A 144,179-nucleotide genomic window follows, 5' to 3' on the forward strand; every position below is an offset into this window, starting at 1 on the left:
GAAGCAGTCTGTCAATTTTTTCATCTTTTCTGCTAGGGAGAATGCGGAGAGAATGGCCATCTTAGTATTAAGAATCTCAATCCATAAACATAAAATACTTCTCCATTTACATGTTACCAAAATGTTTTCTGTAAAGTTTAGCAGCCAAGTTTTATATTCTTTTCTTCTACTTGGTTTGCTCTTCTTTTATAAAGTTTATTACTAAGCATTTAATTTTATTGAATGAAATTATGAATGAAATTATGTTCTTAATTTTATTTTCAGATCTTTGGTAGCTGTTGTTCAGTCACTAAGTCGTGTCCAATTTTTTGCAACCCCATGGACTGCATCACACCAGGCTCCTCTGTCCTCCACTATCTCCTGGAGTTTGCTCACATTTATGGTCACTGAGTCAGTGATGCTACCTAACCACCTCATCCTCTGTTATCCCCTTCTACTCTTGCCTTCAATCTTTTGCAATATCAGGGTCTTTTCCAATGAGTCAGCTCTTTGCTTCAGGTCGTCAAAGTACTAGAGCTTTAGCTTTAGCATCAGTCCTTCCGATGAGTATTCAGGAAAATAAAATTGATTTTTATATATTGATCTTCTACCCAATCTTGCTGAACATGTTTATTAGCTCTAATGGAATCTCTGGGTTTTCAGAATACAGGATCATGTCACCTGTATAAATAAAATTTTACTTCTTTTCAAACTGGATGCCTTTTATTTCTTGCTAGAACCCCCAAACACAATGTTGAATAGAAGCAATAAAGAGTGGCTATCTTTGCCTTGTTCTTGATGACAGGGAAGGAACATTTTACTCTTTCATCATTAAGTACAATCTTAGCTATAGGTTTTACAACAAATGCCCTTTATTAAGTTGAGAAGGTTTCCTTCTGTTTCTGATTTGTTGAGATATTTTATCCTAAACAGTATTGATTTTGCCAAATATTTTTTCTGTACCTATTGAGATGGCTCTGTGGTGTTTTCCTCAGCTTTATGGTTGCTTTTTGGGGAGAGGATTTATTTATCGCCTTATTCTGATGGGCTACAAGTAGGAGATCCCAATGAGATTATAATTTTGAGTATCATATTATTTATTCTAATGTAATTCATGATTGTTTTCCTCATTTAGTTTTAAATCTGATTGATCTATTTACATGTTTATTTTATTTTTATTTATTTTACTATTTAAAATATGTTTTTAATATATTTCATTGTAATTAAAATATATTAGACTTTTAATTTCATAATCCTTTAATCCAAACTCCTGGGTGTTCTGTTCTATAGCTTATTATTTTTTTGAATCTCACTCATAATGGTTTGTGTGTTTTATAATTTTGTAATGCTTATATTTATTAAGCATACATTACATGGGAGTCATGGTTTGAAGACATCTTTCTCCAGAGAGGATTTATAATTAATTCCGCCAGACACCTAAAGGCTACCAACTCTAGACCATGTTCTGTGAATTTTTTTAGTTTGAGACTCTTGGTTCCAAGAAGTATAAATCCAAACCTGAAGCCATGTGAGGGTCCAACAGTGGTTACAAATTCTTCGTAAACAGTATTTTTCCACCAGAACTCAGGCCAGTTAGGATGACTCTTGTTTTCCTTTCCTGGTGGGCAGATTTTTCTAGTCTCCCTTTGCTAAGGGTGTAACACTCACAGGGATACAGTTATGCTGTTAGTTTTCATTCCAAATTCCCCTCTTCCTGCGTCTAAGCCTTAGTTATTAATAACTGCTGTGCTTAGAAGATTATGCCTCAGATCCAGGAAGATGGAGACTGGAAAATCCCTTGGGAATAACTACTAACTCAGAGCTGTTTAGTGCAAATGTTTTTAGCTCCTTGTACCTGCCTTTCCTTGTTTCTTCAGTGCACATCTGTGTGTATGCAGTGGTGCCTATCTAGTTTCCAAGACAGCCTTCAAGGATCTTTACTTTCTGCTGTTCATATCCTTGGTAGTTCCCTCCCACAGTGAATCATGGTTGACCCATGTGCCCATTAGGATAATGTGGAAATAACCATGTGTGCCTTCTAAAAAAAAGCCATAAAAACAATGCAGCTTCCATCTTGGCTTCTCTCGTGGATTGCTTGCTCCTGGGCAAACTGGCGTCTCGTTGTAGGAACATTCAAGCACACTGTGGAGAGGCCCCCATGGGGATGAACTGAGGCCTCCCACCAACAACCAGCATCTGCTTTCCAACTATGTGAGGGAACCACTTTGGGAGTGGTTCCCAGCTCAGCTGCTCCTAAAATCTTGATTTAAAAAACTTGTGAGAGATAATGAATGTTTACTGTTGCTGTAAGCCATTAAGTAATTTGTTACACAGTTATAGAAATCAAATATTATACCATATCCAGCTTTTGAAGATGTCTTATAAAGATGTTCATATTTTTTAGTCCATCATATTCCCAGATACAGAGTATTGGTCATGAAAAAAGAAAAATGCTCTCTTTTCAAGGCTTTTTCACTTGCTCATCCCTTCGCCACTCATCTGATCTAAAATCTCACCCCTGCACACTTTCTATGCTCCTTCCTTGCTTTTACCCCTCTCCTTAGCATTTATCACTGTTAAACATAGTACTAATTTATTTTTTTTAAATAGCTACTACATATTCCAAGTAGCTAAAATGATATGCCAATAAAATGGAAAACATAGAAGAAATAAATTCCAAGAAACATACAATTTCCTGAGACTAAATCAGAAAGTAATAAAAAATATGAACAGACTGATTATCAGTAATGAGATTTAAACAGTAAAAAACAAAAGCAAACAAGTTGAAAAACTCCCCCAAAACAAAACTTCAGGACCAGAGAGATTCACAAGTGAACTATACCAAACATTTTAGAGAGTTAACATCTCTTCTCAAACTATTCAAAAAAATTGAAAAGGAAATTTTTATGGTGACAGTAACCAGACTTATTGTGGTGATCATTTTATAATGTATATAAATACTAAATCACTATGTTGTACACCTGAAACTAACATAGATCAATTATACTTCAGTTTCAAAAACTGTCTATATTCCAACTAGAACATGTATTCTATTAAGAGCTAGGATGTTGTTCTGACTAGTTCACTGCTGTGTCTTGTGACTCAAGGACTGTTCCTGGCAAACAGTCAATGTCTAATAAATGTTTCTTCTCAACCCAGGAAGCAAACCCAAGTCTCCCACATTGCAGGCAAATTCTTTACCATCTGAGCCATTTACTTTCATCAAAAAGTGAAAAACTCCTCCTAGTTGGCTTGCTGAAGTCCCCAGTAGAGTTGCTCAAGTGGAGGTGCAGGGATTGAACCTGGGGCCTCATGCGTGCTAAGCACACACTCAACCCCGGAGTTACACCCCCCTCCTTCTGACAATAAATATTTCTAGAATTAGTAAAGGAGTAGATGAAATTTTAGCCTGAACTTCAGCCATATCATCTTGATAAAAGCTTACTCTACTAATTCCCAGTAGAATGAAGTCCCAGTTCCCCAGATTTGTAGGTGTAATGTGCCAAGTTTCTATCCATCCTATTTGTTTCTATTCATTTCAACATCTACATCACTCATCTAGCTTCTAATCATTACAATTTTTTTTGGTTAGTGAAATTTCCTGAGTTTCCTATTTTCCTAGGAATAGTTTGTTTTGGCCCAAGTTTGATATCTTTTATCTATGTAAAACTTAACAAGACCTTCATATTGGAACTAACACTTTTCAGGTCTCTGAAACCAGAAAAGGGGTAGAAATTTCACAAGTTCACCCATTTATTTGGGCTCGGCATTTCCTCCATCATTTCACCTAATTATTAAACTTAGGCATTGTAAACTCTGTTTCTTATAATGCTAAATTTGAAAAACCAAGTTCCTACACAGTCACTTTAGAAAACTCCAAAAGGAAAACTGAATACAATAGTTTTAAAATTGTTTGTTTCTCCCTGCATACTTAATTAAAATGCTTTTTAAATGTAAGTTCCACAAAAGGATTATGTTTACTTGGTTATTCTTTATCAGAAAAAAAAGTGTTTGTGACATCAAGTATTCAAGTAGAGAAGAATGCCCATTTTCAAAAAGCAAGAATGTGACCTAATTAATTGACTTGTTTATTCCTTGCTTTCATCTTACAGATTTTTGTTATGCATGTCCGTTTTTTGTATTAAAAAGAACTCAAACAACAGTTGATTTTCAATTTAAGCAAGATTGCCTTAATGTTGGGAAATATTTACCTGACTAGAGTATGGAGAAGAGGGTTATTTCTGTGCCTGGGACATACGGATGTTTTAAATGTGTCATGAGACTGTTATTTGGTTGATTAAAGTCAGATCTTCATATGGCAAATGAATCAAGCCAATTACTCTAGAAATTCTTGTTGGTGTTAGACTAATTCAGCTGTCAGTGTGGTGGAAAGATGCAACAGAGAATCAAAAATCACTTGGAATCAACAGTATGCTTACCAAAATACAATATATTTTTAGTTCTGAAGGTTTTTTATGATAATATAGAAATTTTAAAAAGAATATGTGGATCAATTGCCCAGAGTGTACTCTAATGATGAAGATACTATTATTGTTATTGTCACCTCCAGTGGAACAGTTAATAAGATTCAAAATTACACGTAAAACACCCCAAATTCTCCTTTCTTTGAGATAGTCATATGTTGTTGTATTGAAACCAACTCACCCCTTCTGAAACGAGTTTAAACTGTTACGAGTTCACAGAGAGGGTTTTCAAGTGCACACAGGGGCAAACAGAAACACACATGTGAACATACATGGAGCGGGGTGGGTGAAAGGGAGAGTAGAGGAGCACACCTCTCATTCATCTGTCTACCAGCAGCCCTGAGATCAAGCTGGCATACTGGTATCTTTTCAGCACATAGAGCACTTTTCACCAAATCGGTATAAAAGTTAAGTGTAGGTAATTTTCTTGGAAGAAAGCTCTTCAGGCTTTCCTGTGCCTGTGCCTGCAGATGCCATCCCAGTTGGTTCTCAGGCTATTGTCATGGGGAAATATGAACTGAATTCATCTTACATGAGCTAATGCAAGACATACAGAAGCTAGAGTAACTGGCAACAGAGTGATACCACTCTAATGGCGGAAACTGAAAAGGAACTAAAGAGCCTCTTGATGAGGGTTAAGGAGGACGGTGAAGAAGCCGGCTTAAAACTCAATATTAAAAATCTAAGATCATGGGATTTGGTCCCATCACTTCACGACAAACAGAAGGGGAAAAGATGGAAGCAGTCACAGATTTCCTCTTCTTGGGCTCTAAAATCACTGCGGAAAGTGACTTCAGCCATGAAATTAGAAGACAATTATTTCCTGGCAGGAAAGATATCACTTTGCTGACAAAGGTCCATCTAGTCAAGGCTATGGTCTTTCCAGTAGTCATGTACAGATGTGAGAGTCGGACCATGAAGAAGGCAGAGCGCTGAAGAATTGATGTTTTCAAACTGTGGTGCTGGAGAAGACTCTTGAGAGTCCCTTGGAAAGCAAGGAGATCAAACCAGTAATATCAGTATTGATTATCTTTGGAAGGCCTGATGCTGAAACAGAAGCTCCAGTACTCTGGCCACCTGATGCAAACAGCTGACTCATTAGAAGACCCTGATGCTGGGAAAGATTGAAAGCAGAAGAAGAGGATGGTTGGTTGGCATCACTGATTCAATGGAAGTGAACTTGGGCAGATTCCAGGACAGGGAAGCCTGTCATGCTACAATCCACGGGGTCACAAAGAGTTGAACACAACTTGGTGACTGAACAGCAAAGAAAGGTCAACCGCCACTGAAAAGACAAGAGACTCAGGTCTCAATAGAAGTGGATCTTTAGAGAATCCCTTGTTCATTTAATATATATGTACCTACAAGGCTGTATATTGTAACCCTGTTTATTTAACTTCTATGCAGAGTACATCATGAGAAACACTGGACTAGAAGAAACACAAGCTGGAATCAAGATTGCCAGGAGAAATATCAATAACCTCAGATATGCAGATGACACCACCCTTATGGCAGAAAGTGAAGAGGAACTAAAAAGCCTCTTGATGAAAGTGAAAGAGGAGAGTGAAAAAGTTGGCTTAAAGCTCAACATTCAGAAAACGAAGATCATGGCATCCGGTCCCATCACTTCATGGAAAATAGACGGGGAAACGGTGGAAACAGTGTCAGACTTTATTTTCTTGGGCTCCAAAGTCACTGCAGATGGTGACTACAGCCATGAAATTAAAAGATGCTTACTCCTTGGAAGAAAAGTTATGACCAACCTAGATAGTATATTCGAAAGCAGAGACATTACTTTGCCGACCAAGGTCCGTCTAGTCAAGGCTATGGTTTTTCCAGTGGTCATGTATGGATGTGAGAGTTGGACTGTGAAGAAGGCTGAGCTCTGAAGAATTGATGCTTTTGAACTGTTGTGTTGGAGAAGACTCTTGAGAGTCCCTTGGACTGCAAGGAGATCCAACCAGTCCATTCTGAAGGAGATCAGCCCTGGGATTTCTTTGGAAGGAATGATGCTGAAGCTGAAACTCCAGTACTTTGGCCACCTCATGCGAAAAGTTGACTCATTGGAAAAGACTCTGATGCTGGGAGGGATTGGGGGCAGGAGGAGAAGGGGACGACAGAGGATGAGATAGCTGGATGGCATTACTGACTTGATGGACCTGAGTTTGAGTGAAATCTGGGAGTTGGTGATGGACAGGGAGGCCTGGCGTGCTGCGATTCATGGGGTTGCAAAGAGTCAGACACGACTGAGCGACTGAACTGAACTGAACTGATGTATAGCATATAATTAGAGATAGCAAGGTTCTTTAAGGAATGGAATATTGCAACTGAAAAGGGAAAAGGCTGAAGACAAGGTCAGAGACAAAATAAGACTGCAAGCCTTTTCATGGAGATATCTGAGTGTTTAGGTCTCTGGGCTCCTGCCTCCAAGTCTGAGAGAAGCTCAAGGTGTTTTTTCTTAGGCTATCTTTTGAAATGCAAGAGAAAGGAATTAATTTCCTGATCCAAAGGGTATAGTCTCTTACTCCTACTCATACTTGTGCCCCATAAATCTTACTCCTAGCTCTGTCTGTTCTTCTAAACTGGGAGTCCTGGAACATGAGTGCCGGAAATGCTTCTTCATTAAGTATACTCACTGGACTGGTATCTATCTCCAAACTGAAAATGAGAAATATGTATCAATTGACTACACATTGGTCACTCAATAAAGGTTTCGGGGGTAAAGAGTAAAGGATAAAAATACAAACGTAAAACCCAATCCATAACTGAACAACTTCATTTTGTTTTTTAATTCCACAGTCAAGTGGTAAAACATCTATATCCATAATGTATTTTGTTATGTACAAGATTTAATATCATATTCTGTATTAGAGAGCCAATAGATTAACTGGCTAAAAATATTTTTATATGTTTCTTTTTTTGTATGTTCTGGACACAAATTCACAATAATTAGTTTCTTTATTCATAATGTGTTTCCCAATTATGAACCTACCAACTCTTTCACCCTTTGTTAGTTTTTATTTTTACTTATTTTTAAATAAAACAATTATTTATTTATTTATTCTTGGTTGTGCTGGGTCTTTGTTGCTTCATGGACTTTCCTCTAGCTACAGCAAACGGGGGGTACTCTCCAGATGCAATGCACAGGCTTCTCATTGTGGTGGCTTCTCCTGTGGAACATGGGCTCTGCAGCATGCAGGCTTTATTAGTTGCAGTGCATGGGCTCAATAGTTGTGGTCTCAGGCACTAGAGCACAGGCTTCATAGTTGTGGCACCCAGGTTTAGTTGCTCCAAGGTATGTGGGATCTTCTCAGACCAGGGATTAAATCTGTCTCCTGCACTGACAGGCGGATTCTTTACCACCCCCCCACCAGGGAAGCCAGGGAAGCCCTAGTTTTTAGACCAGTTTTAACTGGGGATATGTTTTGAACTCAAGTATAATGTAAAATAATGATAATTGGCGACTGCTCTGGACACATGGATTAGAGGGGTTTACAGTTATTAAACTTTAGGAAAAATAGAACTGAAGGGAAGTAATATGAACATAAAGTTTATATGAGTGTTTGTGAATCTCTTTAAATTTATTAAAAACAACCTACAGTGAATTTTTTCAAATGTAAACAGTGTTGATTTTCAAACGTCAAAAGTTGCTCATTCAACCATGCGCTTTCTTCGAATAGAGACAAATGGTGTAGTAATCAACACCATGTAATATTATTTTAAACAAAATCTAAGGCTGCAAACAGAAAATGTCTTATTATTTCTATTTCTTTAAACAACTCTTAACTCTGCCATTTATTGGTTTAAAGTATGCTTGTCAATATTTAGATTTATTATTTCTTGGACTAGTTAATTGACTTTTTTCTGTGAAATCTCTTATGTATCATCAACTGAGTCAAATTAAGTATTAAACAACATGGCCTGCAAAATTTAAAAAAGACATATAAGTTTGAGTATTACTTTTCCTAGGGATAAACAAACAAGCATTTCATTTAATGTTTGAAATTCTGCTTTAGAGGAATAGCATGTTATTTGAAACTAAAATATGTATTCATTCTGTGTTAGGCTTACTCCAGTCATCCTATGTAAGTTTGATTTTTAAACATAAATATGTATAAGAGCAATAATATCAACAAATATCCTCAAAATTATAAACTTAAAACAAGTTTTTCAATCTATCAGTGCTCAAAGATTTAAATGAATCTCTGTAAACATGGCCAAATGTACCCACAGACATATACCTCAACAGAAGCCAAAAAGCATACCTCAAAGGGATTTAAAATGAAGGCCAGGGGTGGAATAGTGGAGAGAGGTTCAAGAGGGAGGGGATATATATAATTATGACTGATCCACGTTGATGTACGGCAGAGACCACCGCACTGTAAAGCAGTATCTGGAAACGTACACACTACCATATGTAAGACAGTCAGCAAGAACTTGCTGTATGACTCGGGTAGCTCAGATCAGTGCTCTGTGACCACCTAGAGGGGTGGGATGGGGTGAGACTTGGGAGGAGGTTCCAGAGGGAGGGGACATATGTGTACCTATGGCTGATTCATGCTGATGTATTGTAGAAACCAACACAATATTATAAAGCAATTATCCTTCAATTAAAAATAAATTTTAAAAGCATATAAAAAAAAAATGAAGGCAGGCCATCATGACACATAGGCTGTTGAACTGACTTCATCAGGTAGTATTTTGGACTGAAAGGTGAATCATTGTACTCACTAAAGTTTTCCATTGAAACAAGTACCTGTTGAATTCCTGAGAAATCCTTTACGGAAGCTAAGAAGAGAAAGCAATCCCTTTCCAGGCTGAACACACTGGGGAAAGCACGGTCCATGGAAGAAACTCCAGTTTTGAAGTTTTGAAGCCAAGAAAAGAAAACAAAACAAAAGCTGGAGCTATCGGCAGGCATGAAGAGGAGGCAACAAAGCAACATGAAATTGAGTTTAGCCTAGAATCCAGAGCTAGAGGAATCAACAACCACTATATTAGTATCTTTCTCAGGAATTGATTGAAGGTAATGCTAGATTTCCCCACACTATCTAGGATGGGGACTCAAACTATTTAGAAAACTTTCTGGAAGGATGTAAACCAAACGATTAAACGCTTTTTATTGGAAAGAGGGATAACTGGAAAACCTTAAGTCTTTTACCTTCTATATTTTAACATCATTAAAAAAAAACATGAATTATCTTTATAAACATGAAAATCAGTAAAGATATTTTCACAATCATTATTTTTATGTAGTGGTTTAAAGTTATACCACAGTGAAATTCAGCTGATAGTGTTATTCAGAAGGTATAAACTTTGTTGTTCTTACTCCCTCTGCTGGCTGGTCAACAGGACCAATGAAGGAACCTTCCTCCCGGCCACCTACTCCAGGAGACTCTGACGGGGAGCAGAACAGTAGCACCTCTTCTTTAGAAACTCTCAGTTGCAGAGGCAGGACCATATGGCTGGTAGTTTCTCGGTCTGGAGGGAGTCAGGTGACTCTCAGAAAAGATGGTTCTTCTTGGAGAATTCTTAGTGTGAAAGCACTCAGAATCTGTCACCCTTTAAAAAGGGGCTTCCTTGGTGGCTCAGTGGTAAAGAATTTTCCTGCTAATCAGGAGGTGTGGGTTCAATCTCTGGGCCAGGAAGATACCTTGGACAGGGAAATAGCAACCCACTCTAGTATTCTTGCCTATTAAATCCAATGGACAGAGGAGCCTGGTGGACTATAGTCCATGGGGTTTGCAAGAAGAGTTGGATACAACTTAGCAACTAAAAAACAACAATAATTTCCTTAAGACCTACCAATGGTATCTTATGTGTGGTTATTTTTAACCTTAAATTTGATAAATGGATTAAGAGCCTCAGTTTACCAAATAACAGTCTTTCCTTCTTGTGTCTGTCTGGAATTTTCCAGGAAGCAGAAAAAATGCGTTGCTTGCAGTCAGAGCAAACTCATCAGTCACTTTATACCTGCAGGTATTCAGCCTTCAGGAAAGCCATCCACCCCTACCACCCATATCCACAGTCATGCTAGGAGACACACAGGTGCTAATGATTCCAGTGTGAGCTCCTGGGGGCACACTTTCTCCTCCAGATGCAAGAGCTCTTCCTTTCTGCCTCTTGGGCCGTGGACTTTCAATGGTGCTGACTGCCTCAGCTAAGGGATGTCCCCGGCTGTGCAGATGAGGACCTGGCCTCTGCTATCCCGAGACACCATTCATGCTCCCATTTCTTCTGTCTTCTCTCTGAGGTCCTCACTCCCTGCAGCATGTCTTTTGATTCCCATGCTGACTGCTTTCTCTCCTTGTGTCCAGCTCTTTCAAAAACAGCTTTTCACAGTCGAAAAATAGCCCCAGTGGCAATTCATTCTGTTCTTTTTTTGTCCCTACTGCAGCCTGTAGAATCTGTTAATATGATGATTTTTTTTTTTAAGTTTAAATCGTAAAATAAACCACTCAAGTACTGAGTCTAACTGACAGTTTACTACTGGGTATTCCTCCCCAAAGGCTTCTCTTGTGCCTTCCTGCTATCTGTCCTCACTTCCACACTCATCATCCCTCTCACCCTACGCTGTCTGTCCACTGGCATATCTCCACTCGGCTAAACTCAAACTCTGAACTAATTTCAAGGTCTTTGGTAGGGATGTTATGCTAAAGAAAGCATGTGGCTAATTGCCTTCTAGCATGCTGTGACAGAGACGCTTTGAGTATCTGTTTGGAAATGTACAAACACACCCTCTAGAGAAATGTCAGCTGTGGTCAGAGGTAGATTTATAGATTTACCAAGTTGTTAATGAATCTTAATGTTTAGGCCTCCCATTGGACTGGTTCTAAGGTCTCTTGTGTCTTCTGGTTAACTGGAGGAGGAGTGGCCCTAGCTAGCCATGAGCAGGAAGCAGGGAGCAGTGCCCAGCTTGGTAGTCACCCTCTGCAACCTGATGGGGGTACTGGGACTCCAAATATAACCTCAGGCCTCCAGATCACATCTGTGAGAAGGGTTAAGGAGATGTCTCCCTGCTTATGGGCAACTATGACCAGCATTCAGGAATATCTTCTGTTGATCACCTCGGGTGCCACCCACTCAGAAGAGGGAGCAGAAAAGACCTAATCAAAGTGGACCATCCGCTGTGGCAGGAGGTTATCAGGATCCATACCCAGTGATATCAACAGGCTGGAGTTTTCTTATCATTTTCCTGACCACTGCTTGAGAAAGAAATTCTGATGAGGCATTACCAATAATGAATGAAGAAATTGCAAGAAAGCTTTCTGATCACTCAATCTCCGTTAATCATGAGAGATGAAAGACTGAATTTCCATTTTTTCTAGAGAATACATTGCAAAAAACTTTCATATGAAGAGATACAGTGTATGCAGCCCAAAAATGTAGGAAGAAAATTGTTACAGAACTGTTAGACATATTATCATCTTTTAAAAAAATTTTGTGGTATTGGGATATTCATCTGTTTTAAAAATAGTATTTCTGTGATTCATTTTCTCATTCTAAATGCTTTCATAGCTTATTTTTGTATTCGCAAGTTGTTCAATTATGAATACATAAGAACAATTTGTGTTCTTGTTCTTAAAGAAGGCCCACCCACCTGGCACTAGTGTGTCCAACACAAACCGTTGTCTGGTTCCCATTTGGGCTGTGACTTAGCATGGACTAACCATGCAGGGACAGATGCAAAAAAAAGTGTTTTTAATTTTGATGCAGTTTAATTAAATCAATTAACCACAGATGTAATAATTTATATTAGGACTCTCAAGTTTCTTCCACTGATCTATATGTTCCTTCTTGTGCCAATATCTCATTGTCTTGATTACTATTCATTTATAGTAAGCTTTGAGGGCAATATTTATTATTGCTTTAAGATCCTGATATGACAAATGTTTTCCAGTGAATGATTCACCACCCCCCCCCCCCCCCCCCACAAAGAAAAAAAATCACATTTCTTTTTTTCTCTTTCCTAGAGCTTGGGGGGGTTTTTAGATGAAAAAAAAAAAAAAAAGAATACAAATGTCATATTGAAATTATTAAATGGGAGATTTGGTCTCTTCATTTTCTCTTAATACAATGTTCTTTTTTAAAAAAGGTTAAAACATACTACTTTACAAATCATAAATAGCTTTGGGGAATTAGGAAAAAGTAGACTTTTGAGCATTCTTTAGTTAAAAATTACTGGCTAACCCTACCGTAGTTCTCTGAGATACGTTACCACCAAGTCCTAGAAAAGCAAATCAGCAAAAAGCCTGACCCATTCATCTCACTGACCCTTACACACCTAAGTGTCTCCTCCAACCATGTTTAATTTAAACCAAACTTTGCACAGCACCAAAATAAGACCTGCTTTATCTTAAAAAAAAAGAAAAAGCAGGATTTTTGTTTTGTCATGTGTGATATATTGGGGATTAAAGTTTGTTTCTTACTAGAACTATTTAGGAAAAAAGTTAAGTCTAGAGTACCCCCAAGGGCTACCCTGATGGCTGAGTGCCTGCAATGCAGGAGACCCAGGTTCAATTCCCGGGTGGGGAAGATCCCCTGGAGAAGTAAATGGCACTCTAGTATTCTTGCCTGGGAAATCCCATGGACGGGGAGCCAGGCAGCAGTCCATGGAGTTGCAACATAGTCGGATACAACTTAGCAACTAAAACAACAGAGTACCCCAAATCAAAGCATATTGTTTGCCGTGAGTGATCAAATCCCTCCCTGAAATAACTCTTCCCCTTTGTCTATATCTTTTAAATTACAGAAAAATTATGACATTTATAATGCAATTGATGCTGAATTATTACCCAACAGGCTAAGTAAGTGTTTAAGATGCCAAAAAAGCAGATGAACCAGAAATTACTAGCAAAGTTTAAATGTGATGAACTTAGGCAGCATTTCAAGGTAAGGAAATCTAGAAAAAGCCATTTTAATTTCAGTATTTAGGTGAGCTTTATGATTTTTTGAAAAATTAAATTAAAAAAAAATTACATCTGGGGTTGCCATCACAGTCTTTTTAGTATCTAGAGCTTCTAAAATTCTCATTCCAGGCCTGGATTAAAAAAAAACAAACAAACAAAACTCCAAACACAGAGGGTTAAGGCATCAAAGATGAAAGCTAGTACACTCACAACTATTTATATTGCAAAAGCTTTGCCTTTCTGCAAGAACATGCAGTTTCCCAAACACTAACCTCTCTTTACAAGGTTATGCTTATTAGCTGGGATTTGAAACTCAATAGCAACACTGTTCATCCTTGGTTCAATTCAGATTGTAATTTCTTTTTAAACTACCTGACCCTTATAATCATATGGTGAGTAGGTCCGATCATTCATCTTCCTGAAGCCAAAGTACTTGGTCTGAACACAGAGTCACTTGTGTTTCTGAAGTCTCTCAGCATCATGACTGGGGTAAAAACTGTTGATTGAGGCAAGTTTGAAAGAAACCTTTCATACAACATTTTCATTGTCTTCTTTTTTTTTTTTTTTTTTTCTTTCCTTCTGGAACTAAAATTCCTGATTGGAAAAGTGAAAGTCTTCCTAGATACAAGGATGAAGGTTTAAGAGATGTTTCTAATGAACTGTGGAAGCTATGAACCATTTCATTGTCCCCAGTGCCAGAATTTGCTAATGAAGATTTTGCTTTTTCTTAGAGCCCAGTATTTATTAAGCATTCAGCAAATTCTTACTGAATAAATAAATGAATGAGTCTACCCAACTTCATGTCTTTGTCTTGAAGCTAGGTCATCCCTCATAGTATTAAAATGTTGTGTTGCTGTCCAACTTCATGCCTGGTGCACCAGAGCCCACAAGTTGCCCAGACATGATTACAGTTTGCAGGAGAGTAATCCTGGAGCTGCTTGTTTGGATTGTGTTTCTGCTCATCCTTGAACCAACTGCCAAGGCAAAAGGAATGGGACAGGCTGACCAATTTATCGAAAGGAGTGCCCACCACCTCTGAAGTCAGGTTGGAGTCAATTCCACCCAAAGCATGTGGCTGCTACCCAACAGAGGAAAAGGAATATTCCAAAGGAAAGTCTGAGACCATTCAGAATGGGCAAGAGTTGCATGGATTCTGGGTAGGCAACTAAGGCATACCAACAATGTAATTTCTACTTTCAGTATGATTCAATGAAAAACTGATAAATATAACCTATGTGTTAGAAATCATTCTTTCTCTCTTAAGAGTTAAGGAAAACCTGCTTTAGATTGGTTGGGAAAAATTTTTTTAGTTCCATCGGACACTATGGTCTTTTGCCTAGGGAAGGGATGCTAAGATAGGGACGCCACACACTGAATAGAGGACTTAGATTTTTTTAACTAGACATTGTTTAGGTGACTGGTCTTGGGGATTTCTTAAACAGTTAACATTTACAAAGAGGTTTTAAACAAAAATTGGTTTCTGAGAAAAATTTCCCTAATTAGAGGTCATAGAAACATTCTTTAATGTTTTCCTTCTTAGTACATCACTCCTTCCTCCATCTCAGACCTTTCTTCATTTTCCCCTACTCTAAATTCATCCTTATTCTTTAAATGAATATTTATTGGCCATAAATTCTCCTTTTTGAAAAGAAACAAAACTGTCTTTATTTTACCCTTGTTCTTGAAAGATAATTTCATTGGGCATTCATTTTAGATTGACAGTTATTTTCACTTTGTACCTGGAAGATGTTATTTTACTGTCTTTTGGCTTCAATTTTTGGCACTGAAAAGTTGGCTGTCAATTTATCATTCCTTTGTACATGACGTTTATTTATTCTGGCCGCTTTTAAGATCGCTTTGTCTTTGTTGTTCTTAAGTTTCCTTGTAAGGAAACTACATTGGTTTCCTTTTACTTAGCCTGTTTGATATACACTTTTTTTCTTGTATTTGTGGAGTCATGTTTTTGACTAATTCTGGCAATTTCTCAGCAATCATCTCTTCCATGTTTTTCTATTCTCTACCTTTCAGACTCTGATTAGACACATACTAGATCTTCTCATTTAATCCTCCAGGTCTCATCACCTGTCATTCATATTTTCTATCTCCTTGTCTGTCCTTTCTACAGTTATGCCTTACTTTTCAGTTAGCTACTCATGAAAGCTTTTCATGATTAGGTCTTCAGCTATGCAAGTTACCCTTACTCTTGGGCTAAATCTCTAGTTTCTGAAGATGTAAATTTGGTTCCTTTTATCCTGGTCTGATTTCAGTATTTCAGATGTACCATTCAACATTGACATGGAACTTCCAGAAGGCACTAGAAACTGAAACTAGTGTCAGTAAATCTTTGTTGAGGCTAAATACTGTATTTCTAAGTTTCCACCAATTCTAAGAGATATTGGAGTCAGTAACTACTGTCTAACGGTACTTACAGTAAACACTTAAAAATTTGTACTTTGGGTTTGCCAAAGTGGGAATTAATGCCCTTTCAAGTTTATTTAAAGACTCAGTTGAGTTCTAGCAGATTCCCTCTAAAACAAGTAAGGGTGTTGTGCATGTAACGACTGCACAGGAAATCTGGTTTTGCCTTCTACCACTTACATTTTAAGCAGGAATGCCATCACTACACAAAACCTACAGGAATCCCACTCTGAGTAATTAAGTGACCAACCTCTTAAAAACCTGCCAGAAGCAACAGGGTCTAAAAAAATCTATTTAATGTGTCAGTTATTTAGCTCTATTTCTGCATTTAAAATTAGATTTGGAGAAAAATAAAATTTCATAATTGTGTTGTTCAGTTGCCAAGTCTTGTCCAACATTCATGATTTTACTGTTAACCAAAGGATTGCCAAGACAAAGGATTAAAACTGACAAATTGAAACTGTGTTTAATTTAGAAGAAGAAAATGGGTTAAACATGAGCCACTGAGGCTGTTCTTTATTCCCATCCCCCTCCCACCCTCCCCCCAGCCAAAAATGTCAAGGGATATGGCAGGGTTAAATTAAAAATATTTTAAGGGACATTTTACAAGGAACATGCATAATGCATTGGCTTTGAATGTATTCTGAAGAAATATAGATTCCAAAATCCTTTTCATTTTCCTTCCTTTTCAATATTGGGAGCAATAATTTTGCAGAACTCCTATAAATGTCAGTCCTGATTATCAGGATACACTAGCTTTAAATTCAGATGCTGCCATCAAAAGATGGAAGTTTCTTTCACTAGAGACAATACATACAGATCAATCTTCAAACTAGTAGTTACTCTACAGACACTTTTCTAGTAGTCTATTAACTAAGAAAAATGAATGAAATTACCCCGTGGACTGTAGCCTACCAGGCTCCTCCGTCCATGAGATTCTCCGGGCAAGAATACTGGAGTGGGTTGCCATTTCCTTCTCCAGGGGATCTTCCCGACCCAGGGATCGAACCCGGGTCTCCTGCATTGGAGTCAGATGCTTTAACCTCTGAGCCACCAGGGAAGCCCGTTAACTAAGAAAAATGAATGAAATTCAGATACTTGGTAATGAAGGAACACGAAACACAGGAAGCCAGTCCTCAAGAATGAGCGGTCCCCGAGTAAAGGTGGTCCAAAGAATGACAAATCCATTCTCATTCCCTTACCTCTTCCCTCTCCCACCCACCATTTTTTCCCCTAACATCAAGTGCTAAATAAATGTAAGCTCCTTAAAGGCAGGGGCCACATTCTTTTGGTTTACTCGAATAGCCTCTGTGCTCAGGCATGTAGCAGCCTGACACAAAATAAATGCCAAATTAAGTACTCAAATATTTATTGAGCAACAAGACAGCAAGGGAGGGAAGAAACTGCTCAGTCCTCTGGCTCCCAGACCTCTTTAGTAACACCATAAGATGTGAGCAGCTTGTTATTTCTCAGTGAGAAATTATACTTAACAAGATTGGCACCCACAATCAGTGAAGATAAAACCATTTTCTCCACTTTTAGGAATCTGTGTTTTTAAAAATACTATCACATGAGAAATAAAGAAATTGCCTGCATATAAACCTGCAGGTTCATCTTTCTTCATTTCAGCTGGATTTAACAAAGTCAATGGGCTCAGTGAAGCAGCATGTCTTTCAGTATGACAAGACATGTAGAAAACCTGTTTTCCCTTCATGCTAAATTAAGCTATTTCAACCTCTATACCTTGGTTCAGTTAGAATCATCACATGATGATGTAAGCCCAAAGGGCTTCAGTGTGGTGAATTAGAAATATCAGAAGGGAGGATAGGGAAGGTGTGTCTGCGGCTCCACCCTGGGCGGGTCTCAGGAGCTCATCCCTGAGACTCTGGTCACCCCAGCCTGCACGACTGACGCCAGCTGAGTCTCAAGGAGCTGTCAGTGGCTGTCTCGGCTGTTGATAGCACCAGAGCGGATGACCTGTGAGAAATCTCGAAGATGCTGTGACGCCCATGTCCAGAGCCTGCACACACTTCTGCCTGGATGGTGTCTGACGGAGGGTGTCTGAGGGCGGGCGAACTTGCCCTTCTCTGCCTCCTCAGTTGCCTGGAAATGCCTCTCATTGGACCATTCTTAGAACCAGAAAACAAAGGGGGTTCTGGTTCTAGAAAACTGTACCTTCTGGCTTCTCTGCACTGCAAAGGCCACTACACAGAGGAGACGGTGATACTGCGGTGACACACAACCCAGTGAAGTGGTGAAACGCGGACAGATGGAAAGAGTCAACTATGTTAAGGGGAAAGCCTTGGACTTGTCTTCTCTTCTGTTAGAGTTGGTGGGAAAAAAAATAAGCAGTTCTGTTTCTCTATTGGTAAACAAGTCCATTTTCCTAACCAGAACAAAGTGCAGAACAAGAAGCCTTCAAAATAAAAAAGTCTTTTTTCATTGTAAATCTGTCTAAATCAGTACTCAAAACAAATTTTTTTGTGTATTTTACTGTTTTAAATTTTAATTTTTTTAATTGAAGCATGTAATTGCTTTACAGAATTGTGCTGGTTTCCACCAACATCCAACATGAATCAGCCATAGGTATACACAGAATCCCCTCCCTCTTGAATTTACTATTTTTTAACAAAAGCAGTGATGACACTGAAGAAGACCCCATTTCAGCCTCTTCAAGGTGCAGTGCTCTCAGTGGACAACACAAACACAACTGCTGGGCACCCAGTGTGCTCAGGGGGCCTGACTCCAGAGGCTGTCTCTATGGTTTGCTGTCTGAGTAAGCTCCATCTGTGTCCACATCTGTATTTTTTAGGGCTGATCCCATGCCTACTAAAAACAAGGTGCATTGTGTTGGAATGGCACCAGATAGTCCTCTACCACTAATCACTGTGCAAAACCAAAACATTTCCCTAATACTTAATGACTGATACAGTGGTCAAACCCTTCCTGTGACACTGTCATTCAATTTAAGCAAAGAGGCTGGTTAATTACAGTCGGCGTCATGCAAGAATGTCTTCAAAGCACACTAAAAGGAATGATATGTCATTTGATAAGGAAACTTCTTCAGCTTGAGACTCGGTTCGACTCAAACAGATTCAGATATGTTGACAGTCATGAAAGTAAGCATTGCCTTTCCAAGAGATTCTAAAATTCACCTAAAGGAAAACTTTGTAAAGAATTTTAAATATTTGAATACTGTACCATTTTTCATTTTATTTTTTTTCTCTTTGTATTCCAAATATTTTGAGTAAAATTTTCTCTTAAGTTAATAAATTTCTTAAAAAAGAGTACAAATCACTTGGGCTCCTGCTTTCAATGATCTGTGTCCCAGTCTAAATAATTTATAAAATATTATATTTTAAATTAAGGTGCTTAAACTCATGTCTCCCGAAGTAAGTGCTTTTGCTGTTATTGGGAACTCAGCAAGAAATAAACAGAGGTAGATGCATTTGCCTGTTGCATTTGCCTGTATGAGAATAAACACTTTATCCAGTATAATCACGGCAGAAAATTGAGCTGATTTGTAGCAGCCATAAACAGTCCTAAGAGACTGGCTATTACACTCCTCTGTGCACTTACAGAGAAGGATCACATTCCAGCAGGCCTGATGGGCTTGCACTGCCTTCAGAATAGGCAGAATTTGTAAGAATTCTCTTGCCTCCATCACCCAACCTGTTCAATACAGCAATCTCATGTAGGTGAACACAGTCTTGACATTCCTAATCATTCACCCACAAAACAGTTTTCTACAGGCTCTTCTTGTGTTTTGGTAATAAGCAAAACAGCTTCTACCTATTAGCAGCAAAAGAGGGCCAAAATAAAAACTCTGAGTTGGTACTCCAGCAAGATGCAAAATGGTAGCCATGTGGTTATACTTCTTCTGTTGAGATTTCAGGTAGTACAGTGGCAAAAGTGTGAGGTAAGTATCAAGTCCTGCAGAAGCGGAATTCTCTTGAAATAAAACTCTTCAGGCACTTTTAAAATCATCTTTATTTTGCTTGCAAAGATACAATTTACTTAGTTACTTAATATTTTATTTGTTCCCATCTGAAGTCTCATAGCTTGCCATGTAAAACATTGCCTTCACTATCAAACTGCTATGTAAGAACATTATAAAATACAAACTATAAAGATGATTTTCTTTATAGTATACAGATTAGTGCATTAAAACAACATTGATTTAAAAAGGCAAGTGAGTTAATTGGCAAACATCCAATTCATTTGCTAATGTAGGATGGTACAAAATTATATGCAAAGGAAACCCAGAATTTTAAGTGTTAGGTGCCCAAAAACAATAACTGTGGGAAAGTTACTTCCCCAAAGTAATCTTCACCCAAGAACACAAATGTAATCATTATTCTATAGGACAAAAGGGAAGGTAATTAATTTTCCATCATAACAGCTGTGGAGATACACAGCAGAATAAGTTTGGGGTCTTTAGAATTCTAACACAATAGGTACCGATTTGTCATACTCTTCCTCCAGATCACATTAAACATTTATACTGACAACACAGTTCCTTGTAAAGGAACGTCAGGCTCAACAGAACCTATATAAAAACAACCTATCCTTAGCATTTTACTAGGCAGTCTACAACAAATGCTTACTATCTACACATCAGGAGTGAAAGATATACTAGGAAGTTATTCACTGACTTCACTGAGAATCAACAAGGGTCTTAAGAGAAAAACAAAGATAAAAGTTAAATAGACAACTTATGCTGCTGTGAACCAGGAAAACAACAAAATACCAAACACAGACATATATGTTACTTTTTAAAGTTATTGACAATGTTTCCTCTGCTGGCACAAATCAAAAGTAAATTGAAGATCTGTAATCAAAGTGACACAAACATGGGTACATGTTACATTGTGATGGGAAGGTGCACACAGAAAACACACACACACACACCTTTAAATTTACTAATTTCCAAAAGCTAAGTCAACAGGATAAATAAATTATAGATGAAAGGCAAATACAATGTGGGCAGAATAATTATTAGATTGAAAAGCATGCCAGCAGTGATACATAGGAAAACTTTCAGCATTAGAAAATATAAGATTTAATCCAAAGAAAACTTTCCTCCAAATAAAAATAACAGAGTACGGGAACCATTCTTTAGGCAACTGCTTTAAAAGAATATAATAAAGAAAAACCCACCATGATTAAAGGAATCTTCCTACATAATTTACATAATGTAGTGCAGTAGTGTGCTCCTTTATCATCTTAGCCTTTCACTCCCCATATGATGAGACCGATAATTACAACTCCAATAACAAGGATAAAAATGATGATGCAGAGGGTTTTTCTGGATTTGCGCTGCAGATGCAAAAAACAAAAAACATGTTTACAGATGTAGCGCAGCATCTCGATGGCAAGTGAAAATCATTTGGTTCATTTCTAGAGTAAAATCAATGGTATTTTCTCTCCCTCAAATTTGGGGCTATATTTTTTTGCTTTTCAATACATATAGTACTATGCTTTCAAAATATATTCTTGAATTAACGGTATTAATTCAGGGGGTAATTATTCAACTTTTGTTGGTGCTTTTTCTAGATGTGTGGTTGGGAAAGATACAGAGGAATAAAAATTAAGAGACAGAGTTTACCTATATGTAAAAACAAAAAACAGCTTAAAGACATCAATTTTTAAACTTTTATCAAAAAACTACTCTTCAAAATGAGTTCTCTGATCATATCAGCAAATATTTGATAATGTTTCCTAAAGTTTACTTAAGTTTCCCAAGTCGTTCTCATCCCTAAATATGAATGGAAACTGCATTCAGAATTTCAACATGCAAATAAATTTTTAAAAAGAGCTAAAAACAATTAAAAAACACTCATTTAAATTACAAAGGTTGAGCTTTGCTCCATTCCTCATTCCTGGCCCAGCTGTAGATGTCTGTATTTCTCTAATGGCTTGTCCATCTCATGACAACATCCAGGAATCTTTTTTCTTACAAAGTAGAAAAGTCTATAAATTTGCCTTGGGTCAACCAGAAGTAACGTAAAATTTACCAAAAAGATATGTTTCTGACTCAGTTTTTCTTAAAAACTATTAATACTGATTAGTATTCCATGTGGCCATCTAATTTTTCAACAAAATACTAATTAAACACAGTTCGTTTCAATTTCATCAGGCCCATGTATTTTCCCCAGACTCTACCTGGTTACCGCAGACTCATGTGTAATGTGCCTTCAACAACGACAACTGTTCCACTAGAGAATTTTATTTTCCCTGGGGCACCATCTCCAGGGGAGGCAAGGCTCTGGGGTGCTACGGTGATGAGAGCATTTTCCACCTTGTTTTATGTTCTTAATCCATCCAAAATATTTAGGAGCACCAGACTGTATCTTACAGAGGCATCATTTAATATCAAGGCTGCCAAGCAGGACTAGTGGGAAACTGCTCTCTTCCCAGCCCCTGTGCTGCATGACTCTTTTCTCATCCCTCCAGGTCCTGTGAGAGCCCCTTGGACAGTAAGGAGATCAAACCAGTGAATCCTAAGGGCAATCAACCCTGAATATTCACTGGGACTGATGCTGAAGCTCCAATACTTTGGCCACCTGATGCAAAGAACCAACTTACTGCAAAAGACCCTGATGGTGGCAAAGATTGAAGGCAGGAGAAAGGGGTGACAGAGGATGAGATGGTTGGATGGCATCATTGATTCAAGCAAACTCTGGGAGATGGTGAAAGACAGGGAAGCTTGGCATGTGCAGTCCATGGGGTCTCAAAGAGTCAGACACAACTGAGTGACTGAACAACAATAACAACCAGGTCCTGTGGGATTACGGAGGGGGCCAGTTCTACCTCTGAAGGTTTAGCTTGGGAAGATGTGTTCCTTTTTCCCCAGAGCAGCTGTAGGTTTTCCTTCCACAAGGAAGAGGAAAAGTAAAATCTGGGGATATATCTACATCTCCCTAAAATTCAAAAGCAAAATGAAATGACATGGACCCTAGTCACTGATGAATCTTGCTGAACTCTGTATCTGAGCAGATTTAACAGCTGGCAGTCACAGATTACTCTAGGGGTGTGTGTGTGTGTGTTCAACTATTCACGAATGATACCTTCAGTCTGCGATGGGGTGACATTAACTCTGCTGAGCTGCATGTACAGTGGAAGTGAGAAATAGATTTAAGGGACTAGATCTGATAGATAGAGTGCCTGATGAACTATGGACGGAGGTTTGTGACATTGTACAGGAGACAGGGATCAAGACCATCTCCATGGAAAAGAAATGCAAAAAAGCAAAATTGCTGGGGAGGTCAGGGGAGGCCTTACAAATAGCTGTGAAAAGAAGAGAAGAGAAAAGCAAAGGAGAAAAGGAAAGATATAAGCATCTGAATGCAGAGTTCCAAAGAATAGCAAGAAGAGATAAGAAAGCCTTCCTCAGCGATCAATGCAAAGAAATAGAGGAAAACAACAGAGGGGAAAGACCAGAGATCTCTTCAAGAAAATTAGAGATACCAAGAGAACATTTCAAGCAAAGATGGGCTCAATAAAGGACAGAAATGGTATGGACCTAACAGAAGCAGAAGATATTAAGAAGAGGTGGCAAGAATACACAGAAGAACTGTACAAAAAAGATCTTCACGACCAAGATAATCACGATGGTGTGATCACTCACCTAGAGCCAGACATCCTGGAATGTGAAGTCAAGTGGGCCTTAGAAAGTATCACTATGAACAAAGCTGGTGGAGGTGATGGAATTCCAGTTGAGCTATTTCAAATACTAAAAGATGATGCTGTGAAAATGCTACACTCAATATGCCAGTAAATTTGGAAAACTCAGCAGTGGCCACAGGACTGGGAAAGGTCAGTTTTCATTGCAATCACAAAGAAAGGCAATGCCAAAGAATGCTCAAACTACCACACAACTGCACTCATCTCACATACTAGTAAAGTAATACTCAAAATTCTCCAAGCCAGGCTTCAGCAATATGTGAACCATGAACTTCCAGATGTTCAAGCTGGATTTAGAAAAGGCAGAGGAACCAGAGATCAAATTGCCAACATCTGCTGGATCATCGAAAAAGCAAGAGAGTTCCAGAAAAACATCTATTTCTGCTTTATTGACTATGCCAAAGCCTTTGACTGTGTGGATCACAATAAACTGCGGAAAATTCTGAAAGAGATTGGAATACCACACTATCTGACCTGTTTCTTGAGAAACCTATATGCAGGTCAGGATCCAACAGTTAGAACTGGACATGGAACAACAGACTGGTTCCAAATAGGAAAAGGAGTACAACAAGGCTGTATATTGTCACCCTGCTTATTTAACTTCTATGCAGAGTACATCATGAGAAACACTGGGCTGGAAGAAGCACAAACTGGAATCAAGACTGCCAGGAGAAATATCAATCACCTCAGATATGCAGATGACAACACCCTTATGGCAGAAAGTGAAGAGGAACTAAAAAGCCTCTTGATGAAAGTGAAAGAGGAGAGTGAAAAAGTTGGCTTAAAGCTCAACATTCAGAAAATGAAGATCATAGCATCTGGTCCCATCACTTCATGGGAAATAGATGGGGAAACAGTGGAAACAGTGTCAGACTTTACTTTTGGGGGCTCCAAAATCACTGCAGATGGTGATTACAGCCATGAAATTAAAAGACGCTTACTCCTTGGAAGGAAAGTTATAACCAACCTAGACAGTATATTCAAAAGCAGAGACATTACTTTGGCAACAAAGGTCCATCTAGTCAAGGCTATGGTTTTTCCAGTGGTCATGTGTGGATGTGAGAGTTGGACTGTGAAGAAGGCTGAGTGCTGAAGAATTGATGCTTTTGAACTGTGGTGTTGGAGAAGACTCTTGAGAGTCCCTTGGACTGCAAGGAGATCCAACCAGTCCATTCTAAAGGAGATCAGTCCTGGGTGTTCTTTGGAAGGAATGATGCTGAAGCTGTAACTCCAATACTTTGGCCACCTCATGCAAAGAGCTGACTCACTGGAAAAGACTCTGATGCTGGGAGGGATTGGGGGCAGGAGGAGAAGGGGACGACACAGGATGAGATGGCTGGATGGCACCATCGACTCGATGGACGTGAGTCTGAGTGAACTCTGGGAGCTGGTGATGGACAGGGAGGCCTGGTGTGTTGCAATTCATTGGGTCGCAAGGAATCAGACACAACTGGGTGACGGAACTGAACTGAACTGAGCTGCATGTCTGAATCTCATACACAAAGACAGTAAACATGAGTTATTCTGCTGGTGAGCAGAACTGGCTGTATAACTCAGCATCCTCTATCCAACTTCATTGTTCCTGACATGCTACTGAATGTGTACTGATTTTTCCAGTGAAAAAACTGCACTAAAACTAAAGGGAACTTCTAAGATCAGTGAGAAAAGTGAAAAGTGATTAAAAAGGGCTAGGATGGTGACAATATCTTAGAAATTTTATAGGAAGGTGACAATTTCTGAGAAAATAATTATGAACAACTACATCAACAAATAATGAAGCTTTAAAAGGGAAATAAAATGCTAGGGTGGTATTTAGGGGTTCCCAAAGAAGAACTGATGCTTTTGAACTGTGGTGTTGGAGAAGACTCTTGAGAGTCCCTTGGACTGCAAGGAGATCCAACCAGTCCATTCTGAAGGAGATCAACCCTGGGATTTCTTTGGAAGGAATGATGCTAAAGCTGAAACTCCAGTACTTTGGCTACCTCATGCGAAGAGTTGACTCATTGGAAAAGACTCTGATGCTGGGAGGGATTGGGAACAGGAGGAGAAGGGGACGACAGAGGATGAGATGGCTGGATGGCATCACGGACTCGATGGACTTGAGTCTGAGTGAACTCCGGGAGATGGTGATGGACAGGGAGGCCTGGCGTGCTGGGATTCATGGGGTCGCAAAGAGTCGGACATGACTGAGTGACTGAACTGAACTGAACTGAACTGAAAGAGAACTTAGCAGCAGTAGCAGCAAAGAGAACTTATCTCTGTTAATCAAAGATTTACATACTAAAGGATATAGTTCATGGTACTAATATTTGCAGTCTTCTGTATGTATTTATATTTGACTCATATGTATGGATTTCCTATACTAACCTGATTCACTTTAGGGATCACTTCATTCCTGGTGAAGGGTCTGCTGAATGCTGACCAAATACCCACCGGTCAAGGACATTCCAAGCTAATAAAATTTCCACAGAACCTGAGACATCTTTCTGGCACAAGGATCTTAGCCTCTTTAGTCCAAAGTATCACAGACCAAAAAGAAAGGCAGAAAGGAACTGCAAGAAAGGGAGGGAAATCGCTGTCAAACAGGTTTCTGGTTTAAAATGTGAAAATGACTTTGGAGACCAGAAGCTGCCAGAAAAGAGTGGAGTTGTCTACTGCTCCTCTCAAGAGTCTAAATGCTAAACTGCCTGTTCCTGTGGGCACAACACTTGTCAATCCTGAGAACAAACAGGCTAAACCCAGTTTTAATGGACTGGCATATTTCTAGCCTGTCTTCCATGGGATTTTAAATTTTAATATCTCCATCCACATGATTACACTCACACTCTCACACACACACGTACCCACACACACTTAAGAGCCTAAGTTATAGGACAGTTTAGCACAGGTGATATTTATTACCTGATAGTCTGCCGCCCTTGACAGCTGCTGGTTTGCTTGCTGGACGTGCACCTCGGCATTTTCCACATTGGCTTCTATGCTATCTTTAAAATAAAACACACACAAAACTGTTAAAACAGGTGCTGATGTGCTAGTAATAGAGCTGCACTAATCACCTAATTTTATTCATGGTTAAAATTAAATACATTGATTATTCAAAGGTTTATATGCATACAGCTGAATTTTCTTTTAGCAATTATATTTCTCAAGTGCCTCAAACAATACAGAAACAACGTGAAGAAAATGAATTTGACTATCTTCATTACAGCGTACTCCAGTTCTACCTGGTAAACCCCAAAAACGCTGTCACTGAGTCTGCATTCTGTGATGGCCAACTCAGTACCCAAGCAAAGCATTTTGAACTTTGGTTCAGGGGAAACAGGGAGACCTGAAGACCGTCATCTGCTCCGTGGCCAGCATCAACCTCCTTCTGTGCTGGAAACCTAGGCTCCCTGAGAGTCCCCATAGCCTTCTCAAGTGGTGACAGGTTTCCTTCCTCGCCTCCTCTGAACTGGGGGTAGAATGTCCTACATCTGTAGGATGGATGAGTGCTGTTTCCTCCTCCTCCCTGCCGACTTTCAGAGCTCACGCCTACCTCTTTCACTCCACAGTGCAGCAGGCATCCCGAGATGTTTTTTCTTCTTTTTTCTTGAATGTTTTAGTTCCTGCTCCACTGATGTTCTCTTCAATGCTTCTACTATTATCCATATTGGTGATCTCAATGTCCAACTGCTGACCCTCAAATACCCAGGCCTCTCAATTCTTTGCACACACATTTTTTCACTAACTTTGCCTGTGATGCTTTCTGAGCGACCTATTTCCATGGTCACGTTCCAAACCTGTCATTACCCGCAACTGCAGCTTCTCTGTGATCTCCGTTCCAGGCCTCACTCTCTGACCACCACCTGCTACCTTGAGAGTTCTCTCCTTCTGAGACCCAACTTTAGTGATCCTACCCCTTTCTCATGGCCTTCATGGCATACTTCATATCCTTACTTCCCTCCTCCTTACCTTTGACTCCATGGACAGTCATTTGCCACTGCTTTCTTGCACTCATCGTCAGCCCTCTTTCCCCTCTACTGCAGTCACACTTAGCTGACAGGATAGCCCCCAACCTATCCTGTGCAGTTGTATATGGGTACAAAAAAGTCATCGGGGCTGACTTATTTCACTTTAAATCCTTGACTGCAGAGCACTCTTGCCCCATCTCCCCAGCTCCTGGAAGATAAGTCACACTTTCTCCTCTAACTTCCCATGCCTCCTCACTCACTGTCATTCTCCACCAGGGGCCTTATTTCCAGATCACTGAGACAACAGGAACAAGCAGAAGACACTTCCACAATCTCCTCTGACCCTACCCACTACCACATGCAACCATCTCTGTGCCCAGACTTCTCTCCCATGGTTGTGGGGGACCCATCTGTGCTCAGTGAGAGCTAACCCCTCCATGCGTGCATTTTATCCCAATTCCTGCTGCCTAGCTCAACAACCTCAGGCCAGCAACTGCTTCCTTCTCACTATCAACACTTCTTTCTCATCAATCCTATTGCTGCCATCTTAAACACAAACCAACCCTCAAATCTCTCATTGATGCCACATCCTCTGGCAGTTAGGACCTCACTGATAGAAAAAGCTATCTCCATTTGCTATCTCTGGTCACTCTCCTCCCAGCCTCTCTGGAACCTACTTTATCATGCTTTTACCTGCACTATCTCACTAGCACAGCTCTCATCTGAGGTCATCTATGCCCTAGATGGTGTTGAATTCAGCAGTCAACTCTTAATCCTCAGCTTACCTAGCCCAACAGCAGCATCAGAGAGAGCAGATGGGTCATCACCCTGAAATGCTTCCTCCACACCATCCTAAAACTGTACACTCATGTGGTTTTCTTCTGCATCACTGGTTATTTTTTGTTGATTCCTCCTTGGTTTCTCTGGCCTCTAAATCAGAGATTGACAAACTTTTTCTTTGTGTCAGATAATAAATACTTTAAGCTTTGCAGTTCATTCTTATGGTTTCTGTCATAAATACTCAACTATGCCTCTGTTGTACAAAACCTGCTATAGATACATAAATGAATGGATGCAGTTTGCTGACTGTGTTCTAAATATTTATAAGTCCTTAGAGCCTCCTCTTGCTCAGTCATGTCACACTCTTTGTGACCCCACGGACTGTAGCCTGCCAGGCTCCTTTGTCCATGGAATTCTCTAGGCAAGAACACTGGAGTGGGTTTTCATTCCCTTCTCCAGGGGATCTTTCCAACCCAGGGATCAAACCCAGGTCTCCTACATTGCAGGCAGACTCTTTACTGAACCACCAGGGAAGCCCCTCTCTTCTCTATCTAAACTTATTTCCCAGGTGATCTTACCTAATCTCATGGCTTTAAATATCATCTGTGTGCAGATGATACCCAGATTTAAGACTCCAGTCCAGACACTTCCCCTTTACCTCACGTTCACAACCTCTATTCTCACCTCCCCTTTACCTCATGTTCTCAATCTCTGTTCTTAACCTAACAGTCCAACTGAGTCTCTTAAAAGCTAAGTCAGATGATTACACCCTTCTGCTCACATCTTCCTGTGGCTTCTCCTCTATTAATACAAAAGCTGTTCTTATGATGGCTCAGCGGCCTATGTGATCTGGTCCCTGGTGACTTCGGACACTGTCTCCATCCTGCTTGTGCTCACTCCATTCACCTAAAATGTCAGGCATGCTTCTCCCCAAAGGCCAAGGTACCTGCCATTCCCTCTGCCTGGAACCTCTTCTCCCGTTGGCTTCCTTACTTCCGTGAAGTCCCCACTAAAATGTCACCTGCCTTTACTGACTCCACACTGAAAAGCAGTACCTTCCCCAGAACCTGCAGTCCTGCCCCAATCTGGCCTTATTTTCCCCAGAAACACTTAGCACCACTCACTTTTCTTTCTGTTGTAATTGTCTCTCTCCTCCAATTAGATTATAATATCTTTTATTTGTTGTTTAATTTCAGCTGAATCCTCAATGCCTAGATTTATGCCTTAAAGTAGTTGGCACTCAGTAAATATTTATTGGATGAATGAATGGTTTCTTAAGTTTTACCCTGTGATTTACTGGGACTACAGAAGAGGGTTAAGAATAGAAAAATAATAATTAAACTATAGGTCCAAGTATTTAAACTTGTACTTAAATTTAAACACCAAATTCAGAAAACATATTAAATATACCTTTAGTATACTCACAAATATCTTCATACTTAAAAATGATAAAGAAGATCAGAATCTTGATCAACACTGCTAATTATATCCTATACGAATTATGATTACATTTCAAATTTAAAGGAAGTCTTACAGAGTTTTTAAAAAAGAATTAAAAAATCCTCAGTAACTAAGTAATACTACTAAATTAATATGCTGAAAAAGTTATGAGAATGAATGTTTAGGCAAATGGCTTCTTATTCCCTCTACTTGAGAAGAGAGGACAGTGTGTACATTATGAAAAGACATTTTCTCCAAAGTCTTGGTGTGATGAGAATTAAACTGGGATAAGACAGAAACCAGAGGTCCTGGGAATGAGCTAGGATGATGTTACATGGAACCTTCCATGATCTCAGTAGCAGCAGACCCTGATTAAATTTGGGACTTCTTAAATACATGAAATTGGTCATTTCAAGCAGTAGGAGCCAAAAATGAGATCTGTTTTAGATAATGCCAAGGGTGGTGCTTTGTCTGTTGCAGACACGGTAGTTTTGACTCCAGGAGGACCCAACGAGAGAAAAGGAGGTCAGTTACTCCGAGAAGTTACCACAGGGAAACTGCATGTGGCCTGCTTCCACCTCATGACATTTCACACGTAGGGCTTACCTATTACATCTCCTTGCTCATGAATCATCATTCCCAAATCTTTAAATATTTCATTAATATCCATAATATCAGCCTAAGAGGAGAAAAAGTACATATTATTGTAATCTTCAGAAATTCAGTCCCCAGTCCACAAAGGGGGAAAATTTTTTAAAAAACCCAAACCACTACTCACACCTAGGTGAGCATGCCTCTGGACTTAATAACATGCATTCTGGGCACGTGAGAAAACTATTTGACTACAGGCAATCCCAAGTAAGTAGACTCTGAATAACAGTAACCATTTCTCTAAAACAAGTTTGTAATGTTAAAAATAATATCATTGGAATGGAAATGCATGATCTATGTAATGGAGAAGGGTGGTGCATTATTGAATTTACACCATTCAATCTGATTAGTCTTGTTATCACAAGCAGTATTTCCTCAAAACACTGAAAATATTCCAGTAAAAATTTATATGCCAATTTGACACTTAAGACTGTGCTGGGTCTTTGTTGTGGCAAGTGGGCTTAATTTCCTCACAGTATGTGAGATCTTAGTTCTCTGACGAGACACTGAACCCACGTTCCCTGCAGTGGAAAGTGGATTCTTAACCACTGGACTACCAGGGAAGTCCCTTAATCTGACACTTTAAAAGAATAAAACATGAGGTGTAAATTCAAATTCTCAAATTAATAAACTTGGATATGCAATGTAATAGTGACGGGTAAAAAAGTTATAAATTTAATTTTCTTTAATATGTAACTATTATTTTGCCTGATTAAAGAGTAATATGTAAATACTTTATTCAGGAAGAGTGGGGCGATTTACACATTCACCCTAGAACTTAGTTTTCTCATCTGTAAAATGGGGAGTGATAGTGACACAGTTAAGTTACTTTTATGAAAACTAAATGAGACAACACAAACAATTTATCATATAGTGCTTGGTGGATGGAATCCATCAGTAAATGGTAGCTATTGTTAGCTATTATCAGGCCACTTTCCAGGGAACAGGTAGGTTCCCTATGAACTAAGGCTATAAACCTTTTAGCCCTTTTCAATATCCTACATGTACCAAAGGGAAATAAAATACGTTTAAAGCCCTTGGAAGAAATCTTATTCATGCAGGTGTGATGTGTATTATGTGCCACGGAAGCCATCCAGACTCTCTGAATAGAACTTCATCACTAGATTGATATTCTTCTCAATGCTCAGGTGCCTTGAGATGACTTAACAGAATTTTTTAAAAAAAGAAAGAAAATTTGGAGTGGAGGGAAGTATATTTTCTCATCCTAGCACAATTTCTAAAGAGATTACTCTTTTTAAAAGCAATGATTCTAACTTATATGAGAAATGCCACCGAATTGATATTTATTTAGTTTTCTTTCTTGACCCTTCTCCCAGTATCACCTAAGCATCTTGAGAACAAGCTCACTAAGTGAGACAGTTCAGTTCTACAATTTAAAGCTTACTTCGAGCTGTCTGATAGAAGACTCTCTCTCCTGAATAAGGCGCAGGTCGTCCTCTGTAATTTCTTCATCCTGCAACTGAGCTTGAGGCTGAGTTTGGCTATTAAAAAGAAAGCAATATGTAAAAAAAGAAAAACCAGTATGGAAACAAGGGGGCTTCCTTCTTATTACAGAAATACTTATTAAATAGAACATTTTTGCTTCAAAGTCACAGAATTGCTCACTTAAATTCTAAAAGTATAACAGAAATGTTAACCAAATTTTATTCATTTTCATTTCAATGATTTTTTTTTTAGAGTTATTATTTAATTATCGGAAGCTATTACATCTGGCAAGTGAGTATTTCTTCTTGGTTGACTTAAACCTCACACATGGGAATAATCTATATCAAAAATAATCTTAATCAAAAATTAAGTCAATAATATTTATCTGGATAAATAATAAAGAGTACTATTACTATACTGGACTATTTTTATATATTTTATAATAATTATTTAAAATTTTTTTCAAATGTATTGTTTTCTATTTATAAATAACTTAGGAATCATGATATATTGAAAACTAATTTTGCCCAAGACCAAAACAAATATGAAAAATTATCTTTTACTCTGTATACTGTTTTATACTTCTTACCTTTCCCAGGATACAAGATTCCTTTCTTTTGAGCTCTCCTCAGGAAAACCACCCTGAATAATTTAGTAACAGAATGGATTGAGATGGCACAAAGGAAAAGCACACAGCACTCATATTTTCCTCTATAATAATTTAAACTGATTTATGTACACACTGGAGTATAGGTATAAGAAAAGAGAAAAGTTCTTGTTCTACTATTTTAAGTCAATTACTTCAAGCAATAATAAAACTATAACCTAAGCTGACATGGAAGCAATTCATTAAATATTCTCAAGAGCCAAATAATGAATATTATTTGATTAAAAAAGAATGTAGCTTTGGAACCTCTACATTAAGGAACAGGGACACACTTATGATAGTTTCCAGGGAGATTTAAAATTAGATTAAATCAAAATTCCACTCTAACTTATCCTTCTATTTATCTTCTCCAGGTCTAAGTTCATTTACAATTATTCACACAATATATTCACTCTGTTCATTTCAATTCATCTTCATATAACCCAGGAGTAAAGAGTCTTCTACTCCAGCAGGAATACAAAGTTACAGCCTCAGGTGCAAATCAGGATTTGATTCCTAATCTTCTCTGACAGAACGTTTCCATATTTTTACATAATCTGTAATCTTTTGTTGCATGACATGGACAGAATAACCACAAGTGACAAGTGAAGTCACTCAGTCGTGTCCAACTCTATGCGACCCCATGGACTGTAGTCTACCAGGCTCCTCTGTCCATGGGATTTTCCAGGCAAGAGTACTAGAGTGGGTTGCCACTTCCTTCTCCAGGAGATCTTCCCGACCCAGGGACTGAACCTGGGTCTCCCGCATTGTAGGCAGACGCTTTACCATCTGAGCCACCAATAATACACAATTATCATCCTTTTAAAAACTGAGCAGAAAACTCCTGAAAATAAATGTTCAACACCGATTTGCAAGATATTCACAGGACTTTAAGGCTCAAAAAACATGCCTTGTAGTTTTTCACAGGATCTCTGGGGAATTCTGTTCATTTTTACACTGCTGCTTTAAATACTTACAGATACTCTGGAGCTGGCTCTTACTCGAGCAACAAATTCTTTCTCTCTCTCGGCAGCCTGCCTCTGCACCTTCTGAAAGTTTGTCAGCGATGCTGTGAATTCAGCCACTAAGCGATCCTTCTGTATTTTCCTTTGACGCTAGAGGAGAGGCGAGGAAAAGAAACCTGCTAGAATCAAGCTGTGAAGTTCTATAGAATTTGCAAAAGGTGTTTTGCTAGTAGCTGGCTCTTTATTTAATTTTGAAAATTTTACCCACTATATTACAGACCCTTACTGATTAACACTCAATAACATTTTGCTCAATTTGATAATGTGTTCAAACACTGTGCATATTTATCTTGAGGCAAAGGCCCATAATGTTGGATTTTTCGCCTCAAATTTTCATCCTAAAAACTAGGCCACCCTTTTAAAGTAATTCCTCTTCTTTATTTTAATGGAAATAAAACCTTTGATTCACCTTAGTAATAACTTCCACTAAGTAAGCAGGGTAATAAAAACGTGTGCCCCTAGGAAACCTCACATCTTGAATGAGCATGCATGTTGCATGAAGTCAGTCCTGGAAGGCCAGGAAACAATTAGCCAGGAAGCATTTTCTGAGCACTTACTTAATTATGGGTCAGGACAACTGCATGGAAATAATTTTTGCTTTACTGAACCACAGGATACTACCTGGGCAATTAAATACAGTTTTGTGTTCTCTGAACTAATCTCAAATAGATTCTCCCCTCCTGATTTCCTTTCTAGTACAACAGTTCAAAGATCCTACAATGCATTTGATTCCTTTCACATTTGGTACATCAACAGTGTGTCTTAAAGCTTCATACCTGGTCACTGGGGGTGGTGGGCAGAGATCCAAACTCTTTAATGTACTTATCTGTTTCTTTGGCAAGCTGGTTCGTATACTGCTGCTTCTGCTGGCTAAAGTAAAAAAAAACATGTATTACAGTTAAAGAACTAAGGTATTTCCTGAAGCTATAACTCTGCCACTCAATTCAACCCTGATGAACAGTTTTAGAAAAATCACTTTTTAAGAGACTGGCTCAAATTTTCTCTATGAAAACAAAGTTATCAGGTCCTATAAATATTGAGTAAATACTATGTGGAAGGTGCTTTACTCACATATGGAGATAACCAAGCTTTGAGAAATAAATATCAGCAGCTATTTAGAAAAGAAGATGACTAAAGCCAATGCGAGATTGTAAAATGTCTGATGTTTGAGATCTGGGGGATGTGGGAGCCTTAAAACTCTGTCCAGTTCTCAGGTTACAGCCAGCCTCTCTTATTTCTCTACCTGAGTATTTATATCCTATAGATACTTTATTTAAAAAAAAAAAAGAAAAAAGATCAGAAGTCACAATGAATAATAGTACAAATTTACTAATATTTATGTTAACCATAGGAAAAAAATGATAGCACTTCTTTGTAAAAAAACCTGAACACAGTGAAAGAGGTAAATTATATAGTTATCTGTTTCTATCTTGCTAACTAGCTTATAAAGTGAAAAGTAAGATCTATAACTAAGGAAGTTGACATTTAAAAAAAGCTTGTATTCATGTGATGTTTTACAGGTCACAACATCAGTACCTCGCATATATATTATCTCTGATTTTATTTATTTTTTTGCCTTTTTTCTTTTTTTTGCTTTTAAAAAAATTAATTTATTTTTTATTGAAGAATAATCGCTTTACAGAATTTTGCTGTTTTCTGTCAAACCTCAACATGAATCAGCCATAGGTATACATATATCACCTCCCTTTTGAAACTCCCTCCCATCTCCCTCCCCATCCCACCCCTCTAGGTTGATACAGAGCCCCTGTTTGAGTTTCCTGTGTATTGCTCACACTTTGGGTGCTTTAAGATAATGAGAAACTATATGATAATATTGGAGAAGGCAATGGCACCCCACTCCAGTACCCTTGCCTGGAAAATCCCATGTACGGAGGAGCCTGGCGGGCTGCAGTCCATGGGGTCGCTAAGAGTCGGACACGACTGAGCGACTTCACTTTCACTTTCATGCATTGGAGCAGGAAATGGCAACCCACTCCAGTGTTCTTGCCTGGAGAATCCCAGGGACGGCAGAGCCTGGTGGGCTGCCATCTGTGGGGGTCGCACAGAGTTGGACACGACTGAAGCGACTTAGCAGCAGCAGCATATGATTATATCTTTCAGTATATAGATATCTATATTTGACTGACAAGGAATTATACCACACTTATATATGTTTACCAAATGCCCTATCTTTATATACCTTTTATAAATCTTTATGAAAGTCATACAATTAAAACTATAAAAAGAAGACTTTAATGATGTCTACATATTCAGAATCTCCACTCTTAACCTTAGCAAAATATTGTTAACTATTAAGAATTATGGCTTCTGTTCTACTTTATTTTAATAAATGATGGTTTGTTATTTAGATTTGGGACATGTTTATCCCCCTGATACCTATCCACTGGAGAAAAATGCAATATAAATTATAAGACAACTATAAATTCCTCAAACTGTACTTCAGAAAAAATATGAATTATTATTACCTATCTTTCAATTTCTTCTTTTTGGAACTTTTCCTTCTGTAGCTAATGTCTGGCATTTCATTTATTACATATATACTACTTGAAATTTGTAGCTGGCAATAGTGCTAAATTAACATATAAAATGATTCAGGTTTAGAATAATGTTGGGCAAACCATCAAAGCCCAACAGAAATGTTTTCCTTATAAGTAAAATGGAAATAGTTCTTTTGATCTATCTAGCTCACTGCGGAGATGAGAAAAGGTGTAAAAACACACTGTAAAAATCTGTAACACCACAAAGTATTGTTGCTGTTGTTCTATAACATATTAATTTACTCAAATAGGTAAGTACATTACTCAGTTATATCTTTTATTTTTTTAAACAGAGGCTAATGCTTTCTGAAATTCAAGGATGTAACGATAAACTTTTGGGGGGCATAGTTCATACTGGATGTGCAATGAAATCTAAGAGAAATAAATAAAAATCATCACAAGGATTGTTAACTATGAGAAGTGACTCACACAGGGGGAAGCTTAGAGTACTGTTTTTCTAAAGCCATCAAAAACAACCTATTAAAAAGTACTAGGTAACCAAGAAGTTCTGCTTTGATAGAGAAAGCCAGATCTTTAAAATAAAGAAAAAGAGCTGCCCACTTTAGACAGGGAAAAACTTACACAAAATCTGAGTACAAATGAGGCACCAGAAAAACCTTATTAATTTTTCATTGTTTTCTCCAATAAATATAACACTGCTGCTGCTGCTGCTGCTAAGTCGTTTCAGTCGTGTCTGACTCTGTGCAACCCCATAGATGGCAGCCCACCAGGCTCCCCAATCCCTGAGATTCTCCAGGCAAGAATACTGGAGTGGGTTGCCATTTCCTTCTCCAATGCATGAAAGTGAAAAGTGAAAGTGAAGTCACTCAGTCATGTCCGACTCTTAGTGACCCCATGGACTGCAGCCTACCAGGCTCCTCCGTCCATGGGATTTTCCAGGCGAACGAACATAACAATAGGTGGTCTTCCCTCTTTATTTATTTTCTTTTTGATGTTTAACTAAATACTTACAGCTGTTGCCTCAATTCAGGTGAATCTTGAGGTGTTCCAAGTTGATTCAGAGTCCTCTGTATTTCCGCAGCTATTATGACAGAAAGTAAATGTACACTAATTATTACAAATGTTAGGCCATTAGAAATTAAGTTAGAAATTAACACAAGCAATAGGACAGTTAGAAAAAGACAGGAAAAACAAAGACATAAATATAGAAAATATTAGTTGAGAAAAAAAATCAATGGCTTATTCAAATCTAATTAGTGACAATGTATTGTGTGGGTACCTTAACATGTAAAACTGTAACTATGATCCAAAATATTATTTTCTTCCCTATTCCATCAGCACATTTGGTACAATGGCACACGGACTGTCATGTAAATTCTACTGGCACAAAAACTGTGAGGAAAATATGATTCACTGGGATATAAAGTGAATGAATTACAGTTAATAAATGAAGGAGGAATAACAAAATTAGAATAACCATTTTTCAACTGTCTATGTAATAAGCAATTCAAGCAAGAATCAAAGGATGCTAAAACTATGGGAATACTCACATGACCTCAAATTATCATCACATACATGTCATTAACTTGGGCTAACTTTATAGAATATTAATCTGTTGCTTAAAACAAATGACCAAATTTAGGATCACCAACTGTACAAACTAGCATTATGAGCCTCCTGACATGATGCAACAAGAAAGTCACAAAATGACCTATGTATTTTTCTTGCCAAAATATTTAACTGGAATCTATGAGCAACTGAACACATACCACACACAATCATGAGAAAGAAATCAGACCAATCTAGATTATGTGATAATCTACACAACAACTAATCTGTACTTCTTAAATATCAATGTCACAAAAGAAAAAAATATGTAAAAGCAGGAAAGCTTTCTAAATCAAAACCACAAAATACTAAGACACCCAGTATACAATTTTCGACTGGCTTCTGATTGAGGAAAAAAGAAAAAACCTACAAAAACTATTTTTAAAAAGTTGTAGAGACGACTAGAGAAACTTGAATTGAATCTGGAGAGAAAGACGAAACAAAAGTTGAAAAATGTCAACAACTGGTGAACCCAGGTAAAGTGTATATAAAAAGATCACTGTACTATACTTCTACTCTTCCGTAGGTTTTAAATATTTCATGCTAAGTTCACCATTCAGAAGTCTACCACTGTAATAATAGTAATTAAAAAAAAGGCTCTTTACAAAGGGGAAGGTTCTAGTTTTACGCATTTATGTACACAAATAAAATGGCAAGCAGAGATAAGTTGAAAATCCATCTCAAAGTAAAGAACTTTCACATTTCCAAGAACTAGGGAAAAATGATCCAAGCCACCCATTCTTTTTCATTTAAAAGAAGTCGTTTATTTATATAGCTTAAATGCTTTTAAAAAGTCATTGTTTATTTATGGGATCAAGGGAATGATTGTATTCCAAAACACAGGATTACTTTTGTTCACTCAGGATGATGTAATGAATATTGCTTTCAAGTCAAAGATGGAAAATATAAATACTGGAGAGGAAACATATAGCAACTGTTAACCATTCAGCTAGTTACAAAGGAATTTCTTTTTGCCTTTTTTTTTTTTTTTGGTAATAGATCTTTTCTTTTGTGAGATGAGAAACTTTGTTTGCTGTTTTAAACTTATGGCTGCTTTGTACAATAAATTATATATTTCCTTCTCAACCTCAGCAGATTCTCTTAGGCTACCTTATAGGGGTTTAAAGCTTTCACTTTTGAAAAAAGTATGCTGGTAAGACAAACTAATGCAGGCATTTATCGTTATTTCGAGAGGATTCTTATCTTCTAAAAAGGCCATGGTACTTTGGCCACCTCATGCGAAGAGTTGACTCACTGGAAAAGACCCTGATGCTGGGAGGGATTGGGGGCAGGAGGAGAAGGGGACGAAAGAGGATGAGATGGCTGGATGGCATCACCGATTAGATGGATGTGAGTTTGAATAAACTCCGGGAGTTGGTGATGGACAGGGAGGCCTGGCGTGCTGCGATTCATGGCGTCGCAAAGAGTCGGACATGACTGAGCGACTGAACTGAACTGAAGTGAAAAAAGACTGCTCAATAAATGACATGAGGAAACTGACCAATCATTTGGGGGTTAAAACAGAGAACTCAATGTTACCTCATGAAGCAAAATAAAACTGTAAAAAATTAATAATTTAAACATTAAAAACTGAAACTATTAAATTGCTACATAAAACTATAAAAATGTACTTATTACACAATCTTATTTATGATTTTGGCACAGGTACATTTTCCTGTGGTCATGTATGGATGTGAGAGTTGGACTGTGAAGAAGGCTGAGCGCCAAAGAATGGATGCTTTTGAACTGTGGTGTTGGAGAAGACTCTTGAGAGTCCCTTGGACTGCAAGCAGATACAACCAGTCCATTCTGAAGGAGATCAACCCTGGGATTTCTTTGGAAGGAATGATGCTAAAGCTGAACCTCCAGTACTTTGGCCACCTCATGTGAAGAGTTGACTCATTGGAAAAGACTCTGATGCTGGGAGGGATTGGGGGCAGGAGGAAGAGGGGATGACAGAGGATGAGATGGCTGGATGGCATCACCGACTCGATGGACGTGAGTCTGAGTGAACTCTGGGAGATGGTGATGGACAGGGAGGCCTGGCGTGCTGCGATTCATGGTGTCGCAAAGAGTCGGACACGACTGAGCAACTGAACTGAACTGAACTGAAAAGGTACAAAATATTAACCAAGTATAACACAAAACTAAGAACTATGAAGGAAAATATTATCAAACTGGCAATAAATACACAAAAAGTTTAAACGCTATATGAAAAATATGTATCTTTATTACAAATCCATACCAGTAACATATGTGTGTGTACATGGGAGAAAATGCCTGCAGCATATGATGAGTAAAGGAGTTAATATTCTTAATATAGAAAAAAAAACTCCTGTAAGTTGGAAATATAAAAATAGTCCAATGAAAAAAAGGTAAAAGGTATCATCTTAAAATAATGACAAGCAAATAAACATATGAGAAGTTCAACTTCACTGACAATCAACTTTTCATATATCAGATTGGAAAATGTCAAGCAAAATAAGCAGATGACAATATAATTATAAGCAAAAGTCTTCATAAAGGTAAAGATATAGGGAAGAGTAATATTCATCATGTAGAAAGAATCAGAAATAACCAAGGAAAGGTCAGACAAGCCAGGACAAAAGTAGGCCAGGAACAGTACCTTTAATAATATTCACTGAAAACATGAATAGCAAGAAAAAAAAGAAAAAAAGACTAAAAAAGTGTCAATCCTAGAAAGGATAAATAATTTTAATGCATGGATGCTATATAAAATTGTTTGGCCATTAAAAAGAAATTAAGTAGACATGCTTCTGATAGACCCAGTGGGAGGGAGCCTAAGTCCACCAAATGGTTATTTCCCTGGTTTTTGTAAACAGATACACTCAGCAACCCCAGTCTTCATCCTTTCTCCCTGAGAAAGGACTCATATGCAAAGGAGGACATAACTGGGAGCCCCAGGGCTCTACACTTCAACAAAACTGAAGACGACCAGCCACACCTCTTCTTGTTCACTGCCCAGAAATGTCAGGAAGACCTGATGAGAGCTGAGAGCTGTGAAGCCTCTCCTACGCCCATTTGACTGGCCTGTGCAGAGGATGAGGAAAGCAAACATTACTAGTAACGATGGCTAGCAGAGGCTTCTTTAAATGGTGACTCCTCAAAATGTGATCTCTTTGCTAGAACACATCATCAAAACTGTTGGCACCTTGTACAAACCTTCTGATATGGTAAACACTTTTTGCTCTATCCTAAAAAATAGAAAACAAGAGGAGTATGCTTTCAGCTGGATGGGGTGGGCGGCAAGCCTTCAATGTCTTATCTTAGGGTTATATACCCTCTTTATCACTGTACAAGTCAGATGTCAAGATTATTGAGCCTTTCCTCCTACAGGACACTACCCAAGTCCAATACATTGCTTTCATGTGCTTTTAAAATCTGCAAAGTGAGAAGCCACATGTTCTCTTAGGTGCCTTGGAAGGATGGAAGTATGCCAGCAGACAGAAGATAAATTAATGCAGAAACCTGTTTCCTTAGTGAAGAATCTTGGCCCATTGATCCGTATGGATCATTGATATACTCCTGCAGAGTAAATGACAAATTGCTTTTCTTTGCAGTCTCAAATACAAATGGGGTTTGGCTTAGTGAGACTTTTTATGTGGCTCCAATCCATTTTACTGAATGCCCTAAAAGGCTGCTGGCTTTGGCTTCAACTCCCCAACAGAAAAGGCTATCCTGCTAGTTCAAGTGGTGGCATAAGCAGTTCTACAACTTGGCTTCAAGGACCTGCTTGATCCAATGGTAACTCCAGAACCTGTGGAATTTCAGGGTTCTGCATAAAACTAGTGGCAAGGTCCACTAGGAAAAAAACAACAGAAGTCCCTTAGATTCATTGAGCAAAATGATGCTCTTTGTCAAGCCAATATTACCCTTTTGAGGAATAGTTCTAGTCCTACTACTGATTCTTGGATAAAAAGTAAACAGTGATATACTGGGTGACCCAGTAACTTGAGTTGCCTGCTACATATTAGGTGTTATGTTATCTTGTTGACAGGTTCTTCCTAGGTGGCTCAGACAGTAAAGAATCTGCCTGCAATGCTGGAGACCTGGTTTCGACTCCTGGGTAGGGAAGATCCCCTGGAGGAAGACATGGCTACCCACTCCCGTATTCTCGCCTAGAGAATTCCAAGGACAGAGGAGCCTGGTGGGTTACAGTCTGTGGGGTTGCAAAGAGTCAGGCACGACTGAGTGACAAACCCTTTCACTGTCTTGTTGATGTATCTCTTTCTAGATTTTGTATGTTAGTGAACCTGCCTCTCACTCCAACTTCTGCAGTACTTGTTCAATGGAATAAACAACCAGGAATGGTTTAAGAATTAAAAACTACATACAGGCTTGCCAACACAGACTTCCCCTTCCTCAGATTAACATGATTACTGACAATGCCATGTACCAGTTTGCAGTCAACAGCAATCAAAAGTAAATATAAAATATGGCACCATTCTTGGGGGTTATGAGCCAGTCACCCAGCGGCAAGGTGATTAGAGCCCTTCCATCTTGGTGGAGGTGGAATTTTATATTGACTGAAATAGCAGCACTATGGATTTTGTACTGCTGCTTCTGATGCCCTCCCCCCATGATCCCACCGGCTTCTGAATCCATGTATCAATCACAATCATTCTACCCACCAGTGCTCCTGATCAAGATACTCAATGTAACAGAGAGGAAAAAAAAAAAAAATATATATATATATATATATAACAGAGCTTCCAAAGACCAAGAATTCCTTGGTCTGCCAGTACTCCTTTATCTGGAAGCTGCTGGATTTCTAGAATGTCTAATGGCCTTTTGAAGACCCAGTTATGGTGTCACCTGAGAGACAGTATCTTGGGAAGCTGAAATGCGATCCCATTGGACGTTTATGCTCGCGAAGACCCATCACTCTCTGGTACTGCCTCACCCATATCCACAAAGAAAACTCAGATTTAGGACCTAAAGTGCAAAAGTGAAGAGAAATAGTTCACATTTACATCTAACTACTCATTTGCAATGGCACCCCACTCCAGTACTCTTGCCTGGAAAATCCCATGGACAGAGGAGCCTGGTCAGCTACAGTCCATGGAGTTGCAAAGAGTCGGACATGACTGAGCAACTTCACTTTCACCCATTTACAAACTTTTCTTCCATCCCTTGAAATGATTTAGAGACAATATTCAAGTAAGGAGTGTAACCGTGGCTCCACCTGAGTAGAAGCTGAGACTACATGGGGCCACTTGGGGCCAGGATAGCACAATGTCCACTGAGGTCATTATCAAGGGGAAGTAAAAGTGTGCCCAGGGCAAAGTCAGAGGGAGAAGTGTAAACAAACCTTGGGAAATGAGCTGGAGGGAACTAGCTAATACTGTCGTCTTCAATCAGAAAAGTTAGTATGATCTAACACGTGAGCAGGAGCAACAAGGATCCGGGTTTGAAAGTCTAGGTTACTCCACAGTTGAGGTACAAAAAGAAGGTAAAAGGAACATGGAACAGCTATCCAGGAGAAAAGGATTAGTAGAAACTGTAGCCTTGTTTCCAGCCATTAAGCAGCAGACTACAGCACGTGTCAATATTCTATCCCTTGCTCTGTAATGTGGATACTTAGATATTTTAACTATTTGTTTCCTTCCCTATCTCTATTCTCCACTGTTTTATAGGGGCATGTTGTTAGCAGTTACACTTAAACTCTGGTCCACAGATTAAGGAAATACTGTGACCCCCCATCGTGCTGAATCAGAGGAGGCATGGACTGGAAACCGCCAGACAGACCCGGCACTGGAAGCAGGAAATACATGTCTTGGTTCTGCCTGTCAGTGGAGATGCGAGAGGAGTGCGGCTTGTATGAGCAATAGCAGCACCATGCTAAACGGGGCTTTTTAATTTTTTCAAGCTTAAATATGAAAAAAAGGAGAAATATATTCATTATAGAAAACAAAAGAGATGAATTATAATGGGTGTTGGGGGCCAGCGTGAGGAACTCCGCCCATGGCAAAGGTCATGAGGAAGGAGGCTTGGCATACGCAAAGGCGTGATCAAGCCTCAGGAAACCTCCTGTTCCCGAGCATCTACCCCAAAACCAGAGTCTGTTTTATGCTCTCGCCTACACCTCTGACTTTACGGGGGGCTCTCCCCCATAACCGTTTTTCTTGGAGAAGGAGTAAACATGCAGCTCCAAGGCAATAAAAATTCCTGGGCGTGACAAGACTCCTCTGAAGGTTATCTAGCCCGCCTGTAGAGGTTCTTCCGGCCACATGTGATTGTTTACAGCCTCCCAATCTGAGAAGCAAGAGATGTTTTAGACTTACTAAAGGCAAATTCTTTTGGGGAGTTGGAAATTATTAGTATAGTGAGTTGGTTAGGAATTATATTGGTGAAGGGTTTTTCATTTGTTGAGCTGATGTTTGCTGCTAAATCTCCATATTCCCTACCCTTATAATGAATATAACTAACATATAGGAGAAATAAGTATTAACCTTTAAGCATATAGGAGAGATAGGTATTAACCTTTAAGATTAATCCTGTTAACCTTGGGTTAAATAAATTCCTCTCTTGATTGTAACTCACTACACCCTCACCCTATAGGAATGCAACTTTATCTGGAGGGTGGTGCCTGGTTTAAGAAAAAACACCCTTGGAGGAAATAAGGTTTTTGGTTATCAGAAAGAAAGGATCATAGAATGTCAGCAGGTCTTACTCATGGCCAGAAGATGATATAATATCCCTAAGACCCCCACGTGACTCTGTATTCATCCCTATGTGTAACAAAAGGTATATAAGCAAACCCCAAAATAAAGAAATCGGATCAGTTTCCGGAAAGACTGATTCCACCATGTCGCTTCTTTCTTGCTCCCGTTTCTCTGGCTGAATTCCCATCTGGATTCAGCCTCCTTTTCTCCACTACACTATCTCTTACTACACTATCCATTTCTAATCTCTCTATATCTGTAATTAAATATGTATTTTTCCAAAGACGCCAATGCCGTCCCCACCTTCGAATTCCCTGGATCCACCGGGGCTGGACCCCGGTAAATGGCTATTTTTGGCCATCTGATACCCCAAATTCTTACATTGGATCTTTTTGGTTTATAACAGCAGCACTGGGAAGTATCATTACAGAACCAGTCCTTAGGGGGAACAAACTGGACAGTTTGGTCACAAAACCATTCTGAGTCCTTGAGCTTTGCTGGCCTTCATTATAAGTAATGCAGGTGATTAATAATGACAGAGACCCAGCAACAATCACAAGAAAAGAAAGACCAGACTCATAAAACTAGCTTAGCTACTTATAATCAAAATCTAGACTGACTGAATGCTATTGAGGTTCCATGAATACCAAAGTTGCTTATAAGTCAAATGCTTTAGCTGACAACTTTCTTTTCACTCTAAAACAATAATTTGAATAACACAGTACCTCATAAAATGAAGCTTCTTAGAAAGGCAACCACTCAGCTTTGCCTAATAGAGTGCATTTAATTAACTGAGTACTTGATGTTTTTCATGAATGCAAATGTAAAACAAGGCCTCCTAAACTCAAGCAGTATGCAATCTAGAAAAGGAGGGGGAAAAGTATCAATACATAGTATAAATGCTCTCATAATGTTTCAAACAAAACAAAACGTTTCAAACAAGGACCTATGTATAGGCGTTCTATTGAAGGACAATCCAAAGAGCCTTAACGGAGGAGGCATTTGTATTATTTTTGAAGTGCAAGATACCAGACACTTTACTTTGGAGATTCAAACCTTGATATCATACTTAAGACATAACTTGATGCTCAGATTATCAACTGGTTCCCCCAACCACAAGGGGAAATAAACTCCTAAAGGAAAGAACGAGGTATTCACTGTTCATTATCAGATCTCTTGCATCTACCATATTGTTGACACTCAATGAATATTTTTAAACTGAGCCACAAAACAGCATCAGAAAGACTGAATCTTATACAAGACGACTTAGTTAACTCGCTCAGTCGTGTCCAACTCTTTGCGACCCTGTGGACTGTAGGCCACCAGGCTCCTCCATCCTTGGGATTCTCCAGGCAAGAATACTGGAGTGCATTGCCATTTCCTTCTCCGCGGGATCTTCCCAATCCAGGGATCGAACCCAGGTCTCCCACATTGCAGGCAGACGCTTTAACCTCTGAGCCACCAGGGAAGCCCCATATGTATTTCTAAAACACAAGGCATATATAAGAAGAAAGTTAAGAGAGGTAGGTATGTTCCTTTATTATTTATTCATTCAACATGGCCTGGGTACCTACTATCTACCAGGATTTCTGGACATCAACAATCATTCCTGTTTCTTTAATCTGTATGGCTCTAAACTTGAGGAGCAGGCTTCCTAGGTGCTACAGTAGTGAAGAATCTACCTGTCAATGCAGGAGACGCATGAAATGCAGGTTTGATCCCTGGGTGGGGAAGATTCCCTGGAGGAGAAAATGGCAACAGGCTCCACTATTCTTGTCTGGAAAATTCCATGGACAGAGGAGCCTGGCAAGCTGCAGTCTACAGGGTTGCAAAGAGTCAGACACAACTGAGTGACTAAGCACACAAACCTAAGGAACAAGTGAAGGTATCATCTGATCAGGTGATGAAGAGCCTATGGAAACACACATCTGAAATTACTGAATCAAATTCAGGAGAAATATTATATGGTATTAGTTCAATTTGATTATACACATGAAGTTGAATACCAGACAGAATAACTGATTTGTTCCAGAAACTATGGCTATTTTTAAGTAGAAGAGCTGGGATTAGAATGTAGACTTCTTAGTTTCTAAAACAGTATTTTCCAGAGCGCTAAAAGGGCTAAGAGTAAAAGAGTTTTAAAAAGATTATTTCATAATCCAGGTATGATAGCTGCCAAAGCAAAGAAAGGAAAAATAAGTGTGCAAAACTGAAGGAGTTGAGCTGAGACGCTCTGGTGTTTCAAGTGGTGTTCAAAGCACATTTCAAGGCCTACCATGGACCACAAGGAGCCTTCTGCCCTACTGCAGCTGATGAGGAAATAAACACCTGTCCTTTCTTCAGGCCGTATGAGCAAGATTCCATAGACATCATAGTCCATAAGACCAGCATCACCCTCTTACATCAGTGTCAGCCATATATGGCCTGTGGGGGCTTTCAGCCTCGTTTTATACAGCCCTCCAGCTAAGAATGGTTATTACATTTTGAAAAGGTTAACAAAAAATAAAACAACTATGATGAATACACAAGAGACCATATGTGTGTTGCAAAGCCTAAAATGTTTACTATTTGGCCATTTATAGTAAAAATAGGCTGATCCTTGTTCTAAATTAGTAAAAACTACTAAAACTTTGTAATCATAACTGAGTTCAGTATGGTACTTGAGTGTACGTACACACTATGTTACTAAGTCTATTTCACACTTGAGCAGTGCTGCAAGTCTTCCACTGAGCACGCATGTATAAGAAGTTGAACTTCTGCAATTTTCAGAAAGAATATGCCACTCTTATGGCAGAAAGCGAAGAGGAACTAAAGAGCCTCTTGATGAAGGTGAAAGAGGAGAGTGAAAAAGCTAGTTTAAAACTCAACATTCAAAAAACTAAGATCATGGCATCTGGTCCCATCACTTCATGCAAACAGATGTGGAAACAGTGACAGACTTTATCTTCTTGGGCTCCAAAATCACTACAGATGGTGACTGCAGCCATGAAATTAAAAGACGCTTGGTCCTTGGAAGAAAAGCTATGACAAACCTGGACAGCATATTAAAGAGCAGAGACATTACTTTGCCAGCAAAGGTCCATATAGTCAAAACTATGGTTTTTCCAGTAATCATGATGTGAGAGTTGGACCATAAAGAAGATTAAATGCTGAAGAACTGATGTTTTTGAACTGCAGTGTTGGAGAAGACTCTTGAGAGTCCCTTGGACAGCAAGGAGATCCAACAAGTCAATCCTAAAGGAAATCAGTCCTGAATATTCATTGGAAGGACTGATGCTGAAGCTGAAACTCCAATACTTTGGCCACCTGATGCGAAGAACTGACTCACTGGAAAAGACCCTGATGCTGGGAAAGATTGAAGGCAGGAGAAAAAGGGGACAGCAGAGGATGAGATGGTTGGATGGCATCATGACTCAATGGACATGAGTTTGAGCAAGTTCCAGGAGATGGTGAAGGACAGGGAAACCTGGCGAGCTGCAGTCCATGGGGTCGCCAAAAGTTGGACATGACTGAGAGACTGAACAACCACAAAATGATACTGGTACATTAAAGGTGCTGGTTTGTGTCAGTTATTATTTTTAACTGCTGCTCTTCTCACACTAATTTAGAAACAATTATGGTTACTTTTTCATTTTATTGGATGAACATTTTTGCAGAGTAACTGATGTATCGTTACCAATCTATTTTATTACTCTCCAGTTTCTGACTATCTCCTAGTTTTAGGATGGTGGCTTATATGATCTTTTACCTTACTCATGTTGACGTGTTCAAAAATGTTTACAAAATAACTGGTTTAGAGACAGACAGACAAAAAAGAGGTTTCTAGGTAGGTAACAAACAGGATAGTGATCTAAAATAACTGATAATCATTCCTAGCTTCTCTCAAGTCGTGTCTAGTAGATTTCGTCTCATTACCTTGCCTGGGGTATTGTGAATTTTTGAAGTAGTCATATTCATTTTTACTGGCAAATGTCTAATTCGAAAGAAAAAAAAAACCCTTGTGAAACATGAAAATTAAGGCATTAATTCTTTCCATAACCATGAACAGTTACTTGAAGAAAAACTCACCTAATACACTGAGATAGGATTAAATCAAGATGCACTACGACAAGAATACAACGAACAAATTATTTTTGCATTATTCACAATCTACAACTCTTTGCACTATTACTACTAGAGAGGTAACATTAAAGTATATTACATTTTTCATAAGGAGAACACCATTTCCTACACATCCAGGAAAAGTGCATTATTATTTATTCAAAACTCAAACCATGCCCTTTCTGTCTCTTCATTCTTTTCTGTACCAAGCACCCACTGTGTTCCGTAAGAGTCTGCTGCCATCTAGCGGATGACCTAAGGAAAAAACTGCTTCATAGCAAAGGGTTTTTTTTGTTTGTTTTTTTCCGTCAGTACCACTATAGAGAGGCTGTGCACTGTTACTACCTGTCAGAATTCCCAGGGGACCAGGGAGGACACTGTCTGACCAATGAGAGTGGCCAGGCTTTGGGGACACCCTGAGTTAGCCCTAAAAGGCACATAGACCACCTTCAAAGAAATGTCTGCAAATAACGGAGAACAGAATACAACCACCTGCTCTTTCGGCACAAAATAGCTCTGTTGCTCAATCCAAAATAACTCAGCTGAAACTGTCAATCGTGCAAAAAAAAAATAACGGTTATTAAAACACGTGGGCAAGTGGTTTAGAGATTCTGACTCAAGTCTCACCCACATCATACAGAGGAAGTCGAGTTTAACACTAACCAGCAAGCAGTCTGGGAGCCAGACAGCTTGATTTGGAAGCCTGACCTCACTCCTTCCTGGCTGCTGACCTTGGGCAACTCATCTCCTCTCTCCAAGCTATAACTGCCTCACAGTCAAGTGGAGGGAAAGTCACCTCTTCCTCAGTCATCAGGAACTTCAACTCGGGGCAAAGTACGTCAGGGCTTTGTACTGGAAACAGAAAGAGCTTACTAAATGAGAGACAATAGTAAGAAGAGACTTAATGTTTTTCTTCTGGAAGTCATAGATGAGCACAGTGGCCAGCCATTGGAAGTTGACAATGATCAATTAGGAGCAATCATTGAAGGTGATGTTCTTACAACAAAATGAGGAATAAGAATATTCTTATTAAGATATATTAACTAATGTGAAACATGCTGTAGGAGGGTATTGAAATATAATAAACTCTGATTACGTTATGAGAATTGTGGAGATAAATGATAAATATAAATCAAGACAAGATAGCAATAACCCCCAATTAGGAAGGAAGTCAGCTATTATTACCTGACAGTGACCGTGTCTAGCAGTTACATACAAGTGAGAAACTGAACTATTAACAGGAAAAAACCCTAGCAAATATTAAACAAACTCTAAGTAAAAGCAAACTTTGTTTTAGCCTCCAGGCTTCCCTCATCTATCAAACCATCTATTTTAAAGGGTGCTTTTAAGCATCAATATTATAGAAGATGGTATATATAAAAACATTACAAAATGGCATAGATTTCTATTCGGTTGGTACAAAAGTAATTGTGGTTTTGCACTGTTGAACTTTGCTGTTTGATATTGGAATACATTCTTAAATAAATGTGGTTATGTTATATTATCATTTTAAAGGACATTTCTTGCTTTGTGCTTTTTTGCTAATGCATTACTTGCTGTTTACTTTATATTTATTTTTCAGTTCAGTTCAGTCACGTCTGACTTTTTAAAACCCCATGGACTGCAGCACGCCAGGCCTCCCTGTCCATCACAAACTCCCAGAGTTTACTCAAATTCATGTCCATTGAGTCGGTGATGTCATTCAATCATCTCAAAGACTAGGAGTAAATTCAGTCAATTTTTTTTATTCAAGTTCAAAATGGGTCGTAAAGCAGTGGAGACAACTTGCAGCATCAACAGTCTGGCCCATGAACTGCTAATGAACGTACAGTGCAATAGTGGTTAGGGAAGTTTTGCAAAGGAGACAAAAGCCTTGAATATGAGCACAGTGGCCAGCCATCGGAAGTTGACAGTGCCCAATTAAGAGCAATCATCAAAGGTGATGCTCTTACAACTACATGAGAAATTGCAGAAGAACTCAGCATCTACATTCCAGTCATTCGGCATTCAAGGCAAACTGAAAGGTGAAAAAGCTCTATAAGTGCGTTCCTCATAAGCTGACTGCAAATCAAAGAAATCATCATTTTGAAGTGTCGTCTTCTCTTATTCTACTCAACAACATGAACCATTTCTCAACCTGATTGTGAGGTGTGGCAAAAGAATGGATTTTACACAACAGCCAGGGATGACCAGCTAAGTCGCTGGACTGAGAAGAAGCTCCAAAAAACCTCCCAAAGCCAAACTTGCACCAAAACAAAGTCATGGTCATTGGTGCTCTGCTGCCAGGCTGATCCACTATAGCTTTCTGAATCCCGGTGAAACCATTACCTCGGAGAAGTGTTCTCAGCAGATCGATGAGATGCACTGAAAGATGCAACGCCTTCAGCCAGTACTGGTCCACAGAAAGGGCCCAATTCTTCTCCACAACAATGTCCGACCACACATTGCACAACCAACATCTCAAAAGCTGAACGAATTGGGCTACGAGATTTTGCCTCATCCGCCACATTCACCTGACCTCTCTTGTCTACTGACTACCAATTCTTCAGGCGTCTCAACAACTTTTTGCAGGGAAAACGCTTTTACAACCAGCAGGATGCAGAAAACGCTTTCCAACAGTTTGCTGATACTTGAAGCACAAATGTTTATGCTACAGGAATATACAAACTTATTTCTCAAATAAGCAAGAATGGGTTGATTGTAACGGTTCCTATTCTGATTAATTCAGATGTGTTTGAGCCTAGTTATAACTGCAAGGAGATCCAACCAATCAATCCTAAAGGAAATCAGTCCTGAATATTCACTGGAAGGACTGAAGCTGAGGCTGAAACTCCAATATTTTGGCCACCTGATGCAAAGAACTGACTCACTGGAAAAGACCCTGATGCTGGGAAAGATTGAGGGCAGGAGGAGAAGGGGACGACAGAGGATGAGATGGTTGGATGGCATCACCGACTCGATGGACATGAGTTTGAGTAAGCTTCAGGAGTTGGTGATGGCCAGGAAAGCCTGGTGTGCTGTAGTCTATGGGGTCGCAAAGAGTTGGACATGACTAAGTGAGTGAATTGAACAGATAAAGATTAAAATTCACTGTCTGAAACTGCATTGCTTTTGTACCAACCTAATAAAAGAACACAAGATGCTATTACTGGTAATTTTACAATAATCAGAGTTAGAATCATTAGGTTGGCTAATCATTACTCAGTACAAGGTGCATAAGATAATGTACCATGAAAAAATACCTGCATCAGCTGGTTGAAAATAAGTCTGAACACAAAAAGGTTTGAAGAAAAAAAAAAAAAAAATCAAGTGACCTAGGTTTATTTTCTTATATCAGGAAAAACCAAGAAAAGTATACTGTAATTCTAAAAAGCACATGGTAACTAGAAAAACTCGTTAGAAAATCGGAAAGAAAACTACTGAAATAATTATGGGCTTTTTTTCCCAATGTGTTGTCTTGGGAGCTTATCTTCTTTAAGAGAGAAAGAACTGACGTGCATGGTGGGGAAGGAAATGAAGGACTTTCTAAAGAATGAGTCTTGAGCTGAGAAGCTGAAGGTGAAGCCGGTGTGGCCAGGGCCAATCCTTCCGGTTACTGTGCTCTCCCTCCTGGTACTCCAACACCCGCAGGCAAGTCCTGCTGCCATGAAGCAGTCTCTCATCTAGAACCCATTTAATTTTAAATTCCTCATTGGTTTTCTTCCCAGATATTTCAAGAAAGGCACACAGTGCAACAAAGTTGCAATTTCGGGCATTTTAAAGCTTCTGTAGACTAACAAAAAGTTAAATCTGAAGTCATGGTTCTTAAAAATGAACAAAGTACAAAAGCGAGTCATTTGCCAACTGTATCTAAACAGTACTTTGGAATTCGAAGGTGGCCAGAACATTGCAAGCTCCGACTGAGCAAAGGCATTCAGACCTAACATCTTGTCACATGGGCCTGCCCAGCTGACCTAGTTGGAGGGAGTCTAGAATCAGGAGTTAACAGAGGCCCAGAGTAGGATGCGGGCCCTTGAGAGGGTGGTCTGTGTACACAGCTAACAACAGGGGGGCTTGCCAGCGGGGAAGCCTTACTCCTTCTGGTTTTCCAGCCTTCCTGACCCCTCCTCAGCCCACCTCACTTTTTGGACGAGCTTCCTTCCTGTCATCTGCTGATGGCCTCCCCCTGCTCCAAAAGCAGCAGCAGTATTAGCCACGTGAGGAATCCCCCTCCGGCTTAAATGACAGTGCTTCCTCAACTGTTAACCTCTGATCAGTTTTAGTCGCAACACCCTGCTGCTCACATGTTATTGCCTCTTCTTCCCTCCCCAAGCCATAAAGAACAGAGTGGGGGTGGGGGGAGAAATCCTACCCAAGTTATATTTTCAGAAAAACCAAGACAACAAAAAAATCCTCAAAAATATGTACATGTGGCCAAAAGGAACAGAAAAGAGCAGACCCTGGGTGAGAAGCCACGTGTGTGGACAGGGAGTGAGGGGGCGCTGCAGATGAGAACAGGGGAGGCAGAGCTCCAAAATGTCACCTGCAAGTATCCACCAGCAGAAAGGCGACTGCACCCCGAGGAGGGGTCCAGGAGCAGTGCTGAGAAGGAACGGGGGCGGCGCTCTGCTGGGGGAGGTGGAAACGGGAGGCTGGGACCATTCTCGGGCCCCCAGGCTAGCCATCTCTTAAAGTGTCACCTTTCTCTCAAAGAAAAGGGACACCTTAGAAAGAAGTAGCTGAACACTGGGAGTCAATGGAGTGATGGGCGGACACCACGGCTGGAGGGGAAAGCCCTCCTACACCAGGCTAGGTTCTGAGAGGCAGAGGGGGAAAGAAACAGTGCCTCAGGGCAGCACCAAGAGGAAGGGGCCCTAGAGTAGAGTCTGGCTCCTCCCTCTCCCTTCACAGCCAGGAAAAGCACACTCACTCCACTGAATAACAACAGAAAGAACAGATATAGCAACCATGCAGAAGACTATAAAAAACTGTGGAAAAGAACAGCAAAACTCCCTATGAGGAAAATGTAGCAGGAAAAAAAATGTAACCACAGAAGTGGATAAGGTGAAAATTATAACCCAAAATAGCACTGACTTTTTTTTTTTTTTAAACTCAGTGAAGCAATTGCAGTTTTAAAGGAAGATCACAAAAGAGCTCCCAGGCAAGAGGGCCAGATAACAAGCACCAACGAAGCAGAAACTAGAGCAACTTGGGGAAGAAAAAGAATTTAGAATTCTTTTCTGCAATGAAGAAAAAATGACAGGTCAGGTTAGATGCACAGAAAGCAAGAGCCCCAGGAATAGTGAGTGTCACTCTGGGTTGCTCAGGTCACACTCCCGACTTTCTGATGGTTTTAGCTACAGGTTCACCGTCACTCTCGACTCCTCTCTCTCAGCTCCTGGTGATCTCAATACCCATGCTCAATACCCTGCCACCATCCTGGTCTCGCAGAGTCAGACCTGACTGAGGGACTGAACAACAATCCTGGCCCTCAGTTCTTTGTATGAAAATGAAAGTTGCTCGGTTGTGTCTGACTCTTTGCAATCCCATGGACTGTATAGTCCATGAAATTCTCTAGGCCAGAATACTGGAGTGGGTAGCCTTTCCCTTCTCCAGGGAATCTTCCCAACCCAGGCATTGAACCCAGGTCTCCCGCATTGCAGGCAGATTCTTTACCAGCTGAGTCACAGGGAAGCCCCAGTTCTTTGTATGTTTCTTTCCAAATGAACTTATCCTCCATCCTCTCAAAATCACACACTCTAAGATCTAACTGAATGCCTTCTTATTACCAACACCTGTTAACTGTTCCATAACCTTAGTTTCATAGACACTACTTAAAAATTACCACCTCCTGTATGCCTAGCACTCTCTGACTGGTATCCTGATCCCAACAAGCCTCTGACAACTCCCAGGACCTAGAGCCCTTCGGTCCTGCCTCTTTGTCACTTTCCCTCACACAACCTCCTCCTCCCCCTCGGTTCCCTGGTCTCCTGACCCAACTTGCACTCCACAGCCAGCCTAAACATCATCATCTTCTACTCCCCTGCTTGTGTCCTTGAGTCCCTCCCTCCACTCATCTTAACCATTCGACAAATCCAAAACTCTAGTTGAGCCCAACACTGTGCGTCCTCTAGTATATGACTGTGCCATACAGCACTTACCAAACCTCTGTTCATGAAGACTTTATCCTAAGATTATAAGTTTAACACTGGGGGAACTTACCATTCATGCTGTTTTTACAAAGGAATCCTTCTAAGTTCTATATAGAGAAAATACCTAGTGTAATGATACCTAGATGAGAACATTCGCTTATCTGTGTATTCAAGTTTCATTTATTTACATGTTCAAAAGTCTAGTTCTACCCAGAGTAAAAGCCTGAGTTAGGGATTTTGGTAGATAAGAGCTGAAAATCAACTAATGTCACACTGTCAGTCTTGGCTTATCATTATGGTCATTATCAGTAATCACTTCAAACAGAAGAAATCTTTTAACAAAGGACTATTTAATAAAGGTATTCTATATTATCCATGAATTACTCTTCCTAATGTGCTATTCAGTAAATGAAAACATCTTTCAGAATCTTGAGTTTTTCATAAAAATCAAAGAAGCTAATATAAATATCTCTTCTCTCATTCTGTATCAATACCTGCCTAAACCACACGAACCCACATTACTTGTGAAATACAATACATTACAACAAAGTGTAGAATCTCGGGATTTAAAAGCCAACTTCAGCATTATCTGGGTTTCCTGTCACTTTAAATCCCAGTGCAACATGCCAAGGAATGCAGGGCTGTGTTCAGTTTGTGAGGGCTTCCATAACAAAATACCATAGACTGGCGGCTTAAACAACAGAATTTTATTTTCTCGCAGTTCTGGATGGAGCCTAAGGAGGCTGGAGGCTGGAAGCCTAAGGTCAAGGTGCCAGTGGGGCGGGCTTTGCCTGATGCTTCTTCTTGGCTTGCACATGGCCTTCTTCAGGCTACATCCTCATGGGGCCTTTTCTCTGTGCCTGGGCATCCCTGGTGTTTCTTCCTTTCTCATATGGACACCAGTCACACTGGGTTAGGACACCACCCTTATGATCTATTTTAACCTTAATTACCTTTCCAAAGGCCCTATCTTCAAATTCAGTCACACTGTGGATTAGGGCTTCAGCAAATGAATAGGGGAACGCAATTCAGTCCATAACAAGGAACCTGACAGAGCTTACGAGAGGGGAAGGTAAAAAAATACATATATTAATGAATAAATTAAGATACTTGTCAAGTATCTTTGATGTACGCTCAAACACCTGAATGAAAGAGTAACCTGTACCCGTCCACAGCAACCTCAGAAAACTTGCTGGAAGTACCACTCATAATCATTGCAATTCCTTCTACTCAACTCTTAATTACTCTCTTTAATATCATACAAAAAGAAAGGAGATCCTCTTTCCACTTGACACTTCAGTTCAGTCACTCAGTCTTGTCCAACTCACTGCGACCCCATGGATGGCAGCATGCCAAGCTTTCCTGTTCATCACCAACTCCCAGAGCTTGCTCAAACTCAGGTCCATCGAGTTCGGTGATGCCATCCAACCATCTCAACCTCTGTCATCCCCTTCTCCTTCCACCTTCAATCGTTTCCAGCATCTAATGAGTCAGTTCTTCGCATCAGGTGGCCAAAATATTGGAGCTTTAGCATCAGTCCTTCCAATGAATATTCAGGATTGATTTCCTTTAGGATTGACTGGTTGGATCTCCTTGCTGTCCAAGGGACTCTCAAGAGTCTTCTCCAACACCACAGTTCAAAAGCATCAATTCTTCGGTGCTCAGCTTTCTTTATAGTCCAACTCTCATATCCACACATGACTACTGGAAAAACCACAGCTTTGACTAGATGGACCTTTGTTGGCAAAGTAACGTCTCTACTTTTTAATATACTGTATAGGTTGGTCATAGCTTTTCTTCCAAGGAGCAAGCGTCTTTTAATTCATGGCTGCAGTCACCATCTGCAATGATTTTGGAGCCCAAAAAGATAAAGTCTGTCACTGTTTCCATTGCTTACCCATCTATTTCCCATGAAGTGATGGGACCAGATGCCATGATCTTAGTTTTCTAAATGTTGAGTTTCAAGCCAACTTTTTCACTCTCGTCTTTCACTTTCATAAAGAGGCTTTTTAGTTCTTCTTCACTTTCTGCCATAAGGGTGGTGTCATCTGCATATCTGATGTGATTGATATTTCTCCTGGCAATCTTGATTCCAGCTTGTGCTTCATCCAGACTGCCATTTCACATGATGTACTCTGCATAGAAGTTAAATAAGCATGGTGATAATATACAGCCTTGACATACTCCTTTCCTGATTTGGAACCAGTCTGTTGTTCCATGTCCAGTTCTAACCGTTGCTTCCTGACCTGCATATCGATTTCTCAGGTGGCAGTTCAGGTGGTCTGGTATTCCCATCTCTTGAAGTATTTTCTATAGTTTGTTGTGATCCACACAGTCAAAGGCTTTGGTGTAATAAAGCAGAAGTAGAGTTTTTTCTAGAACCCTTGTGTTTTCCATGATTTCCAATGGATGTTGGCAATTTGAGCTCTGGTTCCTCTTGACATCCCTTCAACTATTTGAAGCAGCAATCCAATCCCCCTCTAGATGAAATGTTCCTAGTATTTCCAAATGCTGCATGGATCCATGCATCATAGAGTGATTTCTGTACCCTCTCATTCCCCTCTCCCTTTCCATTATTCACATTCAACACTGGTTCCCCAGCCCCCACCCTGCCCCAGAATCAGGCTCATAGAAAGGTACTGTGCATTTCCTTTAAGATTTCTAAGATACCTTTTTCCCCTCCATGTCATCCTTGCACAGGAGCCATGATAATCTTCTCTGTATCATTCCATTTTTAGCATTAATATATGTGCTGCCAATGTGAGCACCAAGATTTCTTTATAAAACTTGTTTTGTTCTCATTCAGTTGATTTTACATTGTAGCACTGTAGTCAGGATTGCTGACTACATCTTATCAAACTGTGTTCCTTCCCTCCAGGGTCACATCTTGAAATCATAACATTCTCTTCTTTGAAGTTTTCTATTCTTGCCTTTCTGTTCTATCCTTTGTCATCCAATGGATTCTTAATAGCCTCTGTATGCAAAGCTCTCGAGGGATATAATTCTGCATTAAAGTATGATCCCCTGCCATAGAAGAGATTAGAGACTCTCGTAGTAAAGGAAAAAATGTTGGCACCTAGAAAAAAATCATAAAGATGAAATATAGAAGAATTCACAAACCAGCATCTCATTACCAAATGAGTGAGAAGAGATTCCTGCCATAAGGTCAAAGGTGAGAAAAGAAATAAACATTTATAATGGCTAGTACATGCCAGGCATACTGAAAGGGTAACCTACTTAAGATTATTCATTTGTTCTTATAGGACAGACAGAGCTATGAACAGGGCAGGTGAAGTCCTTTCCCTTTAGGAGCTGGCATTCTAGTAGGGAATGCAGAAAATAAGTGGACAATTATAGTAGTTTAATATACCAATCAAATAGAAGAGAGTTGGACCATAAAGATGGCTGAGCGCTGAAGAATCGATGCTTTCAAACTGTGGTGCTGGAGAAGACTCTTGAGAGTCCCTTGGACTGCAAGGAGATCCAACAAGTCAATCCTAAAGGAAATCAGTCCTGAATATTCATTGGAAGGAGTGATGCTGAAGCTGAAACTCCAATACTTTGGCCACCTGATGCGAAGAGCTGACTCATTGGAAAAGATCCTGATGCTGGGAAAGATTGAAGGCAGGAGGAGAAGGGGATGACAGAGGATGAGATGGTTGGATGGCATCACTGACTCAATGGACATGAGTCTGAGTAAGCTCCAGGAGTTGGTGATGGACAGGGAGGCCTGGTAGGCTGCTGTCCACAGGGTCGCAGAGAGTCAGACATGACTGAGTGACTGAACAATAGACATTGATGAAAGGCATCACAGAAACAAAACTGTTTAATGAGAAAGAATGAGTGGAGGAAGCACATGATAGGTCAGGGAAGATATGTCTAATGACACAACCTTTGGGCTGAGACCTGAATGGCAAGGAGGAGCCCACTGTGCGAAGATTTGAGAAAATGTTTGAGGCAGAGGAAAAGCAAGTACAATTACTCTGAGTTAAGAAGGAGCTCAACTGTTCAGTCAGGGGTAAGGCAGCTACTGTGGTTGAAATCTACAAAGGGGGAGAGTGGCAGGAGCTGGAGAGTGAGGGCAGGATCAGACTTGGAGGGTATGGTGGTGCACGGCGGGCTGACATGGTCTGACATCCTTCACTTCGGCTACAGTATGGAGAAGAGACTGCACATGGGCAGGAATGGGAGCCGGGGGTACAATTCAGAGACTGCTATCACCCAGAGAAGAAAGAGTAGGAGCTGGGACCTGCCTGGTGACAGCAGAGGCAGAGGGGAAAGGACAAATTTGGCAAGTAGGACCAACAGTATGTGCATTAGGTTGCAAACGGGGAGCAAAGACTACACAGAACTAGGGACTGAGGTTGGGACCAAGGGTAAGAATGTTCACATTCAGGACAGATGGTTTACCTACGGGGGCAGTGAGGGACAGAGCTCCCTGGAGCTGTATCTTTATTTTAGCTCATAAAATAAATTTTAGTTCCTAAAACAAACAGAAAGTGTTCACTCACATTCAGTTGTAAACCACACTCGCGTTCGGTCACGTAGGCAAAATCATCAGAGAGAAGAAAGGGTGGCTGCTATTTGTTCAGATTCCCTTGGATTAAGACATGAATTTTTTACCCCTCCCTTTGCTCCATGTCAACACCGTAGGCGAAGAAAATCACAACAGTGAATTCAAAGCTACTGAAGCTTTTCTCCTCAAGAGGAAAAAAATTCAACCAGGTATTTTCAGACATGTGACATCAGAAGTAGATATAACATACTGCATTTTAAGGAAAGGAGGGAGGGGGGAGAGAGAGAGAACATGTTTTCTACTCATTTCCTTCTATAAACTGCCTTCCCTTCCACCAACACCCACCAACCAATCGCCCTAGGAAAAGGAAGGAAACACCTCCACTTCCTAGGTAAATACAGCGTTACAGTCAATTTATTAACTTCTCAGGACTGGTGATCCTTTTTAAAGAAAAGTCTGCTCTGGCAACCAAAAAGGAGAAGTTGATGATACCAGCTTCCCTTTTTTGCAGTCATGTGTTAAGGTGCAAAAAGAGTGTCCTTCACCAGACTGTAGTTAAAAGAACTGCATTCATTTGCAAAAGAAACAAAAGGGCTCACACCACTCTAGAGATTTTTATGTTTCATCTCAAAGTCCTAAGGACCTTCTGAGAATAAGAGCCAGGCACTGATCCTTCTCAATAAACAAGGAAAGAAATCACAACAGAGAAACCAATAATATTTACTTCAAATCTAAACAAATCTGTGTTGGATCAACAGCTTTAATCTATAGGAGATATATAATTTTAAAAAGTAAAACAATGAAGATTCAACACGAATCTTTTTTCAGTCATCTTCCCTTAACCTTTATAATATGGGCTTCAGTTCACACATTTTATGCCCTCCTACAAAGTCCTGACTTCTCAAATCTTCTGGAACACATATGGCATATCACGCATACTTTCTTCTGCTAAGAAAACTTCTACACGTACACATTCATATTTTATAAAGTTACCAATGGGTCTTTTTTTGCTCATTTTCCAAAGGCAAGCTTTATCCACTCTCCAACTTCCTCTTTTAAATGTTTCTTTAAACCAATACTCAAATGCCAGAATTCTTATTAGCACTGGTAAGACTTACTGTAATATATACGTATGGTAAACTTTTACCTCAGTGAATGTGTTTCGTGGTCAGCTGTGGTTATTTCTATCTATCAATTTCCTTCAACTCATAACTTAGTTAATTCTGACATGATTCACCCCAGAATCCCTTGTAACTGCAATTCTCCCACCTCTTAATATTTAAAAATAATACATAGCTCTCAGTGGAATTCTACTTGTTAACTTATGGATGACTGTTTCCATTATGGGAATTTAAAAGCATGCATGAAGGGTCCAGATATGGCAACTGGTTTCTTAATACCAAAGAGAATAATCTCACATATGTCAGAAGAGCTCTCAGGACTTTTATTTTTTTACTTGGTTTAACCAATTTCACTTGGTTAAAATCATAGCCTGTTAAAGTCAGAACAGACCATAATCCAGCCCACAGAAAAAATATATAAGAAAATCATGCCCTGGAAGACTAGACAGCTTACTCAGGTCACACTGCTCTCTGGATCTGATTTCAGAAAATGTGCATGCATGCACACAGAGCTTGCCTAATTAGAACTTTTCTATTGTCTCACTGATTTTCCCCACTCAGCGCAATTCTGAAAAGTCTGGTTCTAATCAGGGAACTGCAATATGAATCACAATGGGACACAACCATGGCTAAAATGGGTAAAATTTAAAAGACTGCAGATGTCAAATATTGGCAACAATTTAGAGCAACATCAACTGATACAGTGGCTGTTGGGGCCACTACTTGGGTAACTGGTTTGCTGTATCTACTACAGTTGAACATACACATTATCCTACAACACTGCAACCCAATTTCCAGACACACACATGAAACAAAACAATGTACAAGAGTGCTCAGCACTGTTCATAAAAGGAAAAAACAAAACCAAACAAAGCAAAAACACAGAAACACTCCAAACGTCCAGCAACAGTAGAAAGAAAAACTAGATATGTCTGAATACACTAATGAAAACAAAGGACTGACAGCTATCTGCAACAACACAGATGCAACAATACTTAGAAAGTGCACAAACCTAGTGGGAGAAAGACGTTTAACATAAATTACTTCATTCCATTAGATAAAGTTAAGAACTCGGAAGGTTAATCGGTGACATTAGAAGTCAGGACGCTGGTGATCTCTGGACAGTATGGATGGGCTCTAAGCATGAGAAGGTCTACAAGAGGCTGGCAATGTTCTACTTCCTGACGTGTGGTATTGTAACATAATTCACTGAGCTACACTAATAATTTCTATACAGTTCAGTTCAGTTGCTCAGTCGTGTCCAACTCTTTGTGACCCCATGAATCGCAGTACACCAGGCCTCCCTGTCCATCACCAACTCCTGGAGTTCACCCAAACTCATGTGCATCGACTCAATGATGCCATCCAGCCATCTCATCCTCTGTCATCCCTTTCTCCTCCTGCCCCAGTCCCTCCCAGCATCAGAGTCTTTTCCAATGAGTCAACTCTTCGCATAAGGTGGCCAAAGTACTGGAGTTTTAGCCTCAGCATCAGTCCTTCCAATGAACACCTAGGACTGGTCTCCTTTAGATGGACTGGTTGGATCTCCTTGCAGTCCAGGGGACTCTCAAGAGTGTTCTCCAACACCACAGCTCAAAAGCACCAATTCTTCGGCGCTCAGCTTTCTTCACAGTCCAGCTCTCACATCCATACATGACCACTGGAAAAACCACAGCCTTGACTAGATGGACCTTTGTTTGCAAAGTAATATCTCTGCTTTTCAATATGCTATCTAGGTTAGTCATAACTTTCCTTCCAAGGAGTAAGTGTCTTTTAATTTCATGGCTGCAATCACCATCTGCAGTGATTTTGGAGCCCCAAAAAATAAAGTCAGACACTGTTTCCACTGTTTCCCCATCTATTTGCCATGAAGTGATGGGACCAGATGCCATGATCTTCACTTTCTGAATGTTGAGCTTTAAGCCAACTTTTTCACTCTCCTCTTTCACTTTCATCAGGAGGCTTTTTAATTCCTCTTCACTTTCTGCCATAGGGTGGTATCACCTGCATATCTGAGGTTACTGATATTTCTCCTGGCAATCTTAATTCCAGCTTGTGCTTCATCCAGCCCAGCGTTTCTCATGATGTACTCATGATGTATGATGTACTCTGCATATAAGTTAAATAATTTCTATACAACTCTCTATATATACATGTATGTGTGTGTGTATATATATATATATAATACTTCTATTTTTTAAAATTAAAAAAAAGTCTTTAATTATGTGATGGGATGTTAATATATTTACTGTTTCTTTCAAAAACATGCATTCTTTCTGTGTGTTCCATGTGTCCTGAGTCCTTCTCTGAATTGTGTGTGTTTGCACCAGGATGAAGGGGCCCTGTGAAACATCCTCTTCTGGTTCACCTCATATAGTAGGCTCAAGCCTTTTCAAGCCACAGAGACTTGCTTATCCTTGTCCTGGATGTCACACGTAGGATGTCTCAAACAAAATATAGATGTTAAAGGGTAAACGAGTATATATCTCCTTTCCTCATACTGTTAATGAAAATGGTACTGTTTAAAACAATAACTTGAGAACTAAATCTAAAGTTTGAGAACTAAATCTAAGCATGTCTTTGACGCACTATGATCTTCTGTTCTTTGGATAACACTCAGTTTTATTTGTATGTCAACTTCAGTCTACTGGGAATGGTTGCCTAGAACACTGCACTAAGAAAGATTTAAATCTGTGTTAAGGCCAGCGATAGAGAATACTGTCAAAATGGAGCACAAACACCTTGCTGACTCACAGAACACTTTCTGTCAACAGAACACTTTCTCCCTTAGGAGAAAAACAGCTTCTTAATCATTTTAAATGCTCCACAGAGAACTCTCTAATAAAGTTCTAGTTTATTGTATCTATTTACTGTATATATTTATATATTATAAAGTGATATTATTTTGTATATATTATAAAGTGATATTATTTTAACATAATTTTATTTCTAACATATTTACATTTATATATTTAGAATATTTAAATATTTTATGCTTAATATAAATTATATTATTGTAATGTGGTTTAAATAAATCATGAGTAAAGCAAATCAACAAGACTAGAGATTGTTTGTAACAAAAAGTAGCTTAATAGGGAGGGAAAAAAAACCCACTTAAGTTTAAAAACATTTTGTTTCCTCTATCCTACATTTTGCAAAACAGAACTGCCAGAATAATGTTTTGAAAACTCACAAAATTCCAACTTTACGAAATGCTATTTTGGGGTTCCTCCAAGAATTAAGACTTTTGACTGCTATTTTTGGTATAAATTAAACCATACAACTCAATATTTTTTTTGGTATAAATTAAACCATACAATTTAGTATTTTACACGTTTTCATTGATCTTAATCAAAATTAATATGAAAATAAATTTTCCCACTGCAATACTCAGGGAGACTTTAGCTTCAGTTGAATAGATGTACATATTCTAAATATGAAGATGTTTCCTTACTTATAGCATCTTCTCTTTTGATTTCTTCTGTAAAATTAGATAATTTGTACTGACACAAATTCAAAAGATGCAAATGTAGTGTGAAGAGAAGCACCTAAATGGGCTGCAAAGTATCATCTTATTCAATCACATTCAATATTATTAGCATAACCAGATGGGGAAAAAAGTGAACTGAAATTTCACACTTCTCCCTTTCACTTCCATGTGACTTCTGCAGAGCCCTTATCAGTAACATACACTTGACGGTAGGTTAGATTTTTAGCAGTAACTTACTCTACCGAAATCTAAACTTCCCATCATTTAAACATTTAATCTTAGAATTTAAAAAAGACAACCCTCCTCTGCTTTCCTAGTACACCCATTCTCTCAAGTGTCAAAACTTCAAGTAGTTTACCTTCTCTTCTTTCCATACACTTCTAACAGCTTTCTCTCCCACTATCTATCTGATGCCTGTGCCTCCTATTTTGTTCAGAACTCAGAAACTTTCCATCATTACCCATCAAATTTCGAGTCCACACCACACTTTGCAACAAATCTGTACAGTGGATAAAAAGGCAAACCACTTATCAGCGGTCCATTCCCCATAGCCTCTCACCTTCAAAGACAATTCTTTCACAAGTATACTCTCACCAGAATTTCCCTTGTGTAGTGAGAAAAAAATGCACCTTTTCTTTGATCATCTTTGTATTTCTATGGTAGAATCTACTAGTTGTCTCCTAAATAATTGATTTCTCCCTTTTCTTTCAAGTAGAGCAATCCCCATTTTTAGTGAGCACACTGAAATCCAGCTAAAAGATGCTTTCAGCCTTCCTGGCAGTAGCCATATGACTCTAAATTCTGGTCTGTAATATACACAGAGGTGAGAGGGTGTTGGGAAGTCCCTTTAAGTGGAACAGGTCAGTCATTCGGCCTCCTTTTTCTCCATCTACACAAGGACCATGGATAGGATACCACCTTTCTTTCTTCCCTTTTTTTTTGAATTTTCCAAATCTGTGAACCGTCTTTTTAGTTAAAACATATATATATATATTTTTACCTTTTGACCCCCTTGTCTCATTTCTCCCACCCCTCACCCCTGACAACCACCAATCTCACCAATCTGTTCTCCATATGCAGAAGTTTAGGGGTTTTTCAGTTTTTTTTTTTCATTTCACATGCAAGAAAGATCATATAGTAATTGCCCCCTTCTCTGACTTAATACAGTGCACTTGAGGTCTATCCATGCGGTCACAAATGGCAAGATTTCAGGTTTTTTTAATGACTGAATAATGTTCCACTGTGTATATCTATCTATTCACCACATCTTTATCCATTCAGCCATCAATGGACACAGGTTGCTTCCATATCTTGGCTATTGTAAATAAAGCTGTAATGAACATGGGAGTGAGATACACTTTCAAGCTAGCATTTCTGTTTTGTTTGGATAAAAATCCAAATGTAGAACTGCTGGATCATATGGGAATCCCTGGTGGATCAAACGGTAAAGAATCTGCCTGCAATATGGGAGGCTGGGGTTTGATCTCTGGGTTGGGAAGATCTCGTGGAGGAGGAAATGGCAACCAACTCCAATATTATTGCCTGGAGAATCCCATGGACAGAAGAGCCTGGCAGGCTACAGTCCATGGGGTTGCAAAGAATTGGATACGACTGAATGACTAACACAACAGCACAGTGGTAATTTTACTTTTCATTTTTTGAGGAACCTCCAATACAGTTTTCCGTAGTGGTTGCACCAATTTACACACCCACAGACAGTGAATAAGGGTTCCCTTTTCTTCACATCCTCACCAACACCTGTTATTTCTTGTCTTTTTGGTTTCCTTTGCTATGTGGTTTAGTTTGATATAGTCCCACTTATGTTTGCTTTTGTAGGTTTCACTTTTGTTGCCAAATTTAAAAAATCATTGCTGAGACCTATATGAAGGAGCTCACCACCTATGTTTTCTTCTAGGAGTTGTATAGTTCAGGCCTTATGTTCAAGTCTATACCATTCTGAGTTAATTTTTGTGTATTAGTGTAAGACAGCGGTCCTGTTTCATTCTTTTCCATGTGTCTGTCCAGTTTTCCCAACACAATTTACTGAAGAGACTCCTTTTTCTACTGTATATTTTTGGCTTTATTGTAAATTAATCGATAATATATACATGGGTTTATTTCTGGACCCTCCATTTTTTTGCATTGACCTATGTGTCTGTTTTTAATGCCAATACTATACTGTTTTAATTGCTATAGCTCTGTAATAGTTTGAAATTAGAGAGTGTGATTACTCCAGCTTTTTTTTTTTTCCCCAAGATTGTTTTGGTTATTCAGGATGTTTTGCAATTCCATATAAATGTTAAGATTGTTTATTCTATGAAAAATACCATTGTAATTTTGATAGGGATTACACTGAATTTGTAGATTACAGTGGGTAATATGGACATAATATTAATTGTTCTTATCCATAAGCATGGAATAGCTCTCCATTTACATGTGTCTCCTTCAATTTCTTTTCTTAATGTCTGGTATTTTTCAATATATATCCCTGGTTAAATTCATTCCTCTCTGATACAATTGTAAATGGGATTTTCTTAATTTCTCTTTCTCATAGTTTGTTTTTAGTGTATAGAAACACAACGGATTTTGAGTATTGATTTTGTAACCTGCAACATCACTAATTTGTTTATATTAGTTCTATATTTTATTAGTTATACTAGTTTTTTGATGGAGTCTTCAGGGTTTTCTATATGTCATCCGCAAATAGTGAGTTTTACTTCTTCCTTTCCAATTTGGATGCCTTCTATTTATTTTTCTTGCTTAATGCTCTGTCCAGGACTTCCAATACTTTTGAATGAAAGTGGCAATAACGGGTATCCTTATGCTTATTCCTGATCTTGGAGGAAAAGCTTTTAGCTTTTCACCATTGAGTATGACGTTAGCTGCAGGCTTGTTACTATGGATGTTACTATGTTGAAGTAAGTTCCCTCCATACACATCTTTGTTGAGAGTTTTTATCATAAATGGATGTTAAATTCTGTCAATCGTTTTTTCTCTGTTTACTGAAATGACCATATAATTTTTATCCTTCATTTTGTTAATGCATTGTATGCATCACACGGTCTGATTTGCGGAGGCTGAACCAGCTTTTCATCCCTGGAATATATCCAGGGATTTACTCTTTCAAAGTCACCAGTTTGCCAGATTCAATTCTCTGTTTTCATCTTATTCAGTGTCTTGGCAACATTAGACACATGATGCCTCACCCATCCTTAAAACACTCTTTTTAATCTCTGGAACCCCAGCAGAGACTGATTTTCTTCTTACCTTAATGGTCGTTCCTTCCCTGTCTATGCTGTTTTCTCCCTGTTTTCCCAACGTCTACATTTTTTTTTTAAGCTCTAGCCCTCTGAATTCTACTCCCTTCTATGTGATTATTTTAGATTTATAGTTTTAAATATCATTTGTATCCTGATGCCACTCTGGTCTCCAAACTCATGTATCTAAACTAGACGTTTGACATCTCCACTTAGATGCTTAAAAGACGCCTCAAAATTTACTTGGCCAAAACAAAACTCTCCCACATCTCTGAACTGTCGTTCTTCCCGTCTTAGTACATACTCACCACCATCCACTTGGCTGCTCAATGCAAAAACCATGGCATCACCCAGATGTCCTCTCTCCCTCTCGCCCCCGCCCCACCCCAAGCATTACATGTGCCTCCATGGTACATCCAGCACTTCTCCCCAGCTCCCCAGCTACCACTCTGGGGCAAGGCAACATCTCTCTCTTCAAAATCCTGCCAGAGCCAGGGTGTCCTCCTTCTATTTCCTCAAAGTCTATTTTCTAAGCAGCAGCCAAAGTAATCTTTTCAAAGTGCAGATCTGATTGTGTCTCTTCGCTGCCTCTTGGACTGAAATCTAAGCTCCACAAGGCCTCACATGGCCTCCAAGGCTCTAGGTGACCTGACTGGCCTCCTCTCCCAGTTCTGCCTCTTGCCACTCTTGCCTCGAGTGCTATGCATTAGCCACACTGGATTTTTCTTTTTTCCTGTTTTCTGAACACCTCAAGCTCTGGACTGCTTTTTAAAACTACCAGCTGTGGCTTCCAACTAATTGCTCTTCCCCAGTATCTTCTCACTATCAGCCCCTCCTCTTCTGCATTCAGAGGATTCTCTAACCTAAGGCAGCTTCTCCCTAATCACCTGCTCTCACATCATTCTCATTATTTTTTTTTTCTTCATGGGAATTAAGTTGCTCATTAATTAAAAAAAAAAAAAATTTCATTTCTCCTCATACTGGAAACTACAGAACAGGACCTTTTGGGTCTCGTTTACAAGCAAGCAGTTGATGCTCAATAAATTATTTGCTGAATGAATAAATACTTAAAATCAAAACTTTAAAGTCACTCAGTCTGAACCATTATTCAGGCATCTAAAACTCTGAGTAACAGACCTGAGAAATATCTTACCACCATATGCTGCTCAGAATTGCACTGCTTCTGAAGTAGACAATTCTATCTCTAAACAGCTATGACTGTTCAAATGCCCTACCGTGGCTCTGTTCATCTGTGGAGGACGCTATGATCAAGCAGAGTATATTCCTTGTGTTTCAGACAAGACAGTGCGTCAAATATCTGAAGGTGGTGACTGTACCTTCCCAGGGTTGAACAGTCCCAGTCTCTTTAACGGCTCTTCACAAGGCTATTGGGCTTCCCTGGTGGCTCAGACGGTAAAAGCGTCTGCCTACAATGCGGGAGACCCGGGTTCGAAACCTGGGTCGGGAAGATCCCCTGGAGAAGGAATGGCAATCCACTCCAGTACTCTTGCCTGGAAAATCCCATGGACGGAGGAGCCTGGTGGGCTGCAGTCCATGGGGTCACAAAGAGTCGGACACGACTGAGTGACTTCACTTTCACCAGGCTATTAAAAACAAGAGTTTTGGGTCTTCTCTTCACCCTCCCACATCCTCCAAGACTGCCCCAAACCACAATGTAGTCACATATTTAGCTATCAACCCGGCCATGAGTATGCAACTCTGGTCCAATTTACCTCATCTCATCTGGCTGGCCTTGTGAGCCGATCTCTTTCTGAGGGAGCGTGACCTACCTGAAGGTAACTCTACCCTCCTTCCAGTTCGAGCTCACACACCATTTCCAACCCATGCATCCTTCATATCACTAGGTGCACACTGCTTCTGTAATCTCTGGGCACTACAGTCGTTCCCATCTTCTTCCCAGAATTCCTGACGCCACTTAGCTTTCCCAACGTAAGATACCAATCCTATCCTATGGAAAAAGACCTCCTGGCCTCCTTTCTTGGATACAAGTCCTGATTTTCCACATAGGCAAATTAAAATGATAAACTTTCTTTATCTTTCCACAGGTAGCCTGAGGCAGACTAGCGTTATTTCTCATCAGCAGTGAGGGAGCCACAGAAAGGAGAGGCCCTTTTAGTTAACTACGAGAACAGATCTGAAGCCAGACGAGCAAGGTGGAGCCAACACTGGTGCCTCAGGACAAACTGGAACAACCATCAGTGCACCAATCCTATGGACTCTGCAGGGGATAAGGTGGGACCTCCACGCTATCCCCTTCCTTGCTCCTCCAAGAACAGCCAAAGAAAACTAGAGTCAGCCCAAATCGGAATATGAGTTACCTTACACTGCTGAGCATAACAGCACTTTTTTAGGATCACCTGTAATCTAATTTACTCCCTTTGACTCCAAAACACACTGATATCTCACTTCAATCTTTCAGGTAGAGTAATAACTGTTGGGAAGTTAATGATTACAGAAACACAGTTGGTCATCTGAAAACATTTCAGATGTTCCAGTGTGTCAGCACTCTGGCAGAGTAGCCTTAATGAAGTAGGCTGAAAAATAAAACTATGCAGATTAACATATCCTAAAAGAGTTTAGGTAAGTCCGGACGACCAAAATACTGATTGCAAAATGACTAGAATAATCCAGGTATGGGATTAGCTGTGATTCAGAAACAAAAAGTCAAATAAAACTATAGCTCAGATCTGTGATTTTTTAAAAAAAAATTCTTATTATATATACTCTGAGGAGTAATAATTCCTAGCAATATACCACATTAAACTAGTTTTCTAGTATTCCGACTTTGACAAGTACAGCAAAGGATAATTTGTGGGGAGTCGAGATGGTTATCTTCTACATCTGCCTCAGGAGACAACAATACCCCTACTTTAGTTCATCCTTGTCTTTAATAATGTACTACACATTTACCCTGACAAAATTAACCTAAATCATATCCAGTCAGATTTTATTTTTAATAAACAAAAGTTCCTAAAACTTAAAAGTGCTTCCAAGTTCCAAAGCTATCAGATTTCATCAGATCTCATCTAGAATCACATAGTTTTAAAGCAAACCTTGGTATCTACGTTTGTAAATTTTTCATTAATGAACATTTATTAACTGCCTAACACACTACAGAAAAATGCAGTTAAGTGTTATCTCTTCTAACATAATTATTTCTTACGTTCATTCTAAAGAGGTCTAGCCTTTTAAAATCTCTTCTTGGAGGAACACTGGTTGTCCATTTCTGAATCTCCACCAAGTTCCCATGAAGAATTGAAAACAAACAGTGAAGTCAATTTAAAACTCAACTCACAACATTGTGTGATCTTCTGGATGTTGGAAGAGATACGCTGGGCCAACTGGGCGGGGTCACCACCAATGCCTGGAGTGTAAGACATGGTTGATTTGCTTGTTCACTAATTTCATCAGCTGTTGGTGAGCAATGCCGTTTTCTCAGCAGTTACCTAAATAACATAAAAGTCACATAATTATACCTATTTTAAAGTTACTCCTTATATTTTACAAATTTGATGAACCTAACAGGGTTGAAATTTACCAAAGGAACCTGTCAAAGAGTAAAACTCACATGCTGATATTTTAAAAAATGGTCTTTATAGGGTAGAACTGAATTAAACATGTTAAAGAAAATAAGGTTCAAATTATCCATTCCCTTTGGAAACATCTTTGATCTCGCAAAGGATGACTTCAATTCAGTTCAGTTCATTTGCTCATTCGTGTCCGACTCTTTGCGACCCCATGAATCACAGCACGCCAGGCCTCCCTGCCCATCACCAACTCCTGGAGTTCACTCAGACTCACATCCATCGAGTCAGTGATGCCATCCAGCCATCTCATCCTCTGTCGTCCCCTTCTCCACCCCCAATCCCTCCCAGCATCAGAGTCTTTTCCAATGAGTCAACTCTTCACATGAGGTGGCCAAAGTACTGGAGTTTCACCTTCAGCATCATTCCTTCCAAAGAAATTCCAGGGCTGATCTCTTTCAGAATGGACTGGTTGGATCTCCTTGCAGTCCAAGGGACTCTCAAGAGTCTTCTCCAACACCACAGTTCAAAAGCATCAATTCTTCGGTGCTCAGCCTTCTTCACAGTCCAACTCTCACATCCATACATGACCACCAGAAAAACCATAAGTGCCTTTTCTGTGTATCCTTTTAACCATTTGTATATTTTTCTCCTTAACTAAACTGTGAGCAACTATAGGCCAGGGTCCACATACTATTTATCTTTCTTTCTCCAACATTTAAAATAATTCCTGGCAGAGAAAAGGAATTTAATTATGAATTATATGGCACACAGATTTCAGGCTTTCCCCAGAAATTTCATTTTCTCTCATTTAACATAGGAACAGCTCACTAGTGGGTCTCTAATTTTAATGGGAAAAAAGGTTCAATTTGAAAGAGCAGAGCCAACAAGTTAAGAAAAAAGGAAACACCCTGTTAAAAGGCCCATCACACGCACACTCCCCTGACAGAGGAAGGAGGATTCTGCTGTGGAAGCCAGTATCTTAGAACAGGAAGCTAAGTGGGGCAGCTGCCACAGAAAGAGAGTAAAACAAAGATCTGTTCTTCTTCAGTTCATACCACACATCAGTCATAGTTAGGGAAAAAGAATAAAAAGGGGGTGTCCCTGTGTACAGAACTGTGCACAGCAAAGAATTTCAACTAATCCTCTACTATCTTTTCACCGAGTGTGCTCGGAACACTGTAAAGGCGTGGGCAGTCAGCACGCTAACTGAATCTGCCACACACCTGACATCCCATTAGGCCCTGGGGAGCTGCGAACAAGCAAACAAAACAATCAAGAGAAACCATCTGCTCGAATCAGTTCAGTTCAGTCGCTCAGTCGTGTCCGACTCTTTGGACCCCAAGGATGGCAGCAGGCCAGGACTCCCTGTCCATCACCAACTCCTGGAGTTTATTCAAACTCATGTCTGCTGAGATGGTGATGCCATCCAACCATCTCATCCTCTGTCGTCCCCTTCTCTTCCCACCTTCAATCTTTCCCAGCATCAGGGTCTTTTCAAATGAGTCAGTTCTTTGCATCAGGTGGGCAAAATATTGGAGTTTCTGATTTCCTTTAGGATGGACTGGTTGGATCTCCTTGCAGTCCAAGGGACTCTCAAGAGTCTTCTCCAACACCACAGTTCAAAAGCATCAATTCTTCGGTGCTCAGCTTTTTTTAAAGTCCAACTCTCATATGCATACATGACTACTGGAAAAACCATAGCCTTGACTAGATGGACCTTTGTTGGCAAAGTAATGTCTCTGCTTTTGAATATGCTATCTAGGTTGGTCATAACTTTTCTTCCAAGGAGTAAGCGTCTTTTAATTTCATGGCTGCAATCACCATCTGCAGTGATTTTGGAGCCCCCCAAAATTAAGGTCTGACACTGTTTCCACTGTTTCTCCATCTATTTCCCATGAAGTGATGGGACTGGATGCCATGATCTTCATTTTCTGAATGTGAGCTTTAAGCCAACTTTTTCACTCTCCACTTTCACTTTCATCAAGAAGCTTTTTAGTTCCTCTTCACTTTCTGCCATAAGGGTGGTGCCATCTGCATATCTGAGGTTATTGAGATTTCTCCCAGCAATCTTGATTCCAGCTTGGGCTTCATCCAGCCCAGCATTTCTCATGATGTACTCTGCATAGAAGTTAAATAAGCAGGAGGACAATATATAGCCGTGACGTACTCCTTTTCCTAATGGAACCAGTCTGTTGTTCCATGCCCAGTTCTAGCTGTTGCTTCCTGACCTGCATATAGGTTTCTCAAGAGGCAGGTCAGGTGGTCTGGTATTCCCATCTCTTTCACAATTTTCCACAGTTTGTTGTGATCACACAGTCAAAGGCTTTGGCATAGTCAATAAAGCAGAAGTAGATGTTTTTCTGGGATTCTCTTGCTTTTTCGATGATCCAGCGGATGTTGGCAATTTGATCTCTGGTTCCTCTGCCTTTTCTAAAACCAGCTTGAACATCTGGAAGTTCACGGTTCACGTACTGTTGAAGCCTGGCTTGGAGAATTTTGAGCATTACTTTACTAGTGTGTGAGTGAAGTGAAAGTCACTCAGTCATGTCAGACTCTTTGTGACGCCATAGACTATACAGTCCATGGAATTCTCCAGGCCAGAATACTGGAGTGAGTAGCCTATCCCTTCTCCAGGACAAGAATGTGAGACGAGTGCAATTGTGTGGTAGTTTGAGCATTCTTTGGCATTGCCTTTCTTTGGGATTGGAATGAAGATGGTAAGAATACACAGAAGAACTATACAAAAAAGATCTTCACGACCCAGATAATCACGATGGTGTGATCACTCACCTAGAGCCAGACATCCTGGAATGTGAAGTCAAGTGGGCCTCACAAGGCATCACTACAAACAAAGCTAGTGGAGGTGATGGAATTCCAGTTGAGCTATTTCAAATTCTAAAAGATGATGCTGTGAAAGTGCTGCACTCAATATGTCAGCAAATTTGGAAAACTCAGCAGTGGCCACAGGACTGGAAAAGGTCAGTTTTCATTCCAATCCTAAAGAAAGGCAGTGCCAAAGAATGCTCAAATCAAATCTTCCATTTATGAGAATGACAAAGTTAATAATATAAAACAATAAAAGCAATACAAGCCTGCCCTCTTCTGTGACATTAGTTTTAGGGGGCAGCAAGGATGGGTAGCTTTAGAACCAGAATCCTGGAACTGAATCCCCTCTCTGCTGGTGGGTGGGTTGGATCAGTAGAAAGTCATGTGCCAGGCAAAAGTGATAGGGATGGGGAAAAGGAAACATGACTATCACTCTTCTCTAAAAAGAATTTATGAAACTCAGGTGTAAGACTTGGATACCTGAGTATGACTATATGAAAAACAACAAAGGCAAAGACATGAAGCTGAGGCAGACAGACCCAGACCACGTGGACCGTATGAAGGCAGTGTGTCAGTTACCAAAGGAAGGGGAAATCTATGGTCAACCCTGGATCCGATGCCTCATGGTCAGATAAGCAGGAGATGACACAGAGAAGGAAAAGGTGCAATGGCCTAACATTTACTGCACATTTGTGAAATGAAAAGCATCTCACATAGACTGTCTAATTTAATTTTCAAGTTCTCCCCTTTAAAGTAGGTAGTGGCAAATAAACCTGGCTTTCTGCTGCTGCTAAGTCGCTTCAGTCGTGTCCGACTCTGTGCGACCCCATAGATGGCAGCCCACCAGGCTCCCCCATCCCTGGGATTCTCCAGGCAAGAACACTGGAGCGGGTTGCCATTTCCTTCTCCAATGCATGAAAGTGAAAAGTGAAAGTGAAGTCGCTCAGTCATGTCCGACTCTTCGCGATCCCGTGGACTGCAGCCTATCAGGCTCCTCCATCCATGGGATTTTCCAGGCAAGAGTACTGGAATGGGGTGCCACAATGAGCAAATTGTGGCATATGAAGATTAAGTAACTGGACAAGTACCCCAAATGACCCACTAGGCAGAGGTGGAATTCAATTCCAGGGTCCTGGTTCTAACAGTCCCTGCTGCCCCATAAAACTGATGTCACAGAAGAAGGTGGGCTCTGGATGCTAGGTTTGGTTTGAATATGTTGCAAGAACCCACTGGAGATTTCTGGTAATCAGGGGGAAGAGACCACAAGGAAATATGTGTCTTTCATCTAATGGTTGGTGCTGGTAACAAGTACAACAGTGGAATGGCTGAAGCAGAAAAAACAGTACTGGGGCCATGCCTGTGCTCTGCTGTATTGAGGCCACCCTGGAATCCCTGGGAAGTTTTAGATGCTCTCCATTCTCTCTCCGTGATTGACAGGTCCAGTTAATCTATTCTGAGCCCTTTGGACTTCACTAAGTAATTGTCAGAGACCTAAAACCAATTTCATAAAAGGGTAAATCAAACTTCTACTCAAACAGTAGAACCACTGCAGCAGGGCAGCAGGAATAAGATTACTCCCAGGTAGCCTTGGATTTGGGCTTGCAGCCACCTGAAGAGCTGAGGACCCAAACTACACTGGACCTGGGATTCAACGAGATCAATACTATCCCAAGCTGCCTACAAAACACCAACTAGATCTCTAAATTTTGCATCTTTTTTCCCCCAGTAAGAGCTTGGGGGTTGAAAAGGGCTTCCCTGATGACTCAGTGGGTAAAGATTCTGCCTGCCAATGCAAGAGACACAGGAGACGCAGGTTTAATCCCTGGGTCAGGAAGATCACCTTGAGAAGGAAATGGTAACCCACTCCAGTATTGTTGCTTGAATAATCCCATGAACAGAGGAGCCTGGTGGGCTGCAGTCCAAAGAGTTGGAAATTGAGCACAACAGCTTTACTCAGATACAAGGCACACAGCATACACTCACCCATTTAAAGTGCACTATCCAATGGTGTTTTAAATACTCATAATGAAAAGTTGTGCAACCACGACGTCACTGCCAGAACGTTTCCTTACCCTCCAAATAAAGCTGATACCCATTAGCAGTGACTCCCCATTTCTCAACAAGCTCCTAAGCTGCAGGCCACCACTCATCTATTTTATGTCTTTACAGGCTTGCCAGTTCTGTACATTTCATATTAAAGGAACCATACAATGTGTTCTTTTTGTGACTGATTTCTTTTTCTCAGCAGGTTTTCAAGGCCCATTCATGTTGCAGCATGTATCAATTCTTCCTCCATGTTCACTGCTGCTGCTGCTGCTAAGTTGCTTCAGTTGTATCGGATTCTGTGCCACCCCATAGACAGCAGCCCACCAGGCTCCCCTGTCCCTGGGAATCTCCAGGCAAGAACACTGGAGTGGGTTGCCATTGCCTTTCCCTTCCTGTTCACTGCCAAATAATATTTTACTGTACAGAAAGGGGCAACATCCTCCTGGCTCACTGATCTCTTTCTTTCTCCTTTCCCTCTTATCAACTAGGCTCACTGCCTACACAAACACACTAGATGAGGACATGTTCCTCTTTCTTCTTGACGTACTCTCTTGGGGGTGCTCTTCTGTCCACACACACACAAATGAGTCTCACATCCCTATCTCCAAGTCACACTCTTCACTCTCTGCAGTGTCTCTATGTCTTTGAAGCTGCAGGAACTCACCAACTGCCTTTTCAGCTACCAGTGGAACTGGCAAAAATGGGAAGTCTCTACTTTGAGGAAGACACTTAACATTTGGGCCTGCAGCCAGGATCCAAATGAGATAATGCACATCCAGGGACCAAGAGCTTTCCTACTCTACACAAAAGAAAGGAAAGCTCCGCTCTTGCATCTGCAGGAGCAACATCAACAGATCATAACCACTTTCCCTGCCTGAGGACCACCCGACCACAGGAGTAGCTGAGGCCCGCTTTCTCCCCCAGAGTGGGGAGTATGATCACTGAGTCCCATGGACTGCCACTTCGTATTGTAGCATTAACCTTAACCCTCAGGACTCAACAAGCCTAGGATAAGCCTTCCCACTGTTTTCTTTTATGGTCTCCTTTTCTGCTCTTCAGAGAATCAACCAAATAGCTACAAACTACCGGTGTTCCTCATCCCTTTACTCAAGAGCCTACATTTGAGGAAGTTCCTGCTGGTGAGACAACTAAGCGTCATTCATCCAAAAGGGCTGCCACTGTTGGATTGGTTGGTATTTCCTTAGAGGAAGGGTGCAGTGGTGAGTCTCTTGGCTCAGTGCTGAGCTAAGAATGAAAAGAAACTGTGATCGATGGAAGGGAAAGAAAAACTCAACAAGATTATTGCTAACATTATTTCCTAAGCATTGTGTTTAGGACTTCCATGTTTATTTTCTCAGTTGATTCTTCCACCAAGCCTACGGAGATAGGTACAACAATAATTATGATTTTTTTACATGAAGAAATTGAGGCATAATGAGAATAAGCAACACACTTAATGTAAGAAAAGAACTAAAATTTGAAACTAAATCTTAAAGCCTACTATATTTTTAAAACACAAAACCATGTTGTTGCTATATTTTAAAACACAAAACCATGTTGTTGCTGCCCTGTACAACAAAATTAAGGACAGGTGAGCCCACTAAATTCAGAAACACCAAATTTACCACCTTTCTGCAGACTCTGTGTGAAATCTGGCTAAACTCAAGGAAGATGGGGAAATAGGCCTGGAGGGACTTCATGATGAATCAAGGTAACACGGCTGCATAGCTTCCTCATCTTCTCTTATTCTGCTCATAGTGATATCTAAAAGACAACAGTGACTGGCTCTCCTGATGATGAGCTATGAGAAATAAAGGATCCAAACAACCAACTATACTGTAAAATACATAGAAACAGATACACAGCTAACTATAAACTGATTTAAAAGTGTATGATCTTTGCACACAGGTTACATCCACCAAATTATTCTGATGTCTGCTTTGCATGTCACTCTCCATCCAGCATATAGCCCAGAGCTAAAATGCACCAAAGCACTCACGCTGTATATTTCTGAAAGGCCATTCAGAATTCCTAGTTTTATGACTCAGACTAACTATACCTCATTATCTAAACTTGCACTATCAAGTGTTCACACCTGTGTGGCCACTGGCTTGGACAGCTCACAGATGGAACATTTCCATTTCAGCAAAGTTCTATTGAACAGTGTTCACCAAACATCTCAAAAAATAGCATTCTATAAGGCTATATAAACATTACAAAGGGAAAGATGGGAAGAGAGGATCAAAGTGCGATACTTGTCTGAGAATCTTAAGACTATTTCCAAACAGCACAAAGAAAAGAACAAAGGGGATTTTAAAAAGGAATCTTGAGCATCAAACATTATTCCTAGTTACTAATGGACACAGTGCAGAATCCTTAAAATTCCAATTAACATAAAGGTCATGTTCTATAAATTCAATGTGGATAAAGCAATAGAAATAGTTTATAGTCAGTTTCACTTTCTTAACGGTGAGCATCAGCAGTACTTCCCTCCAACCTGTGCTCCAAAAATAAGCTCCCAGAAGGGCAGGTTTATTTTGTTTGTTTTTGGTGGTGGTTTTTTTTTTTTTTTTTTGGTCTATTGCGTAGACTGCTCTACTTTCAGTATCTGTATATATAATAAGTGCTTAATAAATATTTGCAAAACAAATGTACCTATATCCTAAGAACACACACCCAGGCTGAGGGTTAATATAACCACTCCTAAGACAGTGAACTCGAGGGCTTTCTTTCAGATCCAGGATGTCCCAGACTTATCGCTGACTTGGGCCACTGCTCCATGCTATCTCCTCTCCCTGGAGAGCTCGTCCCATGACCCCCGCCCCCTCCCTCGGTGACTTGCTCTTTTTCTCCCCGAAAGTCACATCACATGGCTGGAGAAGTATTCTACGGTCACTTTGATCTGAAGTGCGGAGTCACCATTCTGCCACTCTGCTGGTTTAACCTACTGCATCACAGTGCTAATCATCATTTAAAATGATCTAGTCAGTTCATCATTTATTATCTATTCCTACCTCCGGAATATAGAGATGAGAGACAAGTCTGCCAGTCTTGTGGAATTCACAAGTGCTGGGGCCACAGAAGATGATCCACAGATGTCAGGGTGATCACTCTACCACAAGCATGAGCACTGTCAACATAAGTTGCATTAACTGCACTTGTGAGCTCACCTCCTCCATCTGGTAAATTATCATACTATCTCGGTTTGGTCCACAATACCAAGAACTATTTTTTACCCTTTCATGCACTAAGCTTTCAAATTAAATGGAATTATAGCAAACTTTACTCAGACTCACTGCAGGTGTTCTATACCATTTATTTTTTAACCAGCAGCCCCTGGCTAAAGTTTGAGATCATAATCAAAATTCAGACTGATTTTGAGATCAGGAACAGTAGAAGTAAGATATCTGAAGAAAAATGTAGATGTTACTGAGTTAACATGGTATCATGTTAACTTCTTCAGAAAATCTGAACTAGAGCATAATTCTTAACCAGTCAAAAGTCTGGGACAAACTTCTCAAAGCGGCCTGCCAAGCAGAGGCCTGTCCACATCACAGCACACAGTTTAACACTGCTATAAGTCTCTGCCCTGGCGGCGGGGGGGAGGGGGCGGGGAACGGTGATCAGGACAACTCTAGAAGAAACGTTCACCTCCAATATCACTGAACAGCACAGCATTCATAACCATTTTCTTTTCTTCCAGATGCTGTGAAAAATTTCAGTTCAGTTCAGTCACTCAGTCGTGTCCAACTCTTTGCAACCTCATGAATCGCAGCACGCCAGGCCTCCCTGTCCATCACCAACTCCCGGAGTTCACTCAGATTCACGTCCATCGAGTCAGTGATGCCATCCAGCCATCTCATCCTCTGTAGTTCCCTTCTCCTCCTGCCCCCAATCCCTCCCAACATCAGAGTCTTTTCCAATGAGTCAACTCTTCGCATGAGGTGGCCAAAGTACTGGAGTTTCAGCTTTAGCATCATTCCTTCCAAAGAAATCCCAGGGCTGATTATATACAATTACGGTCAGAATATGTTGATCTGAATTAAACAAAAATTAACGTATGTCTACAAGAGCCAAGCAAATGTAAGAAACTTGAGAGGAAAAAAATATACAGCATTTGACTGGAAGGGCATTTTTTTCTTTTTGTCTGAATTTAAGGAAAATAACAACCTAAAAAACAAGAGAGGCGGGGTCGGGAGGTATCCTGGAATATTTTATGTACCTGCAAAGGGCTTTCTGCAAGCCAATTAAGGGCAGGTCCTCAGATGGTAAAGAATCTGCCTACAATGCAGGAGACGTGGGTTAGATCCCTGGGTCGGGAAGATCTCCTGAAGGGAATGGCAACCTACTACAGTATTCCTGCCTGGAAAATTCCACGGACAGAGGAGCCTGGAGGGCTAGAGTCCATGGGGTCGCACAAGAGTCGGACACGAAAGAGCGACTAACACTTTCCTGCACTGAAAAGATCAAAGAACCAACTACGATGAGCCTTCGAATAAACAGACGGCTCCTTTACTACAGAAATGTATGTCTTCAGTTCTGTATTCGAGAAGTGAAGTAGCTCAGTCGTGTCCGACTCTTTGCGACCCCATGGACTGTAGCCCACCAGGCTCCTCCGTCCATGGGATTCTCCAGGCAAGAATACTGGAGTGGGTTGCTATTTCCTTCTCCATCTGTATTCGAGAGAACTTTAAAGCGCGTTTTCTAAATCCGTGCGTTAAAAAGAGGAAGAGGTCAACTGGTGTCCAGCCCGAGGCAGAAGCTGGATTCCAGAGCTGGGCCGGAACGGCTCGGGCACCAGCCCCGCCCGGGAGCGCGCAGCCCGCCGGTGCGCCTGAGCGAGCGCGGCCGGGGCGGCCGGGGGCGGAGGCGAGGCTAGAGCGCAGCCGGCGCTGGGCGGGCCGGGCTGGCAGGGCCGGCGGGACCCGCCTGATCGGGCTGCGCACCCGCGCCAGCCGGCTGGGCGTGGGGAGCAGCGCGATCTCGGAGCAGGGTTAGCGCCGGCCCTCCGACTCCCGGGAGCCTGCCGCAAAGCGCAGGGGCGGCGGCCACCTGACAACGCGCACAAAAAACGAGGTGGCGCGGCAGCAACGGGTACACGCGCTTTCGGGGCGCCCCGCCAGAGACACCCCCTCCAGAGGCTCCTCTTACCCCGACCTCCTCGGCTTCCTTCTTCTTTGGCCGCGGGGACCCAAGGGCCCCTGAGCCCCCAGCTACGATTCTCAGCTGATGGGTGGTGGCGCTGGAACGCTCATTGCGCATGCCCGCAATACCACCGAGGGAAGGAGGCGGGGCTTTCTCCCCTCTCATTGGCCAGTGGAATTGAGTGACAGCTGCCTTCCCCGCCCCCTCCGGGTCTAAGCTAAGAAATAGGGGTTCCTGCAAAATTACATAGTACATAGGAGGTGTTCTTTGAGGTCTGAAGTGCGGATGGCGAACGCCCTAGTTTGCGTGTAAAAAACAAGAAGAAGGAATGGAGAGCTGCTGTTTTCTTTATCGGGTCATTTCGGCCTCCCTAGACTTCAGGCCGTATCATCAACGCATGCCTTATCTTGTTTCCCAACACTTAACTCTACAGTAGACCGTATTCGCAGGTCCATTAAAAAAATGCAAACGTATAAATATGCAGTTCTTGCAGTTCTAACAGGAACAATGAAGGAATAAACGAAGAGTAATTTCCTTGTGCTCTCTTAGAGAAGTTTTCATAGCATCCTTGAAAGGCAGGAAGTAGTTTTCCCAGGATTTGAAATGAGCAGAGAATGTTCTTATGATAAATATTCAAATATAAAGTAATCGTTAGATAAAAAGCATCAATTGCTTCAGGTGAAAGAAATACCAGATTAATTAATGAGGTCTTTATTGGAGCTTCTCAGGTGGTGCCATAGTAGTAAAAAATCTGCCTGCCAATGTAGGAGACCCAAGAGACACAGGTTCGATCCCTGGGTTGGGAAGATCCCCTGGCATGGAAAGTGGCAACCCACTCCAGTATTCTTGCCTGGAACATTCCATGAACAGAGGAGCATGGTGGGCTACAGTCCATGGGGCTACAAAGAGTTGGACCCAACTGAGCACAAAGCACATATTTGTCTTTATTAAGGCAACAGTATTTTCTGAAAGGATCATCAGGACATCAAAATCCAGATGAACTAAGCTGGAAAAGAAATCTAAAGCCAGAATACTTTGAATTGGTACCACCCAAGCAAATTTTTGGAGAAGGAAATGACAACCTACTCCCGTATTCTTGTCTTGAGAATTCCAAGGACAGAGGAGCCTGGCAGGCTACAGTCCATGGAATGCAGGGAGCTGGACATGACTGAGGGACTAATACTTTCACTTTAGGAGCAAATTTTAGGTTGTTTGTAATTATGCATACAAATGTACTTAAGTGAGAGGTCACCCAAAGATAAGAAATATGAGACTCTCCATTTATTTTTCATTTTTCTCCTTTAAACAGAGAAATGAGAACAAGAAATTTTTTTTTTTTAATTTTGTGGTTATGCTGCATCTTTGTTGCAACACTCAGGCTTTCTCTCGTTGCCCCGTGGCATGTGGGATCCTAGTTCCCTGACCAGGGATCAAGCCCACATCCCCTGCAATGAAAGGCAGATTCTCAACCACTGGCCCACCAGGAAAGTCCCCAAGAAATGTTTTCTATTTCTCATTTTTCCTGAAGAATACTGTGGTATAAGTGTGACAATAGACAGCAACTTATACTTTCTCTCTGTTAAGAGGGGACAATAGAAAAAGATGGGCAGGATTGTCAGACAAAACGCACACACCTGCATCTGAAGGGGCAGCTTGATTCAGCTAGAGCCGATTGTAGACTTTTGGGACCAGACCACCTAACCTGCCTCTTGAGAAACCTATATGCAGGTCAGGAAGCAACAGTTAGAACTGGACATGGAACAACAGGCTGGTTCCAAATAGGAAAAGGAGTACATCAAGGCTGTATATTGTCACCCTGCTTATTTAACTTCTATGCAGAGTACATCATGAGAAACACTGGGCTGGAAGAAACACAAGCTGGAATCAAAATTGCTGGGAGAAATATCAATAACCTCAGATATGCAGATGACACCACCCTTATGGCAGAAAGTGAAGAGGAGCTAAAAAGCCTCTTGATGAAAGTGAAAGAGGAGAGCAAAAAAGTTGGCTTAAAGCTCAACATTCAGAAAATGAAGATCGTGGCATCTGGTCCTATCACTTCATGGGAAATAGATGGAGAAACAGTGGAAACCGTGTCAGACTTTATTTTTTTGGGCTCCAAAACCACTGCAGATGGTGACTGCAGCCATGAAATTAAAAGACGCTTACTCCTTGGAAGAAAAGTTATGACCAACCTAGATAGCATATTCAAAAGCAGAGACATTACTTTGCCTACTAAGGTCCGTCTAGTCAAGGCTATGGTTTTTCCTGTGGTCATGTATGGATGTGAGATTTGGACTGTGAAGAAGGCTGAGCGCCGAAGAATTGATGCTTTTGAGCTGTGGTGTTGGAAAAGACTCTTGAGAGTCCCTTGGACTGCAAGGAGATCCAACCAGTCCATTCTTAAGGAGATCAGCCCTGGGATTTCTTTGGAAGGAATGATGCTGAAGCTGAAACTCCAATACTTTGGCCACCTCAGGTGAAGAGTTGACTCATTGAAGAAGACTCTGATGCTGGGAGGGATTGGGGGCAGGAGGAGAAAGGGACGACAGAGGATGAGATGGCTGGATGGCATCACGGATGAACAGGGAGGCCTGGCGTGCTGTGATTCATGGGGTCACAAAGAGTCGGACACGACTGAACGACTGAACTGAACTGAACTGAACTGAACTGATAATCAAATTATCAACTTTGTTGAGATACAGTGGAAACTCTGATTTTTATGTGAAATTTTTTTCCAGTATTCTTAACCTTTTTATAAAACATTCTGTAATCAAATAAAATATGTATTTCAGCCTTTGTAATAGATGATAATTTCAGCCATCGAGTATTAAAGCTGAAGAAAGCCTAACAGAAAAGCTAGCTCTATTTCCCCATTTGACAGATAAAAAAAATCTGAAACCCAAAGAAGCATCATCAAAATCACACAAATAATTATGAGAAGCAGAGGTCCAGGTGACCTAATTCAACATTTTGATTTCTTCCTTTATTTCATTCAGCAAATATTCACTGATGCTCTGCCCTGTGCTAGGTGCTGTGTGAGGCAATGCAAATCTCAAAATGAGATTACAGTATTTTCCCTCAATGAATGAAATCTCTCCCAGAACACTCCGAGAAATGCTGTGATAAAGATTTCTACACAGTGCCGAGGGAGCCCAGAGATCAGGATCACTTACAGGGACAGGGACCATTTCAAAAAAGGAAGAGTTACTAGAATCTTGAAAAATGTGTAAAAGTTTACTGGGGAGACAAGATGGGAAAACATTCCACTCGAAAGGAAGAACATATAAAACATAAAATCATAGGCAAGTGTAAACTCTCAGGGATCTCTTATGACTTTCATTAGATAAAGCAAAGTGGGTGGAATGGAGGGGCATGAGATTAGAAAGTCAAATGGAATTTACATACTGAAAACCTGCATATCATGTTAAATGAATACCTAATACGAGTTACAGGACGAAAGCAAAGGTGTGATGTGCTCATAATTCCATTGTATGAAGAAGACTTTGGAGAATGGGGGAAAATAAAGAGAAATAAGAGTGAGAGGAGCTTCCCAGATGGCGCAGTGGTAAAGAATCCACTAACCTAATAGAGTCTTGCCAAGAGAACGCACTGGTCATATCAAACACCCTCTTCCAAAAACACAAGAGAGGACTCTACACATTGACGTCACCAGATGGTCAACACCGAAATCAGATTGATTATGTTCTTTACAGCCAAAGATGGAGAAGCTCTACAAAGTCAGCAAAAAAAGACTGGGAGCTCACTGTGGCTTAGGTCATGAATTTATTATTGCCAAATACAGACTTATATTGAAGTTCAGTTCAGTAGCTTAGTCGTGTCGGACTCTTTGTGACCCCATGAATCACAGCACTCCAGGCCTCCTCGTCCATCAGCAACACACAGAGTTCACTCAAACTCATGTCCATTGAGTCAGTGATGCCATCCAGCCATCTCATCCTCTGTTGTCCCCTTCTCCTGCCCCCAATCCCTCCCAGCAACAGGATCTTTTCCAATGAGCCAGTGATTCACATGAGGTGGCCAAAGTATTGGAGTTTCAGCTTTAGCATCATTCCTTCCAAAGAACACCCAGGACTTATCTCCTTTAGGATGGACTGGTTGGATCTGCTTGCAGTCCAGGGGGCTCTCAAGAGTCTTCTCCAACACCACAGTTCAAAAGCATCAATTCTTCAGTGCTCAGCTTACTTCACAGTCCAACTCTCACATCTATACATGACCACTAGAAAAACCATAGCCTTGATGAGACGGACCTTTGTTGGCAAAGTCTCTGCTTTTTAATATGCTATCTAGGTTGGTCATAACTTTCCTTTCAAGGACTAAGCGTCTTTTAATTTCATGGCTGCAATCACCATCTTCAGTGATTTTGGAGCCCCCAAAAATAAAGTCTGACAGTTTCCACTGTTTCCCCATCTATTTCCCAGGAAGTGATGGGACCAGATGCCATGATCGTTTTCTGAACGTTGAGCTTTAAGCCAACCTTTTCACTCTCCTCTTTCACTTTCATCAAGAGGCTTTTTAGTTCCTCTTCACTTTCAGCCATAAGGGTGGTATCATCTGCATATCTGAGATTATTGAGATTTCTCCCAGCAATCTTGATTCCAGCTTGTGCTTCATCCAGCCCAGCATTTCTCATGAAGTACTCTGCATAGAAGTTAAATAAGCAGGGTGACAATATACAGCCTTGATGTACTCCTTTTCCTATTTGGAACCAGTCTGTTGTTCCATGTCCAGTTCTAACTGTTGCTTCCTGACCTGCATATAGGTTTCTCAAGAGGCAGGTCAGGTGGTCTGGTATTCCCATCTCTTTCAGAATTTTCCACAGTTTATTGTGATCCACACAGTCAAAGGCTTTGGCATAGTCAATAACGCAGAAATAGATGTTTTTCTGGAACTCTCTTGCTTTTTCGATGATCCAGCAGATGTTGGCAATTTGATCTCTGGTTCCTCTGCCTTTTCTAAAACCAGCCTGAACATCTGGAAGTACACAGTTCACGTATTGCTGAAGCCTGGCTTGGAGAATTTTGAGCATTACTTTACTAGCATGTGCTACTGCTACTGCTAAGTCGCTTCAGTCGTGTCTGACTCTGTGCGACCCCATAGACAGCAGCCCACCAGGCTCCCTTGTCCCTGGGATTCTCCAGGCAAGAACACTGGAGTGGGTTGCCATTTCCTTCTCCAATGCATGAAAGTGAAAAGTAAAAGTAAAGTCGCTCAGTTGTGTCTGACTCTTAGCGACCCCATGGACGGCAGCCTACCAGGGTCCTCTGTCCATGGGATTTTCCAGGCAAGAGTACTGGAGTGGGGTGCCATTGCATGTGAGATGAGTGCAATTGTGCACTAGTTTGAGCATTCTTGGCATTGCCTTTCTTTGGGATTGGAATGAAAACTGACCTTTTCCAGTCCTGTGGCCACTGTTGAGTTTTACAAATTTACTGACATATTGAGTGCAGCACTTTCACAGCATCATCTTTCAGGATTTGAAATAGCTCAACTGGAATTCCATCATCTCCACTAGCTTTTTCGTAGTGATACTTTCTAAGGCCCACTTGACGTCACATTCCAGGATGTCTGGCTCTAGGTGAGTGATCACACCATCATGAAGCTCTTTTTTGTACAGTTCTCCTGTGTATTCTTGCCACCTCTTCTTAATATCTTCTGCTTCTGTTAGGTCCATACCATTTCTGTCCTCTATGGAGCTCATCTTTGCATGAAATGTTCCCTTGGTATCTCTAATTTTCTTGAAGAGATCTCTAGTCTTTCCCATTCTGTTCTTTTCCTCTATTTCTTTGCATTGATCGCTGAGGAAGGCTTTCTTATCTCTCCTTGCTATTCTTTGGACTCTGCTTTCAGATGCTTATATCTTTCCTTTTCTCCTTTGCTTTTCGCTTCTCTTCTTTTCACAGCTATTTGTAAGGCCTCCTCAGACAGCCATTGTGCTTTTTAGCATTTCTTTTCCATGGTGATAGTCTTGATCCCTGTCTCCTGTACAATGTCACGAACCTCTGTCCATAGTTCATCAGGCCCTCTATCTATCAGATCTAGTCCCTTAAATCTATTTCTCACTTCCACTGTATAATCATAAGGGATTTGATTTAGGTCATACCTGAATGGTCTAATGGTTTTCCCTACTTTCTTCAATTTAAGTCTGAATTTGGCAATAAGGAGCTCATGATCTGAGCCACAGTCAGCTCCCGGTCTTGTTTTTCCTGACTGTATAAAGCTTCTCCATCTTTGGCTGCAAAGAATATAATCAATCTGATTTTGGTGTTGACCATCTGGTGATGTCCATGTGTAGAGTCTTCTCTTGTGTTGTTGGAAGAGGGTGTTTGATATGACCAGTGCATTCTCTTGGAAAAACTCTATTAGCCTTTGCCCTGCTTCATTCCGTACTCCAAGGCCAAATTTGCCTGTTACTACAGGTATGTCTCGACTTCCTACTTTTGCATTCCAGTCCCCTATAATGAAAAGGACATCTTTTTGGGGTGTTAGTTCTAAAAGATCTTGTAGGTCTTCATAGAACTGTTCAACTTCAGCTTCTTCAGTGTTACTGGTTGGGGCATAGGCTTGGATTACCGTGATATTGAATGGCTTGCCTTGGAAAAGAACAGAGATCATTCTGTCATTTTTGAGATTGCATCCAAGTACTGCATTTTGGACTCATTTGTTTACCATGATGGCTACTCCATTTCTTCTACATTTACTCCATTTCTGCCCGCAGTAGTAGATATAATGGTCATCTGAGTTAAATTCACCCATTCCAGTCCATTTTAGTTCCCTGATTCCTAGAATGTTGACATTCACTCTCGCCATCTCCTGTTTGACCACTTCCAGTTTGCCTTGATTCATGGACCTAACATTCCAGGTTCCTATGCAATATTGCTCTTTACAGCATCGGACCTTGCTTCTATCACCAGTCGCATCCACAGCTGGGTATTGTTTTTGCTTTGGCTCCATCCCTTCATTCTTTCTGGAGTTATTTCTCCACTGATCTCCAGTAACATACTGGGCGCCTACCGACCTGGTGAGTTCCTCTTTCAGTATCCTATCATTTTGCCTTTTCATACTGTTCATGGGGTTCTCAAGGCAAGAATACTGAAATGGTTTGCCATTCCCTTCTCCAGTGAACCACATTCTGTCAGACCTCTCCAACATGACCCGCCCGTCCTGGGTGGCCACACACAGCATGGCTTAGTTTCATTGAGTAAGACAAGGCTGTGGTCTGTGTGATCAGATTGGCTAGTTTTCTGTGAGTATGGTTTCAGTGTGTCTGCCCTCTGATGCCCTCTTGCAACACCTACTGTCTTACTTGGATTTCTCTTACCTTGGACGTGGGGTATCTCTTCACAGCTGCTCCAGCAAAGTGCAGCCACTCCTCCTTACCTTGGACGAGGGGTATCTCCTTATGGCCACCCCTCCTGACCTTGAACATGGAGGGAAAATCATTCGGAGAAGGCAATGCCATCCCACTCCAGTACTCTTGCCTGGAAAATCCCATGGATGGAGGAGCCTGGTGGCCTGCTCTCCATGGGGACATGACTTATCACGCACACATGGAAGAATGAGAGAGAGAGAGGTTTGACTACTTAGGAGGTTGCTGCGATAGTAGTATCCCCCCATTTAAGGATCTCTCCAGTATCAGAGACATTGAAGGACTGTAGTAAGGCAAATACACTGGAGAAGAGGAGGTGAGGACTGCTTTGAGAAATATTTAAGAAGACTTGAAAACCAGTTACATATGGAGAATGAAAGAGATCTCCTTTTTTTAAGACATGTAACTGTTAAGCAGAACACGATGTAGCTGAGATCTACGACTGCTGATACAGCAATTGTAGTTTGAGCAGGGAGGTGGGGAAGCAAGGGGGCAACGTGATGATATGTTTAGCTTAGGACATTCTGCATTGGAGATTCTGGGGATCTGAGATGTGTGGTGTCTTTTAGGTACTTGAGAATCTGAACTGGTGTTCCAAACGGGATCTCTGGTTGGAGCTCTGGGAAGAGATGAAGTCACTAACTATAAAGATGAGGTGTTGTGAATTTTCTGTGTCTAAGGAAGGGCAGGAAAAAAAACCCTTGAAAAGGAGTGATCAGAGAGGTAAGAAGTAAACCAGGAAAAAGTGTAGTAAAGAATGAAGAAAAACACTTCTAAAAAGGAGGGAATGACAGCACATGTCATAGGAAGTGCAAATAAATTAAGAACCAAAATTTGTGCATTGGACTTGGGAATTTAGGAAGAGGCATTTCAATAATTCAAGAATCTATCATTGCAGAGAATTTATATCTGTGTGACATCTGCTATACCTTCCACATCCTATCATGTTTGATAGAATCCTGGGCTATGGGAGGGGCAAGCACAAAGTACTGCAGAAGAAGTGGATGTTTGGTGGTCTCTTCAGGTCCCATGTTAGTTACTGACTGAATCGGAACCAAAGCTCAACTGTCTGATTCCTGGGCTCCTTCCAACTTCCCATATTTTAAAACATATTATAAATGGATTTCTTCCAGCTCTTTTGAGAACTAAGAATAAGATTTCACACCTTTGTATATATTTTGCATTCAAGTGAAAAAATAGATATAGTTTAGGTAGCCTTGCAAAATTTAGAGATACAGAAGATAAATGAAAGACTTCCTGATATTTATGGTATCCCATCTGAGCACGACTTAGCGACTAAACAACAACAACAACAAATCTGAACATCAGCCTGCTTCTTAGTGGATTCTTTACCTCCTGAGCCACCTGCGAAGGCCCTAGTAAAATTCAGCCAGGTACCTCGAATCCAGTAGCGCTCAAAAATTCTGTTCATTTTACAGGTTATCATTTCACTTCTCGCAAAACAAATCCTTTATATTTGGAGAAATTACCAGATGATGCTGTGAAAGTGCTGTACTCAATATGCCAGCAAATTTGGAAAACTCAGCAGTGGCCACAGGACTGGAAAAGGTCAGTTTTCATTCCAATCCCAAAGAAAGGCAATGCCAAAGAATGCTCAAACTACCACACAATTGCACTCATCTCACACACTAGTAAAGTAATGCTCAAAATTCTCCAAGCCAGGCTTAAGCAATATGTGAACCATGAACTTCCAGATGTTCAAGCTGGTTTTAGAAAGGCAGAGGAACCAGAGATGAAATTGCCAACATCCGCTGGATCATCAAAAAAGCAAAAGAGTTCCAGAAAAACATCTATTTCTGCTTTATTGACTATGCCAAAGCCTTTGACTGTGTGGATCACAATAAACTGTGGAAAATTCTGAAAGAAATGGGAATACCAGATCACCTGACCTGCCTCTTGAGAAACCTATATGCAGGTCAGGAAGCAACAGTTAGAACTGGACATGGAACAACAGGCTGGTTCCAAATAGGAAAAGGAGTACGTCAAGGCTGTATATTGTCACCCTGCTTATTTAACTTCTATGCAGAGTACATCATGAGAAACGTTGGGCTGGATGAAGCACAAGCTGGAATCAAGATTGCTGGGAGAAATATCAATCACCTCAGATATACAGATGACAACACCCTTATGGCAGAAAGTGAAGAGGAACTGAAGAGCCTCTTGATGAAAGTGAAAGAGGAGAGTGAAAAGGTTGGCTTAAAGCTCAACATTCAGAAAACTAAGATCATGGCATCTGGTCCCATCACTTCCTGGGAAATAGATGGGGAAACAGTGGAAACAGTGTCAGACTATTTTTTTGGGCTCCAAAATCACTGCAGATGGTGACTGCAGCCATGAAATTAAAAGACGCTTAGTCCTTGAAAGGAAAGTTATGACCAACCTAGATAGCATATTGAAAAGCAGAGACATTACTTTGCCAACAAAGATCCATCTAGTCAAGGCTATGGTTTTTCCAGTGGTCATGTGTCGATGTGAGAGTTGGAGTGTGAAGAAAGCCGAGTGCCAAAGAATTGATGCTTTTCAACTGTGGTGTTGGAGAAGACTCTTGAGAGTCCCTTGGATTGCAGAGAGATCCAACCAGTCCATCCTAAAGGAGATCAGTCCTGGGTGTTCATTGGAAGGACTGATGCTGAAGCTGAAACTCCAATATTTTGGCCGCCTCATGTGAAGAGTTGACTCATTGGAAAAGACCCTGATGCTGGGAGGGATTAGGGGCAGGAGGATAAGGGGATGACAGAGAATGAGATGGCTGGGTGGCATCACCAACTTGATAGACAGGAGTTTGAATTCTGGGAGTTGGTGATGGACAGAGGGGCCTGGCATGCTGTGATTCATGGGGTCACAAAGAGTCGGACACGACTGAGCAACTGAACTGAACTGAACTTGTGTTTGAAGGCTTGTAACTTGGATTTTTCAGGGCTAGCAATTTTGGGGATTTGGGTCTTCTTGGAAAGATTTTGAAGGGCAATCAGAAATAAGTTTTTGCATGGGAATTGCTATCTGCATACTAGTGTCCTTATTAATATAAATACTACCTAAATAACCTTTGCCATGTAGGCTAGGGAACTCTTCACTGCTGTATCTCCAGTGTTTAGAATAGTAATTCTAGTGAACAGAAGGAGATAATTGCCCATTCATGTGACAGCCCCTGAGCTAAAAATTTTTTTAAAGGACCACCATGTGATCTTGTGGGACAGCTAGAGAAATAAAAGACACAAAAAGAAAAATACAGCAAGGCAAGGAATTTATTGATAAATGAGAGCAAGAGTACTTGTGAAAGTTTGGTTTTGATTATTAGTGGGAAAACCACAGCTGTTTTAAGAAATCGGTCCTAGACTAAGAGGCAGCTGAAATTAATATCTAATAAACAAGGTTGCTTCATTGTGCCTTGCTTTTAGGCACCCCTCACCTTCCTTTGCCGGAGAAGGCAATGGTACCCCATTCCAGTACTTTTGCCTGGAAATCCCATAGACAGAGGGGCCTGGAGGGCTGCAGTCCACGGGGTCGCTGAGGGTCGGATATGACTGAGCGACTTCACTTTCACTTTTCACTTTCATGCATTGGAGAAGGAAATGGCAACCCACTCCAGTGTTCTTGCCTGGAGAATCCCAGGGACGGGGGAGCCCGATGGGCTGCCGTCTATGGGGTTGCATAGAGTTGGACACGACTGAAGTGACTTAGCAGCTTAGCAGCACCTTCCTTTGCAGTCTCTTTGTTTTCTAAGACCACCCTGTGCCTACTTAAATGCCAAGGACAGAGCAGATTTTGCTCTCACTTTTAAACATAGAGCTAATAGGCATCCCAGAGAAATCTTACGTGGACAGTTCCAGCATGACAGCATGACAAATGGTATGTTCATTTCTAATTTTACCTCCTAACTATTGTCAGTAGGTGGCCTTTTATCTCTGTCTCTCATGGTCTGTGTCCCAATCCACCGGCATCTGTCCCTCTACTCCACTCAATGTCATTATTCTCCAAGGCAGCACTGAATATTTGAAGCACAAATCTGAAAACATTACTTCAGGCTTCATGTCATCACCATGATTGCCACATGCCCTCAAATGTACTTCTTAGAAATAAAAGTGCCTGGAATGGGCAGGGGTGAGGGATTGTGTAAGGTTGGGAGAAGGAATCATAGAAGGGGTCTGCCTTCTTGCATTTAACAGCATGCCTTTAAGATACATGCACACTATTGTATGAATCAATAGTTTGGTCTTTTCTATGGCTAAGTAGCATTCCATTGTCATTATATAACACTATCTGTCACCTATAGGTTGTTTCCAATTTGGGGCAATTACAAATAAAACTCATATATGTGTGCAGGTTTAGATAAAAGTACTCGTTCTCAATTCACTTAGGTAAATATCTAGAAGTGGGATTGTTGGGTTGCTTATGTTTAATTTTATAAGAAACTGTTGAATTGTTTTCTAAAGTGGTCATATAATTTTGCATTCACATCAGCAATGAATGAGAATTTCTTTTGCTCTAATTCCTTGTCAACCTTTGATATTGTTAGATTTTCTTTTTCAATTGTGTCTATTCTAATAGATGTATAGGCTTCCCTGGTTGCTCAGCAGTGAAGAATCTGCCCTCAATATAGGAAATACAGGTTTGATCTCTAGGTCAAGAATATCCCCTGGAGAAGGAAATGGCAACCCACTCCAATATTCTTGCCTGGGAAATCCCATGGACAGAGGAGTCTGGCAAGCTACAGCCCATGGGATCACAAGAGTTAGACACGACTTTGCGACTAAACCACCAAACCAATAGGTGTGTGGTGGCAGATGTCACTGTGGGTTTAATTTCATTTTCTTAATGATATTGAACATTTTTATATGCTTATTTAAAATCCATATGTCTTCTTTACTGAAGTATCTGTTCAAATTGTTTGTCCATTTTTTTTGTTTGTTAGATTGTCTCCCTATTGTAGGGTTTTGAGAGTACTTTATATTTTCTGGGGCTGTAACAAACGTGTCATTTGCAAATATTCCTCCTATTTTTTTAGCTTGTCTTTTTTATTTTCTTTCCAGTGTTTTCACAGAGCAAAAAATGTTATTTTCTATAAAATCCAATTTGCCACATTTTTCTTTTTATAAATCATGCTATTGTTGTTGAATCTTTTCATTACCAAATCCAGAATTACACAGATTTTCTTCTAAATTGTTTTCTTAAAGTTTTATAGTTTTACTTTTTACATTTAGATCTACAATGCATATTAATTTTTATTTTTGTATGAGGTGTATATCAAAGTTTTGGTTTCTTTTTTTTTAAATATGGATGTCTAATTGTTTCAGGATCAGTTGTGGAAAAGACTTTTTTTCTCCATTGAGTTGCCTTTGCACTGTCAGCTAGAAATTGGCATGTGCTATGGGTACTTGCCTCTACCTCTGCAAAGACTAAATCATGTCCTGCTGTAGCTGCTGACCTTCAACATCCTCTGAAAGGAGTTCAGGGTAATGGAGAAATGAGGCACTCTGTGCTTCTGGAAAAACTGGTGGGACAGGTTTTCAGATAGATGTTCTCAGGAGGTGATTTTATGAGCCCAATTCTTGTAGCTCCTCATATCTAGAAAAGTGTTAAAATCCTTCATGGTAATGACTGTTTCTCATGACTAGCAGAAAGTTTCATAAGACTAGCAATAGCCTTCTGGAAAAATATGGGCCTGATTGCATGTACTCTCCTTTCAACAAAATCACATACATACTGTCCTCCCCCACTGCCTCTTTGGAGCAGTTTCTCAGAGTTATCTGAGGTGCTGTCTCTCGGTCAGCAGGCCTCATTTTGCCCCATATATGTAAAGTAAAAATTAAAAAGTAAAAATTAAAAATAAATAAATAAATTTATTAAAAAAAAAAAAACTCAATTTGCAACTCTCATGTTGTGAATCTTAAGTAGACAGCACTCTAGTCAAAAGTCAATTAAAGAGGAAAGTGAAAGTAAAGAATTAGTTGCTCAATCGTGTTCAACTCTTTGCAATTCCATGGACTGTAGCCTGCCAGGCTCCTCTGTCCGTGGGATTCTCCAGGCAAGAATACTGGAGTCAGTTGCCATCTCCTACTCCAGGAGATATTCCTGATCCAGGGATCGAACCCCGGTTTTCTGCATTGCAAGCAGTTTCTTTACCATATGAGTCACCAGGGAAGCTTTCTCAGTTAAAGAAAATTAACATCTTAACAAAACCGAAACTCTCAATTCATGAACACAGTATATCTCTACATTTATATAGCTTTTCTTTTATTTATTTTTAATAAGTGTTTTATCATTTTCAGTATACAAATCCTGAACATATTTTGTAAGTCATATGTAATGTATTCATTTGTTTGGATGCTGTTATAAATGTGTTTTTTATTTCAAATTCCTCTTAATCTTAACCAACATGTATGGATCATTAACATTTAAAGTATGTTTGAGTTAAATCTATGATGTTTCAATTAAAGTCTACCATCCTGTTAACTGCTCATTTGTTCCTTTTATTCTTTTTCTGTTCACCTTTTTCTTTCTTCCCTGGGTTTAATTAGGAATTTTTAATAATTTTATTTCCTTTATTGACATATGTTTCTTTCCATTTTTAAAATTAATTTGAGTCTTGGTAAATGTCACATTGTACTTGAAAATATGTGGGTTATTTTCAGATATCTTTTTATGTTGATTTCTAACATAATTCCACAGTGATAAGAGAACAGACTCTGTATTATTTCAATACCTTTAGACCATGAAATTTTTGCACCTTATTTTATGTTCCTGGATATGTTCTAGTGTCTTCTAGATTACAGTCTATGGAGAATTAAATAGAATTTATATCCTATTTTTGTGTGAAAATTGTATAAATCTTATTTATATTGAATTGGTTCATATTGTTTTCAGGTCTACTAATATCCTTCTACTTTTCTGTCTATTCATTCTATTAATTTTTGAGAGTTTGATATTGAAACTCCAACTAAAAATATTAATTTATCTACTTAAAAAATTATAATATATCGTGAAACTATATGTAACTTTCTTCTGTATTTTCCAAATCTCCTGTAAATGTGTTGTCATACTTTCATAATTTAAAAAAAAAAAGAAAGAGAAAAAAATTAATTTGAGCCTACCTTCAAGTAATATTTCTAAGGACATTATAGTAGTGTTTTCCTAAATCCTCCCTCTCTTTCCTTGTATAGTTATTGTCATGCATTTCACTTTTACATATGCTATAAAAACATAATGTATTTTACGGATTTAATATGGTCATCCATATTTTAGAGCAATTTAAAATGAGAAAAACATTTATTTTACCTTCATATATTCCATTCCTGAATCTCTTTTTCTTTGAGTAGATCTAAGTTTATGGTTTATGTTATATTCCATATACCTTAATGACTGCTTTTATCTTGGGGTGAAAAAGGCAAGGAAAGCAGAATGGGATGATTTGTATTTATGACACGTGTCAGTTCAGTTCAGTTCAGTCGCTCAGTTGTGTCCGACTCTTTGCGACTCCATGAATCGCAGCACGCCAGGCCTCCCTGTCCATCACCAACTCCCAGAGTTCACTCAGACTCAGACTCCATCGAGTCAGTGATGCCATCCAGCCATCTCATCCTCTGTTGTCCCCTTCTCCTCCTGCCCCCAATCCCTCCCAGCACAGTAGAGAGAAAGCTTTCTCTTTACTCTCTTGGCTTTCCTGGTGGCTCAGTTGATAAAGAATCTGCCTACAGTGCAGGAGACCGGGGTTCAATACCTGGGTCAGAAATATCCCTTGGAGAAGAGAATGGCTACCCACTCCAGTATTCTTGCTTGGAGAATTTCATGGACAGAGGAGCCTGGTGGGCTACAGTCCATGGGATCCCAAAGAGTTGGGCAGGACTGAGAGACTAACACTTTAGGTTCAGCAGCTGGGCCTTGTGAATTAAATTAACAGAAGACTGATTAACAGGACAAAAGGTTTAGTTTGCATGAATGTTGGGGCAAACAGAGGAAGTCACTGGTTTATTACATGTTAACAAACAAAGATAGAAACAAAGGTTTGTATGCTTAACTCCACAGGGGAAAGGTAAGCAGAAAAAACTTAGAAAAGCAAATAGGTTTCTTTCAGTTCAGTTCAGTTCAGTCACTCTTTGCGACCCCATGAATCGCAGCACGCCAGGCCTCCCTGTCCATCACCAACTCCTGGAGTTTACCCAAACTCATGTCCATAGAATCGGTGATGCCATCCAGCCATTTCATTCTCTGTCGTCCCCTCCTCCTCCTTCCCCCAATCCCTCCCAGCATCAGGGTCTTTTCCAATGAGTCAACTCTTCCCATCAGGTGGCCAAAGTATTGGAGTTTCAGCTTCAGCATCAGTCCTTCCAATGAACACCCAGGACTGATCTCCTTTAGGATGGACTGGTTGGATCTCCTTGCAGTCCAAGGGACTCTCAAAAGTGTTCTCCAACACCACAGTTCAAAAGCATCAATTCTTAGGCACTCAGCCTTCTTCACAGTCCAACTCTCACATCCATACATGACCACTGGAAAAACCATAGCCTTGACTAGACAGACCTTTGTTGGCAAAGTAATGTCTCCGCTTTTGAATATGCTGTCTAGGTTGGTCATAACTTTCCTCCAAGGAGTAAGCGTCTTTTAATTTCATGGCTGCAATCACCATCTGCAGTGATTTTGGAGCCCCCAAAATAAAGTCTGACACTGTTTCCACTGTTTTCCCATCTATTTCCCAGGAAGTGATGGGACCAGATGCCATGATCTTCATTTTTTGAATGTTGAGCTTTAAGCCAACCTTTTCACTCTCCTCTTTCTCTTTCATCATGAGGCTTTTTAGTTCCTCTTCACTTTCTGCCATAAGGGTGTTATCATCTGCATATCTGAGGGTATTGATATTTCTCCCAGTCTTGATTCCAGCTTGTGCTTCTTCCAGCCCAGCATTTCTCATGATGTACTCTGCATAGAAGTTAAATAAACAGGGTGACAATATATAACCTTGATGTACTCCTTTTCCTATTTGGAACAACTCTGTTGTTCCATGTCCAGTTCTAACTGTTGCTTCCTGACCTGCATATAGGTTTCTCAAGAGGAAGGTCAGTTTGTCTAGTATTCCTATATCTTTCAGGATTTTCCACAGTTTATTGTGATCCACACAGTCAAAAGCTTTGGCATAGTCAATAAAGCAGAAATAGATGTTTTTCTAGAACTCTCTTGCTTTTTTGATGATCCAGCGGACGTTGGTAATTTGATCTCTGGTCCCTCTGTCTTTTCTAAAACCAGCTTGAACTTCTGGAAGTTCACAGTTCATGTATTGCTGAAGCTTGACTTGGAGAATTTTGAGCATTACTTTACTAGCAAGTGAGATGAGTACAGTTGTGCAGTAGTTTGAGCATTCTTTTCATTGCCTTTCTTTGAGATTGGAATGAAAACTGACCTTTTCCATTTTCTTTAGGAAAGAAACCTTCTTTGGAGAAGGCAATGGCACCCCACTCCAGTACTCTTGCCTGAAAAATCCCGTGGACAGAGGAGCCTGGTAGGCTGCAGTCCATGGGGTTGCTAAGAGTTGGACATGACTGAGCAACTTCACTTCACTTCACTTCACTTCACTTGAGCATTCTTTTCATTGCCTTTCTTTGGGATTGGAATGAAAACTGACCTTTTCCAGATTTCTTTAGGAAAGACAAATAGGTTTTTAGGAGAACAGACTGGCGGTAGAAAAGTTTGGGTTAATATTTGTCTACATAGGCATGAAAGTGAAAGTGAAGTAGCTCAGTCGTGTCCGACTCTTTGCAACCCCGTGGACTGTAGCCTACCAGGCTCCTCCCTCCATGGGATTCTCCAAGCAAGAATACTGGAGTGGGTTGCCATTTCCTTCTCCAGGGGATCTTCCCAACCCAGGGATGGAACCCGGGTCTCCCTCATTGCAGGTAGATGGTTTAACCTCTGAGCCACAAGGGAAGCCCCTACATAGGCATAAATGGTCTTAAAACTAAAACTTCTTTGAGGAAGGAACTTGGGGTAGGTTTACAGCGCATAAAGCTTCCCAGTTGGCTCAGTGGGAAAAGAACTCACCTGCCAATGCAGGAGATATGGGAGATGTGAGTTCAATCCCTGGGTTGGGAAGATCCCCTGGAGAAGGGTATGGCAACTCCAGGATTTTTGCTTGGGAAATCCCATGGCAGAGGACTGGCAGGCTACAGTCCATGGGGTCACAGAAGACTCAGACATGACTTATAGTCCATACGGTCGCACAGAGTGGGACACTACTGAAGTGACTCAGCACGCACGGATGCATGCACGTAGTTGAGTTCCCCCTTCTTGGAGTAGATATGCCCCGAAGTGGAATTTTACAGCAGCCTAATTTGCCAGAATTTACTACTTTTAAACAGATAAGAGAAGTTTTGAGAAAGCTTTCTTTTTCTTCTTCTTTGCATCCGTTGAATCTCAAATGCTTTCAGCTTAAAATATTCTTTACACGAAAGTAGTCTCTCTTTTGGGGTGCTGATTATCTTCACAGAAAAATTTATAAGTTCTTTATTAAAATCATGAACACAGTTAAAGAAAATGACAAATGAACAGAAAATATGTGCAAATTCTAGCACAAATGGTTCAGAGCTTCATCACTTATAAGAAAGACAAACCTCATATGGAGGAGGCTATTGATTCTCCAATCAAATTCCCTTTAACTGCTAATGGAACCAAACCACAGCGGCTGTATTGGCTTAGAACAAATCACGACTGCCTTCTCTGGAGAGTTACCCTTGACTCAAGATGAGCTGTTCCATGAAGAAGCTCGCATGCCCTGATCCCATAGACTCAGTCAATGACTGACTGAACTGAACTCCTGGAGTTGTGGTAGAATGGATTCTCTGGTGCAACCTGTGCTCCTATGGGATGGACTGAAGCTAGTCTCCAGCCAAGACCACATTCCTAGCTTTTCCCCTGGCTCATCTTCCTTTCCTTATTTCCTTTCTCTTCTACACTTTCTTCTCACCTTCTCTTGTACCCCAGTTCAGTTTCTGCATCTAGAGACACCAACCTAAGACATCACACTAGTAAAAGTAGCGAAAGCTCAGAATAGAAAACTCACAGAAGAGTCTTAGTCCAAGCTTCCCAAAAAGGAGAGCCTAAGGCAAAATTTTATATACTAAAGCTTTTTTGATAATTGAAATATGTTTGACACATAATGTGCAAGTTTAAGGTGTACAACATGTTGACTTGATACATTTTTGTATGGCACTATGATTGCCATTGTGACATTAGCTAAGACCTCCATCACGTCATGTGATCACCATTTCTTTTTATGGTGGGAATAACTGAGGTCCAGTCTCTTAGCAGTGTTGAGATGCATTTCTAAGTCCAAGATAGAAACATTCCTGCCCAGGAAGCCACGTTAGCAAACCAAAATTTAGGTAACTTTGCATGTAGAGACTAGAAGCTCTGCAGAAACCTAGACTCATGGTTGGGAGGCAAATAGACACAGCTGTGTTGGACTGTTCTTGGTGGTTGGATCTCCTGGAAACAAATGGCTGAAATTACCTGGGACTGAGCATATCTGGAAAAGTTTTTAAACTGCAGGAGAAGAAATCAACATAGCCAATAATCATACTTGAAAAGCCAACAAAAGTACAAAAGGAAAAGCAAAATAAAGCAAGTTGATTTGTGGTTTTTGTTTTGACCTGTTAAAAAACAAATCTGGGCTTAGTGAAAAGGGAATTTCCTTGAAAGTTATTGCAGTGGAGAGAAAGGAGCTGTTGCAGTGAGGAGAGCCTTTAGATCACAAGATCTCTAAGGTCTCGGGAGTTAGGTAATAGGCCGTTTCTTTACTAGAGAGGAGGAAACCAGGCTAAGAAGAACTAGGTGTCAGGACTTGGAATGAAAGGGAGTGACAAGATTAGAAAGTGTTTTGTCCTGAGGCCAGTCCTTTCTCAGGAGAGGCTGTTAGGGAGGAGCTGGCCATTTGTAGGGAGAGGCTGGCCGTTTGTTGGAACGCTGAGGATAGACCAAAGTTCAGGCACCTGGGAAAGATGGAGTCTTAACCGATGTTTGAACAAAACAAGCATTTTGTTCTGATTGATTTGTAGAGACTAGAAGTTCAGCCAATCATTTATGAGGCTAAGAATGGGAATTTGATCTAGTCTGTCCCACCTGGTCATACATAAACAAAGAGGGCATCTATGAGTCTTACCTGTGTAAAAAAGGGCTCTACACTGTCACATGCGAGAGACTGGGCATATAGGAATGATACTACATAGTGCTAACAGGTAGATATAGGGGGAAATGGACACTCTTACAGTGTGGCAGTTCTATAAATTGACACAGCCTTTCTGCAAACTTTTTTTTTTTTGTATTTATTTATTTATTTTTTATTTATTTTTTATTTTACTTTACAATTCTGTATTGGTTTTGCCATACATTGACATGAATCCACCATGGGTGTACATGCGTTCCCAAACATGAACCCCCCTCCCACCCCCCTCCCCACAACATCTCTCTGGGCCATCCCCGCGTATCAGCCCCAAGCGTGCTGTATCCTGCATCGGACATAGACTGGCAATTTGATTCTTACATGATATTATACATGTTTCAATGCCATTCTCCCAAATCATCTCACCCTCTCCCTCTCCCTCTGAGTCCAAAAGTCCTCTATACACATCTGTGTCTTTTTTGCTGTCCTGCATACAGGGTCATCATTGCCATCTTTCTAAATTCCATATATATGTGTTACTATACTGTATTGGTGTTTTTCTTTCTGGCTCACTTCACTCTGTATAATCGGCTCCAGTTTCATCCATCTCATCAGAACTGATTCAAATGTATTCTTTTTAATGGCTGAGTAATACTCCATTGTGTATATGTACCACAGCTTTCTTATCCATTCATCTGCTGATGGACATCTAGGTTGTTTCCATGTCCTGGCTATTATAAACAGTGCTGCGATGAATATTGGGGTACATGTGTCTCTTTCAATTCTGGTTTCCTCAGTATGTATGCCCAGCAGTGGGATTGCTGGGTCATAAGGCAGTTCTATTTGCAATTTTTTAAGGAATCTCCACACTGTTCTCCATAGTGGCTGTACTAGTTTGCATTCCCACCAACAGTGTAGGAGGGTTCCCTTCTCTCCACACCCTCTCCAGCATTTATTGCTTGCAGATTTTTGGATCGCAGACATTCTGACTGGTGTGAAGTGGTACCTCATTGTGGTTTTGATTTGCATTTCTCTAATAATGAGTGATGTTGAGCATCTTTTCATGTGTTTGTTAGCCATCCGTATGTCTTCTTTGGAGAAATGTCTATTTAGTTCTTTGGCCCATTTTTTGATTGGGTCATTTATTTTTCTGGAATTGAGCTGCAGGAGTTGCTTGTATATTTTTGAGATTACTTGTTTGTCTGTTGCTTCATTTGCTATTATTTTCTCCCATTCGGAAGGCTGTCTTTTCACTTTGCTTATATTTTCCTTTGTTGTGCAGAAGCTTTTAATTTTAATTAGGTCCCATTTGTTTATTTTTGCTTTTATTTCCAGAATTCTGGGAGGTGGATCATAGAGGATCCTGCTGTGGTTTATGTCGGAGAGTGTTTTGCCTATGTTCTCCTCTAGGAGTTTTATAGTTTCTGGTCTTATATTTAGATCTTTAATCCATTTTGAGTTTATCTTTGTGTGCGGTGTTAGAAAGTGATCTAGTTTCATTCTTTTACAAGTGGTTGACCAGTTTTCCCAGCACCACTTGTTAAAGAGATTGTCTTTACTCCATTGTATATTCTTGCCCCCTTTGTCAAAGATAAGGTGTCCATATGTGTGTGGATTTATCTCTGGGCTTTCTATTTTGTTCCATTGATTTATATTTCTGTCTTTGTGCCAATACCATACTGTCAAAGAGAGAAAAATCAAATCAATAAAATTAGAAATGAAAATGGAGAGATCACAACAGACAACACAGAAATACAAAGGATCATAAGAGACTACTATCAGCAATTATATGCCAATAAAATGGACAACGTGGAAGAAATGGACAAATTCTTAGAAAAGTACAATTTTCCAAAACTGAGCCAGGAAGAAATAGATAATCTTAACAGACCCATCACAAGCACGGAAATTGAAACTGTAATCAGAAATCTTCCAGCAAACAAAAGCCCAGGTCCAGACGGCTTCACAACTGAATTCTACCAAAAATTTAGAGAAGAGTTAACACCTATCCTACTCAAACTCTTCCAGAAAATTGCAGAGGAAGGTAAACTTCCAAACTCATTCTATGAGGCCACCATCACCCTAATACCAAAACCTGACAAAGATACTACAAAAAAAAGAAAACTACAGGCCAATATCACTGATGAACATAGATGCAAAAATCCTCAACAAAATTCTGCAAACTTTTAAATGCAATGTACTAACTCTTCAGCCCATCAACAACACCTTTAGAAATCTATACTGAGGAAATGCCTGGACAAGTGTGCTGAAATGACATATCACAATATGATTTTAAGTGTCAAGTGTTTGGGAACAAAATAAATATCTGTCAATGGAATTCCCTAAGGATATTTGCACACAGACAGCAGTGTAGCTTTAATAAAGACAATGGAAAGGAAGACCATCATGTGGTGGTTAAGAGTATGCTGTTTGGAATCAGGCTGCCTGGGTTCAAGCCGCAGCTCTAGCACTTAAAGTTGTGTAATGGCACCCCACTCCAGTACTCTTGCCTGGAAAACCCTATGGGCAGAGGAGCCTGGTAGGCTGCAGTCTATGGGGTCGCTAAGAGTTGGACACAGCTGAGTGACTTCACTTTCACTTTTCACTTTCCTGCATTGGAGAAGGAAATGGCAACCCACTCCAGTGTTCTTGCCTGGAGAATCCCAGGGACAGAGGAACCTGGTGGGGTGCCGTCTATGGGGTCGCACAGAGTCGGACACGACTGAAGCGACTTAGCAGCAGCAGCAGCAGCAATCTTGGGCAACTCACTTACCTTTTCTGTGCCTCAGTTTTCCTACCTGTCAAATGGTACGAACTTTCAACTATAAAATAAAGTCCTGGAAATATAATGTACAATATGGTGACTATAGTTAAAAGCAGTGTAATGTATATTTGGAAGTTCCTAAGAGAACAGATCTTAAAAGTTCCCATCACAGTAAAATAATTGTAGCTATTCAATAAGTGTGGTGATGGTTGTTAACTAAACTTATTCTAGTAGTTACCTCACAGTGTGTACTTATCTCAAATCATTATGTTGCACACTTAAAACTAATAAAATGGTATATGTCAGTTATACCATTACACCAATTATATCTCAATTTAAAAAATCTCGTGCTAATTAGAATGGAAGATTATTGAAGTCTGTTAAGGAAAAAGTGTACGTGTTAAAAACACTGAAGAAATTCTTAGAACAGTTACTCAGTTTACAGTTTAGGAAATAATCCAGCTGAGCCGTGGCTTTGAATATTCCTAGTTATGACCTTCAATGGATATTCTCCTCAAAACTTGCTAAAGCATTTCCCCTCCAAGTTCTTTTTTCCTTGTTGAAGTCATCGATATAATTTCGATGCCTCATTTTTTCATAAGCCACTGAATCAAAGAGGTAGAGAAAGGGACTAAAAAGCTGTCTTCAGACAGTTACAGAAAGAGCTGAAGACAAAGACACAGTCGTTTTAATGATTAAATGAGTTAACAATGTAAAACATCTGTGAGAGCACCTAGCACAGGGATGTACTCGGTACGTGTTAGTTCTTGCTACTGTAGGGGTCACGGCCAGTATTAAAGCAGTGTGCACAGATGTTGACCTTGCTTCAGGAAAGACCTCGGGAGGAGGAGGTTTTTGTGATGCTGGGATATGAACGAGGAAGAGATACTGAAATGTGCAGTGGGGACGGGGAATCACTTCTCTTTCTGTTTTCTTCATCTTTTCCTTTGTTTATCTATCATTTGCCTTTTGCTGTCTGTTCATCTCATCTCCCCTCATCTCACGTTATCGCATTTTATTTTCCACTTGGACCTTTCTTGGGATTCACTGAAGTGCCATGATCAATGATCAGATCAAACAAAAATGCATTATAGCTTTCTATTTGGTAGATTATTATGAATTAATAATGAAATACAATGAGCCATTAGGACCCTGGGCTTCCCTGGTGGCTCAGTCGTGAAAAAAATCTGCCTGCAGTGCACAAGATGCATGCAAGAGGTGCAGGTTCAATCCCTGGATCAGGAAGATCCCCTGGAGAAGGAAATGGCAACTCCTTCCAGTATTCTTGCCCTGGAAACCCCATGGACAGAGGAGCCTGGTGGGCTACAGTCCATGGGGTTGCAAAAGAATCAGACATAATTTAACAATAAAACAGTTAAGACCTTGATTTAGTTGAAAGAATAGCCAACTGTTCTTCCTAAGGCACCTGGATCACATACACACATAGGATCGTAAAACATTGAGTGGGAGGTATTTGGAGACAGTGAATAACATCTTGGGGTCACTGTACCTATTAGAAACACAGTCACTAGTGTAAACTGTAAGCACCCTGTCAAGTAAAAGTGAAAAGTGCCAGGAACAGCTAAACATGTACGTAAAACCACATGTATAAATCGACATGTGTATAATCTGTCTTTTTCTTATAACAAATTGAAACCCAGAGAGTTTGAAGATGGGTTCAGGGTGAGAGAAATTAGGAACTTGAATATAATCTGTCCTTACTCACTTCAGAGTCTCTGACTGGAGAACATTCTACAATAAAACATCAGCTTTGCTCTCCCAGGGACCTCCCCTCACCCCTTCCTTGTTCCCTGGAATGCTCCTCCTTCCTCTCTCCAGAGTTCTTATCTCAGAGCTCTGTAATTGTTTGCTTGGCCTCTGCCAAACTAGACCATGAGCAGGTTAGGGGTTGTGACTTTTATCTGCATTCTTAGCACCAAACATGGATGCCTGGCTCTAGAAAGTGCTTAGCAAGTGTGAGTGGAAAGAATGGACCTGATTTTTCTGATTGAGTTGAGAGCATTTTCTGTTCTACTAGGGCTATTTCTCCCTGGGGCAGAGTTTCTCAAGAAATGTTCTGTGGAATACCGGAATCATTTGTGGTGCATGACTTAACACACTACACCACAGTCCTAGAACTTCTGGGTGCAAGGCCTGAAATCTTAAGCACCTCATGTGATTTTGAACATGAAGACAAGTTCAAAAATCTTTCTTTGACTTGTTTGTATGGAGGGGTAGCTTGGAAGGGAGAAGGTGGGTAGTCTCTAGCTGTCAGGCTTTCAAAGTGTTTGTCATTCAGTTGCTATATCATGTCTGATTCTTTGCAGCACCATGGACTGCAGTCAGCCAGGTTCCTCTGGAACCTGGAATTCTCCAGGCAAGAATACTGGTGTAGGTTGCCATTCCCTTCTCCAGGGGATCTTCCCAACCCAGGGATCAAATCTGGGTCTCCTGCACTGCAGGTGGATTCTTTACCATCTGAGTCACCACAGAAACTCTTTTCAAAGTGTTTGGTGTGGAGCTTATTTTGGGGAGGGGGTTGGATGGTGAAGTTTTTGAACAAAACTTACTTTCTGGGCTTTAACTTAATCTTGTTTTGTCAGCCCAGTATTGCCTAGAGTGACCACTAAGGGGCAGCAGAGTACAGGGAAAAATGAAAGTGTCAAAGACCAGAGCCATTACCCCTGAAATAGATCAGTAAGAAAGACCTGCCAAGAAATAAGGAGTTAAGATGCCTCAATCCCTCATACTTTTACTATTTCATGGATTTAGATTTCAAGCATCATAACTTATACTTTTGTTAAATAAACGATTTCTCGATTTTGTGGCAGAAGATGGAAACACGGAAGTGTGAAATGGTCATTTTATTGGGTAAACTGGCTTACGAGTACATGCATGCACCTACCTTGGGAATCCGAGGAGTAAATATGAGACCTGTTCTAAGGAGGAGACTTAGATTTATGCCAGTAAGCCAGAACTTAAATAAGTATAAACTTGAGAAATAAAAGTAAAAATGAATTGATTTAAAACTCAAGGACTAGTAAGGCCTGAAAATACCGCAGACATATATACATACATACCACACATATACATTTATAATTCACAGATTAGCAAGGCTTACTAACTACAGAGAATAGACATGTAGATAAAAGATACACATATACACAAGTGTGTTCACCCAGCTTTTTTAAAGAACCTGCATTTTCAACAGAGGCCAAATCTATGGTATGAGATGCGTGTGCTGTGTGTGCTCATTCACTCAGTTGTGTCCAGCTCTTTGTGGTCCCTTGAACTGTATCATGCCAGGCTCATCTGTCCATGGAGTTTTCCAGGGAAGAATACTGGAGTGGGTTGCCATTTCCTTCTCGAGGGAATCTTCCAAACTCAGGGATTGAACCCACATCTCCTGTGTCTCCTGCACTGGAAGGCAGATTCTTTACCACTGAGCCACCTGGAAAGCTGATGGTATGGTGGCAATAAAGTAAGTAATCTAGTCTCTAGTTCAGTTAAGATTCAGGTTCAAGGTTGTAACTTTTCATGGTTAAATGAAGTTAAAAATAGTTACTATTTGCTCTTCATGGGGTTCTCAAGGTAGTAATTCAAGTCTATGTCCCAACCACTAATGCAGAAGAAGCTGAAGTTGAATGGTTCTAAGAAGACCTACAAGACCTTCTAGAACTAACACCAAAAAAAAAAAAAAAAAAAAGATGTCCTTTTCATCATAGGAGACTAGAATGCAAAAGTAGGAAGTCAAGAGATACCTGGAGTAACAGGCAAGTTTGGCCTTGGAGTACAAAATGAAGCACGGCAAAGGATAACAGAGTTTTGCCAAGAGAATGCACTGGTCATAGTGAACACCCTCTTCCAACAACATAAGAGATGACTCTACACATGGACATCACCAGATGGTCAATATGGAAATCAGATTGATTATATCCTTTACAGCTGAAGATGGAGAAGCTCTATGCAGTCAGCAAAAGCAAGACCAGGAGCTGACTGTGGCTCAGATCATGAATTCCTTATTGCCAAATTCAGACTGAAATTGAAGAAAGTAGGGAAAACCACTAGACCATTCAGGTATGACCTAAATCAAATCCCTTATGATTACACAGTGGAAGTGATAAATAGATTCAAAGGATTAGATCTGATAGAGTGCTTGATGAACTATGGATGGAGGTTCATAACATTGTACAGGACATGGTGATCAAAACCATCCCTGAGAAGAAGAAATACAAACAAGGCAAAATGGTTGTCTGAGAAGGCCTTACAAATAGTTGAGAAAAGAAGAGAAGCGAAAGGCAAAGGGGAAAAGGAAAGATATATCCATTTGAATGCAAAGTTCCAAGAATAGCAAGGAGAGATAAGAAAGCCTTCTAAAGTGATCAATGCAAAGAAATAGAGGAAAACAATAGAAGGGGAAAGACTACAGCTCTCAAGAAAATTAGAGATATCAAGGGAATATTTCATGCAAAGATAGGCACAATAAAGGACAGAAACTGTATGGACCTAACAGAAGCAGATGATATTAAGAAGAGATGGCAAGAATACACAGAAGAACTATACAAAAAAGATCTTCATAACCCAGATAACCATGACGGTGTGATCACTCACCTAGAGCCAGACATCCTGGAATGTGAGGTAAAGTGGGCCTTAGGAAGAATCACTACAAACAAGGCTAGTAGAGGTGATGGAATTCCAGCTGAGCTATTTCAAATCCTGAAAGATGATGCTGTGAAAGTGCTGCACTCATTAGGCCAGCAAATTTGGAAAACTCAGCAGTGTCCACAGGACTGGAAAAGGTCAGTTTTCATTCCAATCCCCAAAAAAGGCAATGTTAAAGAATGCTCAAACTACCACACAATTGCACTCATCTCACACACTAGCAAAGTAATGCACAAAATTCTCCAAGCTGAGCTTCAACAGTTCATGACCCGTGAACTTCCAGATGTTCAAGCTGGATTTCGAAAATGCAGAGGAACTGGAGATCAAATTGCCAAAATCCATTGGATAATAAAAAAGCATCAGAATTCCAGAAAAACATCTACTTCTACTTCATTGAGTATGTTGAAGCATTTGACTGTGTGGATCACAACAAACTGTGGAAAATTCTTCAAGAGATGGGAATGCCAGACCACCTGACTTGCCTCATGAGAAATCTGCACGTAGGTGAAGGAGCAACAGTTAGAACCAGATATGGAAAAATGGAGTGGTTCCAAATTGAGAAAGGATACGTCAAGGCTGTATACTGTCACCCTGCTTATTAAACTTATATCCAGAGTACATCCTGCAAAATGCTGGACTGGATGAAGCATGAGCTGGAATCAAGATTGCTGGGAGAAATATCAATAACCTCAGATATGCAGATGCCACCATCCTTATGGCAAAAAGCAAAGAGAAACTAAAGTGCCTCGATGAGTGTGAAAGAGGAGAGTGAAAAACTGGTTTAAACTCAACATTAGAAAAATAGAGACCATGGCATCTGGTCCCATCAATCCTGGCAAATAGAGGGGGAGATAGTGGAAGCAGGGACAGACTGTATTTTCTTGGGCTCCTAAATCACTGCAGATGGTGACTGCAGCTATGAAATTAAAAGACACTTGCTTCTTGGAAGAAAAACTATGACAAACCTAGATAGCATATTAAAAAAGCAGAGACATTATGGACAAATATCCATCTAGTTAAGGCTATGGTTTTTCCAATAGTCACGTATAGATATGAGAGTTGGACCATAAAGAAGGCTGAGCACCGAAGAATTGATGCTTTTGAACTGTGGTGTTGGAGAAGACTCTTGAGAGTCCCTTGGACTGCAAGGAGATCCAACCAGTTCATCCTAAAGGAAATCAGTCCTGAATCTTTGGAAGGACTGATGCTGAAGCTAAAGTGCCAAAACTTTGGCCACCTGATGCAAAGAACTGACTTGTTGGAAAAGACCCTGATTCTGGGAAAGATTGAAGGCAAGAGAAGGAGGGGACGACAAAAGATGAGATGGCTGGATGGCATCACCAACTCAATGGACATGAGTTTGAGCAAGCTCTGGGAGTTGGTGATGGACAGGGAAGCTTGGCATGCTGCAGTCCACGGGGTTGCAAAGAGTCGGACATGACTGAGAGAATGAACTGAACTAAATTGTTTGGTGACTTCTGTAAAGTGTCTGAAGACTGTATTCTTCAGCATAGAAACAATCAAATAAAAACAAACACTGGGAGAAACAAACTTTGTATCTCTTTGAGTTTTGGATGCCTTTGAATGAATCCATTCCCACCAGAGAGGTAGCTAATCTAACCACCTCCCCACCCTAGCCCAGACCATTCCAGGTGTTACATAGGCCTCTGTTTTAAGGATGAAAGGTGAAGGGCTAGGTGAGTTATTGTGTATTTTAATCAATCTTACTGATTTTAGACTGAAAGAGATGGGCATACCAGAATACCTGACCTGCCTCTTGAGAAACCTATATGCAGGTCAGGAAGCAACAGTTAGAACTGGACATGGAACACCAGACTGGTTCCAACTCAGGAAAGGAGTACGTCAAGGCTGTATATTGTTACCTTGCTTGTTTAACTTCTATGCAGAGTACATCATGAGAAACGCTGGGCTGGAGGAAGCACAAGCTGGAATCAAGATTGCCGGGAGAAATATCAATAACTTCAGATATGCAGATGACACCACCCTTACGGCAGAAAGTGAAGAAGAACTAAACAGCCTCTTGATGAAAGTGAAAGAGGAGAGTGATAAAGTTGGCTTAAAGCTCAACATTCAGAAAACGAAGAACATGGCATCTGGTCCCATCACTTCATGGGAAATAGACGGGAAAACAGTGGAAACAGTGGCTGACTTTTTTTGTGTGTGTGCTCCAAAATCACTGCAGATGGTGACTGCAGCCATGAAATTAAAAGACACTTACTCCTTGGAAGGAAAGTTGTGAGCAACCTAGACAGCATATTAAAAATCAGAGCCATTACTTTGTCAACAAAGGTCCATCTAGTCAAGGCTATGGTTTTTCCGGTGGTCATGTATAGTTTGAGAGTTGGACTATAAAGAAAGCTGAGTGCCGAAGAATTGATGCTTTTGAACTGTGGTGTTGGAGAAGACTCTTGAGAGTCCCTTGGACTGCAAGGAGATCCAGCCAGTCCATCCTAAAGGAGATCAGTCCTGGGTGTTCATTGGAAGGATTGATGCTGAAGCTGAAACTCCAATACTTTCGCCACCTGATGCGAAGAGCTGACTCATTTGAAAAGACACTGATGCTGGGAAAGATTGAGGGCAGGAGGAGAAGGGGACGACAGAGGACAAGATGGCTGGATGGCATCACTGACTTGATGGACATGAGTTTGAGTGAACTCTGGGAGTTGGTGATGGACAGGGAGGCCTGGCGTGCTGCAGTTCATGGGATCACAAAGAGTTGGACACGACTGAGAGACTGAACTGAACTGAACTGAAAACTGATTGTTAGCCAGAAAAATACTTATATACTGCTTATATATTAGTATCAATTTGGGAAGAATAGTTCTCCAAATCATCTCAAGCAGTCCAAACCACGGAGGAATACAAAAAAGAAACAAAATCAAAAGCCCCACAAATTCTGAAAATATAACCAGTGGAGGAAATACACTCTCCAAATAAGTTTAGCAAGTTATGAGTAAATATTTCCTTAGTCTTTACAGTCTATACTATAGGGATTTTTGAGGCTGTAATTTGAAGGAGATGTAATTTACTTCTTCCTTCTTGAAAAAATGAAGTACAGTTTATCATTACTGGTGGACTACTCAGGGGAGATGACTTATTAGATAAAATTCAGCTCTTGTTATCCTAATCAGTTCTCAGCTCAGGAGGTTACAGGCAAGATTTCAAAAGGTAAAGTAACACACAAAAAAGGGACTTTCTAACCATTAACTAATTACATTATATAAATTGTATCACTGGACTAAGAATGCTGACTGTATTTTAATGACTCTCTGCAACAAATTCCCAATCTAACTATATTAAAAACTTGGGAATAGTTTTTGAAAAGACCAAGAGGTTAGAGTTCCTATTCTCCCCCAAATGGGAGAAAAGTTACTAACTTTCATTTATTTTAACCAGAAAATTTTCCTTCTTCCAGAAGCTTTTAACATTGCCATCTCCTTCTTGTTTTAAATTGCTGAAATAGGGAATTGGAGAACCCTAAACTCTTTCAAAGAAGAAGGCAATGGTGAACAATTTCTCCCAAGCTGAAGCTGTGGAACTCTGCTACCAGAACGTCAACGGGTCCTGTGTTAAGACTCCTTACTCACCAGGTCCTCGGGCAATTCTATATGCAGTCCTCGGTTTGGGGGCTGCGCTGGCCGTGTTTGGAAACTTACTGGTGATTATTGCTATTCTTCACTTCAAACAGCTGCACACTCCCACTAACTTTCTGATCGCATCTCTGGCCTGTGCGGACTTCTTGGTGGGAGTGACTGTGATGCCCTTCAGCACAGTGAGGTCGGTGGAGAGCTGCTGGTACTTTGGGGAGAGCTACTGTAAATTTCATACTTGTTTCGATACTTCCTTCTGTTTTGCTTCTTTATTTCATTTATGCTGTATCTCGATCGATAGATACATTGCTGTTACTGACCCTCTGACTTATCCTACCAAGTTTACAGTCTCTGTTTCAGGAATATGCATTGTTCTCTCTTGGTTCTTTTCTGTCACATACAGTTTTTCTATCTTTTACACGGGGGCCAATGAGGAAGGGATTGAGGAGCTAGTAGTTGCTCTCACCTGTGTAGGAGGCTGCCAGGCTCCATTGAATCAAAATTGGGTTCTACTCTGTTTTCTCCTATTCTTTATACCCACTGTTGTCATGGTGTTTATATATGGTAAGATATTTTTGGTGGCTAAATATCAGGCCAAGAAGATAGAAAGTACAGCCAGCCACGCTCAGTGCTCCTCAGAGAGTTACAAGGAAAGAGTAGCAAAGAGAGAGAGAAAAGCCGCGAAAACACTGGGTATTGCTGTGGCAGCTTTTCTGGTCTCTTGGCTTCCATACGTTATTGATGCTGTGATCGATGCTTATATGAATTTTATAACTCCTCCTTATGTTTATGAGATTTTAGTGTGGTGTGTTTATTATAATTCGGCTATGAATCCCTTGATTTATGCTTTCTTTTATCCATGGTTTCGGAAGGCAATAAAGCTTATCATAAGTGGCCAAGTCTTAAGAGTTGATTCATCCACAGTTAATTTATTTTCTGAGGAAGCAGACATAGATTAACAAGATTGCTTCAGGAACTTAAAAACTAACTTGGAAGTAAGGTCAAGGGCAAAATTAAGTACTTGGATCTAGAGAGGCAAGTGTAATCATTTGCCAACCAGGAAGACATTAATATTTAAAAGTTAGTTATTCCAAAATTTTGTTGTGTTCATGTGTTGAATTTTGGCATTTATTTTAGAATTTAGTGATAAATGAGTAATGTTGCCTTTCATTTCATATGCTTTTATGCTTTTCTGATTCTCTACCTTTTCCTCTGAAATTTCTCATTGTTTCTTCAAATAATTTGAATTCTGTCAATTCTTTTACACTTGTTACCAATGTTAAGTTGTCCAAAATATATAGAGGCTAAAAAAATCCTACCTAACTTGAAGTTAGATTTTGGGGAACAAAAAAATCTTCTTTAAAGTATATTTTATTTAAAAGTTAATGTAAGATTACAAACTCTTGAAACTTGTTAATCTAAAAAGGACTTTAGAAAAAGGGGAAAAGCAAAAGGTGCAATGGAAATTTTCTAGTGAATTAAAGATTGAATTTTTGTGTTTTCTAAATCCTGGTCATACTTTCTCTCCATTTTATGGACATTGGGTTCACAGAATACATGTACAGTAATTACATGATTACAGAACATTTTACTATTGGAGAACATAATTTATTACAGTCAAATGAGCATGTAGACAAAGAGATGGAGTGCTTTCTTTAACAATCTGGATAAGGTGTGATGTGCTTAGTCACTCAGTCATGTCTGACTCTTTGCTACCCTATGGCTCGGCAGGCTCCTCTGTGGGGATTCTCCAGGAAAAAACATTGGAGTGGGTTGCCATGCCTTTCTCCAGGGGATCTTCCCAACCCAGGAATTGAACACAGGTCTCCCACATTGCAGGCAGATTCTTGACTGTTTGAGCCACCAAATGCTAATTCAAATGAACATTTTGTTGTACTTTTGAGTTCATTGTTTGTATTAGACACTGTATTTGGAGATATACATTACCTGAATTATAATAACAACTGAATTACCCAAATATAAACAAGGATTATTTCAAAATAGCAAGTACCCAAGTTGGTATTACAGACTCTAGGAAGATCTTTAGTTTTCTCATCTGATAACATTTCTTATTCATATGAATTTTAATTCATTTTATTTAAACATGTATGTCAAGTGTTTAAGGTGGAGAAAAATTGGAAAAAACCAAGAATAAGGTGATTTGCCTTCTTAAATCTTTGAATCATAGCCTTAAATCTTTATTTAGGTAACTCATTTTCACAGACTATTCTATAACAAACTTGTTTAATGAGGTGAAAAGAAGAGATAATTAAACAGAGTTACATAAACTTTGTATGTTATATGTTTTATTAAAAAAAACTGTGAAATACTTTATATAAAGTTAAGCTAGTTCACATTTATGCATTAATACCTTTCAAATAGAGCTGACAGTATTTAGGAGAAAAAAAATAAAGATAAAGGAGGATGAAGAGAATATGGAGTCTTCATGCAGAACACCTATCTGGTTCAGACATGATGTCACCAAACAGGTCTACTGGTCATCTTTCAAATGATCATAATTAAGGTCCCTCACACTCTCTCCGGAGAAGAGCTCAAAGCTGTGTCCCTTCAACAGTGAATCAATAATGTTTTCTTCATAGAAATGTGTGTTAATTGCCAAGTGTAAACTGACAGTGATACTCATATAATAAGGAAAATGATCTGGAGGACTTAAAAAAATATATAAATATACTGTGTATTCACTTGCACTTTGTAGAGTGTGATCATTGGATGAACTGATTGCAAAAATAAATACTGTCCAGTGATGTTTCTAAGCTCTTATTCACATTTATGAATGAAGAATACACTTCAAATGTACTCTTTATTGTTTATTTTTCTACTCTCCTAGAAGTTCTTCATAAAAGTCTTTTGACTGAAAAAAACACAACACTTGGTTATTTAACTCCAAACTATCTCAATGATGACCTCAGCACCACTCCTTTCTTCTACATCTAATTTATTTATACAAGCAATAGATTAACTTCTTGGCTAGCTGCATACAAAATTGCTGCAGAGCCTTGGATGTATTTGGAATAAGACACCCTGAAGATGGAAGTAGACAGTTATTGCAAAGATGTAATTAATCCACTTAAGCTTCAGGTTGTAGATTTCATAAATACTATGTGTCTCACATATATGTACTATTATTAAAATGCATGTTTATTTTTATTAATAAAATATGCATTTATATAAAAGTATTATTTAATTCATAATTGTTTTTGTCCAACATGTATTTTTCCTAATCGGTTGATACTAAAAGTACAGCGCTACTTTAAAAAAAATTGTATATTGAAAAGGGGACAACAGAGGATGAGATGGCTAGAGGGCATCACCAACTCGATGGACATGAGTTTGGGTGAACTCTGGGAGTTGGTGATGGACAGGGAGGCCTGGCGTGCTGCGGTTCATGGGGTCTCAAAGAGTCGGACACGACTGAGTGACTGAACTGAACTGAAATGATATTAAAAAATATTGAAATTGGGTGTTCAGAAATAGAAAGTTATAGAACAAAAAACCATTACAATATTGTAATTAGCCTCCAATTAAAATCAGTTCAGTTCAGTTCAGTCGCTCAGTCACATCCGACTCTTTGCAACCCCATGAATCGCAGCATGCCAGGCCTCCCTGTCCATCACCATCTCCCAGAGTTCACTCAGACTCATGTCCATCAAGTCCGTGATGCCATCCAGCCATCACATCCTCGGTCGTCCCTTTCTCCTCCTGCCCCCAATCCCTCCCAGCATCAGAGTCTTTTCCAATGAGTCAACTCTTCTTATGAGGTGGCCAAAATACTGGAGTTTCAGCTTCAGCATCATTCCTTCCAAAGAAATCCCAGGGTTGATCTCCTTCAGAATGGACTGGTTGGATCTCCTTGCAGTCCAAGGGACTCTCAAGAGTCTTCTCCAACACCACAGTTCAAAAGCGTCAATTCTTCAGTGCTCAGCCTTCTTCACAGTCCAACTCTCACATTCATACATGACCACAGGAAAAACCATAGCCTTGACTAGACGGATCTTAGTCGGCAAAGTAATGTCTTTGCTTTTGAATATGCTATCTAGGTTGGTCATAACTTTTCTTCCAAGGAGTAAGCGTCTTTTAATTTCATGGCTGCAGTCACCATCTGCAGTGATTTTGGAGCCCCCCAAAAATAAAGTCTGACACTGTTTCCACTGTTTTCCCGTCTATTTCCCATGAAGTGATGGGACTGGTTGCCATGATCTTCGTTTTCTGAATGTTGAGCTTTAAGCCAACTTTTTCACTCTCCTCTTTCACTGTCATCAAGAGGCTTTTTAGTTCCTCTTCACTTTCTGCCATAGGGTGGTGTCATCTGCATATCTGAGGTTATTGATATTTCTCCCAGCAGTCTTGATTCCAGCTTGTGTTTCTTCCAGTCCAGTGTTTCTCATGATGTACTCTGCATAGAAGTTAAATAAGCAGGGTGACAATATACAGCCTTGACGTACTCCTTTTCCTATTTGGAACCAGTCTGTTGTTCCATGTCCAGTTCTAACCGTTGCTTCCTGATCTGCATACAGATTTCTCAAGAGGCAGGTCAGGTGGTCTGGTATTCCCATCTCTTTCAGAATTCCCCACAGTTTATTGTGATCCACACAGTCAAAGGCTTTGGCATAGTCAATAAAGCAGAAATAAATGTTTTTCTGGAACTCTCTTGCTTTATCCATGATCCACCAGATGTTGGCAATTTGATCTCTGGTTCCTCTGCCTTTTCTAAATCCAGCTTGAACATCAGGGAGTTCACGGTTCATGTATTGCTTAAGCCTGGCTTGGAGAATTTTGAGCATTACTTTACTAGCATGTGAGATGAGTGCAATTGTGCGATAGTTTGAGCATTCTTTGGCATTGCCTTTCTTTGGGATTGGAATGAAAACTGACCTTTTCCAGTCCTGTGGCCATTGCTGAGTTTTCCACATTTGCTGGCCTATTGAGTGCAGCACTTTCACAGCATCATCTTTCAGGATTTGAAACAGCTCAACTGGAATTCTGTCACCTCCATTAGCTTTGTTCATAGGGATGCTTTCTAAGGCCCACTTGACTTCACATTCCAAGATGTCTGGCTCTAGATGAGTGATCACATCATCATGATTATCTGGGTCGTGAAGATCAAATAAATACATTAAAAAAAAAAGAAAGTTATAGAACAATTGCTGTCATTTGCCTCAGTGTTGGTTGGAATTAGAGCAAATTTATCAGTTGGCATCAAGGCTGTGAATAATCCATCAATAACACATTGCAAAGACAAAACAGGCCGTCATTAATATACAGGTTCTCCTGGAGACCTGTCAGTGTCACTCATTGGTCGCTGCCGTAACATTTCTTCTTTTGTTACTGATGAAATTGATGCTTACCTGAATTTCACAGATCCCCATGTTTACAACCTTTGAGGCTGCTGTTTATTTTTCTTCAGCTCTAACGCTCTTCATTTATGTTTTCACTCTTCATTTTTGACACATTCCAATCTATTTAAGTATCAGTCTTGAAGAACAACTCTTCAGTGTTACATCTCACTTGAAAAAAAAAAAACAGAAACACACTAGTAATAGTAATTAAAAAGTCAAAAATGAGTTTTAAAGACAACTGTCCTTTGACATGCAAGAAATTTATTTTGATTACTATATTTTAAACTAAGTTTATCACAGAACCTTAGCAATAATTTTTAGATATTTTCAGGCTTTAGACAGACTTATTATACTTTGTATATCAAGTAATCTGATGTTTAGTAACAATACTAAATAGCTGTGTACTTTTTACTTGTTATTTTTTCACCTTATTTCAATACCTGGTACAGTTCCTTGCTCTTTCTAAGCACCTAAGGCTATTTTTAAGCAAATAATGACTTTATTTTCATCCATCAAATAATTGTGTACTGCTTTTTTGCATTAAAAATCTACATCCTTTTGAAAGAGACATAGAGAATAAACTTATGGACATGGGGAGAGGGGATGAGAGGGTAAGATGTATGGAAAGAGTAACATGGAAACTTATATTACCATATGCAAAATAGATAGCCAATGGGAAATTGCTGTATGGCTCAGGAAACTTAAACAGGGGCTCTATATCAATCTAGAGGGGTGGGATGGGGTGGGATGGGGCTGGAGAAGGGAGGGAGGTTCAAAAGGGTATAGCTATGGCTGATTCATGTTGAGGTCTGACAGAAACAAAATTCTGTAAAGTAATTATCATTCAATAAAAAAATAAATTAAAAAATTCTGTCTCATTTTAAGTTTGGTTTTCTAAAGTAGAAAATTTTTACTAATCAATATTTAGGAAAAATCCAGATTTGGATATTGATAGTGTTTGTCTAATCCCCAAATTTTATATTTAATGAGAAAAAAGCTAGAACACATAAACTTCCATAATACAGAGTGGAAATGGAAATTCATGGGGTGATACCTCAGAGATTTATTATCTGGATTATGAATGTCTAGTTATTTTTGGAATCATGTGCCTTCTTTTATCTGTAAAATCTACATATACTACAGAGTCCAGAGTGAGATTTTAAAGCCAGGTTCTCTGGGTTTGAAACCCATCCCTACCATTTCCTAGCTTCAACCTTGGTTAAGTCATTACCCTTTTGTATATCTTAGTTGCTTACCTATAAAATAAAAATGATAATAAGTGTTCTCATTGAGGTCTTCTGTAAAAATTAGGATGATTTAAACAAATCTGTAGGTTTTGGAGTTCAAAGAGCCAATAAACAAACTATTATTGCATGGGAATTGCTTGTTTCAATTTTATAAATTTTATCAGTGGAAAGAATTTTATTAGGATGTTTTATTTGAGACACTTTCAGAACATGCCTTTATAAGACTGATTAGTTAAAGTCATACAATCAAGCATTTTAACCAAAAAGACTTCTTGGCTATTGTACACCATGATGGGAAATAACATAATGTCTTATAATAAATTTCAAAAAACCAATAGCATTTATCAGAAATAAAAAACTGTAGACTATATTCCCAGGTATTACATAGCAACTGACATTTATATTTTATTCTGTCCACAGACACAACAGTTTAAAGGTATATACTCAATTATATCTAATGGCAAAGGGTGATCTTTCATCAAGTTCTAAAGACAATACAAAGCTAAACAGAATAGACAATTTTAAAGAGAAGAATAGGTAAGGTTTCTGCTATGACTCATCTTTGTTAAATTTATGAGGCAGGTAAAATCTACTTTAGAGTCTCCCATTTGCCCTGTCTTTACTTCTACCATCTGCTAGGAGCCCCGTCTCCTTCCTATGAGCTGCTAAACAGTAACTACTGACTGAATGAAAGCATGAACAATGAAACCTACCATCCTCACACAGCTTCCCCTTTGAGCTGGCAGTGGTTGAAGGCACAAGAGAAGCTTTAGGGGGCATCCAGAGACAAGTACTTTGTAAAAAAGGATAAAGTGCTAAGAGTGATATTTCAAGAAGGGAAGATTTATTGAGTTGGGAAAACTTCCTGGTGTCCCTCAATTAGTCCAAATTAAAGGTCCTCTTATTGAGAAGAGTTCCTTCTCCATTCCCATGCAAAATCAATGTTGAGCAAGTCTTATAATGAACCTGCTGTCCAGCTTTTGTTTCTATCCACATACTAGCCTGAGTCTGCTGGCTAAATATTGTTGCCCACCTGGCCCTAGATTGATTTTCCCAAGTATTAAATGGTTTTTCCAGTAGTCGTGTACGGATGTGAGAGTTGGACCATAAAGAAAGCTGAGCGTCGAAAAATTGATGCTTTTTTAAAAAATTAATTTATCTTTTATTGAAGGATAATTGCTTTACAGAATTTTGCTGTTTTCTGTCAAACCTCAACATGAACTGTGATGTTGGAGAAGACTCTTGAGAGTCACTTGAACTGCAAGAAATCAATCCTAAAAGAAACACTAAAAGAAATCAGTCATGAATATTCATTGGAAGGACTGGTGCTGAAGCTAGAGCGCCAAAACTTTGGCCACCTGATGTGAAGAACTGACTCGTTGGAAAAGACTCTGATGCTGGAAAAGATTGAAGGCAAGAGAAGGGGACGACAGAGGATGAGATGGTTGAATGGCATCACTGACTCGATGGACATGAGTTTGAACAAACTCCGGGAGTTGATGATGGACAGGGAAGCCTGGTGTGCTGCAGTCCATGGGGTTGCAAGTGCTTCAGTCCATGGGTTGCAAAGAGTCAAACAGGACTGAGCAACTGAACTGAAGTGAACTAAAATGGGAAATGGGGAACTGATGCTAACATTTCAAAGGGATGGTTGTCAGGTACTTAAGAAAGACAGCTGTGGGTGGTAAAATAGGCAAGAGGCTGTTAAAAAGATTTGTGTCTCAAAGGAGCAGAGGAAGAACTTACAATAGCAGAGGTAAGTTGAGTTCAATTCTGTGGCTCAGTTGTGTCCAATACTTTGTGACCCCCTGGACTGCAGCAGGCCAGGCTTCCCTGTCTGTCACTAACTCCCAGAGTTTACTCAAACTCATGTCAATAGAGTCGGTGATGCCATCCAACCATCTTGTCCTCTGTCGTCCCCTTCTCCTCCCGCCTTCAATCTTTCCCAGCATCAGGGTCTTTTCCAATGAGTCAGTTCTTTGCATCAGGTGGCCAAAGTACTGGAGTTTAAACTTCAGCATCAGTCTTTCCAATGAAGATTCAGGACTGATTTGCTTTAGGATAAACTGGTTGGATCTCCTTTCAGTCCAAGGGACTCTCAAGAGTCTTCTCCAACACCACAGTTCAGAAGCATCAATTCTTTGGCGTTCAACTTTCTTTATAGTCCAACTCCCACATCTGTACACGACTACTGGAAAAACCATAGCTTTGACTAGAAAGCTTTGTTGGAAAAGTAATGTCTGCTTTTTCATATGCTGTCTAGGTTGGTCATAATTTTTCTTCCAAGGAACAAGCGTTTTTTAATGTCATGGTTGCAGTCACCATCTACAGTCATTTTGGAGTCTCCCAAAACAAAGTCTGCCACTTTTCCCACTGTTTCCCTATCTGTTTGCCATGAAGTGATGGGACCAGATGCCATGATCTTCGTTTTCTGAATGTTGAGCTTTAAGCCTACTTTTTCACTCTTCTCTTTCATTTTTATCAAGAGGCTCTTTAGTTCTTCTTCATTTTCTGGCATAAGAGTAGTGTCATCTGCACATCTGAGGTTATTGATATTTCTCCCAGCAATCTTGATTCTGGCTTGTGCTTCTTCCAGCCCAGCATTTCTCATGACGTGCTCTGCATAGAAGTTAAATAAGCAAGGTGACAATATACAGCCTTGACACACTCCTTTTCCTATTTGGAACCAGTCTGCTGTTCCATGTCCAGTTCTAACTGTTGTTTCTTGACCTGCATACAGGTTTCTCATGAGGCAGGTCAGGTGATCTGGTATTCCCATCTCTTGGAGAATTTTCCACAATTTGCTGTGATCCACATAGTCCAAGGCTTTGGTGTAGTCAATAAAGAAGAATTAGATGTTTTTCTGGAACTCTTTGTTTTTTCGATTATTTCAAACAGATGTTGGCAATTTGATCTCTGGTTCCTCTGCCTTTTCTAAAACCAGCTTGAACATCTGGAAGTTCAGTTCATGCACTGTTGAAAACTGGCTTGGAGAATTTTGAGCATTAGTTTACTGTGTATGAGATGAGTGCAATTGTGTGATAGTTTGAGCATTCTTCGGCATTGCTTTTCTTTGGGACTGGAATGAAAACTGACCTTTTCCAGTCCTGTGGACACTGCTGAGTTTTCCAAATTTGCTGGCCTATTGAGTGCAGCACTTTCACAGCATCATCTTTTAGGATTTGAAGTAGCTCAACTGGAATTCCACCACCCCCACCAGCTTTGTTCATAGTGATACTTTATAAGGCCCACTTGACTTTGCATTGCAGGATGTCTGGCTCTAGGTGAATGACCACACCATCATGATTATCTGGGTCATGAAGATCTTTTTTGTATACTTACTGAATATCAGATATATCCTAAGCTTTATGGCAGGTGTAGAGCGGGCAATCACATATACTCCTATGCCCATAAAGACACCAGTATGCTGAGGAAACCCACACGATCATATCAGGCACAATTTTTTTCCTGAGCTAAAAGTATGCAGGCTAACCTACTCACTGAAGAACCTCAGTTTTATGTTCTTCTACCCAATCCCAACTTAATCCATCATCATTCCCCTCAAATGTACTTTTTGTCCTACATACTGTATCTTTCTTTTTGGCAGCTAAAAACCTGGGAATCATCCTTGATTCCTGCTTCCATTATGCACCCCAAATCTTTGCATCCTCTCAGTCTTTAAATTCTATATGTTATATTGTCAGAAAATAGGGAGGCAAGGTTACTGAATAAGAGTGGGCTGAAAACAAGTTAGGTTTGAGAATTGAGAGTGAAGAAAAGGTAGCACTGCCCAGAAGAATTTGGTTGACAATTAGCTGAGTAATTGTTTTCATGCACATCTTTAATATCTGTTTCATTTTTATATCAAGCTATTTTCAATATTTTTATCCTTAATGACAGATTATACTTTAATTTTTACGTATTAAACATAATGTAAAGGAAAAAATTCTTCATCACTTGTTTGTTTTGTAGGGTTGCTTCCTATATGCTTTAAAGGATCAAAGGAAACTTTTTCCCTCAGACTTGAAATACTTTAATGGGGTGGCTCAGAATGGTACTCAGAATGGTACCACTCAGATGGTAAAGAATCTGCCTGCAATGCAAGAGACTGGGGTTCAATTCCTGGGTCAGGAAGATCTCCTAGAAAAGGGAATGGCTACCCACTCCAGTATTCTTGATTTTTCTTTCTGTAGACAAACACATCATTTTTCCTTTTTATTTTAGATGAGGGATACAATTACAATAAATCTCCTACATAGAAACAAGTTCTATTCTAAGAGCATATTGGTAAGTCCAATTTGTTTAAGTCTAATGAAGTTAGCCTAGGTACCCAACTAACATAATCAGTTATATAGTACTGTAATGTAATATGTTGATAATACTTTCCACAGAAATAATACATAAAAGGCAAACAAACACAAGCACAAAGAATAAAGAAAACATTTTTAATCTTACAATACAGTACCTTGAAAAGTACATTAATACAGTACCACAGCCACTCCAGTATTCTTGCCTGGAAAATTCCAAGGACAGAGGAGCCTGGTGGGATACAGTCCATGGGGTCCCAAAAAGTTGGACAAGACTGAGTGATTAACACTTTACAGTCTTTAGTCTGCCTCTCTAATTCTCTGACTTCCTGTTGATACCCAAAGGGCAAAATTCTGTGTCCAGAAAGGATATTACCATTAGAACTGCCAGGCCCTCAGCTCCCAATTGTCCCATCAGATAGTGTGGCAGCTGCCTCCGCTTGACATTCTTTGCTTCATTTAATTGCTATTACAAAGAGATAATTTAGTTTCAGAAGCGAATCAGACAGGGCCCTTCCATGGGTTGTCACTAGTCCAGCAGCACTGAACCCTGCTATCGGGCTTTGAGGTGTGTTGCTGCAGTTTCAGAATTTATAATAATTTTATCTTTGAATTGTATATTGTATGTGAAGTTGGAAGGGACCATGAAGCATGTGCGGGGTCTTGGAACCTGGAATCACATTACCTATGACTGTCTCCCATTATATCCCTTCCTCCCTGGGAGGGGTTTTCACCCACCTGCTCCTCAGCCCCTGGCTCTTTGGGCCCAGTCCAGTGTCTCCTTCCTTACTCTGACCTCCTAGCACCGCCATTCCTTCTCCACCCTGTGCAAGGACTGGACGTGGCGTCGGGAAGGCTGTGGTCAGGTGGGCACGCCAGCAGTCTCACTGTAGGCATGGCAGGTGTCATCCCGTCTCAGGTTGGAGGGCCACAGCATGTTCCAGTAGAGACTCAGCGGGCCAAGCCCCTCACCTACCCCTGCTTCATGCACTGTTTTGGTCCTGATGTGGAGGCCGCAGTCCCAGGGGGTTCAGGCGGCAGGCCCAGGAGAAGGGCAGATGCCTGGCTCAGCTTCCTCACCCCAAACAGAGCCTGGACTATTGTTTCAGTGGTTGGCGGGAGGGGGAGCCTGGCAGTGGGTGGGCCACTGAGTTGCAGAACAGGGTCTCCAGGCACCTACGAGGACCTGCACTTGACGTGCTAGTATCTCCATGTCCAAGGGACTGAAGCATTCCACAGCAAAAATCAAATATCTTGGCAAGTCGAGAAAAACTGCAGAGAAGGGGAAAAAACTTGTCAATGCGAGGGCAATATTTTTCATATTTTTGAACAAAGATCTCCAGATTGTTATTTTGTCCCAGATCCTGCAAATTGTGCAGCCAGTCTTATAAGTGGGGGAATAGGTTACACCATTGCCAAATACAGAATGAGGTTATTTTGGAACAGTTGAATTAAAATAGATTTCTTGGATGTGAAAATCGTGTTTTGATAAAGTAAAAGGGCACAGAGAAACATGTTTTGCAGAAAAACATTTTAATTATAACCAACAAAATTCATCAGTCACACCTTACACTACAGGGATTGCTTGTGAGGAATTTATAATGGGCAAAGTTTATTGGCTGGCTTTCTAAAGCACCCTAGGTGTTAACTTTTCAGACAACTTGAAGGCTGAGGTCCATTAAGAGGTGACTTTTTAAATGTGTGACTGTTGCATGTGATTACCCTTTGCAAGGAAGAAGTTCACAGCTGTGAAGGGCCAGGTATTTAAATTAAATTTCTTCAATTATTCAGATAATGTGATTTCTGAATAACCATAGTAGATTTGCTTAAAGTTAACTACCTATGAGATTTAGACACAGAGAAATAATTATATAAACACAGAAGGAATACATTTCAGAATTTAAAAAATTCTTTTAATTTCTTTATGTAACAAAATGGAAAATAGATGTAATATGAGGAAGTTTTTAAAAGCACTATTCAAGTATGCAGTTTTATTTTATTTATTTAATTTTGAGAATTGAACCATTTTTTCCAAAGGGCTGAAAAAAAGCAAGCATCCAACTGCAGAACCATGACCAGCAATCTTTCCCAACCTGATACCATGCAGTTCTGCTATGAGAGTGTGAACAGATCTTGTATTAAATCTCCTTACTCACCTGCATCTCGGGTGATTCTGTACACAGTGTTTGGCTTTGGGTCTTTATTGGCTATCATTGGAAACTTCTTGGTGATGACTTCAGTTCTTCACTTCAAGCAGCTGCATTCGCCAGCCAACTTCTTGATTGCCTCTCTGGCCTGCGCGGACTTTCTGGTGGGAGTGACTGTGATGCCCTTCAGCATGGTCAGGTCCGTGGAGAGCTGCTGGTACTTTGGAGCCAGATTTTGTGCCCTTCACAGTTCCTGTGATGTGGCATTTTGTTACTCTTCTCTCTTCCACTTGTGCTTCATCTCCATTGACAGGTACATTGCTGTTACCGACCCCCTGGTCTATCCCACCAAGTTCACGGTGTCTGTGTCAGGGGTATGCATCAGCATCTCCTGGATTCTGCCCATTGTGTACAGCGGAGCTGTGTTCTACACAGGTGTCAGTGATGATGGGATGGAGGAATTAGTAAGTGCTCTCAACTGTATAGGTGGCTGTCAAATTGTTGTAAATCAAGAATGGGTTTTGATAAGTGTTCTGATATTTTTTATACCTTCCCTCATTATGGTAATTCTTTATGGTAAGATTTTTATTGTAGCTAAACAACAAGCTCTAAAAATTGAAAATACTGGCAGCAAAACAGAATCAGAGAGCTACAAATCCAGAGTGGCCAAGAGAGAGAGAAAAGCAGCCAAAACACTGGGTGTCACAGTAATAGCATTTATGATTTCATGGTTACCATATACAATTGATATATTAATTGATGCCTTTATGGGTTTCATAACCCCTGCCTATATTTATGAGATTTGCTGTTGGGGTGCCTATTATAACTCAGCCATGAACCCTTTGATTTATGCTTTATTTTATCCTTGGTTTAGGAAAGCCATGAAAGTCATTTTAACTGGGGGACTTTTTAATGATTGTTCATCAACCATTAATTTATTTTCAGAATGAATGAGAACACTAAGTTGAATATTTAGGGCTATTTTTTAAATTAAGAATTTATGATGAAATTAGATACAAAAAATGAATAAAGCCTTTCAAAATTGGGGAAATATTTATTTTTTTTCAAGTTAGCCAAGGAACAAATTTGTCGGAGAAGGCAATGGCACTCCACTCCAGTACTCTTGCCTAGAAAATCCCATGGACAGAGAAGCCTGGAAGGCTGCAGTCCATGGGATGGCTGAGGGTCGGACACGACTGAGCTACTTCACTTTCACTTTTCACTTTCATGCATTGGAGGAGGAAATGGCAACCCACTCCAGTGTTCTTGCCTGAGAATCCCAGGGATGGGGGAGCCTGGTGGGCTGCTGTCTATGTGGTCGCACAGAGTCGGACACGACTGAAGTGACTTAGCAGCAGCAGCAGGAACAAATTTGTAGGCAGGTGTTTTAATCATAAGATGTAAAGATATTTACATTGCAAAGATATTTATTGCACTAAATAATAAATGATAAAGTGCCTTACCTGTGTCACCTGTCTCAACACTCTGCACATGTTCTTACCACATGCACTTGTCTCTTTCCATTTCATTGAATCCTGAATCTCATTTTTCATTGTCATATCTGTAATAATTTTCTCATTTATGCTCAACTTTCATATAGCTTTCAATGGTTCTTTTTTCTCAGTCTTTGCAACATTGTATTATGCTGCTAGGATTGTCGTGACAAAGTATCAACAGATGGAGTGGTTTAATCAACAGAAATCATCTTCTCCTAGTTTTAGAGGTTAGAATTCCAAGATCAATGTGTCAGCAGTTTTTTCCTCTGAGGACCCCTCTCCTTGGATTGCAGATGGCTGTCTTCTCTCTGTGTTTTCTCATGGTCCTTGCTACATGAGAGTCTGTGTCCTAATCTCCTTTTCTAAGAATACCAGTCATGTTGGATTAAGAACTCATTTTAACTTAATTACCTTTTCAAAGATCTTGTCTCCAAATACAGTTATACTGCTTAATACTGGGAATTAGGACTTCAACATGTGAATTCGGGGTGAGGGGACCTGATTCAGCCCATATCAGGCAGTCCAGGCTCAATAACATTACATAAGGCTTCCTAGATGGCGCTAGTGATAAAGAACCCACCTGCCAGTGCAGGAGATGTAAGACGCAGGTTCAGTTCCTTGGTTTGGGAGATCCCCTGGAGAAGGGCATGGCAACTCACTCCAGTATTCTTGCTGGAAAATCCCATGGACAGCGGAGCCCCGCAGGCAGGCTACAATTCATAGGGTACCGAAGAGTCGGACACAGCTGAAGGGACTTAACACACACACACAAGGGTCTGTACCTTTATCTCCTCTGTACCTTTCTGGAGCTTTTGGAGCAGCAGGTAAGCCTCTCCTGCTTAATGGCTGGGCAGAATCTTGGAATGTTCACTTGCAGTCTTGTGGAAGCAGTAATTCTTCTTTGGAATTAGATATAAGTTACAGACATTACCCAGAAGTAGAAAATTGTGGGAAAATTGTACCACAAAAAGACTGGCATAATGATCATTAAGTTCAGTTCAGTCGCTCAGTCGTGTCCGACTTTTTGCGACCCCATGAATCGCAGCATGCCAGGCCTCCCTGTCCATCACCAACTCCCAGAGTTCACTTGGACTCACGTCCATCAAGTCGGTGATGCCATCCAGCCATCTCATCCTCTGTTGTCCCCTTATCCTCCTGCCCCCAATCCCTCCCAGCATCAGAGTCTCTTCCAATGAGTCAACTCTTCGCATTAGGTGGCCAAAGTACTGGAGTTTCAGCCTCAGCATCAGTCCTCCCAATGAACACCCAGGACTGATCTCCTTTAGGATGGACTGGTTGGATCTCCTTGCAGTCCAAGGGACTCTCAAGAGTCTTCTCCAACACCACGGATCAAAAACATCAATTCTTTGGTGCTCAGCTTTCTTCACAGTCCAACTCTCACATCCATACATGACCACTGGAAAAACCATAGCCTTGACTAGATGGACCTTTGTTGGCAAAGTAATGTCTCATAACTTTCCTTCCAAGGAGTAAGCGTCTTTTAATTTCATGGCTGCAATCACCATCATTAGCTAATGTAAAATCTTCACGTGAAAGCAATTATCACTGACAGTGACCATTTCTGCACCAATTTTTCTCACTTGAAAGTAAAGTGTAATTCACATCCCCATTTACTCCCAGCAGTTTTCTCACCTAAACGTAGTCTGTATTTACTCCTCTGGGATATTGAAGGGTCAAGAATTTTATGCTTTTTAGAAAAATTTTTATATTAATGAGAGTACAAACAACATGTGCTCTAAGTTTACATGTTGATCTCTGGAATATTTTACATTATTGACTCAATAAGAGTTTTTGGAATGCATTTCTGGAATATTTTGTATAATGAAACAGTTGTAATAAAGTACTGGTATGTAAGCCTTTTTCTTTTGGATTGTTCTGTGCTGTCATTTCAGTTAAAATGGTTGAAGTAATTTTTCTCATTGGTTTTCACCGAGTCTTTTCATTGTTATCAAACAAATACTGAAGATTAATTATAATCAAATACCTGTGTCAAGGATGGCTAAAGATTAAAAAAATGTACTTTGTGTAGTATTTTCCTCAAGGGAAATAATTTTTGTGGGTAATATGGACAATGCATTTTCAATTATATTTTTGAGGCTTAGAAGAGTACCATAGATGTTAAATCCTGTAACAGAGGACTAGTTGCCATTACCAGACTGGTACTCCTTATTGGTTTTTCCTATAACATTGTCTTCTCACCCACATATGGTCCCATGGCTTTGTTAAAAATTATTATGAGGGCTTAAAATATTGTTAAAGAGGCTTTATTTTTGAGTAGAAAGAACTTTTGAGGTGTCTTCAAGCATGTTTCAACTTGTATAGGCAGATTGGAGTGTGAAAGCTATTTTGGATTGTGGGATTAATTTCCTTAAGTGGAAGATTGGGCTTGGGAAAAGAAAAAGACAATCTACAAAGAATAGATGAGTGGCCTGGTAACAATAAATACATTTTCATGCTATCACTTCCTATCCTTAATAAATTAGATTAGCTGTAGCAGATTTTTAAGAAAAGACATAATGTTCCTTATTTTTAGAGTATAGAGGACAATAGAAAAAATTAAGTGAAAGAGTTGGATCATATTATAGTTCAGAGGAGAAGGGGACGACAGAGGATGAGATGGTTGGATGGCATCACCGACTTGATGGACATGGGTTTGGGTGAACTCTGGGAGTTGGTAATGGACAGGGAGGCCTGGTGTGCTGTGGTTCCTGGGGTCGCAGAGTTGGACACGACTGAGCAACTGAACTGAACTGATAGTTCCATTCAATAAATGTCACAGAAAATTGCACTGTTACTAAATTAAATTATAGATAATGTATATGACAAGGCCAAAGGAAAATTAAACTTTTTAAAGTTTATCCCATGGGTAAGCAAAATATTTTGTTACAAATGACACCAAAATCTCAATGTAATTCTAAATATGAAATTCACTTGATCATGAAGTGAGTATGTGGAATACAACAAAAGAAAATAAGAGATCAGATTCTGTCATACACTTCGTGATAGTCTTTTTTCAATATGACTATCCCAGATATGCCTATCATGGCTTTCTAATAAAAACTTACAATGTCTTGATGGTATTGACACCACATTATAACCTCCTTGGTCTTAGATGACTAAATTAGAGTTGGCAACATGATTCCAGAAAAATTCATCAGTAGGTAGGGATGAATCTATTATATTGTCTATTATATTATACCCAAGAGAGAAAGAACAAAGACACAGGCCATGTTAATACTGAGCATTTGAATGAAGTTCCTGGATTTTCCCTAAGTTCTATGCAAAGTTTTGATTGCTCATTGTTTCCATGTTAACATGGTAAAAATATATCTATCACTGAAATTCAACACATACTCAGAGGTAAAATTTTAGGAGCACTTTTTTTAAGGTCCAGATAAAGGCAAAATGGTCCAATGTTATCACATTTTATAAATGCTATAAGTACTAGTTAATACAATTAGACAAGCTATATAAATAGACATGGAAATTCAAAAATGAAAAATTAGTGTATCATCGTTTGCAGATGATGTGACTAAAAAAAAATTTAAGTTTGCCTTGATATTATTGAGAAGCAAGTTCTGGAAACCAAATGCCTTCACCTGCCATACAAATAGAGATTATAGACATATATTTCCCACAATTGTTTAATTTACTTGAGTTGGAAAAACACTCCATGACTCTGAATTATACCATATATGTCCCCTAAGAAAACTTTTCTGTTATGTTTTTTAAAAATCCTACACAAGGGCTTCACTGGCAGTCCAGTGGTTAAGGTTCTGAGTTTCCACTGCAGGGAGCACGGGTCTGATCCCTGATAGAGGGAAATCTTTCATGGGGAGTGGCACAGCCAAAAAAAAAAAAAAATTCTATAAGAAAGATGTCTGCTTCCAGCTTACATCATATAAAATGACTGACAACTTTGAATTCTGGAGGTAGTATCAGACAAACCTTTCAAAGCTGAAGGCAACATAAAATAAAAATATATTTTAGTTGAAAAAAAGTGAGTGTTCATTGCCAGCACACCATCACACACAAAGAAACTAAAGCAAGTTCTCCATGGAGAAGAAAACTGATTCCAGAGGAAACACTGAAAGGTAGGAAATAATGAAGAATATCACAAAGTATAAAGAGGAGAAAACTTAATACATGCTAAACTAAAATAAATGTCTTTTGGGATTTAAATTAAATCTTTTGGGATTTAATTCAATTTAAATTAAATTATTTAAATAAAATAAATGACAACAGTTATCAAAAGAGGTGGGGGAGATAATAAGTTTAAATATTTAGCTGTGATTCCTGGCCATTTTTGGCACTGCTTGGAATTCATAAAATTTAATTAATCAACAATACATATTGAAATTCTTGGGTACCTGCCAATGGAATGATAAAAGTGATATTTATAATTTCAAAGTAGAGAATGATTGAATAATAACAAAAATTAATTAAAATAAGTCAAGAAAGCTTAAAAGAACAAAGGAAAGAATTTGATGATTAGAAGAAACAGTAATACAATCCATTTAAACGCAAACACATCAACAATCATATTAAATATATACACAGTAATCATTCAAATTTACAATAAACATATTGGATTGGATTTTAAAAATTCAGCTTTAAATTCCTTTCTTTACCCTTGGTTTGGGGAGAATTAAAACTTAATATAACTGGTCAAGATTGAAAGTTTACCAATATAAATTTGTTTTCTGGATAAGAAATTAAAATGAGGAAATTTAGTTTAAAAAATTTCCATTTTTAATGGCATAGAATATAGTGTTGGGTATAATTTCAAATTTGGGGAAAGCTGTTCCTCAAATTCAATGAAACAAACATTGTTTAAAGTGAGTGTCTTCAACCATCTCCTAGAAATGTGTTTCCAAAAGCACGTTGGTCATCTTTCCTTACTGCTAAGATTTTTTACTTTTCCATTTCCCAGTCTTCTGGTGAATATATTTTTTGGTATTTTCACCCTTCATGCCCACCTCCCTATTATTTTCAATGCTCATTTTCTTCTTCCTATTTTTCTCTTACCATCATGTTTCAAAATTTAAAATTTCTGTATAATAAAAAATCAAGTTGTGAATAAGAGAAACTTGAAATACCTCTTTAGAACATCTATTCTATTTTGATTGTTTTGGTTGGCCAGACTCTGTTGGGACAGGAAGAAATGATGTTCAATAGATTTGAGGTAGTTCTGGACAATAGCAAAACTTCCTTGCATCCAGGAATAAGAGTAGGAAGGATAATTGGAGAACAAAAATTAGTAAGAGAAGAGTGAAGGTCTATTGGGAAGGGTATCCCATCTCTCTGAATATGGTCTGAGTTGAGAGTGATAATAAATGATAAGCTCATGTAATTGGTTATAGAAGCCCTATATGGAGATCCACATCCTAAACCCTAGAACTCATCAATGCTAATATTATTTGAAAAAAGAAAGCTCTTGAAGATGTGATTAAGAACTTTAGATGGAAAAATTATCCTGGATTATTTGAGTGAGTACCAAACGCATCATCCTGTGTGTTCATATAGGGAAGAGGCACTGGGAGATTACCCACAGAGAGAAAAAGGTGATGTGATAACAGGAACAGAGATTAGAGTGATGAGGCCACAAGCCAAAGAATGCTGGAAGTCAGCAGAAACTAAAGGAGGCTGGGGATGGATTCTTTCCTAGACCCTCCAGAAGAAGCATGGTCCTGGTAACACCTTGATTTGGGATTTTATAATTTTGGCCTCTAGAACTATCAGGGAATACCTTTCTGTTGTTTCAAGCTACCAAGTTTGTGGTGATTTCTTGTAGCAGTGACAGAAAACTGAGAGAGTCAAGTATGTTTGAAGGGAGAAGATCCAAGAGTAGGGGAAGCACACTCTCCATTTTCTGGACAGAAGTCAGTAAGAATGGAGACCACAGGGCGGAAATGGTCACCTAGGCTGTTTAGCGATGTAGCTTGACAGATCATCTCACCACTCTGCTGCAGCACAGGGACAGTAAAAGATTCCTGAGCTACTGAGAGTAGTGTTTAGTCATGACAGGTCCTAGAAATCCCCAAGTGTCCCATGGCCCCAAGTGTACAAGCATAGCTGAAGAATCCATTTCTCTGAGAAGTGAAAGTTTTCACACCACCACTTACTGAAGAGACGGTCCTTTCCCCATTTGTGCCATAGATTGCCTGTTCTGTCACAGATTAGCTGACCATAAGTGTGAGTTTATCTCGGGGCTCTCTATTCAGAGGCCATCGATCTGGGTATCTGTTTTTGTGTCACTTTAGCCTCGTAGCAACCCACTCCAGTACTCTTGCCTGGAAAATCCCATGGACGGAGGAGCCTGGTAGGCTGCAGTCCATGGGGTCGCTAAGAGTCGGGCACGATTGAGCGACTTCACTTTCACTTTTCACTTTCATGCATTGGAGAAGGAAATGGCAACCCACTCCAGTGTTCTTGCCTGGAGAATCCCAGAGATGGGGGGAGCCTGGTGGGCTGCCATCTATGGGGTCGCACAGAGTCGGACACAACTGAAGCGACTTAGCAGCAGCAGCAGCAGCAGCAGCAGCTTCGTAGTATCATTTGAAGTCAAGGAACATGATACTTCCAGCTTTGTTCTTTTTCTGATCACTTTATATCTTTCATATGTGTTAATTTTAGCTTGAAGCACATTATTATTGCTATTTTCTGTCTGTCTCTCATATTACATGAAGATCCCCTTTAAGGGCAGGGGATGTTTCTTGTGTACTCTTCTATCTTTAAGACTCTTGACCCAAATAAATTCTAAATGAATAAACATAAATGTTGCCTACGTGAATGAATGGAACTCAAGTGAATTCATGCATGTCTTGCAATGACTTATACTCTATAAATCTTCTCCCACTGAAGCATCTTTGCTTTTTGACTCATATTAAAGAGAATTCTCTCAAATTCCACTGCTGGGTATATCATATGTGATAGATCCTTTTAGTATATAGACCTCTTCAGATACAAAAGATCGCTTGTATTTTTAGTTAGCTAAGAATTTTTCTTTTAGCAGTGACAAAAAGTTAAAATTTATCAAATGCATTTTTGCATTTCATTGGATGGTCATAGAATTCTAATCTGTTAAAATGGTGAATTACAGAATTGTTAAAGCAAACTTCCATTCTTTGCATACACTCTAATCAAGACATATCATCTTTTAATATGTATTTGACTTCAGTTTGTTTAGTTTGCATCTTTGTTTTTGAGTGTGTTCCTTTGCTTTTCTTGAGTTTTTCTTGTGGCCATGCATGAAACAATACATTTTAACCAGAGATTATTAAGTGTAAGTTTCTTTTTCTTCTTCACACCTTGCAGTATAGGGACTCCAGTGTGGATAATTTTGGACATGGGATTTGGCTGTGCTTCCTGGGGGGTTTTGTCATTAACTTTTAGACAGTCTGGGGAGGGTGGTTGGGTAGTACAAGGTAACCAAAGAGTAAAAAAATCACACACATTTACTACCTTTGGCAAAGAGGAATATTCCTCATATATAGATCAGGTAATAAACGATTGTTGATAAATTGTAAGACAAGAAATCTTTTGTGGCAAAGAATATTTGAAATATTTATTTTCTGATAAATTCTTATTTGATTTAGAATATTGTTTTAAATTACATTCTAAATTATAAGAAAAATAATAGCTAAGATTTATGGACACTTGAATGGAATACATTGTTATTTCATACATTCACAGATTGATACAGATATATGACAGGTGATGGGGATAATGTTTGGTAACTATAACAAAGGTAATCAGTGCAAGGAGATTTTTTTTCTCCCACCAGGAAATAGAAAACTGCTCTATTTTGTGTGACTGAAAAGGGACAGAACTTCTCCAAATGTTTACAAGCTACTGACAGCAGCAGCATGAACAGCAGCTCACCCAGCATTGCAGCCGTGCAGCTCTGCTATGAGCACCTGAACGGATCCTGTGTGAAAACCCCCTACTCACTAGGTCCCCGCCTGATCCTGTACACAATGTTTGGTTTTGGAGCTGTGCTGGCTGTATTTGGAAACCTCTTGGTAATGATTTCCATTCTCCACTTCAAGCAGCTGCATTCTCCAACCCATTTTTTGATCGCTTCCCTGGCTTGTGCGGACTTCATGGTGGGAGTGACTGTGATGCCCTTCAGCATAGTGAGGTCTGTGGAGAGCTGCTGGTATTTTGGGGAGAGTTACTGTCAATTTCATTCCTGTTTTGACGTGTCATTCTGTCTAGCTTCCATCTACCACTTGTGCTTTATCTCTCTGGACAGATACATTGCCATCTCTGACCCCCTGGTCTATCCGATCAGGTTTACGGTGTCTGTTTCTGGCATGTGTATTGCCTTCTCCTGGCTCTTTGCGATTATTTATTCTTTTTCTCTTTTTGGCACACTAGCAAATGCAGTTGGACTGGAGGATCTAGTAAGTGCACTCACCTGTGTGGGAGGCTGTCAAATTGCAATGAATCAGAGTTGGGTATTGGTGAATTTTCTATTATTTTTCATCCCCACCCTTGTGATGATAGTTCTGTACTCCAAGATTTTCCTCATTGCTGAACAACAGGCTAGAAAAATTGAGAGTCTGAGCATTAAGACTGGGCGATGCTCAGACATCTACCAAGACAGAGTGGCCAAGAGGGAGAGAAAGGCAGCAAGAACCCTGGGCATTGCAGTGCTGGCATTTCTGATCTCCTGGCTGCCTTACTTCCTGGATGCCATCACTGATGCCTTCCTAGGTTTCATCACTCCCACATATGTTTATGAAATATTGGTTTGGATTGCTTATTATAACTCAGCTATGAACCCCTTGATTTATGCTTTCTTTTATCCTTGGTTTCGAAAAGCCATCAAACTCATTGTCACTGGCAAAGTCTTGAGAGTGAATTCCTCGACAGTAAATTTAGTTTCTGGGTAAGTTCACTTTTAAGATGGAGGAATTGAAAACAGATTCACAGTGAACACACCATTGGGTAGAAAATTTAACCATATATGTGCAAGATCTTCTAATGCAAAATGCTTCCGATATGACCTAAACACTTAAATTCAGTTTCATCATTCTTTAATCAATATAACAGAAAAACCTGGTTGTTATGGAAACAGCATGACCTTGGAGCCAGAAACGTTTAACACCAATCTGGGGCTGCTACTTCTCTCTGAACTTCACTGTGTTTCTCTAGTTAATAATCTCCCCTTTGTAGCATCCTTAAAAAATTTAAAAGAATGCATGACAAGGATCTAGTATATTTTTGTTATTCTAAATCCTCCCTTTTATTACTTTACGGGAGTTCAATCCCTGGTTAAGACTTTTTATTCCTCTGTGACATTTTTCTATTAAAATGCAAAGGAGCTGGAAGATCCAGAGGTCCTGGTCTAGGGAGGGCAAAATATTGAATCTGCACTGTCAGGTTTTTAGATTTCTGAGTCAAGGATATGATAATCAGAGTCAGGTAAAATCAATCTAGAGACAGAGTTCTTTACTACCCTATCAATTGAATTGTTCACTATGGGAAAGGTAATTGGTGCCATAAATACCTTTTATTTGTTGAATGAGCTTCTTCTTGGTGATTGTCTGCTCATAACATTTCAGCTGTGTTTAGAAATTTTACCAGTTAACTTATGTTCAGTGAATGCATTGGTTTCTAAAATTGTCACTCATTATTGTACTTTATCTTAAATTAACTTACTATTTCCTCACTTCTGCATTATTCCAAAAATTACTTATAAGAGTTTTCAAGGATTCAAACGAAAGCCCAAATTAAAAATGTGTCCAAAAGAACAGAAAACTGAAGTGAAGAGTGTAAAGGATGGCAGACAGAGGCCGATAAATGCATTTTGTGTGATCCACAAATTTGAAACTGAATAAGTTAAGCAACTCACATTGGATACAACTTAGCCAGCTTTTTAGACATGCAGACTTGTTCTTGGTATTAAGATTGGAGGATGTTGTATATATATATTTTAAATAAATTAAAAAAATTTTAAATAAATTGCTTAATTCTATTCTAACTTTAGCTTTGTTGTCATCAGACATCAAGATTTAAAATTCAGAGTGTCACATCTTTGTAGCAGGAGTAAATACACATCAATATATTCTTGCTATTTTTCTGTAATTTCTTGCTTGTAAATCAGTCTTACATTAGCACATCATTTCTATTACTAAACAAATGCTTCAAATTGGTAAAATTTTCCTGAGATAGTGAATTATTTCTGATTATATTCTACTTGTTTGAAACTCTCGATCTGATGATTAAAGATGATAGACATGATTTAAAGGCACTCTAGACTGTTTAGTATTAGTTTAGCCACAATTTTTCAGTTCTGAACTGGAAATTATCAGCTTATTTTCATTTAGGGTTTTCAATGCAGTAACTTTAATTCTGTTTCACAGCTATAGAGAAATCATATTTCCTCATTTTAAATACAAGAAAGCTAAAATTAAAGTGTTTACAAACTCTGCTGAATATCATAAAGCTTCCAGATTCAAACAAGCACTTCTAACATCTTGTTTAATACATTTTCACTTGTCTTTTTTCAGTAGAGCTTCAGACAAATCATTAATTTTTCCACTTCCCTAGATCTACATTTCTTCTGTTTTTATAACTATATCAGAACTTTCTTCTTTAAAAAAAGTTAAGCTCCTGCTCTCATTTTTCTCTACTATGAATTACTCTGGTTGTGTGGGAACTAATCCATTGGCCTTTGTTTCAGTGAACATTTATTGAGTGCTTCTGATATGCAAACCTAAGAATGCTTTGTTTGAGTTATAGACCACTCATTCTGTGCTTGGGACTGACTTACCTGCCCTACTTAGTCTTCACAATACTATGTGAGAGAGAATACTATTGCTATATTATTACTTCTGGGTCATAAATGAGGGACACGAGGCATAATGAGGTGAGTCTCATTCCCACGGAGGTGTATTTGTTAAACAATAGAGCTGATACTCACATCCAAAGAATCAGAGAATAAGTAAATTAACCAATAATTCTTTCTCCTCTGTTGTGGCCCAGTCACTGCAGTCAAGTTATTGAGAGCAATATGAACACAAGACTTTGTACCAATTTTTTAAAGGAAAAAAAACCAGTCATCACAGAGAAAAGACTAAACACAATTCTTTGGAGATACAGTACATTGATGGGAGTAATTGATTTAGTGATGTATCATTTAACCTACAATTCTTCATTATGTATTTTACTGTACAAAGTTTTCCCCCTGAGGGTGAAGGGAGGTTCATTTAAATAAATTACATCTTAATTTCTACAGCAGGATTGGTCTGCACATCAAGCAAATACAGGCTCTTGTTTTTTCTATTACTGATTACTTGGTTCCTTTGAGCCTCTTCTCCATAGCAATTCTTGTACATTCAAAACACCTCATGCCATCTTTGTGTTGTGGATTTCCAAATTGCATTTAACTTTTTTTCATGGATATAGTGGGGCTTCCCTTGTGGCTCAGCTGGTAAAGAATTTGCCTGCAATGCAGGAGACCTGGGTTTGATCCCTGGGTTGGGAAGATCCCCTGGAGAAGGGAAAGGCTACCCACTCCAGTATTCTGGCCTGGAGAATTCAGTCCATGGGGTCACAAAGAGTTGGACACTTTCACTTTCAAAGGGCTTCTCTGGTGGTGCAGAGGTTAAAAAAAAGTGTCTGCCTGCAATTTGGGAGACCTGGGTTCGATCCCTGGGTTGGGAAGATCCCCTGCAGAAGGAAATGGCAATCCACTCTGGTATTCTTGCTTGGAGAATCCCATGGATGGAGGAGCTTTGTGGGCTATAGTTCACGGGTCACAAAGAGTCGGACACAACTGAGCGACTTCACTCATAGCCTCTTCTCCATAGCAAGTCTTGTACATTCAAAACACCTCATGCCATCTTTGTGTTGTGGGTTTCCAAATTGCATTTAACTTTTTTTCATGGATATAGTATATTATTATGATAGCAAATGATTACATTTGCACCTTTTATACTCCTTGAATAGCTCATGTATTAAGAATATGTTGTAAAGTTTGTCTTCATTTTTTTGTGTGAATGAGAAATTAAAACAGTAGCAACTGAATATATATCTAAATAGCTCCTACCTTCTTAGGAACCACTTTGTTCATTTGCCCCATCACACTACTTGCTGCTTTCTGATCATATGTTGGACATATTTATATTATATTTATACATATATATATATATTTATAGTGCCCCATCTCTCCTCCTGCACTGTGGCCCACAATGTGTCTGCAGTGCAGGAGACTTCGGTTTGATCCCTGGGTTGGGAAGATCCGCTGGAGGATGGCATGGCATCCCACTCTAGTATTTTGCCTGGGGAATCCCCATGGACAGAGGAGCCTGGCAGGCTACAGTCCATAGGGTCACAAAGAATCAGACATGATTGATCAACTAAGCACATCTCTCCCCCACAGTGCATGCCTCAGAAGAAAATGACCTACTTGTTCTTTGAGTAGCTTTAAGACGAACCTTCCACTTTGCTTGGAATATAGGGGAAACTCAACACCTATTTGCTGAATAAATAAATGCATGTTTCCTTTAAATATAGAAATACTTCATAGACATTGGAAAAAGATTGCACAGCATGAAAGTTGAGAATTAAGTTTCATTTAGGGCAAAACAAGGACCGCAGCCCAGGAGATGGCATTTCAGAGAGTTTTGAAGAACTGCTCCGAGGAGGCAAGCGGAGGAGCTAGATATATAGGAGTTTTGCAACAAAGGGTGGGTAGTTGTGAATATCAAAAAATTACTATTAATTAAAGAAACCAGATGTGTCAAGGTAAGAAATTTAGTGCTTTTCTATATGTGGGAAGAAGTAAGAGTCTGGGCTCACTGAAACCATTTCTTTGATATGCACCTCAGCTGCCTGGGGTCAGTATCCTGTATTTTCACATTCTGAGTATTCTCAGGTCTCACTGTAGGGAGTGGTACAGTGTGATGGTTATTAGATGATAGGTATTCTTTTCTGACTTTCATTAGGACTCAGAGGCTCATGTTGGAGGACTGTAGTTGCTGATGACTGTAACATTCTTGTTTACTGATATGGCAGGACATATTCTATTTCTCATAGATTATATAAGAATAAACATTTTGTTCAGTCACTCAGTTGTGTCTGACTCTTTGCAACACCATGGACTGCAACACACCAGGCTTCCCTCTCCTTCACCATCTCCTGGAGCTTGCTCAAACTTATGTCCATTGAGTCGGTGATGCTATCCAACCATCTCAGCCTCTGTCTTTCCCTTCGATTCTGCCTTCAATCTTTCCCAGCATCAGGGTCTTTTCTAATGGATCACCTCTACACATCAGGTGGTAAAAGTATTGGAGTTTCAGCTTCAGCATCAGTGCTTCCAACAAATAATCAGGACTGATTTCCTTTAGGATTGACTGGTTGGCTCTCCTTGCAGTCCAAGGGACTCTCAAGAGTCTTATCCAGCACCACAATTCAAAAGCATCAATTCTTCAGTGCTCAGCTTTCTTTATAGTCCAACTCTCACATCATGACTACTGGAAAAACCATAGCTTTGACTAGATGGACCTTTGTTGGCAAAGTAATATCTCTGCTTTTTAATGCTGTCGTCTATGGGGTCGCACAGAGTTGGACACAACTGAAGCGACTTAGCAGCAGCAGCGGCAGCAGGTTGGTCATAGCTTTTCTTCCAAAGAGCAAGCATCTTTTAATTTCATAGCTGCAGTCACCATCTGCAGTGATTTTGGAACCAAAAAAAGACTCTCAATGTTTCAATTGTTTACCCATCTATTTGCTATGAAGTGATGGGAGTGGATGCCATGACCTTAGTTTTTTGAATGTTGAGATTTAAGCCAACATTTTCACGCTCCTTTTTCACTTTCATCAAGAGGCCCTTTAGTTCTTCTTCACTTTCTGCCATAACGGTGGTATCATCTGCATATCTGAGATTATTGATATTTCTCCCAGCAATTTTGATTCCAGCTTGATTTCCAGCTCCAATCTTTACCCAGCCTAGCATTTGCAGGATGTATTCTTCATATAAGTTAAATAAGCAGAGTGACAATATACAGCCTTGATGTACTCCTTTCCTGATTTGGAATCAGTCTGTTGTTCCATGTCCAGTTCTAACTGGTGCTTCTTGACCTGAATAGTTTCCTCAGGGGGCAGGTAAGGTGGTCTGGTATTCCCATCTCTTTAAGAATTTTCCACAGTTTGTTGTGATCCACATAGTCAAAAGTTTCAGTGTAGTGAATGAAGGAGACACAGATGCTTTTCTGGAACTCTCTTGCTTTTTCTAGATCCAACGAATGTTGGCAATTTGATCTCTGGTTCCTCTGCCTTTTCTAAATCCAGCTTGAACATCTGGAAGTTCTCGGTTCACATACTGTTGAAACTTAGCTTGGAGGATTTTGAGCATTACCTTGCTAGCATGTGAAATGAGTGCAATTGTGTGGAAGTTTGAACATTCTTTGGTATTGCCTTCCTTTGGAATTGGAATGAAAACTAATCTTTTCCAGTCCTGTGGCCACCGTTGAGTATTCCAAATTTGATGACATATTGAGTGAAACACTTAACAGCTTTATCTTTTAGAATTTGAAACAGCTCAGGTGGAATTCCATTACCTCCACTAATTTTATTCATAGTGATGCTTCCTAAATTCCACTTGACTTCACACTCCAGGATGTCTGGGTGTAGGTGAGTGATCAGACCATTGTGGTTATCTGGGTCATTAAGATCCTTTCACATATATTAGATAAATAATTCTTTATGCATCATAGTGCTTATAGTAATACCAAAATTGCAGACACTACAGACACTTATTTTGTAGTTCTTGGGATCATTCCCTGGAAGGAGCATTCCTCTTTGTCAGGCATTTGTAGGTAAATTCAGGGTCAGAAACATTTCCAAATCAGGCATATCACATTAGCCACATTTTCTTGACCTTCCAATCATTAGCCCACTGTGATAAATGTATAAAATGCTAAAACTGAAGGCAACTTTGAGATGATCTATTCTGAACCATCCCTTTTTATTTTTAGAGACTCTAATTTTAATACTTTCATAATAGACATGCATAACAGATATAATCTATTCATACTTCTATAATTTGATGAATTTTGACATTTGTAGACACCTGTAAAGTTATAAAAATCAAGACTGAACATATATCAGTTCACTTCAGTTCAGTCACTCAGTCATGTCTGACTCTTTGCAACCCCATGGACTGCAGCATGCCAGGCTTCCCTGTCCTTCACCAACACCTGGAGCTTGATGACATCCAATCATCTCATCCTCTGTTGTCCCCTTCTCCTCCTGCCTTCAATGTTTCCCAGAATCAGGGTCTTTTCCAATGAGTCAGTTCTTTGCATCAAGTGGCCAAAGTATTGGAGTTTCAGCTTCAACATCAGTCCTTCCAATGAATATTCAGGACTGATTTCCTTTTGGGTTGACTGATTTGATCTGCTTGCAATCCAAGAGACTTTCAAGAGTCTTCTCCAACACCACAGTTCAAAATCATTAATTCTTTGGCCCTCAGCTTTCTTTATAGTCCAACTCTCACATCCATACATGACTACTGGAAAAACCATAGCTTTGACTAGACAGACCTTTGTTGACAAAGTAATGTCTCTGCTTTTTAATATGCTATCTGGGTTGGTCATAGCTTTTCTTCCAAGGAGCAAGTATCTTTTAATTTCATGGCTGCAGTCATCATCTGCAGTGATTCTGGAGCTAAAAAATAAAGTATCTCACTGTTTCCATTGTTTACCCATCTATTTGCCATGAAGTGATGGGACTGGATGCCACGATCTTAGTTTTCTGCATAGTGAGTTTTAAGCCAATTTTTTCACTCTCCTCTTTCAATTTCGTCAAGAGACTCTTTAGTTCTTTGTTTTCTGCCATAAGGGTGGTGTCATCTGCATATCTGAGTATTGATATTTCTCCCATCAATCTTGATTCTAGCTTGTGCTTCATCTAGTCTGACATTTTGCATGATGTACTCTGCATATAAGGTAAATAAGCAGGGTGACAGTATACAGGCTTGACATACTCCTTTCCCGATTTGGAACCAGTCTGTTGTTCTGTGTCCAGTTCTAACTTTTGCTTCTTGACCTGCATACAGATTTCTCAGGATGCAGGTAAGATGGTCTGGTATTCCCATTTCTTTAAGAATTTTCCAGTTTGTTGTGATCCACACAGTCAAGTTTTTGGCATAGTTAAGAAAGCAGATGTAGGTTTCTTTCTGGAACTCTCTTGCTTTTTCTATGATCCAACAGATGTTGGCAATTGGATCTCTGATTCCTCTGCCTTTTCGAAATCAAGCTTGAACATCTGGAAGTTGGTGGTTCATGTACTGTTGAAGCCTGGCTTGGAGAATTTTGAGCATTACTTTGCTAGCATGTGAGGAAAGTGCAATTGTGTGGTAGTTTGAACATTCTTTGGCATTGCTTTTCTTTGGGATTGGAGTGAAAACTGACCTTTTCCAGTCCTGTGGCCACTGCTGAGTTTTCCAAATTTGCTGGCATATTGAGTGCAGGACTTTCACAGCATCATCTTTCAGGATTTGAAACAGCTCAACTGGAATTCCATCACCTCCATTAGCTTTGTTATATATCACTTCCCAGATTTCATCATGTCCTTTGTAATGTTCTTCCTGCTCATCCCTACACAGTCAACCCTCTTCCATCCCCAGGCAGCCACTGATCAGCTTTATGTCACTCTATACTAATTTGCACTTCCTCAATCAGTTCAGTTGCTCAGTCATGTCTGACTCTTTGTCACTCCATAGATTGCAGCAAGCCAGGCCTCCCTGTCCAGCATCAACTTCTGGAGCTTGCTCAAACTCATGTCCAGCAAGTGGGATGTCCTAGAATTTTATGGAATGTACTTCCTAGCATTTTATATAAATGCACCCATACATTATATCATGTGCTCATTTTTGTTTGAATTATTTCACTCTGATGAATAATATAGAGAATAAGCCATGTCAAAATATGAATGACCATTTGATTCTTTTTCTTTTTGATTGAGTAGTACTTCACTGTGTGAATTGACCACATTTGTTTCTTTTTTAGTTGAGTTTGAATCATCTATTTTCAGGTGTAGGCCCTAGCTTAAGTGATCTGAACAAGGTCATACAGCCAGAGTCTTATGAATTCACAGAGTGGGGCCAGCCACTCTCCAGAGGGTGTCTGGCTGTATCCGGTCCTGCTGGGACAGCCCTGTGGTTCACCTTCATCTGCCCCTCCTCTGGTCCTGCACAAGCTCTCTTTTCTAAGAAGTGCTTCACTTCCGCTCCATTATATGTGGCTTGCCTGCTTTTAATGATCCACAACCATCTATTTCTTCTCTATTTTATACTAATGCAAATATTATATATTATTTACATGATATAAGCATGTACTTTATTATATTAATTATAATTCAGTAGCATAAAAATTTGGTATAATACATTGATATATTGTATGATATATAGAAATACATGCTATATGTATGCAATTATGCATTATATATTTCTTCTTAGTTCCATATGAGTTTTAAAGAATTTTATAAGATTTCAGTTAAAATTTTGACTTTAACTAGAGTTATGTTTCCAAAAATAAATTGTCTGATAACTTTGAAAGCACGACTCCATTGCCTTCTTGGACATAGTGTACTGATGAGGAGCTTGATCATAATATGATATTCACGTCTTTTTCATAAGCTGGTACCCTCTGGCCTCTCTTCCTAGGAACTTTTAAAAGTTTCTCTTTATATGTGTCTGTAGTTAGCATCTGAATTTGCATCATTTTTCCTCTTTGCACTTGGTAGAAACATGAAGTTTAGCTGAGAAGAAACTTTTTATAGCATTGTTTGTATTATTTTCTTGTCCTCATTCTTCAGTTGATTTTTCTGGGATTAAGAATTTCTTTCAGGATCTATTAGAAAAAACATTTCCTTCATCTTTCTGGTAAACTTTATTGTGTATATCGTGAGTGTATTTCTCTACCCTGGTTTTTCCATTAGTTTGCTCCATCAGATTTTCCTCTTTCAGAAATACTTTTTGGGGCATCTCAATAGGATTTTAGGAGGAAATGAACTCTGTGATTAGTTAACAGGGCTTATCTTCAGATGGTATGTACCAATTCAAGCATTCCCTTGTGAAAATGATGAAGTGCTTAAGTTCAGACCTGGCTAGCCTGGGCACAGGGAAGACAGGGATACTCTTTTTACATTTAGACTGTAGTTTCAAACTGGAGTTGTCCAAACCAAATTACTAACACAGAGAGTGACTAGAAAGCTCTGGGGTGTGCCTGAGATCTAATGAGGGATGAGGAAGGAAGATTTGCAGAGGACACTGGGAGTTTCTGGTTGGAGAAAATACAATGTTGTATCCTTTGCCATTTCAAACAAATCATTCCATAAGAGGTTAACATATATTAAGAAATATCTATGAAACAGAAATAAATTATGTAAAGAATCAAGTTCATAACCGACTCAGTTTTACACTGACTTGCAAAAATGCTTAAAACTTGCATATAATTATATACTTACTGCGTGTTATCAAAACTGCAAGACATCTTTTCCAAAGAATATTTGATTTGGGGGGTTAGAACATGAAAATATCATTTGTGGAGGGGGGCAGTATTGAGTGCACTACAGAGGGGAATGTGAGGT

The 144,179-nt window shown here is 39.8% G+C and overlaps 4 protein-coding genes and 1 pseudogene across 4 annotated transcripts; 3 read left to right on the forward strand and 2 right to left on the reverse strand.

Annotated features, from left to right (window-relative positions):
- Positions 1 to 19,762: 19,762 nt before the first annotated feature.
- On the reverse strand, positions 19,763 to 80,551 carry STX7 (syntaxin 7). Its single transcript, XM_040239234.1, has 10 exons — positions 80,415 to 80,551; positions 70,160 to 70,310; positions 36,945 to 37,014; positions 34,191 to 34,284; positions 33,367 to 33,504; positions 32,333 to 32,385; positions 31,703 to 31,799; positions 30,253 to 30,325; positions 26,378 to 26,460; positions 19,763 to 21,109 (listed from the first exon to the last, which is right to left on the reverse strand). Exons 2-10 carry the CDS (start codon positions 70,242 to 70,244, stop codon positions 21,017 to 21,019), a joined length of 786 nt encoding a protein of 261 aa, XP_040095168.1. The 5' UTR covers positions 70,245 to 70,310; positions 80,415 to 80,551; the 3' UTR covers positions 19,763 to 21,016.
- Positions 57,115 to 57,227, reverse strand: LOC120863140 (annotated as a pseudogene).
- Positions 80,552 to 110,910: 30,359 nt separating the features above from the next.
- TAAR9 (trace amine associated receptor 9) lies at positions 110,911 to 111,957 on the forward strand. Its single transcript, XM_040239235.1, has one exon. It carries the CDS (start codon positions 110,911 to 110,913, stop codon positions 111,955 to 111,957), a length of 1,047 nt encoding a protein of 348 aa, XP_040095169.1.
- A 12,023-nt stretch (positions 111,958 to 123,980) lies between these two features.
- Positions 123,981 to 125,006, forward strand: TAAR8 (trace amine associated receptor 8). Its single transcript, XM_040239236.1, has one exon. It carries the CDS (start codon positions 123,981 to 123,983, stop codon positions 125,004 to 125,006), a length of 1,026 nt encoding a protein of 341 aa, XP_040095170.1.
- Positions 125,007 to 133,441: 8,435 nt separating this feature from the next.
- LOC120862659 (trace amine-associated receptor 7a-like) lies at positions 133,442 to 134,473 on the forward strand. Its single transcript, XM_040238743.1, has one exon. The coding sequence runs from the start codon at positions 133,442 to 133,444 to the stop codon at positions 134,471 to 134,473; it is 1,032 nt and encodes a 343-aa protein (XP_040094677.1).
- Positions 134,474 to 144,179: the final 9,706 nt, after the last annotated feature.

Source organism: Oryx dammah, unplaced genomic scaffold, assembly GCF_014754425.2.
Source record: "Oryx dammah isolate SB20612 unplaced genomic scaffold, SCBI_Odam_1.1 HiC_scaffold_4, whole genome shotgun sequence".
Taxonomy (NCBI): domain Eukaryota; kingdom Metazoa; phylum Chordata; class Mammalia; order Artiodactyla; family Bovidae; genus Oryx; species Oryx dammah.

Bases quoted from the DNA above. Each gene is read 5' to 3' on its own strand.
- TAAR9 (XM_040239235.1), top strand. From the start codon at position 110,911: ATGGTGAACAATTTCTCCCAAGCTGAAGCTGTGGAACTCTGCTACCAG.
- LOC120862659 (XM_040238743.1), top strand. From the start codon at position 133,442: ATGAACAGCAGCTCACCCAGCATTGCAGCCGTGCAGCTCTGCTATGAG.
- STX7 (XM_040239234.1), bottom strand. From the start codon at position 70,244: ATGTCTTACACTCCAGGCATTGGTGGTGACCCCGCCCAGTTGGCCCAG. The intron at 26,461-30,252 runs GTAAGCCCTACG...TTTATTTTAAAG, and splicing joins TGAGCAAGGAGATGTAATAG to ATAGCATAGAAGCCAATGTG. The intron at 21,110-26,377 runs GTAATAAATATC...TTGCATCTGCAG, and splicing joins CAAGGGCGGCAGACTATCAG to CGCAAATCCAGAAAAACCCT.
- TAAR8 (XM_040239236.1), top strand. From the start codon at position 123,981: ATGACCAGCAATCTTTCCCAACCTGATACCATGCAGTTCTGCTATGAG.